General features: G+C 40.9%; 1 protein-coding gene and 1 long non-coding RNA gene across 2 annotated transcripts; both read left to right on the forward strand.

Annotated features, from left to right (window-relative positions):
- The first annotated feature begins 6,134 nt into the window (after window positions 1–6,134).
- LOC124384354 lies at window positions 6,135–7,379 on the forward strand. The gene is made up of 2 exons (XR_006925385.1): window positions 6,135–6,421; window positions 7,200–7,379. It is a non-coding gene; the product is annotated as an uncharacterized LOC124384354 (long non-coding RNA).
- Window positions 7,380–37,402: 30,023 nt separating this feature from the next.
- Window positions 37,403–88,414, forward strand: olfm3a (olfactomedin 3a). Its single transcript, XM_046847099.1, has 6 exons — window positions 37,403–37,786; window positions 65,036–65,179; window positions 72,117–72,272; window positions 74,610–74,829; window positions 80,486–80,592; window positions 82,756–88,414. Exons 1-6 carry the CDS (start codon window positions 37,718–37,720, stop codon window positions 83,431–83,433), a joined length of 1,374 nt encoding a protein of 457 aa, XP_046703055.1. The 5' UTR covers window positions 37,403–37,717; the 3' UTR covers window positions 83,434–88,414.
- Window positions 88,415–144,179: the final 55,765 nt, after the last annotated feature.

A 144,179-nucleotide genomic window follows, 5' to 3' on the forward strand; every position in this document is an offset into this window, starting at 1 on the left:
AACATTCTTCATATATTTGATACTCAATAAATCTATAAAGTAGGCAAACAATTATTTAAGCACAGTAAATAAGTGAAATTAAATCAAATACTTCACCACTGGTGTATTTCTTGATTTTCTGTTTCTGAACCCGATCCAGAAGGACCTTCTTTGGAAAATGATGATGAGGTCTGTAGCACTTTGGTACTCAGAGATGGAGGATTTTGACGGAACAAAGCTTTGGAATGCGTGTCTATTTTTTTTATCCATAGCATTTCCCAGAGTGTACCTAATAAATCACCACACACACAAACGCAGAAAAAAAACACCCCTCAATCTTCTTGTTGTCTTCTTGTTCTCAAGCAGATGATGCACTATGCACCACTTTGACCCACACTGTTTTCCTAGTTCACAGCCAGTGCTTGACCTCAGACTCACTGCCATGGAGGACTTTCATAAGATGTATTCTGCGCACTGGACAGATCCACACACAAACTTATTCAACTCTATTAGCAGCATGGTGAGCAGGAAATTGGCAACAACTGATACATCTGGAAGAATTGAGTAAGACTCAGGTTTGCTACACCGCAGCAGATCTGACACGAAACAACATGGAGGCAACTTTGCCTAGTTGGATTCTTTTAACCTCGTTCGACTCGGTAAGAAATACTGGTGGAAATGTACGCCATAAAAATGGGTTTTATAAGATGAAGATAAGGGTGAAATATTAATCCAGGTACTTTCTACTCTGATTCAAATCCTCTGAGGCCATTTATAGTGAAAATATTTGGAAGATAAAAATAAATATGTAATATCACTTATTTAATCATTATAGAACTTAAATGCTGTTTTTATAGAGAAATATCCTGAACTTTGGCTTGGTCCTGCCATTCTTTATGTTTCAATTAAATGCAATTTTTTCCAAATGCGAACAAAGCTCATAGACCATTGTTTCTTGAAGATGTCATTAGTTGATTCCCAAAAGAAAGATTATTGTTCTGCTCTTGGAATATGAGTCTACTATTAAAGCCATAGTTGCAAAAGTGCATAAACAAATTTGACCTCATATTATTATAAGAGGAACCTGCCATGGATTTCTAAATAGAGCATGCACATACAATATGCATTGAGGCATTTGTATGCAGGAGACTAGAAACTTGACCCCAATGACATGCCACAATCAAGCTTGACCCCGACAACATACCCAATCAAGCTTGACCCCGACAACATACTCAATCAAGCTTGACCCCGACAACATACCCAATCAAGCTTGACCCCAATGACACACTGCAATCAAACTTGACCCCAACAACACACCTTAGCAAGCCTGACACCGACAACATACACAATCAAGCTTGACACCAACAACACCGCAGTCCTAGCTTGATCCCAACAACAAATTCCACTAAGCTTGACCCCAACAACACATCTGAACCAAGCTTGACCCCAACAACATACCCCACTCAAGCTTGACCCCAACAACATACCCCACTCAAGCTTGACCCCAATGACACACCTAAGCAAGCTTGACCCTGACAATATACCAATCAAACTTGACCCCAACAACACACTGTAATCAAGCTTGACCCCAACAACAACCAAGCTTGACCCCAACACCCCCATCCAAGCCTGACTCCAACAACACATCTGAACCAAGCTTGACCCCAATGACACACCTCAATCAAGCTTTACAGAATAGAGACCCATCACAGGCAAGCTTAACCCCAGTGACACACCCAAAAAACAAGTTTGACCCCAACAACAACCAAGCTTGATCCCAATGATGCTCCCATCCAAGCTTGACTCTAATAACACATCCAAGCTAAGCTTAACCCAACAGCACATCCCACCCAAGCTTAACCCCCACCACACACCCCAACCAAGCTTGACCTCAACAACATTATCCACCAAGCTTGATCCCGACGAAGATGTTTTTTACTTTTTACATCTACATTACAGCACAGTAAAATACTTTATTTGCATATCCTAGCAATATTAGGAGTCAGAGCACAGGGTCAGCCATTATACAGCACCTCTGGAGCACAGAGGGTTAAGGGTCTTGCTCCTAGGGCCCAAGAGTGGCAGATTGGCGATACTGGGGGTTGTTTAATTTCAAATGAACACCCACAGTATGTTGCAACTGGTTGCCAAATAAATCATCAGTTCTCGGCATCCCCTTTTCTAAGGTTTTTACTCTTCCATAAAAAAACTTTTCTAGTTCTCTGTTTGTAGAGGTTCTTCTACAGGAAGACGATTACAGCAATTATTCTTGTATTAACTACTATCCTTTATTACTATGTTCAGTCTCTGATATGGGCTCAGTGAGGGTGCTTTTTTATTATTTCAATCTTGTCATGGCTTTTTGATGTTTGCAGTCGGATCACTTGAGAGTCTAGCAGTAGAGAGAGTTATCAGTGCCTTTTTTGTAAAACACTTTTTTTGAAAAGTTGGAATTTCGTTATCAAAGTGTGTGTTGATTTTAGTCCTAACATGTACTTGGTTTCTCCCATTAGTGGTCGCCACAGCAGATCATCCGTATTCGTGATCCGCATGTTCGATTTGGTACGTTTTTACGCTGGATGCCCTTCTTCCCCATTTATCCGGGCTTGGGACCAGCACTAAGAGTGCACTGGCTTGTGCAACCCTAATGGCTGGGTTTGGTTCGCTGACCAGGGATTGAACCCAGACCACAGCAGTGAGAGTGCTGAATCCTAAGCACTAGACCACCAGGGAACCCCTCTTTTTTTTTTTTTTTTTTGGACAATATAAAAATGTTTTTATTTTGTTTATCTTTGGTGATGGCCATTCTAATCAAATATCATGATGGCAACCATAGAACATGGAAGTTCTGGGCTATCTAAGACTTCCGTTAGTTCCATGTTTAGGGTTCTGGGTTACTGATTGGAAGGTCAAGGGTTCAAACAAGTATTGCCAAGCTGCCACTCTTCAGTGTTTGAGCAACTCAGTGCTGTATCATGGCTAACCCTGCACTCTGACCCCCAGCTTCTCAAAACTGTTGCGTATATGACGAAATAATTTAATGTATATGTGACAAGTAAATGCACCTATTTTATTCTATTCTTGGCAATGCAGTGGCTCCTTTTGTTGATGAGGTTTTGGCGTATTGCATATGTCGCCAGACAACCCAGTTTGCTCTTGAAAAATGTCTTGTGTCATGGTAAAGCAGAAGGCAGTATTTATTGCTTTATGCTTAGCTGTTTAATGGTCCTTGTGCAGAACAGAATAGGTGTTGGGTCAATTTGTATCTTCTGTGCCCATCCATGCTTGATCGTGTAGCATAGACCAAGCTGGTGTAAATTATTTAGGAAGATCAGAATGTCATGACCTCAAATTCATCCTCCTCAGTGACAGGTTCGATTGTTATTTTCCTGATAGCATGTAAGTTTGGATTCTGGATAGTGCTTTTTTGTAGGTGAGGTGGAATTTGTGCAACTTTAAGATCCTTTGTTGGAAACATGGTAGAGCAGTGTGCAGAGGAGTGTTTGGAATAATAATGAGGGGGTTTATGGTCTGTCTCTAGAAGGAATGTTTTTCCCACAGATGAAGTTGTAGAACTGAAAATATTTGGGCATGGGTCTATCTCATTTCCATTTCTGTGACAGTGTGAAGTATAATCCTCAGGCCCACAGATCTGTAAGCATGCTGTTCCTAAGCTACACTGTGAGGCATCACATGTAATGGTGTCAGGTTTGCTCACAAAGAAACACTTCAGCACCAAAAGGTCATGTGATGCATCATTACAGCACGTCAAAGTGACAGGAAATGTAAACAAATTTGCCAGAGGTGATTAGTCATGCTTGTGAAACACTGTAGAGTGGCTTAATCACCTGACAGTGTGGTCTCTGTAATGACCTATATCTTGGCTGGTTCAGTTTTAGTTTATGTTCCATGAACAGATGATCTACACAACTCCTTTTTTTTAACCTTGCACTTGCAAAAGTGGTTCACATGGAAGCTACATGGCTGAAATAAGATTTTAGCATCAACTATTGAAAAATGGTGGCCTCAGGTATTTGTAATGCCACCTCCTCAACTGTGCTCTTTGGATTTTGAGTATATCAGCACATGTGAGAACTATGAGATTGGTGTCAAGACCGTTTCAACATTGTCACACATTGCAAAAGGGGTCTGGATAACTGGACTCTGGGTTTATTTGCTTTAAGTACATCATGGGTAGAATACCAAGCTAGTCGTCAAACAAGTCAACATATACTGTACTGTAAGCTTCTGTAGGTTTAGCTTTTGTGAAGTTTAGGTATTTGAAAGGTATAGAAATAAACTTAAAAATCTTTCTTAGTCCGGCAAGCCATGCCATTGTTTTTTCTTTTTCACTATATAAAAAAAGCTCCTTTGATTGTCATTCCAGGGCTTCCATACGCCATGTCATGATTTTTCTCTTTGTTTCTCATGGCTTCGTCTGTGTCAAATAAAATGACGTTACTTTGCACTAATGTCAACTTCGAGCTCCGGTGACTTGCTATTTACTGTCATGCTGCTGCAAATGACTTGTTTGTTAATTATGCAGTGCTGATTAACAGTGTCAATTCCACTAGCACAAAGAGACAGTCCATCAATATGGAATGATTTGTCCCTGCTGTCTGAGTTCATTTCTGTAATCTGATTATTGGATTTAAAAATACATTTCGATGTGGATTTGAACTTGTTAAACGATAATTAGAAGTCGGCTTTAAATTGAAACCTGAACTCAGCCCGATCGGGTATAACATTATGACCACCTGCCTAATATTGTGTTGGTCCCCCTTTTGCTGCTAAAACAGTTGTAACCCATTGATCATCAACAGCATGAACTTCTCAAAGAACTCATCTGTAGGATCGGAACACACGGACCAGCCTTCGCTCCCCACGTGCATCAATGAGCACCGTGACCTTGTCGCCGGTTCACCACTGTTTCTTTCTTGGACCGCTTTTGATAGATACTGACCACTGCAGACCAGGAACATCCCACAAGAACTTGTTGTGGACCATTTTTCCTGCTTCGAGGACAAATTGTTCACTTGCTTTTGTTTACAAACCCAAAATCGTTTTGTTGCAAACAAATACATTTTTTTTACACTATGCTGTATTTCAGGATGTCATGCAGCACTCAGTTAACAAAGGAATTTCGATCAGCAGCTTCTTCAGTACAAACACGATTACATTTATGAAACATTGCTCGGTGAACCATCGATTCATTTGATGTCATACCTTTCTCTTGAAAACTATTTACACAAACATCTAGACATTTAGTAGAACAGAGTTGTGAAGGAGGAGAATGCGCATAAGATCCAAAGTTACTTGTTGTTGTTGTTGTATTTCTCTGGGAACTTATGTATGCCTTGGAGTTTTCTCCAGATTTTTGATTTACATTTATGGCTTCTATTTGAATGATGCCTTTCTTGTACCCTGAGAGATGGATGGAAAGGAGATGGTCATTTGAACACATGATCTTATTATTATGACAAAAAAGTGGATTGGAAAGTTGTAGCTCAATGTTTAAAATGTTGGACTTATAATCGAAAGGTTGCGAGTTCAAATCCCACTACTGACAAACTGCCACTGTTGCATCTTCCCAATGCTCTATATATTACCAGTGCGTTATATACCCAATGCCATAGTTACAGTTCTAAGGGCTTGCATTCCCAGGCATGTGTTTTCTAAACATTATATTTATAATGCCTGTCCTTGCAGAGGCCGATGTACCAATAGACCTGCTTTTTTAAATGTCTAAATTAGTTTTCTAGGGAAGTGGTTGACACGCTTATGCTGCTGGTCCCTTGAGCAATGCTCTTAACCATCAATCGCTCGTTATATAAATGAGATGATTGTAAATTGCTTGGGATTAGGACCATCTGCCAATTGCAGTAAATAGAAAAGAATAAGGTATACTATAGCAACATTAATGATGCAAAATGGAAGATGGCTACCGCCTCCTTTGGTGGTTTTTAAGTAAACAAAAATTACTTCAGTAATTTAGTAATTTATCAATCAATTACTGAATCAATTCAGTAATTTAGTAATGTTTATCTAAGATGATTTCACTGGTTGGATACTGGTGGGAGAAAAGGTCAATCAAAAGGGTACACTGGTTTTACTGTGTACTGTAATGTACATGGCTGAAATTACAAAAAAAAAAATCCCACTTGACCTAAACAGTGTTTTAGAAAAAAAAAAAAGAAATCCTCCACACACTTTTACTATATAATCAATATGCTTGATGCTTATCTTAGCAAAAATGATCATGTTACAGCCCTAAGAGTCGTCACTGGCAGCTCAGAGTCTAACCACGATTAGCTCTCCCATCGAATTACTCAGGATTATTGAGCCATCATCACAGACCATGGAAGAAGGATTCACCTGTGTGTCCTGTATGATTACACAATTGATCAGTATCATCATGATGAATTGTCCTTCACGTTGCGAGGTTTGTGTTCTGACGCTTGATAAGAAACAGGTTCTTTTATCAGGTAAATGTGTGTATTCATTTTTCTTTACTTGTCATTTTACTATTACAGTGTGTTTATCCAGGAGAATGTGGAGAAGAACCTCAAATATCAAACTAAGAAACAAACAAACACACAAGCTAACAAATAAATGCACAAATTAACTAATGGATGAATGAATTTATGAATTAATAAATAAATGGGTGGATTAATGAATGAATAAATAAATGAATTAATGGAAGGATAGATGGGTGGGTGGTAGGTTAAAAAAATTAATAAATGACAGAAATAAACGGATGAATGGATTAATAAATTAATAAATTAATTACAAACAATTCAATAAATGAATGAAAAAAAAAGTACATAGAAAAAAATACATGGATGGATGGATGGATTAATAAATTCATGACAAACAAATAAAATAAATAAATGGATGATTGAATAAATAAATGAGCAAATGTCTGAAAAATAAATAAATGAATGATTTAATGAATACTTTGATGGATGGATAAATACACACAAAAATAAAAAATAAAAATAAATAAATTCTACATACAGTATGAATTATAATATAACTGTCTACCTCCAATTCAGCTCTAATCAGACTGAGCTGTAATACTGTATTGATCAGAAACACTCTTGTTTGTTGCATTTGGACTTAAAAATAGAGAACAACCACAGTCCTGTTTAAAAAACTGTTCCAGCAGAAACAGTTCAGGTTGTGCCCTGTTTGTCACACTTTCTTCTTCTTCCTTACAGAACACATGGAGGAGCTCACTGTTTTCATAATGTCTCAGAAGCATTGTTGGCTGTGTATGGAGCAGTCGCTGGAGCAAGTTTTCAAGAGCGGCGGACATAAAAAAACCCTGTTAACAAACCTGCCCTTTTAATGCAGCGTAATTTCTTTTCAGAACACTATAAAGCACTTCAAAGCCTGTAGTGACATGAATTACTTTCTGCTGTTTGCATTTAAGACAATACTGTGTCCTTTTAATTAAAAATAACACCAGGTTTTAACACATTTCTGCGAGTTATCGTGTAATGAATGGGATGCAGATGCAAGTCCAAAAATATTTCATAAAGTTCACGCATGCAATACAAACACAACAAAACTAAACGCAAACTAACAGTAAAAGAAGGAGCAAAATATATAACGGGGAACAAGGGTACAAAAACAAGCGTGGACCAAAAAAAGGTTAGAGAGGTTTAGTGACCCTCTATACAAAGCAAAATAAACCTACTAAGGAAGGTTTATTTTGAGTAGCTGGGTCGTTGAACTGAGGCCAAACGTTCAATTCGGATTACACAAAACATATGTCTTTAAACAGGTCTTTTAAAATAAATTAATTAATAAATAAAACAGTACTTGAACAGTATCCAATCCATCCTACCCAGATGCTCTTATTCAATAATTTATACATCTGAGCAGTTAATGGTTATGGTCTTTGCTCAAGAACTCAATAGTTGTAACATGATGGGGATGGGATTTAAGTCAAGTCAAGTCAAGTTTATTTCTATAGCGCTTTTCACAACAGACATTGTCTCAAAGCAGCTTTACAGAATTTAACAGTTAAGTTGAATGATGTGTATTTATCCCTGATGAGCAGCCGTGGCGACTGTGGCAAGGAAAAACTCCCTTAGATATGTATGAGGAAGAAACCTTGAGAGAAACCAAACTCAAAAGGGGAACCCATCCTCATTTGGGTGACATCAAGAGTGTGATTATAAAACTTTAAACAATACAGAACACTGGAGAGTGAGTTCACGCTAGTTCTTGACTTAGCAATGGTAGCTAATGGTTAAGGCTGTGGGGGGCTAATCAGAAGATTCTTGAGATGCAGGAACTCATGAAGGTGCCACATTTGATTCCACTTGACTAATTAGTTGAGATTGTTATAATAAAATATAACCTGTTATAATTGTTATTGTTATAATAAAATAAAAACCTGCACCGACACTGGTCCTTTTCCAGATAAGTTTGGACCAGGGTCTACATTATGACCATCTATTTTTAGGTATTTAAGCTAAAAAATAAATGCTGACTGCACCCCATGCCTCCACACCACACGTACATCAGTGTTTGATTTTGCTAACACGCTTTTGGCTAAATGAGCACAGTAACTTGTTGAACATCTCCCCGGATGAGTAAACTAGAGCAACAGTTTAAGACAATGTAGTATACCATGCTGTGTGATGGGTCAGGGTGGGGTTATTCTGCAATGATTGTCAGAGTATTTTGGACATGTAAAAAGAGGACATGTTCTCCATATTGATTGCTCGGAGTGAAGTCAGAATGTTGGATGAAGCTGTTGATCAGTTATTTTACATCTGGGTTGTTCAAGAGTCCCACAAACTCAAACCCCTCAAAGTCAGAAAGCAAGATGGCAAGAAAACAGTGGTGCACGATGTACACAAACCATGAGTAAACATAAAGATCCACTCAGTAAAATGTGACTCCAGTAAAAGTCCAACATTTTTTGCCTTCAAATGTACTTAAGTATTCAAAGTTCTATGATTTATTATGTCTATAATGTTCATATCATCATTTTTGTCAAAGACTCTTTACTTAATCAACTCCTAGCACACCAATCTATTAATAGAATGATATTAATGAGTCAACCACTGATTGATATCTTTCAGAATTTCAGGAGTTAATCAATCATTTATTCCTCTCCAAATGTTCTGCTTGCTGTTGAACTGAAGCTGAACTGTATGTTGGTGATCAGTAGATACACCAAGCACCAATCAAGTTTAAAACAAGTTGGTGTGTTTGACCAGCTTTATATCCTTATCCTTATAATTAAAAAGGAAAGACTGATTTTGCAAAATATTTGAGTTTCAAATGTAGTGAAGTTAATAAAAGTCTCCCTAAATGGAAATACTTTAGTAAAGTACAGATACATGAAAAAGCTACTTAAGTACAGTAACGAATTACATTTATTTCCTTGCTGTCCACCACTGCAATAGACTATAAATGAAGGGTATTTAAAATATTGGACATTTTATGCAATATAATAGTCTTTAAACATAATTATTTCATCATTTACAAACTCTAAATTACCCATTTTTTTTAAATTCTAAATTCTAAGCACATTTCAGATTCACATTAGTTGCAAAGTTGCAAAGCATTCTGTTGAATATGAATATAAATGGACACTGAAGTAGGTCACTGTTTCATCTCTATTTAACATCTTTTCTGTTCAAATATAGAATATATACAGTATAAATGGTTTTTATCTGAAACATCGGTAGATCCAGAGCAAGCGCCAAGTTTCTGTTTTCACTTCCTGTTGTCACCCCAGGCTGCAGCAACTCCTCCATCACAACTTTTTAATAAAACAGTCCTCGTGTTGAACTTCTCCCTCCATTTCCTCGGGCATTCAGGACCAGTCCGGCGTGTTATCGATGTTATTCTCCACACTCCGGTGTCTTATTGATGTTTATTCTTTATGGCAACAATAAATGGACTGAAGCGCAGTGTATTATTGGTGCGTTTATTGCTACGTATTACTCGAGCCATCACTCTGCCGTTATCGCCGTGCTGACGCGGACTTGGCATGCCGACGAAACCGCACCTGTCTCGACATGTTTCACTAATTCAATTTTAGATTTCATACCTGAAATAAACAACTTTATCGATGAATTAATTACTGTTTGTGGGATGCCAGTGACCATGCAGTGATGTTTATGGGACAGTTTCCTGGTTTAACAGCTCACAATGAATGATGTAGTCAGCATGGTGTATTCATTATTAATATTATAATTATAAGAATTAGGGATGCGGAAACTTCAAAAGGTTGTGAATTAGAATCCAGGCCACAACAAGTTGACACTCTGGACCACTGAGAAAGGCCCTTAATCCTTTAGCTGCTTAGTTAAATTAATGGGGTAAATGTAAGTGGCTCTCCAAAAGGGCATCTGCGAAATGCAATGAATGTAAATGTAAGCGTTCACATCTTGGGTAGAAATTGTCATTTTTTTTATTAGGATCAATTACATTCCTGAAGACTCCACTGCTGGATTATACCTCAATGCCACAAAATTGTGCTTTGAATTATAAACTCATTGCAAAGATTTTATTGAAATAAAATGCTTTCTTATCCAAACTTGAACCACGTTCTGCAGTTTGATTACTGGTTAAATCTTCTCTTTGGCACTTTTAGTTGTGGTTCCCTTTCAGAAACTCGAGCTGCGTCAACAATGCTTTGGGAACACGTCGGCATTGTCCACGCCCTGAAACACTTGGGTAATCCGTCATCTGTCACCGGCAGGGTGACGTCATGACCAGGAAGCTATAAAAAGCGCATGGATTGAAGCCAATGCTAGTTTCTGTTTGTTCACAAAGCGCTCTGTGTGTATTGTCTGTCCATATTCTTTGTCCAATATATGTGTGATCCTCCTTGCCCCTGATATATTACAGGGGGATACACACAGCCTATGTGTGGCTTGCCTGGGAGCGGAGCACGCTGAGTCGGTTCTTGAGGGAGCCGACTGTGCACATTGTGCTCACATATCAATGCGAATGCTCCTCTCCTGGTGGGCACTCTTTAAGGAGGGTGCCCCCACTCCTTGCAGTTCTGGCCCCGCTCACTCTGAGACGGACCAGCACAATAGTACCTAGAGTTCACAAATGGACCTTGCAGAGGGTTTTGAGATGGGCTTTTCCTTTTTTTCTTACCTCACCTGCTGGTCCAGCACTCTTTAGTCCCAAAGCAGCGTTGTACTCAAAACATGGGACTAAAAGAACGTGGTTATGGGTCAGTGCACCGGGTTGAAGAGACATTGGCCAGCTATCTCTCTCCAGGTGTTGCATCGTCCCTCAAGACCCCAACAAGCCCCTACGTAATATGAAGGCGCTGGTGGGTAGAAATTATGCTTCAGCAGGTAAAGCCACTGCGTGCCTACACACCATAGTGTGACTTGCTGCAAGAGCTAGACGTGGGGGGCATGCCGGGTGGCCAGAAGGACCAGGAGCTCTGCCGTACGGTGGATTTAGCTCCCAGGGACACAAAAGAGACCGCTATGGCCACCCTATCGTATCTTTCTTTCATGGGACAGGGCCATGTTGCTGGATGCCCCTCTAGTGCCGAGTGCTCGTTGGGTGCAGCCCCAAGTACAACCCAGCACCTCCAGTCATCAACAGAAACAGAAACAGTGGCGCTACTTGCCCTCCCCCTTCGAGGGATCTTGTGCAACGCTCTGGGGAGAAGCCCTGTGGGATGACAGATCTGAGGACTGTCATTTTCAATAAGAGGGCTTTGGCCAAGCAGTCCTGACATAGTACGTTCTGGGGATCCTGCCAGGAAAGGGCATGGTGCATCTTATTACATGGTGCCCGCCCTGGCACCCACAGGGACCTGGTTCGTCAACCCTGACACCTTCAGTGTTTCAGGGCACAACCAGCTCCAGCGAGCACTTTCCTCGATTTCTGCCCATCATCATTGCAGACCTGGAAAACTCGCGGCCTTCGAGGCTTCTAGAGCTGCACCAGGGTATAGCTCAGGCTATAGGTTTAACAGAGGTCAGTCTTGAGAGACTGATACCCTTAAAAGACTACCTGGCAGCTTGGGATGGTCTGCCAGATGTGTTCTAAATGGGTCCTGCGTACTGTAGACAGAGGCTACATGATACAGTTCGGTTCTCGTCCGCCCCGGTTGACAGTGTATGCCCCACCCTGTTGGGATCCGAGCAGGATCTGGTCATGGAACAAGAGGTAGACACTTTTCTAAAGAAGGAGGCCAATGTGGTGGACCCTCCATTAGACAGAGAGTCCGGGTTCTACAGCCAGTACTTCATAGTTCCCAAAAAGGATAGAGGGTTGCGTCCTATTCTAGATCTAAGTCAGCTTAACCGCTCACTAATGAGACTCAGGTTCAAGATGCTGACCCTCAAGCAGGTCATGTCTCAGATCAGATCTAAGGACTGGTTTGTCACGATAAATATAAAAAATGCATACTTTAATGTATCCATCCGTTCTTCTCACAGGTAGTTCCTGAGGTTCGCTTTCAGGGCCGAAGTGTACCAATATCGGGTCCTACCATTTGGTCTTGCCCTTTCATCTTGCACCTTTACAAACCTTTACAAAGTGTGTGGATGTGGCTCTGGTTCCCAAGACTTCCTCCCAGGTTCCTATCTCAGGGCCCCGTGTTGGGAGTTGCCAGTCTTCACGTAACGCTAATGAAGGATGCGTCCCTTATGGGTTGGGGAGCAGAAATGAGTGGCCATGTGTTGATCCGCTTGGACAACACCTCGGTGGTCTCTTACATTAACCACCAGGGGAGTTTGCTCTGGCATGCCTGATCCTTCTGTGGGCCCTAGGGAAGCTGCTCTCCTTGAGGGCAGCATACATGAAAAAAACGAAGCAGCAGACGCCCTTTTGAGAATTTCGGCAGGGCTTAGGTAGACCTGTTCATGGCTCAAGAGACGTTGCACCGTCCCCTTTGGTTCTCCCTTACACCTCCAGCTCCTCTTGGGCTGGACGCCACGGCTCAGGCGTGGCTGAGGCTAGGCCTGTACTTGTTTCCCCCTTCGTGCTGCTTCCAGACTTTCTGGCGTTTCCTCCTGGTGGCCCCAAGGTGGCTGGGCAGACCATAGTTTGTGTACCTGGTAGCCCTGTAGTGGAAGTTCAGGTAAGAGGTCAGACAGGGGCTCAGTGGTGGTGAAGAGGTGCTGGATGATTGGGCATATAGTGCAAAAGTGATAAGGGATACAAATAGAAAGGTACTTGTTGTGACATCTGGAAAGAGAAAGAAAGACAAAGAGATGTGGTGGTGGAATGAGAAAATGCAGGAGAGCATAAGGAGAAAGAGGTTGGCAAAACAGAATTGGGATTAACAGAGTGATGAGAAAAGAAGGCAAGAGTACAAGGAGATGCAGCAGCAGGTGAAGGGGAAAAGTATTTGTCCAGGCCGATGGGCCGAGCTGGGAAGGATGTGCTGCAAGTTAGAGCAATAAAGGATGGAGATGGAAATATGTTGACTAATGAGGAGAGTGTGTTGAGAAGATGGAGGGAGTATTTCGAGCAGCTGATGAATGAGGAAAATGAGAGAGAGAGAGAGAGAGAGAGAGAGAGAGATTGGATGGTGTGGAGATGGTGAAGCAGGAAGTGGATAGGATTAGTAAGGGGAAGTGAGAGCAGCGATTAAAAGGATGAAGAGTGGAGAGTCGGTAGGACCAGATGACATACCAGTAGAAGCATGGAGATGTTTAGGAGAGATAGAAGTGGAGTTTTTAACAAGTTTCGACAAGATTCTGGAAGGTGGGAGGATGCCTGAGGAATGGAGAAGAAGTTTGCTGATACCAATTTTAAAGATTAAGGGAGATGTGCAGACCTGGAGTAATTACAGGGTTATAGGATGGTGGTGTAACCTGAGATGTTGTATGGTTTAGAGACAGTGGCATTGAGCAAAATACAGGAGGTGGAGCTGGAGGTAGCAGAGCTAAAGATGTTAAGATTTGCATTGGGAGTGATGCCGATGGACAGGTTCAGAAATTAGTTTATTAAAGAACCCACACATGTAGGATGTTTTGGAGACAAGGTGAGGGAGGTTTAATTGAAATGGTTTGGACATGTGCAGGGGAGGGACATGGGGTGTCCACCAGGAAGAAGGAAAAGAGAAAGGCCAAGGAGGAGGTTTATGGATGTGGTGATGGAAGACATGTAGGTAGTTGTATTGATAGAGGCAGATGTAGAGGACAGGGGGTATGGAGACGGATGATCCGCTGTGGCAACCCCTAATGGGAGCAGCTGAAAGAAGAAGTAGTAAACACTAGGCTGTAAGATTTTAAAACAAACACACACACACACACACACACACACACACACACACACACACACACACACACACATAATGCAGGGGCGTATTATGCTGACTGGAACTCACAGTAAAATGCCCACAAGCACATCCTGAGAGAAAAAATTTAATATCTAAAACAAACCCAGGATTACAGTGTAATTGAATCCCAGTCCTGCTCTAATTAAAGATGTGAGCATTGCTAAGGCTTCAGGAGTCTCTGTGGACAATTTAATATTTCTTGTTTGTGCATTTGGTGATTGTGATAGTTTTAAGCGAGCTTGAGGAAAAAGCGAAGTGGAGTATAAATGCAGAGAAAGAAAAATGAGTGACAGAGAGGGAAAGACCGGTTGATAGAAAGACAGCAAGATGAGGTAAAGCGCAGGAGCACTGTACATTGTTACACCAGTCGCGTCCTAATCAGAGCTGCTGCCTCGAATCCGAACACACACATACTATTGATATATATGGGTGTGGCTCTGCCTACTCCAACCTTTACTACATTCACCTCTTACTTTCTTTATCTGTTCTCTTTTGTCTCTTCTTCTGTCTCACTATTTTTCTCTATTTTGTCTCTCATCGTATCTCCTTCCTCCTCCTCCTCCCTTTTCATCTGTCTTCTTTCTCCCTGTCTTTTTCTTATCTTTTTTTCTCTTGCTCTCACTCCAGATTTCTTTGCACCAATTATTCAACATGTCTCTTCTGTCCCATCTTCTCTTTTAAGGAATGAGTCTATCGCTCTGGCTCATTTGTCTATTTTTATGTCTCCCTGTTTGGCTTGTATACCGAAATAAGCAATATTTCTCCTTTGAAAATCCATGACTCTAAATACACCAATAATTCATTAATTAATTTGTCTTTAGTAGGTGCTTGACTGGGAACCTCACACTTATTCCATCTATGCCCACAGATACCCCCTTTTTCTGCCAGTGACAAGGCCCATATTGGGCTGCCTACAATGACCCAACTTGTGCCGCAGAAAGGCATGTTCGCTGGGTTATCACCACCAGAACCCAGAAATTAATATTTTATTTAATTATTTAGCATTATTAGTATTGTTAGTATATAATATTAAGTTCTGATTATCACAAGATCCTAGGTTTCCAGGATACATTTTATTTTCATTTATTTTTTGATCATCAATTACTTTGAATACACCAACCACACATTCATTTATTGGTCTTTAATAGGTGCTTGATTGGGAAACACTTTTCCAGTAAACATGCCCCTTTAGGCCCAACATGGAAATGTGTGAGTATACTGTGGGCAGTTTGGGCAGGGCAAACCCATACTTACACCACCTGACAAATGCCCCACATTTCCAAGGCCCATAGTTGTCAGGATCTTCCGCGTCACGAGCCACACTTTCGGGTTGGCGGCCATCTTGCTCTAGCACTTCTTGTTCAGTGGCCATTTTGTACTACACTCACTATTTAAGGACGACATTCAAACACACATTTTCAGTTTGTGATTTTGCTCCTGTTTTACCCCGTTTGATGCTTTGTATTAAGGACTTTGTTATTGGACTGTTTTTGATCTCTGCCCTGTATTTCCCTGTTTGCCAGTTTTGAAATAAGTATCGTGTGTATTTACCCTGTGTCAATCTGTTTGTTCGCATTCGGATTTTCGGATTTTTGGACTGTGCTTCTCTGACTCAGGCTCTGCTCTCCGGTGTTGGATATTGGACTGTTGCACCATTTGTGTTGTGACCTAATAATTGTCTGCCTACTCACTCTAGCCCACATACCATCAAAGACTCTTCTCTATACTTCTGTCTGCATCCTGCATTTGGGTTCAACCAGTTGGTCCCTGATAATAGTGGGTTGCCTGCAGTGGCCCCACCTCTGCTTAAAAAAGGCATAATTTGCTGGATTAGCACCATCAGAACAATGAAATTATCATCCCAGGACACTATATTTCCAGTATCCTATTTCCCTAATGCACTATGTTCCCAAAAGCTCTGCATTCCTAACATTGTAATGATGAAAGAAACAAATCTGCACTCAGTCTGGCTGTCTACAATGTTATTGTGAATGCTGTTGCAATGCAAAGGTGCTGTGTTTGGTTATTTGTGCATGGCAATGTGCTCCTGGACGTTGATGCCATTTCGTAATCGAGTGTTGTTGTTGAAAGTCTCACAAATGAGGAGCACAGAGCAAACAGGGAACAATATGTCTCACTCTGAGAACTGGGACTCGCCATTAGAGATTAGAGCTGTTATCTTCAAAAAAAGGTTAAACTAATATATATATATATATATATATAATATATACATACACAAACACACACAGGCTCTGTGTGCTAAGCTCTTGCTAAACCTGTCTCTTCTGTATAATCCATTTATCCAATTGCATTATCCTGTCTTTTTGTTCTGCTGTCTGTTTTCCCTCTAATTGACAAGACCTTAACGTCAAGGTTGCATTCGAAGCAGGTGTTATTAGACAGAGCTCCTCTCCATGTGTCTCTCTCTCTCTCTCTCTCACTCTCTCTCAGCCTTTTTAAAGGTGTCAGGAAACAGCAGGTTCTCTGATGGACACATCCTAAATTTGGTGAAGGTGACTCACATTGGAAGGCTCCAATCACAAAAACAGTACAAATATTCGCTATGTGATGGGCAGCATGTGCGTTTGAACTGAGAGGACACAGTCACCCCAGAATACCCCCCCACCCCCACCGTGAGTCTAAATTGGTTCATTCCAAAGTGAGTCACATCTCAAGAACTCTGTAGGCAGCCTAATGCTGGTGCACATGTAAGCCTGGGAAAATAGCAAAAATATGGATCTATGTTCATATATATTTACATTAACCAATATTAAGGTTAAAGATTTCAAAATCCCCATGTTTCCCAAGTCTTTATATTTCCATGGCATTCCAATCCGTATGCATAATATGTTTATAAGGTTTACTTTTCCACTGTTTGCATTCTCAAGGTTCAATTATCCATAGGATTGATAGCATATTCCTAGGCTTCCTAAATATAAAAAAATCTGTTTCTAAGGCCAAATATTTCAAAAGTTCTGCATCTCCAAAACAGTATAATACTAAAGCCTGTCTTTCCAGCATTCCATGTTTCATAGCAGATCCTCTCTTCCTACAGTATCCCAAGGGTTTTTGTTACCAATGCATTGTATGTTCCCAGAACTCCTTTATATAACTCCTATATCCTTTCCCTTTTCGCTCTGCGGATCTTCCCACTTCATCCAGGCCTCCCTCTGGATTGTGTCCTCTTCGATTGGAGGTCACTCTGTGCAGCTGGGGATGTTTCTCTTCAACGTCTTGGGTAGTTCCTTTAAATTTCATAGTAAGAACAGGAGCTTTGACGATGGATTTGGACTATAGGTAATGTCAACAGTCTGCTACACTGACTCAGGTACCCCGCAACATTCTATATCTGCAATAAATGTACATTCAGTGCAACCCAGACGAGGATGGGTTCCTCTCAAGGTTTCTTACTTATGCATCTCAGGGAGTTTTCCTTTCACCACAGTCGCCACTGGCTCATTCATCAGGGACAAACTTACACTTATAAAGAACATCTTATTAATTTTTATCACCACATTATCTGTGTAAAGCTGCTCTGAGACAATGTTCATTGTTAAAAGCACTATACAAATACTATATGGAGCAGCCCCTTTAAGAAGGTAGCGGATGGAGGTAAGACATGTGACCGAGGCATCTTGACATGAGCCATAGACAGATGTGGTGGAGAAAATCCAAAAGAAAACATTGTTCAGAATTAGATAATAAATAAAGCAAAAATAATGTGTTATCTATTCTTCCTGTGTGGCCACCAATTGACCCACAAACCCACCAATTGACTTACAGTGCCATATTCCCAGTGCCCGGTGTATCTATGTTTTCAAGACTCTATATATCACCTAGACCTGTTCTCCCAAGCCTTATATATAATCAAGGCTCAGTATCTCCAATTACTTTATATTTAAGTATTTCTAGATACCAAATGCTTGTTTTTACAGGGTTATAATTTTCCAATCACTGTGTAAAATTCCCAGTGTAGATGTTCTAGCTGTAGCTGTATATACTTCAATAGTTCCATGGTAACAAAATTTTGGCACCTAGAGTTTTTCCAAAGTTCTATATGCCCAGTATCTATGTTTCCAGACCTGTATAAATACAAGGTTCTATAGTAACAAAGATTTTTTTCTTCAAGCTTCCAATGGTCCTATAGTTCTAACTCTTGTATTCTCAGGGCTTTATATTTCAATGCCTCTAGTTACAAGGCAATTTATTCTCAAGTCTTGTGTTTCCAGCCATGTATGTTCCCTAATTAACTGTATTTCCACTGCCTGTGTCTCCAGTGGTCTGCATACCCATGGACCTATTTCCCAGATTTTCACATAGATGTTTTTAAGGAGGGAAGTGGTAGCTTAGAGTCTAAGATGTTGGAATTCTGATCAAAAGGTCATGAGGTCAAATCCCAGCACTACAAAGTTGCCACTATTGGGCTCTTGGGAAGGCCCTTAACCCAAGAACTGCTCATTTGTATAAACGAGATAATTGTAAGTCACTCTGGATAAAATGCCCTAAATGTAAATACAGTGAAACCTCAATACTCGCGACCTTGACTCTCATGATCTCGATAGTTCGCGACTGTCTAAGAGTAACTTGTGAAAAATCTGAATAGCCGCGAGTGGCTCCAAAGTTCGGAGTAACATTTCAAGTTCAAGTTTGTACTAATAAATTACATAATGTTAAAAAAATTGTTCATTTAAAGTAGTAAATAAAACATTTATGACAAGTAATTTACTATTTTGTTGAGTTTACAGTACATGCACAATTCCACAAAACCATCAAAAGTAGAGAGTCAGAACCTCGTCATTTTTTCTTAATATAGAACGTTACCCCCGCGAATATCGAGGTTGCACTGTATATAAAGAAAAAAGTATATGGAACTTTTGGATCCAAGAATTTCAAGGTCATATGCATGGCTTTGGATTTGGTCATCACTACTGATTTAGCTATTCTTTTTTATTAAAATTCATAAAAAGCCAATAGAGTATACATAAATATTGTGTTAAATGCAAACGTGGTTAATAAATTATTGTGCATTTAGCAATAACATTTTAAGGAAATGAATAGTGTGGAAAGAGATAATCATTTCTGAAAATTATGTATTTTTAGCTTTGTCAAAAAAAAAAAAAAAAAAAAAAAACATTAATATCAGACCTGATTGCCATATCTTAAAGCTCTGAAAGGATCCAGAATGTTCACAATTACCTGCCATTAGTAGCAGATTTTGATTTGTACTTCGAAGTAATAATTTCAGATATCCTGTCAAATTAGCTTATGCTAATCACCAGCTAGTAATGTAAGTATTAGCAATGATTTAATGCACTCATTAGACTTGGCTAATGAATTTTCCATAGCTAAAAAAAAGTGAACAGTCGCTCAATGATTATTCATTCATTTGTCACTCAATGACAAATCTTTTTACATATAAAAGATTTCTAGACTGTTCCTGGTGTTAAATACAGACTGGGGCATAAATTAGGAATAACGCAGATCTAAATAATGTAAATTCCCTCAGAAGCTGCAGTGTTACGGTTACGTCACGTCTGATTTACTCTCTTACCCTTCCATCATGACATAACAGTCTCCTGTGTGCATTTCCTGTAATGACCTGACAAGCAGCGGGTCATGAGGTCGATAATCACACGGCCTCTGTTTCCATGGTGAGCGAGGGAAAGTAATGTAGAGGTGGGGAGAGAGAGAGAGAGAGAGAGAGAGAGGCAGCATTTTAAAAATGCTTTTGTAGACTGGGTGCTGAAAGGGAACATGAATTGCCAAGTTTGTTCATGTTTATGGACGAGGAAACTGAAAACTATAATGTGGAAGAACCACATAAGATGGCAGACCAAGATGGCGGCGCGTGCATAACGTGAGGCCCAGAGTCTCTCCAGATTTCACGATTTGGTAGTAATTTCTCCACTTACTACAAGTTTATTCACTCAGAACAAGCTTGCAGACGTCTCATACAGCCGGCAAACACCGGACATCGGTCACAACTACAGACAGGGACTTTCAACAAACTTTGATATCCCTTGAGAAATTGCCTGAACACCATGGGCCACTGATCCAGCTCGGCCGGCAGCGAGACCCCAGCGTCAACGCTGAGACTGTAAAGCATCATTCTTGATAGTGTACGGTCTCTTGCGAACAAAATGGATAAACTGCTGCTCCAGGTAACATCACACATGCGGATTAAGGAATGTAATTTCATAATTTTTACAGAAACATTGCTCAACACAACATTTCCAGCAGCGCCTTTAAGCTTGAGGGTCGCAGTGTTTTCCGGGCGGACAGGACGGCAGTGGACTCTGGTCAACGCAACAGTTTTAGTTCTTGGGATCATTGAGGATCTGTCCTTGCACCAGAAGGCTTCAGCTCTGATTATGAAGGCACAACGCCTGTACTTCTTGAGGAGTCTAAAGAAAGCTCATCTGTCCCCAGGTATTCTAACCAGTTTTTACCACTGCATCATCGAGAGAATACCATTTAACTCCATCACCCTATGGTATGGCAGACATTAAATAAGGACCCCAGACCTGCTCACCTCACCTACATTAGAACATGACTACCTTCTAACACCCTTATACCTGAATGAATCTTGACAAATCTCCATAAAAAATCTAGTAAAACATCTTCCCAGAAGAGTGGAGGTTTCAAAGAGTACATACTAATCGTATCCCTAGGGGTCTACAAATCTTTGCCCATATATCTGTCCTGTATTGTACAGTATAGTGACATTTCATACCCTGAGTGTAACAAGTCTTTACTCTATTATACAACACCTAAAAGAATAAGTGTGTGTGTGTGGTGTGTAGTACGGCCACCTCACGCTCTCCTGACCTTCACCGATGTTCCACCACCCGGTACATTTGCTCGGTGCACAGGAACTCACCAACAGTGTGTTTAATTCTGCGAGAAAGAGACAATGCGATCTCTCTCATAAATGTGTCAGTAAAAGGGACGGGGCTTTCTGGGCTGTGGGCGGAGATTAGCCTAATTTTCTTCATTTATATTTCAGTGTGTGACTGGTGCTTGTCTTCAATCGACTCCACTGGCAGTTTGTTTAGATTACGTAAATACAGACAAACAGCCCAACAAAGGGGTGCCAATAGTTTCATCATAAAACTGGACACAAGCAGGAACATTGCATTTGATAAGTAGTTTTCATAAGATTGTACACCCCTTCAACTAGTACTTTGTTGAAGCACCTTTTCAGGGGGAAGTGGTAACTCAGTGGTCAAAGCACACAAATCTGAAGGTTGTGGGTTCAAGCCCCAGAATTGCCATCCTGCTACTCTTGGGGACCTCAACCCTCTGTGCTCCAGTTAATTTTGTATGAGAGTGTAACCACCTCAGCCCATCTTTATTTTGTGTTTTTGATTCCACTTCTTCCATGCCAAACTGCTCTAGACCGATCTAAAAGCAAGGGAATCACCTGTGCACCTCCTTCTTCAATTTTTTTTCAGTGGGATTTTGATGAGATTTAGATCTAGGCTCTGACTGAGCATTTTTTTTGTTGACTTGGATTTGTGCTTTGGCTCTAGGATAGATTTGAACATAAAAACACATTATTCCCTTTATCTTGATCCCCAGCTCCAGCTGAAGTGATGCAGTCCTATAGTACAATGCTCCCACCACCATGCTTCACCTTGGTTAGGATTATTTTTCTTTCTTTCCTAAAAAAGTGTACCTTGGTCTTTTCTGACCAGGGCATATTGTTTGGGGTAATTTTGTGGGCTTGTGAGAAAGATGCCATGATGTAAACGATACAATTGATTGTTGCCACATGCAGGAAGTGGCATGTACAGCTGTTTTTATTGTCTCTCTAGGTCTAGGATGCCCTGATAACTCTTCTTTTTGTCTTTTTTCCTCAACAAGATGGAAATCCTGTTCCTAATTTCTCCATCTGCTTATAAAGACCCTGTGCAGTTTCCCCTGGTCAGCTGTTGTTCTGAAAATTCTTGCTCTGTCTCCCCTGTCCTGAATGATACCTTACAATAGCGAGATCCCACACTTGCTGAGAAACTTCTACAGTACAACTTTTTGTGGACATAATAATCACTTTAACTGAAGACAATTTTGGTAAAAAAAAAAAAAAAAACTTTGACATGTTTTCCTGAAAAGGTAGGATGGAAAAAGAAAAGAAAGACAAAAAGGACATGTCCTGTATTGCGACTGGAGGTGGTTGTGAGACAGGTTCAAGGTCATAGAGGTGCAGGTCAGGTGATCTTCATACAGGATTGAGCTTAAACCTGCCAAGAGCAAACAGTGAAAGACGGCTTGGAAAACCATCAGGGAACAAATGACACACCGGGGTATAAATATACAAACTAATTAAAAGGGCAAATGGAAACAGGTGTGAGTGATAATGACACATTACAGGGGTGGATACATGGCATGCATCCCAAATCAAAGCACACATCGCTTTTCTAACATAATAAGAACTCCACTAGCCCAGTAAACAGCTTGCAGAGGAAGAAGAATATCTCTGCCTTGACAAAAAGACTGAATTGGGACAGGTGTGAGGGGCTGAGAAAGAAAAATGGGCAGGATTGATCAAATATTCTCCATAGTCTCTATATTCAAACAACATATGGCCATTGTGGCGACTGTCAATAATAGTGGTGAGCCGTGAATTTCACCATTTTTATATGAACAAACCTTCCATGGAACATGTGTTCCCAAACATAACCCTTCTTCAGGGGCGTAGCCATTATTTCAAAAGGGGGGGGGGTGAAATGTGTAGTGTTACCTGTTTTTTTTTTCAGTTAACCCTTGTGTAATTGACAGGTTTTATTTTTAATCATAATTTTTTTGCTTTATGATTATATATGATTATAAAACAGAAAGAAAGAAAGAAAGAACAGCTTGCCACTGAGACAGTGCCCTTAAAAGGACATCTTTGTACCCTTTTTACCCCAAAAATGTATAGTTGTACATTAAGGTACACATTGGTACTGTAAGGTAGTAATGTGAACCTTTTTGAGTATAAAGTTGTAAAGAGTTATAAAGAGTACAAAGATGTGCTCATAATGGTACTTAGAGTATATTGTTTACATATTTCACATTGTATTGTGTGTATGTACAGTACATGGCACACAGTAATGGATACTTTCACATTCAAATAATACTTCATTTTGTTCTATTCTACAGTCCATGTTTCAGGAATAAAACAAGTCAATTAAAACAAACTATTGAAAGAAAATATGTATTGAACTCAACTGACAAACATGTCAAGACCCGATACCAATTATACAATGAGATGTAATAAACATTTAGTGTCACTTCTTTTAAGCTTCCTGGCTGGTTTGTTTAAAAGTAGTAGCTTTTTACACAGTTTTAAAGCGAACATATATCTCAATATATAAAGCTACTTAAAACTGCCAAGTGTTTCTGCGACGTTCCTTCCCATCTATAAAAGAGTTCAGGAAAATACACAGAAAAAAGTAAACGTTTGTCCAAGCAGCTACTTTCCCCTATAATCCTTGAAATATTTAAAAACTTGCTAATTATTCAACAAGAGCAACAGGCAGAGCTACTAAACATTGTGCAACACAATTCGGATACCATATGCAACTTACACTGCTTGACTTTTTTGTGAAAAAGGAGTGAAGCATTTTCTTTTTTCGTTTTGAGTTCATCGCAACCAAATGTTGGATCGCGTGCGGGACCGCGGATGCGACTCGAGCTACAGTACTAGGGCGTGTGATGATGACGTGACAAGTGAGTGACTGCCATGGATACGTAAAAGTCATGTATAGACTATCTTGTCTCTTTGAATCCTTAATCACTCTGCATTTATATACATTGCTCCATTAAAATCTCAACATGTCGTGAACACACACTCTCCACTAAAAAAGTGAGGGGGACTAATCCCCTGTGTAATCTACGCCCCTGCCCTTCTCTGAGGTAGCAAAATGAGTGAATGATGCTGTTCTATTGTTCTTATACTATACTTATCTCTAAACTTATTTTAGACATGGAACATTATAGGACCCTCTATTGGCATGGAAATAACACTCCGCACAGTCAGAAGAATCCCCATGTCGATGCCACGTGATGTCACACATAACGTTATGTATGAAATATATAAACATATATATTCAAATATATGAAAAACTGTAAAACTTGGACATGTTCCATGTCAAAACTCTTAGATTGATGGGTAGTATAGCAGTGTCACATCAAGCAATTGGCTCCACCCCCTCAAAAAAAAACAAAAAAAACATAGACATGTGACATATCAAAATGCTTGTTTTACTGAGAAAAATTTAAACCCATTATGATTTCTGCGCCATTTTTTTTCACCATTCACATTTTTTCAGGAACTTTCAAATTCTAGTCTTTGGTTTAGTGCAGTATGTTTGGCTTCATAATAAAAAATCTGCACAGGCATCATTTTCCTGTTCATATTACAAATGTGTGTGTGTGTGTGTGTGTGTGTGTGTGTGTGTGTGTGTGTGTGTGTGTGTGTGGTGCTTAGTATATTGCTTTAATCTCAAATCTGACTAATGTATGTGCATACTTTATTGTGTGTGTAATGAGGTGTGTGTGATGGCAGGGCCATTCTGGCAAGCTAAAGAGATACTGCTAATCTCGAGAGGTTTCTCAGCAAAGATAAATAAAACTGCTGTTGCAGGAGTCACCCGGTGAAACTAATCCTGCTCAGATAGGTCAGACGAGAAAAAGAGAGACGAGGAAACTAAAATGTGAGAGCTGGTGGATATCAAAGGATCCTATGCTTTACTCTTTTCTACAGATTGGACTTTATTTATTTGTCAAGTGATGCTGTGGTTCTTCATGAAACTGTCTGCAAATGTTTGTTAACATAGAGCACCTTTCCTTACATTTCTATTACCACACTGCTTTAAATGTCTGGGTATGGAACATAGTACAGTGACATACAAGTTTATCTCAATAAATTAGAAAGTTCATTTATTTCGGTAATTTAACTCAAATTGTGAAACTTGTGTATTAAATTTAATGCACACTGAGTGAAGTAGTTTACGTCTTTGGTTCTTTTAATTATGATGATTTTGGCTGATATTTAACAAAAACCCTCCAATTCACCAGCTCAAAAAATTATACATGCCAATCAGCTAATCAACTCAAAACACCAGCAAAGCTTTCCTGAGCCTTGAAAATTGTCTCTGAGTTTGGTTCACTCAGCTACACAATCATGGGGAAGACTGCTGATCTGATAGTTGTCCAGAAGACAATCACTGACACCCTTCACAAGGAGGGGAAGCCACAAACAAACATTCACTGCCAAAGAAGCTGCTGTTCACAGAGTGCTGTTTTCCAGCATGTTAACAGAAATTTGAGTGGAAGGAAAAAGTGTGAAAGAAAAACATGCACAACCAACCAAGAGGCTCATCAAGCAAAATCCATTAAAGAATTTGGGTAAACTTCACAAGGAATGGAATGAGGCTGGGGTCAAGTCATCAAGAGCCACCACACACAGACATGTCAAGGAATTTGGCTACAGTTTTCGTAGTCAAGTCAAGTTTATTTCGTTAGCATCTTTCAGAACATTTAAACAGTTGAGGTGAATGATGTGTATTTATCCCTGATGAGCAGCCGTGGCGACTGTGGCAAGAAGAAACTCCCTTAGATAATATGAGCAAGAAACTTTGAGAGGAACCAGACTCAAAAGGGGAACCCATCCTCATTTGGGTGATATCAAGAGTGTGATTAATGTCTTTAAACAATACAGAACACTGGAGAGCGAGAACTAACATGAGCACTGGACTGTAAGATTATTAGTAATGTTCGTTCTACAGTCTTATACAGCCATTTGATGTTGTGGAACCAGGAGCTTTTAAACAACTCAGAAAATAGCTCAACATCTGAGATCATCAAAGATCCAACAGCAGCTTCTCCATGCCAGAGCCTTAAAATGTTCAAAGAGGTCCAATGTCCAAACTCTACATGAAGTGGAATCCAGCTGGCGCTGGTACATCTGTAGTAGTGAAAAGTTTGTAGTGGTTTTGAAACTTAACAGGTCGACGATAAGATTGGAGTTATGCGATCATATTTCCTCGACCTTGTGAGAACTCATTCTGGACTAACTGTAGCTTGTTTATTAATGATGCAGGACAACCACTTAGTAATGCATCACAATAGTCCAGTCTGGAGGTCATGAACGCATGGACGAGCTTCTCTGCATTAGATATAGATAACATGTTTCTTAGCTTAGAAATATTTCTAAGGTGAAAGAAGGCTGTTTTTGTAACTTGGTTGATATGATTTTTGAAAGACAATTTGGTTTATTAAATAACTCTCAGGTCTTTTACTGCTGAACTAGAAGTTACAGAACATCCTTCTAAATGCAGGTTGAAGTCCTGGAGCTTCTGTGTACTGGTTTTCCGGCCGATGAGAAAATCTTTTGTCTTATCAGAATAATAATAAAAAAATAAAGTTATGCGTCATCCAATCTTTTAATTATCTAACACACTCAGCTATTCGAGCTGAGCTGTATCGTCTGGTTTTAATGAGATGTGTAGCTGGGTATCATCAGCATAACAATGGAAGCTAATCCCATGCCTGTTAATAATATTTCTTAAGGAAAGCATGTATATTGTGAAAAGCAGTGGTCCTAAAACTGAACCTTGTGGCACCCCATAGTATTCCCCGTGTTAAGCCACTACTGAACCACAGACAATGTCAGAGGCATTTAACCTGGGCTTAAGAAAAGAGCTGGACTCTATTTGGAAAAAAAATGTCTCCACAGTCTGTGATGATTTGGGGTGCAATGTCATCTGCTGGTGTTGGTCCACTATGTTTTTTTGAAAACCAGTCACTGCACCCATTTACCAAGAAATGTTATGCTTCCTTCTGCTGACCAGCTTTATGGAGATGCTGATTTCATTTTCCATCAGGATTTGGCACATGTCCACACTGCCAAAAACACCAAAAGTTGGTTAAATTACCACAGTGTTGGTGTTTTTGACTGGCCAGCAAACTGACAAGACCTGAACCCCATAGAGAATTGATGGCGTATTGTCAAGAGGAAAATGAGAAACAAGAGACCAAAAAATGCAGAGGAGTTGAAGGCCACTGTCAAAGAAACCTGGTCTTCCACATCACCTCAGCGGTGCTACAGACTGATCAGGCAGTTATTAAAGCAAAAGGAAACTCTACCAAGTAGAGCACATAAACAGTAAAACAACATACTTTCCACCAACAATTCACTAAAAATGTTTTTTGATTGGTCTTATGAAGTATTTACATTTTTTGAGATGGTGAATTGGTGGGTTTTTGTTAAATGTGGGCCAAAATCATCACAAGAACCAAAGACTTGAACTACTTCAGTCTGTGTGCCTTGCATTTATTTAATACACAAGTTTCACAATTTAATTGGAATTACTAAAATTTACATGACAATCTAATGTATTGAGCTGTACATGTCAAAGGTCAATACTTGAACATAAATATTGGACATGAATTGATTGAATCTTAATAGCGCATCATTATATATCAGAACTTCCTCATATAAGGCAGAAAGTTCTTAGTAGTGGTGTTGCTCTGAAAAGAAGTCAATGCTGGTGTGTTATGAAGCAGAGTTAGTGTTCGGAAGTAACTTTCAGTGGGGGAAAATAAAGCGACGTGGTGAGATCTCTTTAACTCGGCATGAATCGCAACGTCTCTTTGTATTTGGGTTTCTCATTTGACCTCATCAGATCCCGCTTTCAGAGAAACCCCATCTGTCTGAGCGTTTCCCTAACTTCATGGGGTGTAAAACGCTTCCAGAATGTCTGGCGTGATGAGTGATGACTGCTCCTCAGTGGGAGTGTGTGTGTGCATGTATGTGTGTGTGTGTGTGTGTGTGAGTGCGTGTGTGTGTGTTGGATGCTAGAGGCGATGTGAGCGTGATTAGCAGCTATGTGTTTGTTTACACCAGCAGGTGGAGAGCAGAACAGTGTGAGGTCTCGGTGGTGGTGTATTCAGTCAAAGTGTGTGTGTGTGTGTGTGTGTGTGTGTGTGTGTGTGTGTGTGTGTGTGTGTTCTGGGGTTACTCATCATGTCTGACAGATTTCTTTACAAAGCCGAAGGTTTTGGCAGCAAGTGCACCCAGGAGGCAACCTCCCTGATGAAGATGCTGTTAGCTGAAGAGCTTTTAGAATGAAATTGAAGAGAGACTGTGTCTGAAGGGCATAAGCAGCAACAGGAATACAATGAAGGCAGCAGGACACAAATGACATGCGAATGAAATTGTTTGGAATCGACTCGAAATGTACATATTTTCTGATTGTGACTACAATGTCATCATTATAGCGTTTATAATTGTATTTTAATTAGATTTAGTGAGGGGAAGTTGTAGCTCAAATGTTAAGGCTCTGGGTAACTGATCGGAAGGTCGAGTTGATTCAAGCCATGGTATCGCCAAGCTGCCACTCCTGGGGCCCCTGAGCAAGGCCCTTAACCCTCTGTGCTCCAGGGGTTCTGTATCATGATTGACTCTGCACTCTGATCCAATGTTGTAATGTACATGTGACAAATATAAACTTGCTTTCTTTCTTTCTTTAAGAAGTATAATGTATACCAAAATGACAAAATGGCATTTCAATCCCATTCACCATCTTAGCTGAATTGGTTTCATGAATTTGCCACAAGCATGAAGTTTCTTTCTTTCTTTCTTTCTTTCTTTCTTTCTTTCTTGTATGCACTTGAACCCCATTAGGAAGGTGGTAGCTCAGTGTTTAAGGCTGGGCCCACTGCTGGGCCCTTGATCAAGGCCCTTAACCCTTAAGTGCTTGGTTGTAAGGCATTCTGGATGAGGGCATCTGCCAAATGTCATTAATCTAAATGTAAAATTTGGGCATTTGTAGCACAATATCATAAAAGAAGCAGGACAAGCGCAGGACCAACCTTAAGGGTATATTTGAAGAATGGGGGTTTAGGTTGAATACAAATGCATGGTTAACAATACATCAATCATCAAATGGCAAATCCATAATGGTAGTCAAAGGCCATGTCCATGTGAACACATTTTCATTTAAAAATGATGAGAGAGATCAGCTTAACAATGTTGAGAAGTGTGTAAAGAACATTAGACAGTGGATGCTTAAAAACTTCCTTCTGCTCAACTGATGGAAGTACTTTTACTAGGACCACATGCAGCTAGAAGTAATCTTTCCGATTACGAAGCATCTCTGGATGGTGTTTCTGTTTCAGTGTGTACAGCAGTCAAAGAACTTGGTGTGATTATTGACCCTAGTCTTTCCTTTGAGGCTCACGTGAATAATATCACCAGGATCGCCTTTTTTCACCTTAGAAATATTGCTAAAATTAGAAATATGATCTGAGTGAACTTCTGTACCAGTATGATCCTCAACGCCTACTTAGATCAAAAGGTGCAGGCTATTTGTTGGTACCTCAAATAATGAAGACTACAGCAGGGGGCAGATCTTTCTCTTATAAAGCCCCTCAGTTATGGAATAGCCTTCCAACCAGTGTTCTGGACTCAAACACACTCTCAGTGTTCAATCCTGAAAACATATTTATTTAGTCAAGTCTTTAGTCAGTAGGTGTTTGTGAGGTAAAGGCTCAGATCTGGAGGGATCATGGATATAGAGTGTTTGGTGAACTGGGATATTTGTATGCTGTCGTCCCCTCACTCTCACACGTTCATTCAGGTTTGTTGACGGTGGTGTGGTGGGTCGTCTCTTATCCCAGAGATCCCTCATGTCTGTGTTACCTTCTGGTTCTCCTTTAGTTCTGCTGCCAGAGTGAGTCTTGCACAGTGTCCTTAACTTTTATACAACAATAAAAAAATTTGTGCGGGATTTTGTCATTTTTTTTTGGTTAATATGAGTTTTGTAAGCCTATATTCTCTCTTGCCTTCACAACTTACACCTGTGTGATGCCTTGACATTGGCGCAACGTTTCAAAGAGCCGAAAGGCAAATAAATGGCAGGCGGAAATACTGCGGATCGAAGCATCTTGAGATAAATTATTTTAAATGTTTGTGTGGATGAGCAACGATTAAAAAAAAAATCCTAGGGTGGAGAAAACGATCCTGACTGTTTTAGATGAAAACATAGTTGTTGTTTTTTTAGGTTAGTGTAAACGTAACCAAAAACAATGGCAGGTCATGAGTGAAGCGATCATTTTTAACCAGGGCGGGAAAAAAACAGGAATCATTGAAGCAAGACAGATTGTAATTAAAACCGATCTGGAGTAAATAGGCTCGAAAATTATAACTAGTACAGACTATAAGTGAGACTTTTTGTTGTGAGAGTAAATGTCCAGGGTATTTAAGTTGTCTGTCATTTAGCTGAGATTGAATTAAGGAACAAAGGAACATGGAAGTAATTGATCTGGATTCTAGAGTACTGATGATGTCTGGGATTCTGGCTTCTCCAGAGCTACTTACAACTGAGCAGTTGAGGGTTAAGGGTCTTTCTCAAGGTCCCAGTAGTGGCAGAATGGTGGTATTTGAACTTGTGACCAGTCCAATGGCTTTACCACTGAGTTACCACCTCCAACAAAAGGCGGTGCAGAAACAGATCTGACAGAATTAGCATAAAAGATACTTAAGCCAGAGCCATATAAGAGGAAGTTATGAAAGACACAAATGTATAAAGCAAACTCAGAAGCAGGTGCATTTGGGGGCTTAATGTCAAGGGTCTCTCAAGGGTGTATTTGAAGGGCATTTTTAAAAAAAAGTTATTAAAAGTGGAAGAAAAGTACATTTGGGATCATTTTGAATGAAAGGAGCATAAATAGGTGGTAAAAACAGAATTTCAGAAAGTGTATGACTGAATAGGAAATGAGTGGGGCTGTCTAAAGGGAACCTGAGGAAAGGGTACAATTGGAGGGCACTGCGTGGGAAGGAAAACAGGGGTCATTTGGTAGAAGAAAACTTGAAGAAAAGTTCATATGTGAAGACCATTTTTTTCTGGAAGATGTTGAAAGGAAACCATTTGGAAGGTGGCCTTTTGAACTTGCATATTAAGTCAAGTAAGGTTTGTAGTTCATGTGGGAAGAAATTGGAAATCGTAGGTGTTCATCGTGGACTCATGTGGTTCACGGTGAAAGCTTTTGGCATAGAAGGTCGTTGCGGTAGAGCCATCTGTGAGGAAGGTACAATTACAAGTCTAGCTCTGTTTACAAGAAAGTATTTTATTTATCTATGTTTTAAACACTATCACCTTCAAAATAGTCCCCTTTTGTGTTCCCAGCATTCCTGGCACTTCTGGAAATATGTCCTGGAAGTCTCCTATTTAAAGCTTTGTCAAGCACCTTCTGCTATTTGCGCTGGATCTACGCAATGGTTTTAAAACGGCGACACTCCTGGAGGATGGTGAAGTCCCAAATCTGGCGAGTAGGGTCGGTGTGAAGTGAGATCACGTCACTTCTATCAAGAAATTGAAGTGTGAGGAGAGCTCGGTGACAGGGTGCATTGTAATCTTGGAGCATCCTGGCCAGGATGAAATCGTAGATGTGGTAACTCACAAAGTCACCAGTTGCTTCCTTCCGGCTCCCGATGTACACAGGATGATATCTTTCGGCTTCTGATAGTTGATGCTCCCTGTGACTGTGCGTGCACAAAATTGCTAAAAAGAATTCGCACTTGGGAACACAAAGGGAAAGTGCACTTTACTGTCAAGGGAAACTTGCAGGAAGAATACTACTCTGGACAGTGTAGTGTATTTTGAAGGGCCGGCAATTATGCAAATTTGTACCCATCTAAAAGAACAATCGGAGCTGCCGTTGGTTTGAACAGAACTAAACGAAAAGGTACATGCAAGAAGTCGTTCTACAGAAGGGAAAAATGGTGGGAATCCTAACCCTAGAAACGAGTGTAAACAAAGATAATTTTATGGAAGGGTTTCATCTTTGAATGCCCCTTGTGTCCGGGGGAAGACCCCTCAGCAAGAATACATGTACTGCATGAAGGAAGTGCAAAGAGGCTCTATAGTGGGTTTATTTTGAAGGGCACTAGTGTAGAAAGGAACATGGAACCCAGTGGATTTGGAAAACACTACTCAAGAGAGGGTGGGTTTTTTTTTTTATTCCTAGCACTGTAGAGAGGGTGCTTTTGAATGGCGATATCTGTAGACATGAAGTGTGTGAGAAGAATTTGAGCAAGAAGAGAGTTTATAAAGGAGATTTTCATAGAAAAGATATATTGTACTACCTGAGAATGTAAAAAGGAAATATTTAAAGGTGTCACTGTAAAAGAAAGGTCACGTTTAAAGAAAAAGAAGCACTATGGGTGACTGCATGGGGAACAAAAAAAAAAAAAACGATATGGATTTATAAATATGTGCACAGAAGAAAAAAACGGTGTGGACGTTCAAAGCAAGCTTGACTTCCTGTGCGCGTTCGTACATGATGAGCAGAACCAGATCTCAAAAGCACTCTCCGCTAATTACACAGCCAGAGTTGTAATTAAAACTTACCCAGCTCTCATGTGGAGCTAGCTAAAAGCTTTAAGAGAGGTTTCTCTTTCTTTTTTTGTCTCTCTCCTTCTTTCTCTCTCTCTCTGTCTGTCTGTGTTTTTGTGCATCACATCCACTTCACTCACCTTCTTAATGGACCCAAGACTTTGTAGGATGAATAGCTGAGCCGTCTAACTGCGTTTTTATAGGTTTCGATCCGCATGAAATTACCTCATGGGGTGTTCGAGAAACTTATGAATGATGATCATTAGGATTATTAGTGGTTACACACCAACCTCATGAAAAATCCCATGTTCTGAAGATTGATGTGGAACAAAATGGAGAAAATAAACACAATGTAATCTTCTCGGCATTTATAAAACCGGCGTTTTCTGTCCTATTTTCCAAGATGTCATGCCGATAATGATCATTTCAGGCTTCCTTATGATGTTCCACTAGTTTTTTTCGAGTGTGGTTGTAGAGATCTGTGCTCATTTAGATATAAGTGTGTTTGTAGATGGAGGTGAGGAGGTGTGGAGGCCTGGATTTCAGTCAGCGTTCACATTCAAAACATCTAATAGGGTTGGAGCTTTATAGCAGGAGATCTTTCATACACTTCCATCCCATGGTGGTGGATTGGTGTACATGGTTTGCACTGGAACAGGTTTGGGTCTCCTAGTTCAACTAATGCATCCATACAATTGTTTGCCTCCAAATTTGTGGTAACAGTTTGGGGAAGAACAACAAACAGGTAGAAAAAAAAGGTTCCAATACTTTTGGCTGTACCACTTAAATGAAAAGAAACATTCATTGAAAAAAAGGGAAAAGATGGCGATTCTCATTCTCGGATCTTTCTGCTCAGTGAATAAATGAGATGAGGAATTGAGGATGTTTTTACTTCTACATGCCCCTCTGACATTTCTTTTTCCCTTTTCCTTTTGTGAAATGTAATCAAACTGAATAGCAAACGAACCAAAAGAATCGATTTGGCTCCGATTCAGGCTCGAAGAATGGACTGAAAGGCATGAAAGCTCTGCAAGAATGAAGGACGACGAGTGTGTGTGTGTGTGTGTGTGTGTGTGTATAGAGTTTAGAGGATGAGCAAAAATCCGTTTCGCGATGGCCATGAGGGACGTCGATAAACGCTGAGCACCATAATGTGTCATAACACTTCAATAAAGCTTTTGTGGCCCTTTTCTTATTGGATCCACTTTCTTTTTTTCCTTTGCTACCAAACCTACCAGATCCATCCTGACTGCTGAGGATGTTCTTCACATGAACAGTCTGAACATTCATGATGTTACTGTGTAACCTCAAGAACCAGGAAGATGAAGATGGGCTGTAATTAATATAAAGTCTAATACAAAGGCTAAGGTCTGTATTCACCTCTATCAGTAAACAACAATGATGGAACAACAATGATGGACATTTCGTAACACCCAAATAAGAATAGGTTTCCTTTTCAGTCTGGTTCCTCTCATGGTCTCTTCCTTATCAAGTCTCAGGGACTTCAACCACGAATTTCCCCCCAGGTCTTCAGTGGTGTCCTGCCTGAATCACCATCATGACGCCACGTCTACGGAAGCCATCGATATTATAGAATATGGAAACGTCTACAGAAACCCAATGCACACGATTCAACACCTCTCCTTTCACTGTAGCCACAGCTGCACCTCCTGCATACATCATCTCCAGCAGAAGCATCGATATTCACCTCATCACATCGCCCTGCATTCGAAATGAAGGCGATTAGCATGTTTTTGTGCAGATTTTAACTGGACGTCAGGACGCCAGCTTTTCTTGAATCTTGTAAACGTCCTTGTAAGTGTATCTCCCAGATCTTTGCCAGCCGTTGTGCAATGTAACAGCTATTAAATCCACATGAATATATCTGATCTTCTGCAGTTTGCCACAGATGCTAGATGGCCTCGGTGTCACCGACACGAAATCTGATCGTTGCTACAGGCGCCCGCAGTGCTGAATTCTGAAGTCTCAACACAGGTTTTAATGGCGGAAAAACGTAATTGATGGATGAAATCTGATTGGATAGAAACACAATACAGTACAGTAGCATGAAACGAAAAACACAACAAAGGAAACTCAGAAGCAGCTAGAATCTTGTATCAGACACATATTGGACATCATCCTTTTCCAAAACTTCAGCAACTGGTCTCCTCATTTCCCAGATGTGTACAGACAGAAGACGTGATGCTACACAGTGGTAAACATGGCCCCGTTCTGATTTTTTTGCAGCTCTCATGTTAAAAATGACTCTTTTTTTCCTTTAAAATGGTACATATTTGTCAGGCCGGGAAGAACCCGAATAACAAAAACCGAAGTTCAGCAGAACGAGGATTTAATGAAACACATGGGAAAAAAGGGGAAACAGCAAACAATAAAGTACATACAGATCCAGAAAATCCAGATAATCCCTTAGAAAGGTAACGTCAATGGGATCCGTGAAATCCTTAGGAAAGGCAATAATTCCAATGATGGAGAATCCGTATGAAGAGTAGTCCGTAAGTGTTCTCCAGCCTAAACTGTAGAACGGACAGTGACTCCAGGGAAGAGCGGAGTTTAAGTAAGGTGGCGTGGTAACGAGTGCAGGTGCGGGGATTCAGTATGATGGGGAGTCACTAGGAGTGTGAGGTGCGTCAGGGGGGAAGGTGTGGCTGGTGGGTCCCTGGCAATATTCTTAGTTTAAACATTAAACAGACATAAACTTATGTTCTATTGTGTACAAAAATATGGGTTTATGAGATTTGCAAAGTAAAAATTTTCAAATGTTAAAAACTCTACACTAATAAGATTGACGTGTCATTCGCTCTTTCCTTTACAAGTGTTTTCTAGCAACACGTGACGTCCGTGTTCACGCCACACACACAGCTGATCGACTTCATTACACATCCAGTGCGCACACAAAAAAACACGCAATTACCAGTGAGCTGCCTCGTCTGGGAATATTCACTGGTAAGGTTTTTCATCCAGGGTTTATTCATGCTCATGTTCTCGTGTGTGTGTGTGTGTGTGTGTGTGTGTGTGTTATTGTAATGTGCCCTTTAATATCTCCTCCTGCATAATGTATAGTCTGTCAGGAGTGGGTGTTAAACTGTTTGCTTTCGCTAATCATGCCGGAGTGTGAGACCGGCGAACGCCTCGAAACCTTGTCCTCTTCCTTTTCCTCCATCGCTCTTTCATTTACACGCTATAGCCAAAGGTATTGGGACAGCAGACTTCTCCACCGGTGCGGTTCCTTCTCAAACAAAGTTAGAGGATGGGATTTTCTCTTCACTTGAACAAGGAGACCCAAAACCTGTTCCAGCATGACTATGCAAACCCTGTGCACAAATCCAACTCCTTGAAGATCTGTTTTCCGCGGGTTAGATGGGAAGCGTCAGAGACGGTGAGACCGAGTGGAAGGACTCAAATGCAGGATGCGACAGGGGAATAGAGGAAAACTGTTTTATTGAGAAAAAGGCAGGGGGGGAAAATACAGGTCGAAAAAAAAAACAGTAAATCCGAAAGCTGGGAAAACAGAGCACAGCAGGGAGATCCAGAATCAGCAATTAAAAACAGTCCAGAATTCAGGCGCAGCAACTGAGCGATAGAGAGAAGAGCAAAAACACAAACCAGTACCAGAGCAGAGTTTAAACCAGTAAACGAGTAGAACAGGGATCAGGAACAGGTACAGGAACAGGATCCAGAGCAGGCAGGGTGGCAAGAATAATCCCAAGGACAAGACGATCTCCTGCCTAGGAGCTCCAACCCTACTGGGATGAACTTTCCACACTGACTGCACCCCAGGCCTCCTTACCTTCATCAACATCAGTACCTGACTTTACAGCCCTTGTGACTGAATCAGCACAAATCTCCACAAAAGACACATCTTGTTGAGTGAAGAATGGAGACTCAGTGTGGAATGAACACATGAATATCTTATGGTCAGGTGTCCACAAAATGTTGTCTACAGAGTGTAATTAGATTTCGACTCATTCCTCTGAAACAAGGCAGAATTCATTTAAGAATGAAGCACGGAACCACATACGGCTGGAAAAGTCGAGTGTCCCAATACTTTTGACCTACTTTTGACCATAGAAACCTGAAACCTGGGCCATTTTTGGTCTGAGGAACTTCTGGAGAACTTCTGTTACACCACTAAAACCAGTTAATATTACACTATACTGATGGAGTGCACACAAGTTGGTGGACACCTGACCATAAGATTGGTATGTCCTTCTTTTTGATCATCCCATTCCACACTGAATCTCCATCTGCTCTTATATGAGCCTCCATTCTTCTGGAAAGATGTTCCACTAGATGTTGTGGAGATTTGTGCTCATTCAGACACAAGGGTGTTGGTAAAGTCAGGTACTGATGTAGGTGAGAAGGTGAGGAGGCCTGGGGTTCAGTCGGTGTTCACACATTATGTTCACTAGGGTTGGAGCTCTATAGCAGGAGATCTTTCACTCCAGAAACACTCCATCCAGCAATGGAATCATGCCATAATCAAAGGTCAAACCCCCCCATATGGATATATGGATGGAGGGATAGATGGATGGATGGATGGATGGATGGATGGATGGATGAATTTACCTTCTAAACTTTGATCTGAACATTACCTCAGTGATTTAATATTATTTCTTTGTTTGTTTATTTGTTTGATGTTTGCTTTGCCCTGCTGGCACGCGATTGGCTGATTGGCTAATCATAATCATCAGGTGCACTGGGAGAGACACAGAGAACGCGCGCGCTAACTCACTCGGTAATCAATTCGCGTGCATCCACTCCTCCTCTTTCTCTACCTCCTCCTCCTCCGACTTCTCTCTCTCCACCTCCACCTCCCTCCTGTCCGGTCGGCGCCATCGCTCCGATCAGGAGAGCGCGTTCGTCTCTCAGCGCGCGCGACGCCCCCATCGCCGCCGCTCCCGTCAGTGCGGTCCGTTTTGCGCGCGCCACGCACACCGACCTGCACCAACACACACACACACACACACACACCGTGCTACACCGGAGCAAGAACCCTCAGGAAAGGAGGCAGAAGCGGAGGACCGAGACTCGGGGCAGGATGCGCGCGCTGCTCGGCGTCCCGACTCCTGTCCTCCTCCTCGTCGTGTACGGATGGTGTCCCTCTATGGTGAGCGCGTGCCTCCGTTAACGCGTTTATTACCTTTCTGTGTGCGCTCTTTTTTTTTTACAGTCGAGGAGTCTTTTACACGTGAGTGTCACGTGACCCGGGCTATACGCTGTATTATTTCTGAATGATGATCATGATTTTTATTAGGATGCACCGTTTTTATCTTACAAATGTATCTGGCGAACTTTGCGCGATTTCCGCGACTGCACGTGAAGAACAAGAAGGCGCACGCGCGCGCTCCGTATTCCTCTCTTAAGCCTTGTTACACAGCGGGGCTGCAACGTGCACGTGCACGCGCGCGACGGTCGGCTTTAAAGTTTGACTCAAAAAAAAAAAAAAAAGGTCAATAGTGGAGCAAACGGTGGCCTCGTGACTTGCGCGTGCGTGCGTGTGTGCGTATGTGTGCGTGCGTGGAGACAGAATCTCACTGCAGGTCTGATTGTTGCGCAGAGGTGCGCGAGCGTTTGCAAGAAGAAAAAAAAAATATGAAAAAAAGAATGAGGTGGAAAATGCAGTGTCACTAGAGACCGGCGGACGCGCGAGCGCGGCCACACACACGCAAACTGTTGCTCCTATTCATGTTATAGGAGGTCGACATGCTGATGCACGCACACACACACACACACACACACACAGTGCACATATCCACCAAATCTGGATTAACTCTTGCAGGAGAAATATTTTTTAGATATCATTTCATTCACAAAAATCATCTCGCATTCAAAACCTGTTTATATTTTAATTGATTTTGTTATTGATTTTAAAGTATTTCACCCAAATTCTCCATACAGTCATAACGATTAGTGGAGGAAAGAAATATTTCAAAATTTTCAGAAGGTAAAAGTTTTCAATATGGCGGCTCTTATAATATTCTGCTCTTTAGCTCGATGTTATAGCAGCTATAAATGCTCCTTCTCACCGCTCCTCAAAACAAAAAACCTCAGCATCTCACTCCTGGTTTCTCCTTCTGTTGCCCGTGTTCTTCTCCAGTTCTTCTCCAAATCTGGTGATCCTGTTATCGAAATCCCTGTATTCACCATAGAAGTTCCTTCACATGCAAAACTCCTCCAGTGGAGCTCAGGAGGGTCTTTAGGAAACATCTACAATAGCTGTCTCACTCCGTATGGACCTGTGTGTTCAACGCTCTGAACTCACACCTGAACCTCTCCCAGCCAATCACAATCCAGCATTTTACGCTGTGCATATACACTCAAAAGTATTGGGACACCTGACTTTTTCAGCCACGTGCTTCTTCTACAAACCGTTACCAGAAATCCGAGGCACACGGTGTTTGTTGAGGATGTACAGAACCTGGAATGAAATTTAGAATTAGGAGACCCAAACCTGTTCCAGCATGACAACGCAAACCCTGTGCACAACGCCAGCTTCACGAAGATCTGCTTTCCATGGGTTGGATGTGTGTGGAGGATCTGCTGCTATAGAGCTCCAACGCTATTAGGATCAATTCTAGTATCCTTCACCTACATCAGTGTGGCTGAATGAGCACAAACCCCCACAAAATCTAGTGGAACATCTTCCCAGAAGAGTGGAGCTTATTATAAAAGCCACAGTCAGGTGTCCACAAACTTTTGGCCATAGAGAGATAGAGAGAGAGAAGGAAATAGAATGGATTGTAAACGGTTAATTATTTGTTGTTGCTCTTTAAAGCAGAATGTTAACACACACACACACACACACACACTCTCTCACTGCCTGCACACTGGTAATAAGCGTGTAATTGAAGAAAATGTTAAAAGGTTAAAATAATGAAAAAAACACGTTTTGCTCGTTCTTCACATCCTGTACACATCATCCTGCGTTCCTTTTTACTTCCTCGAACTCAAATCCACGTTTTCACGTGAAATCGCAGCCACACAGTACGAGAGTGCAGTGGTTTTCTAACGACTGGTCCATGAGCTGAAACAGAATGAAAAAAAAACAAAATTAGCCAGAATAAACACGAAATGCAATAAAACCTTCATTAATAAAAAGGGAAGAAAATAATTAAAGCAGATCGGAATGAAAGAGTAGAAAAACATTTACCCAAAAAACGATTATTGAAAATTTGAACTAAAATTTATAAAAATGAAAGAATAGAATAAAGTTAAAATGGAATAAATATATGAAGTAAAATAAATTGAATAAAAAATGATAAAAAAAAAGGATGAGAATTAAAGAGTAAAATATATTTCTTAATGAATTAAAATCAATACAAGAATTAAAGAGAAGAATAACATTGACCAAATAAAATAGAACAAATTAAAAACTTAATTCAAATAAAAGAGTGAACTAAAACAGTAAAAAAAAGAACAACAAAAAATAGTAGAATTCATAGTTTAAATTCAATAAATAATTGAAATAAAAGAAATAAAAAATGAGTTGTGTCGTACGAATGAAAAGACAATAACGATGAGAAATAAAGATTGGAATAAAATGTAAAAAAAATGAATCAGAATTAGTATAAAAATTAAAGAGTAAAGTTTGCAGAAAAAACAATAAAAAATCAAAGAATAAAATAAAGTGAAAATTAATAACCAAAATAAATAATTAAATAGAAAAAAAATTATCAGATAAAAAGTATGAAAATAAAATAAAGGATGAGATAAAGAGTAAAATAAAATAAAATGAATAAAAATATATTATAAGAATTAAGGAGTAGAAAAACATTTACAAAATAATGTAATAAGTATAAAATTAAAGAGAATGAAAGAGTGGGCTAAGATGAAAAACAAAATAAAAAGATAAAAAAAAGAATAAAAATGAAAGTGTAAAGTTATAATTAAATAATTATATAAAATAAACTATAAAAAATCTATCTATCTATCTATCTATCTATCTATCTGTCTATCTGTCTATCTATCTATCTATCTATCTATCTATCTATCTATCTATCTATCATTAGACTAAATAATAAATTGATCATTGATCAGAAATATGAGGCAGTGTGATCATTGGAAGGCAGAAATGACTCCTAATGAAGTGCAGCTGAGGAAACTAGACGTAGGAGTCGTAAGTGTCCTGCACTCGTCTTTCTCTCCACTTCATACTGTTTATCCTTCGACGCTCCGCTTCAGATCCGCTCATAAACCCTCGCCTCGTCGCCGTGTCTCGTAGAGAAATGTGTCACGGCGTTCTCTCAGCAGGAGCCGAGGCCGTAGTTTCTGCCTGTCTTTCAGAAACGCTTTATTTATTCGCCGTATTTCTTCACCCAGTCTACTAGTGCTGTTAGGAGACCAGCGACGGGTAGACCCATGCGTCTGCAAATTCCTTCTGGGAGAAAAATGAGAAGAAGAAAGAAAAAAAGCATTCAGATACAGAGGTTAGAAACCTGAGTGTGTTTCCTTGCAAATAAATAAATAAATAAATAATAAATAATCCATCTTTTGTAACGCTGAAGGATCTCCTGGCCTTCAGCTTTTTACTCCTTTCACTGGAAATGTTGATACACTTAATGGGCAAATAAATTACTGTAAAAATAAAGTGTTAATAATTCAATATTAAGTGCTGACTCTTCTTTAAATCCTACAAAAAGTCGACCCATTATATAAACATATATATCAGTAGAAGAATGCTGAGGATGGAGCCACAAGGTAGGAGAAAAAGAGGAAGGCCAAGGAGGAGGTTCATGGATGTGGTGAGGGAAGACATGCAGGTAGCAGGCAGATGTAGAGAACAGGGTATGGAGATGGATGATCCGCTGTGGCGACCCATAATGGGACCAGACAAAAGAAGGAGAAGACAGAAATGGCGGTGCAGGAAGCTCAGCTTTTTTGTTTTCTACCTCTTACTTCTAAAGAGATTTACAAGGCAAACATTGCCTCTTTGTAGCCCATGTACATGGGGTCATTTCAGTCCACTGTGGGCTCTGGTATGTTGTGTGAAATTTACATTTACGGCATTTTGGCAGACGCCGTTATCCAGAGCGACTTACGTTTACCTTATTCATACAATTCAGCAGCTATGAGGTAAGGGCCTTGCTGAGGGGCACAGGAGTGGCCTCTTGGAGTGGCTGGGATTTGAATTTGGATCTGATTGGAATTCATGTTTTGACTACATATTATCAGGTCCAGGTAGGACCCCAGTGGCCCAGCTCAAAGTAGGGACTAAGTGTGGCCCCTGTGGGCCCACAACATTCCACTGACCACTCTGTGCTGGGTGTGGACTTATGGCCCCAGATGTGCTCCTTAGTGTGGGGCCTACACGTTCCCAGGATTTCATGCTGGTAATGGGGCTGGGGTACTATACTCAGTGTGGGTAACCCATACTTTGGGCTGGCCCTCTGGGGTCCCACATGGGGCATGTTTTCTGGGTTGTAATCAGACAATATGGCAAAAAACCTATTTTGAAAATTATTATCAGGGGGCCCCTGGTTTGATCTGGTGTTTTTGTGCCCCCTGTATCAGTGGGTGTGGACTCCCGATACATTTACCTTCAAGGCATTTGCTAGACATTCTTATCCAGAGCAATTTACATTTGTTCCATTCATACAGCTGAACATTCGAGAACATTCGATTGTTCTCTTTTATATAATCCAAATTGTTCATTTCAAATCTCTGGCACAAAATTGAATGATGAATGTTTTTGTTTGTTTCGATAAAACCTCACAAAAGGGGCCACGTTTGTCCAGCATGGTTTTTTTTTCCCTGTCATATTTTCTTTTTCCTGTCATCTTTTTCATGCATGTGATTACGCAGTTACGTGGACAAGAGGTCAGCAACCCCTCGTTACACTCTGATTGCAGGAAACGCTCTAAATATAAGCTGGAGTTTGTCTGAGCGCCGAAGCGACACCGTGTAATGCGGCGTGTGACTCACGAATCAGGACGAGACCGAGGACAGGATGAGGGTATATGATGCCTGGATGTCTGATGTCTGGCATTTTCGGTACTGTTATGGGTGGGTTGCTAAACGTAAAATTGCTTGTCGGTTTTTTTTTACGCCGTTTTTTATTATTAACATTTGTGATCATCAGCAGTTTACATTAAAAATAACTATTTCAAATAAAATGCCCGTTTGGTTGAATAAAATATACAATTATACTTTATAATATTTGATCAAAATAAAATACACTTTTTCTTTTTTATTAATTAAATTGATATTTTATTATAAAAGAATTTAACTGATTAAATAAAATTAAATAGATGGAAAATTTTAATAAATAGTTTACATTTGTTAGACCCTATCTGGGTAATATAGATGTGTATATAAGTGTGTGTGTGTGTGTGTGTGTGTGTGTGTGTGTGTGTGTGTGTGTTTTACATTTAACATTACATTTTCTAAAGATATGGTCTATTTAACAACTTATTTCTCCATACTTTAACAAATCATTAATTCACTCCGTCGATATGCAGAATTGTCAGGGTTTTCTCGTTTTAAGAGAAATTCTTGAAGCTGGACATAAAACGCTAAAACATCCATATCACTAAACTGACGTAAAAATGAAAATCTGAGCTTAACAACGCACTAAAATCGTATTTTTTCAGTATGGAGCGAGCAGCCACAGTGACACTGCGCTAACTCTAGTTCCTTTTTATACCCTCTGGCATTGTTGTGTATCTTTTCACGTTCAATAATAATAAATAAAACAGCGACACTGCACTCAAAGTGCGAGGCGGAAACTAAACGAACTTCAGCCTGCAACTTAATGCGCTCGTGAGAAGACTCAGATCGTAACTTTGTCCCGCACGTAAAAAGGATTTGCATTCGGTACATTGTGCAGCGAACCGAAAAAGTGTACCGTTACACCACTAACAATTACTAACGATTATTATTTCTTTTTATTAACGATTTATATCTATACATTTTATCCATTAAAACTACGTTTGCTGTCATGGAACATCTATTAGTTCCTGTTGGCGCTTACGTTCTAGCAGCTGCTTTTTCCCTCATCAGTTTTGCTTCTTTGTCTCTGAAATCATTCAGAAAATAAATGTGGATTATTCTGCTAAAGAGAAACCACAACGTCTGCAGCATCGATGGCTCGGGCGGCTTTTGCGGTTACGCAACTTTAATGAACATCAAGACAAACCATTAATTAGTTCAAGGTCGAAAAACAGGCACAAGGTCAGCAAGCAGGAAAAACTTTGCAGGACCAGAACGCAGACATGAATGAATGAAAGTCTATTTTATGGTGGGGTATGTTTGTGTGTGTGTGTGTGTGTGTGTGTGTGTGTGTGTGTGTGTGTGTGTGTGTGTGTGTGTGTGTGTGTGTGTGTGTGTTGAAGTAACTACATGCAAAAAAGTTGAGCATAAAATTAGTAGGTGCTTCTTTTTGTGCCTTCAATTCCACATTTAGTCTCATTTGCTCTTCTACTAAACTCCATTCTTCTGAGAAGATGTTCCACTAGATTTTGTGGAGATTTGTGGTAAATCGTTCAGAAGGTAGGTCAGGTACTAATGAAGGTATTGGAGCTCTATAGAAGGTGATCTTTCACTTCCACCCATGGAAAGCATAACTTCATTGTCATGCTGGAACAGGTTTGAGTTTCTTTAGTTAAAGTGGAGGGAAAATCTCACGCTACAGCATCCAAAGACGTCCGATAAACAGTGTGCCTTCAAATGTGTGTTTTTGATTGATGCCCCTTGTGGACATGTTTGTCATGGTTTTGAAGTTACCACTGTTACAAAGCTCTGACACTGGAGACTCCTTCCATAAACGATCATAAATGAAAATTAATTAATCTGTACAGATTTGTGTTCAGGGTTCTGGAAACAATTACAGTAGTTGTTACTATAGAAACGATATTGTGTTAAAACAAGCGCATGGCAACAGTTATTCACCTGCTAATTAATACAAACCAGCAGAAATGAAATGCTGCGATATTGTTTACTTTATAATTCTGATTTAAGAGCTGGTTTAGGACAGAGGCGTTAGCATGTAATGCTAGTTATTGCTGGTGATGAGTCGTTCGTGAACGATTCGTTCATTTTAAACGAGTCTTTTAAAGCGACTCGGAAGAACGAGTCGTTTTAAAGAGTGATTCGCTCTACTGGACCTCTACTAGGCCTCTACTGGACGCGCACGAGCAAAGCGTTGCAAAATGGCAACAAAAAAAACGTTCTGTTAGTTGTGTACAGGAAACAGAATTCAGCAGTTCATCTCATGAATCATCTGGTCCCAGGCGTTCATTCTTTTGCCTCATGACTCCCATAGACGCATAGATCTGTATAAATGCAATAGATCTCTTTTTTTTGTCTTTTTTAAAGTCTTGACATTATTATAAAAATTGAGCTAAATGTTTTTAGAAAAAAGGATTTTGAAGAAGTCACTCAAATTATCTGATCTTTTCATCACTACTTATTACCCCTTTTCAACCGAAACACCACCTCAATCTGCTGTCCTTCATGTTGTCTCACTGATTACAATCCCCAAACAATCCCGAGAAACGGCACGGATACTTCTGGAACACCGTCATTCAGCTGCCTCTGTTCCACAAAGACGTCAGGATCCTATCTGCTCAACGCCTTGGGTTTTTTTAACAGTAACACTAGAAGCCAAATCCCTGCTGTCACGTCCATTTGTTCAGCAGGTGTCTCGTCTCAGCGCAAAGCTTTCCTCCTGCAACGCCTAGATCTCATTCACGTGACAGAGATATTCAGTTGCGAGTTTACGTTCAATTGTCCAATAAATGTTTCAAAACAGGCGACTGATTTGGAGTTTTAAGACGAGTTTTAAGAAGCGACATGGTTTTTCAACGCTGGCTTTGTATTTCCAAAATGCCATTAAACATTTAGTCCTTATTTGCTGCTATAATCATTTCCACTCTTCTGGGTAGATGTTCCACTTGACTTTGAGGAGTCTTGTGCTCATTCAGCCACACTGGCATTAGTAGGTAGGGTCAGGTACTGATGTAGGTGAGGTGAGGAGGCCTGGGGTGCAGTCAGCCTTCACATTTATTCTAATAGTGTCGCAGCTCTATAGGGCTTGAACCCCTGACCCCATGTCCTAAATGGATCCAAATGAAATGAAAACATTCACTTTAATTGATGGAGGTGGCAGCTCGGTGGTTAAGCCGGTCAACTTTGGATCAGAAGGTCATGAGTTCAAATCCCAACACTGCCAGGTTCTCACTGCTGGGCCCTTGAGCAAGGCTTGTAAGTTTCTCTGGATGAGGGACGTCTTTAAATGCTGTAAATGTAGTTAATATTTGACTGCTGAATGCAGGTCCGAAAATGTCCTCATGTCCATCAGTCAGAAATGTGCTCATGGATCAAATGAGTGTAGAAACACCCACAGAGCACGAGTGTGAACCATTATGTGTCATTCAGCATTTATTTTTTTGGTTTGTTTGTCCAAATCTTGGCGTTTCCTCTGATGATCTCAGTCTTGTTTTTTTTGTCACAGCATGGTGGAGAACACACCAGGGTTCTATTCACAACACTAAACACTCAGGCTCAGTGCTTAATGCCTGTCCAGGAACCTTGTTGGCTTTCTCAGCTTGTTCTGTGTGTATATATGTGCGTGTGCTTTATAAACGATTGCCAGAGACCGCCGCGTCCTTTCTAGACTCGTCTCATCTCATTGTCCATCCGCTGCTTTTCCTGAGCGCACGATCTCAAACAGCAGGTCAGAACAACCGGTTTTGATTTGTGCTCGCCATGTCATTTCTTCTAAACACCTGATGCTGACGTAAAATACCACACATCTTCTCTGATGAGCACCTCCACCCAATTTTGGATACAGCTTTTTATCCCGGTTTGATGTTTCCATTATTGTGTCCCGTCTCCTGTAAATGGAATTTCAACCCTCATTGTTCAGAACGGAGGACAGACACGGGTGTCACGAGTTTCTTTTCTTGTTAAGAAGATGATGTTATTAGCACTTTCTTTTAAGGTGTAAGCAAGTTTTAGGGGAAAAACATCACGCTAACCTTCATTATATTTCTCTGATACTCAGGAGAGAGTGAAACCTGGCAAAATGATCAAATTGGGAGAAAAAAAAACTATTACCACTATTTGGAAGTACACAATTGTACAAAATAGGGTGGCATTACACTGGAACCATGACTAGGAGACCCAAACCTTCTCCAGCATGACAGCACCCCTGGGAACAAAGGCTGTAGAGCTTTAACCCTATGGAACATGATAAATGTAAATGTTGACTGGTCTCCTCACCTCGCTTACGCCCTTGTGGCTGAATGAATCCCATACAAATCACCACAGAAATCTAATAGAACATCTTGTTGGAGTCTTCTTGTTCTTCTTTCGGCTTCTCACATTAGGGGTGCCACATCGGATCATCCGTCTCCATAACCCCCTGTCCTCTACATCTGCCTCTTTTGAACCAACTACCTGCATGTCTTCTCTCACTACATCCATAAACCTCCTCCTTGGTCTTCTTTTTCTCCTTCCTGGTGTCTCCATCCTCAGCATTCTCCTACTGATATACCCCATGTCTCTCCTCTGCACATGTCCAAACCATCTCAATCTCACCTCCCTCACCTTGTCTCCAAAACGTCCTACATGCGCTGTCCCTCTAATAAACTCATTTCTAAGTAGAGGTTATTATAAGAGCAAACGGAGACTAAATGTGGGATGTAAATAAAAAGCGTACATCACTCTTATGGTTAACAAATTTTTGTCCATATAAGTCTGAAAGGACAAAAATGTTCAATTTAATTTTTCAGCTGTGAAGATGTGCAAGTTTAGCGATACTTTGCTTAAAAGACTGAATTTAAGGCTTGGTTAATTCCAGTTACTAACAACTTATCTGTTTGTGTGTTTTTGATGTGATGCAGGTCTTCAATTTCTATCTTATGGTTTTAAAAAGTTTTTAACTTTATTTGGTGAAACCCTGGTTTTTACCTGTTATCATGATGGTGTATACTGTATAACATTGGTAAATTATCTTAATGTCAAACAGAGTCAACACAAAAGTCACACCAAAGTAGAATGTGGACTAAATGCATCATTATTCGCATTTAACCTCAAATTTGATGTCCAGATGCTTCAAATTTCCGTCTTGGTTTTGTACAATGTACAATGACACACTGAGTGCTATTTCCTCTGCAGTTCTGACTTTACAAGATCGTGACATTGGCAAAGCAATGATATGCGTAATAGTCCTGTTTCATGGTTGGTGCCTGTTGAGTTGAACACAGGCTTTTGAGTTTGAACTGGCATTAGCATACAATCTTTCAAAAATGGAAAAAAAAGAACCAGATGAAGAAAAAATCTTAAGAAAAATCTTAACAAATATAATAGGGTTCTTGCACCTTATTGCTTGGACCCCTTATCTTTCAGACTAATAACTGAAGTTAGTAGAACAAACGCACCAGCAATTTTTTTGTTTAGTGAAACATTTAGGGGTTTAGGGCATACTGGAAGACTATTGATAGGAATGTCCTTTCTTTTCTTCTTCTTTTTTTTTGCTGTTTCTACCTTATTCTCATTGTCTAATAGTTGGTGGTTTGGTGAGATTTGATTCAGTGATTGATATTTGGGGGGTCCAAGCATTGAAGCTGCTGGAACCTTAATGATTTTGTTCGGGATATAAAAGGTCCAAGCACCAAAGGTACTGTTTCCCTATTGAAATTGTTAGGATTTGTCTTTATTTCTTTTTTCCATCTGTTTCTTGCTCTTTTCTTCTTGTTATTTTTGTCATTTTTATCTTTTTATTTTTCTTCTTCTTCTCCTTTTTGCTTCTTCTTCATCTCCTTTTTCTCTTTAACGAATCATTCAGACCAAACTGTAAGTCTCAGGCATACGACACTTGGTAACACGTAGTACACCAACCCCCCTATTCAAGCAGGTAACAAGGGTCTCAATGGTCTGATGATGGCGCTATAGTTAATCTTATTTTGTATGTGTTTTTGACTCATGTTTTAAGCCCATAAAGCTCCTGTCAAAACACTCCAGATCCACACATTGCCAGTAAGTCCACAAGGTCACACTCATCAACAGGCAAACCGACAGACATGTTAAAGACAGACCACAGTCACATCCACACACAGATACTCACAAGGTTGTTTTCCCCAGTCACAGATCACTGCCAATTACAGCGTACATGAATGACTCTGGCCTCACCAGGATTCAGTCTCGTGATGTCTCCGTAATAGCCAAAACCTTCGACATGTCAGGAACATTGTGGTACAGATTAGTGGGAGTGGCGGTAATGGGTCGTTCTCAGATCAGACAATGGATCAACTGCTGGATTCCTCGTGAATGAATCAAATCAGTGGTTCAGAAACGTCTTTTCTCAACACACTAACCTTCGCAGTTTCTCTAGCAGATGTTTCGGCTAATCACACGGAATTATGTCAATTATCGAGCTTTAGAAAGCTCACTGAGGGAGAATAGAGATTTCATATCCGGGCAATGATGTTTTCAGTTTCATTTCCCCTCTCTGCTCTAATGACAGATGTGAACTCTGAGTTATGTATTTCTACAAATGGACTTGGATATCTGTATGAAAGTATGTGTTTTGTAAGCAACAAGTCAGCTAGCATTAGAAATCAACGAGCTTCTGGACTATTTATTTTCTCTAAAGATGTGGAAAAATGTGCTGTCACTCCTTTGTGAAACAAAAGAACCTAGCCTAGTGGTTAAGGAATTGGACTTTGGGTCTGGGAGTTACGGGTTTGAGTCCCAGCTATACCAACCTGTCACTCGTGGGCTTCTGAGCAAGGCCCTTAAGCCCCATGGGTGCTGAGTTGTGGGAATGGGGATAATAGGGGCTAGCAACCCGACCCTGTAACAAAACTACTACGAAAACGGCAAGTAAGCCACAAGGCCCAATAAAGACTAGTAACAAATTACACGTTCCACGTGTTTACATTGTACATATTGAACTAAACTGTAGTGAAAGAATTGTTTATACCCCCATTATGCTAGCTAGCTAATACTGGCTATTTGCTTCAGTACCATTAGCATCAGGTAATAGCCCCATCTAGCAAAGTGCAGCTAGCTGGAGTGTACAGCATTCCACTGTTTGTTCTCATAAACATGTCTTTTGATTTGTGTATGGCCCCACCGCTGTTTTTTTGTTGTTGGTGCAGGTCTTTAGGAATATTTTTGTTCATTTGTCTCCACTTCTGTGTTGATCAGTTTGTGTTGGAATATCCCCGTGTGAAGGATTGTTGTGTTCAGCATCTCACAGAGACTTTTTTTTTTCATTGTTTGTTTCACAGTGTTCGACCTATTTTTATATATTTTTTTTCGTTTCTTGTTTGTCAGGATTCAGATCAGGGCTCATACAAAGACACTTTAGGGTAATCCAGTGTTTTATTATCCATTTTAGGTACTTTTAGCTGTATGGGATCGTTATCCCTTTGGAGGACCCATGAGCTGAACCAAAACATGAAACCAAACCAAAACATTCATGCCAGATGCAGCTAAGCAGGACTAAAAACAATATCAAGTCTCCTCCAGTTTTGTTTGTCCAAAAAGCCATTCCCCTAGAATCATCGTGACCCTTTACATTTTTCACAAAACCAATGACTAATCAATTCACCATAACCACTTTATCACCCCTTATATACCCCCCCCCAAGTTTAGCTTTATTGTTGTTTGCTAATCGCTTGACTTTTGTCTGTTTCTCGCTGCCAATTTATGAAATTAAACCATTCCTACGCTGCACTTACATGACAATTAGTCTCAGAAACACACTGTATAACAACAAAAAGTAATTTCTTTACGTACTCTCAGATTAAGATTTGGATCTGTTTGTCTTGGCATTCATATCAATGAGCTGTTTCTTTGACCTCATCCGGCTTTAAAATTTATGTCTGTAGAGTACAAAGATGCGGTTTTCATGATCGCATATGTACTCCAGTTGACTTATTATTTGTAATATGAAACGAATACGGTTGCAGAATAGCAGATCTGAGATTGTTGAGGTCTTCGGCATCCCTTCGAGCATACAAGTGTGATTATCCGTGATATACTGGAGGTCACTCAGTGCTCTGAGGATCTTCTAAACATGAGCAGCCTAAAAGGTCCATGAGGTTTCTATGAAGGGTTAAGCTTAAGAACCATGGAAATGTAATTTATATTTGCTACAATGTCTCAGGGCTACAAGTGCCATAAATTGTTTTTACACTCAAGTGTCCATCAGTAAAAAGTGGCGAACCTCAGCAATGATGAAACTGTAATGAATGGATATCCTGTGCCACCCAGATGAGGATGGGTTGCCTTTTTGAGTTTGGTTGCTCTCTAAGATTCTTCCTCATACCATCTCAGGGAGTTTTTTTATTTCACCAGATTGGAGACAGGTGAAGGTGATGAGTAAGAAGGCGAGGCTGTGCAAGTGTGCTGAGTGTAGGAGGGAGGCGTGGCTGGTGGTTCCCTGACAAGGTGTTAGAACTTAGCAAGGAATGCATATTATAAAACCAATAATGTTATGGTTTTAGCACCATACATCGCGATGGTATATTTTCATTCTGAGATTTATAATTTGTATTACTTTTTGTCCGGGTGTAGCAGAAAAACGTTTGCAACATGAGTTATTTCAACAAAATGCAGCACCGGCCTGTGAATTTCCCCAGAGGGCTTCAGTGTTGTCCTGAGTGACACCACTGACTATCATTATGACGCCACAGCTATAGAAACCATCAGTATTTTTGAGAAGTGCAGTAGAACAGAGTGTTGCATCACACAGGAATCTCATACAGTGAGACTGAATGGCGTAAAGCAAGAAACTCAATGAACACAATTTAACACGTCTCCTTTTAGTGCAGTCACGTACATCATCTCCAACAGAAATATTACTATTAACCGCGTAAAATGACCCTGGGGTTTCGTGCATTTTTTCTCTCCATGCATTACGGTTTTCCTGGGGATTTGAAAAGGCAAATTGTGTTTGTGCACGCTGTCCGGCTTTTCTTAAATCTTGTAAACATCCTCGTAACCAAATCGATTTCTTTTCCTCTGTCAGTGAAAGCTATTAAATCCGCATGAATATATTTGATCTTGCGCAGTTTGCTACAGATGCAGCTTGCGAGCCCTGACTAGTGCGCTCTCTGACCATCCAATTAAAGGACACGAAAATGCTGAAATGTTATCGGACACCTGCTAGATGGCCCCCAGTGTCTCCGACTTACAATCTGATTGGTTAAAACAACAGCGTCGAGCAGCATAGAGTTTAATCTAAAAAAAATGCATTGCTGGCCTTATGACAGGTTCTTTTAATCCCGGCAACACGTGATGTGATGGCTGACATCTGAATGGATAGAAATCTGAAGATACACAGACACTCAGAATCGACTTTTCGGAATAATTGAATACATAATAATTTGGCTTATAAACCACCCTCTTTTTCAGTTGTGGTGCACCAGGTCCTTCTCTGCTGGTCCTGGTGCACCACCACTGATAAAAGTGGGGTGGTTTATAAGCCAAATACGAAGAACATGCACTAAAAAGAACATTAAATGAGGTGTTGTGTATTACAGGAACTTTTTCGTAGCTCTGTTCAGCAGGTTGGACATTAGGATCGGTTTTTGTAGAAGCGTCTGACTTTGATAGCACACTTGCTCCCACTCTTGCTTTGCGCTTGTTCTACACGGGCTTGTGAGACAGATAATGCATTGCACAGTGTGTATCGACTGCTGAATTACCAGAGAGAAGGAGAGAGATGGAGAATAAACAAAGTAAATAATACAAACTGCAGGATCTACAACGTTGTAATGGCTAGTTTCGGAGGAAAAATTGACGACATAAGACAATAGAACCGGAGATAAAGAATAAGAATGATATACAATCTTTCTCTCTTTCTCTTTCTGTTGTTGGGAAGATAAGAAGCATGAAGAGGTTCGGAGAAATGCAGCACACACTCAGACACACACGGTCTGTATGGACGTCCGTCTGCGTCGTTGTGCTTTAACGTCGCTGGTCCACATCCCATTTGTCAAAGCGTCATTAACGTCCGTCTCCACGCAGTTCGAGCAGAAAGCACGGCTCGCAGTAACTGTATTAAAAATGAGTGGGCCATGATGATGAATGGTCCAGGAACAGCTACAGAAAGAAAGCTCAGCGAGAAGACACAGAGTCCCTCCTCATCCGAGCCTAAATGTTAACTCGTTTAAAAGGCGTGATCATCAGTCAGGACTCGGACTACTGGCTCACTCGACCTTTACTATTTGTTTTCTCTTCCCTCTCTCTCTTTCGCTCTCTGTCTAGCTCTTAAAATGAAATGATGTGATGAATGACTTGGTAAAAGAGCTTCATTATTCTGCTCGTGTTTACTGATAGTTCACGGTTCAGAAGGTCGTTACTTTTCCAGCAGCACAACTCCAGGAGCAACATTTACAGCTTTTGGTAGACTCCATTATCCAGCTTCCAGTTATCTTCTTTACACATCTAAGCTGTGAAGGGTTGAGGGCCTTGCTCAAGGGCCCTGAAGCATGATGGTGCTGGTATTTGAACTCATAACGCGCCCAACCAACTCCTTAACCACTGAGCTACCATGTTCCCTCCAATACAGGACCAGCATATGAATGGTCAACGTTAGAGACAGTGTGTTCCCCCATGAGCCCCAAGTTTAAGTTTTGGGTTTATGCAAAAATAAACAAATACAGGTCAATCCTTACTTACCATGGAGATGTGTTCTGATGACCCCATTGCCACCTGAAAATATGGTCAAGACAAGGCCTATCCTACCCAGGAGTTTTAAAGAATGCTGATCAGTATGGGATAGTATACTGCAATTTGGTAATGATTTGTACATAATTTTAGCAAAACAGAGCAGTTCACACTACCGTAATGTATTAACTATACAGTATATATACACACCAATCAGGCATAACATTCTAACATTATGAGCGGTGAAGAACACTGATGATCTCTTCATCATGGCACATGTTAGTGGGTGGATTTATTTATTAGGTAGCGTGTGAACATTTTGTCCTTAAATGTGTCGTGTTAGAAGCAGAAAATATGTGCGAGCGAAAGGATTTGATCTAGTTTGACAAATTGTGACGTCTAGATGACTGGGTCAGAGCGTCCCCAAAACTGCAGCTCTTGTGGGATGTTCCTGGTCTGCAGTGGTCAGTATCTATTTAAAGGGCTCTAAGGAAGGAACAGTGGTGAAGCCGAGGCTCATGGATGCACGCGAGGTGCGAAGTCTGGTCTGCGTGGTCCTACAGACGAGCTCCTGTAGCTCAAATTAGCTGAAGAAGTTCATGCCGTTGATGCGCGACGGATCGCAACTGTGTAGCAGCAAAAGGGGACCAACACAATATTAGGCGGGTGGTCATAATGTTATGCACGATCAGTATGTGGCAGCACGAGCGATGTTTGGGGGCGGAGCATATCCCGCTACTGTTTTCTTGCTGCGGGAAAATATTAAAAAATTTCTTGTTATTGTCATCATGTGATCAAAAAATCCTAAGTTGAACTATTGTAATTGTGGAACTACCTGTAATATTACTGTCTTCATTGCTACTGTAGTTCACTGAAAAGATCACCCTCATGTCCTGCACTGGAGAGGTATGTGGGAAGTGGTAGCTTATATTTAAGACATTGGACTTCTGATCGAAAGGTTGTGAGTTGAAATGCCAGCAAAGCCAAGCTGCCGCTGCTGAGCACTTAAACGAGGCTTATCCAGTCTCTCTGGATGAGGGCGTCTGCCCTAAATATAAATGTAGACTGTACGATGACGGCTATTGAATCATAAGTTATAATGCAGTTTAGCATAAAAGAATCGAAGACGTAATTATCAGTATGCGCTAATGACAAACAACTAGAGCAAAATAAATCACGCATTAGGAGTGTTGGCCTTTGCTTCCATGCAGTATTGTTTTGTATGCGGTTATTCTATTCTGGTTATGGTATCAGGTAGAAGACATGTCACAACACCGGATTTCCTTTTCCTATTGCAATCAAACATACCGTTTTTTCTTTTAGCTCTTTTTGCCTCCATGGTGTAAGGTTTTAGCGTCACGTCACGTCGACTGATATGTCAATTCATTCTGCATTTTTATTGGCTAGTCAGCAGAGCCACTGTGAGACGGACGTCTAAAATGTTTGACAGAAAATATTCTGGATATTTTAGATTGCAAAATCAGGACAGTGGTTGTCTTTGAACCTATAAAGTAGAACCACTGTTTGAGAGCCAGAAGCTAAGAACAACTGTTTCATGTTAGGGTAGGCTAGACTCATGCTGTAAGACATGCTAGGATCGTGCTGTAAGACATGCTAGCCTCATGCTGTAAGACGTACTAGCCTCGTGCTGTAAGACATGCTAGGATCGTGCTTTAAGACATGCTAGGCTCATACTGTGAGACATGCTAGGCTCGTCTTGTGAGACATGCTAGGCTCGTCTTGTGAGACATGCTAGCCTCGTGCTGTGAGACATGCTAGCCTCGTGCTGTGAGACATGCTAGATTCGTGTTGTGAGACATGCTAGCCTCGTGTTGTGAGAAAAGCTAGGCTTGTGTTGTGAGAAATGCTAGACTCGTTTTGTGAGACATGCTAGGCTCATGCTGTGAGACATACTGGGCGTGTGTTCTGAGAAATCTATTTAACATTGTTCCATTCGATGTCGATTTACCTCGAACAATCGATGAGCAGAAATATTACTTCTAATATTTGAATCATGAATCATGATTTATGTTTGTGTACAAGAACAAAATGATCTCAAGCTTTGTATTTTTTCCCTCTCAAACGCTTCACTGCAGCAAAAGGAAACGAGAGAAAGGACGAGTCTCGGGAGTGTGTTTGTTTCCTTCTCATTTCCAGACTAATAATTTATTGTTCGTACCATAAAAAGGTTCATTCTGGCTCGTTAGACCTGACGCAGAATTTCAGGTCACACCGGAGGCTCGGAATTAAGGACCTCAGCATGGAGATTCGGATGAGTGTTTCGTTTTTGCCGCAGAGTCGAACGTCGGGGTTCGGACGGAGGGACGGATGGCGGGGAAATGGCCGACTTTGCACGTGCACGTGTTCCTGACAGATAGACAGCGTGTTCTCTGGCAGAGTGAGAGAACTCGAGGATGGAGATGGATGAGGAGAGAGCAGTTCAACAGGGCCAATTGTGAATGACAGGCGTGCATTGAGTGTGAAGAAGTGCGTTTTTGTGTGTGTGTGTGTGTGTGTTTAGCTGGAAGAGAGTGATGACGGATGGACAGATGATGAACTCTGAGTGAGTTTGTCCTATAACGTACATTTACATCAGCTAACACCACTTCTAATCCCCTCTCTCTCTCTCTCTCTCTCTCACACACACACTCTATCTCTCTTCATCTATCCATCTTTCCGTTGCGGTAATCATGGATCCACCTGAACCGTTTGCTTTTGTTCTGTGCCGTGATGTGCCTCGCATTTCAACACCACCTCCGAACGATAGATCAAAGACAGGAGAGAGCGATCAGGTGCACTGTGGGAGGTGAAAGAGAGAAAGAAAAAGAGAGAGAAAAAAGCGAGGGCATATAAAGTGCAGTCTTTTTCTCTTTCTCTTCGCGAGGTGGCAGAGCCCCGCGAGTCCTCACATTCCACACCGACACACATTTCCTGTTAAATTAGGACTGCAGGAATTGAAGGCAGAGCGAGAGTCGGAGCTCATCTGTCTTTTAGCCGCCGAGTGTCACCAGGGAATCAGACGCTTCCACCACTGCAGCTTTTACAGCCAGGAAGCTCCGGATATGACTTGGATAAACGAGTGCCTTACCCGGAGTTCCAAAGAGAAAGAGCGGTACAGATAGAAAGAGAGAGAAAGGGAGGGGTAGAGAAGCAAATAAATGAGAGGAGATAGAGAAAAGTATAAAGAAAGAGAGACAGAAGGACAAAAGAAGAGAGATACATTGAGAAGGACACAGACAAAAGTACTTAGTCACAAGAAGACAGGAAATGCAAGAACAGCCCCAAGTAGAGTCACAAATGAGTGACATTCAAAAGTATTGGAACAAACACTTCTTTGGGAAAAGGTGATTTTTAACAACAGTCTGTTTTTTGGGTGAAATAAACCTGAAGATGAAAATGTTATGATAATATAATGTTTTAGTGACGTTATTAGTTCTTTAAACATTGTAAAAAAAAGTGCGGTGATGTGTAGTGATTGTTATCCTTAATGTTCTTGTTCTTTTTTAATGTAAAGGTTAAAAGTCTTTTTTAGTTTTAGTTTTTTCAGAATGTTCTGTTAATTGATAGGATAACATTTTCTCCCTGAGCCTCTTTTTACTTTTATTGGAGAAGGTTTTTAGACTGGTATGTAGGGTGGTGCAGGACATGTATGAGGACAGTGTGACAGAAGTGAAGTGTGCAGTAGGAACGACAGACTGGTTTAAGGTGGAGGTTAGGCTGCATCAAGGATCGGCTCTGAGCCCTTCACTGTTAGCAGGTTACAGGTTGACGGACGAGGTCAGACAGGAGTCTCCATGGACTATGATGAATGCGGATGATATTGTGATTTGTGGTGAGAGTAGGAAGCCGGTTGAGAAGAGCCTGGAGAGGTGGAGGTACACGCTGGAGAGAAGGAGAATGTCATTCCTATCAATAAAAAAATAGAAAACTTGTAAAGAGCTTTAAGTGTTAATCACTACACATTTTGACAGTGCTTAAAGGATGTTATTTTCTATTTTAGGCAGAGATTGCAAAAGTACACACATCCTTCACTCCAGTAGAAGTGCAGATTCTCATGTTTTAAAAGACTCTGGTAAAAGTTGACGTTCTGACTGCACTTGTTTACTCAAGTTAAAGTAAAGAAGTTTGGGCTCTGACATGTTCCTTAGTAAAAAGTAGTGATTATTACTACCTGTTTTAGTGTCACGCTGGTAACTGGACGCCACAATATATTAATATACTAATATAAACAAATTTCAATTGTTGTTATCTAATGAATGTATCCAGGCTGAAGATCCACCATATAGAACACAAGCAGAGAAAAGATGATGATGATCATGAATGTCTCTGTTCTCAGTCATGTTTCCATCACTGACTCCCTCTGTCTCATCCACATTAACCCCAGACTTCTTACTGTCTTCTGCCTTGTTCGTTGTTACCTTCATAAACTAGTCTACGTCTGTTTTCTGTGAGAGACAGGAAATTATTTACCAGTGGGAGCTGAAAAATTCACACAATGACAGGAAACAGGTTGATAAGAAGAAAAAATATTGATCGTGTCAGCAAATAGATTTAAACTAAATTAACGAGTCTGTTTTGAAAATGTAAGAAGTAGAAAGTTAGAGACAGAGAATGATAGAGAGAGAAAGAAGGCAAAGAGAGAGAGAGAGAGAGAGAAAGAAAGAGAGGAGCAAACTGAGTGATATCAAAATAATAAGGAGACAGCAAGAAGCAGAAAGACAGAAGTAAAGATAAAGAGAAAAGACAATGATAGACAGAAAGGTGAGGCAGAGAGACAGAGAAACAGAGTGATACCAAGATCGAGAGAAAGACAGAGACACAAAGAAGCAAGAGCAACAAAACAAGAGATGGAGAAAGAGTGAGACAAAGAGAAAGAGAAAAGAGAGGGACAGTGAGAGAAAGAAGGAAACAGATCAAAAGAGACTGAGTGATAGGCAAGTGATGAGAGGCGGAGCGACAGGAAAAGGAGAGGAGGGATACGGGGACACAAACAAGCGAGAGCAACAGAACAAAAGAAAGAAAAAAACGAGGAAGAGAGAGACAAAAGAGAGTGTTTCGGGGTGAAAGAATGAGAGTGAGACAGTGAAAGAAATATTAATGTAGAGAGACAAACAGGGGGACAGGGGAAGAGAAATAGAGTAAGAGAGTAATAGAAAGACAAAAAAAGAGAATGCTGGGCAGAAATGGGAGGCAGATCAACAGGGAAAGGGATGAAGGGAGACAGGTACACAAAGAAACGAGAACAAGAGACGGAGAGAAAAAGAGAGAGGGGTCACTCATTAGAGTCCTTCAATAAACCATTATTTTGCATTACATGGGAAAGCACAAAGGGGATGGACAGAATAATGTGTATTGAAAAACAAAAAAGCAGTAGAAATACAATTCCGTAAGTGTTGTTTCTTCCTTTCTTCCCTCCTTCCTTTTTTTCTTCCTTTTTTATATCAGGCTTTAAATCTTCTGCATCTCACAGTGCATTGCAGCTCCTCCTGTGCTTAGAGCTGACAGAATCCTGGCATTCTGTCACACCATCTACAAAATAGAATGGTATTCAGACGTATGGAGTCTGGATTCCGCTGACGCTGAGAGCGTTTTCCCTCCTGCCTTTCATTTCCTTTCCTTGTAAAACAAGACAGCTGTTTTTAGTAAAACAACAGGTGTTTTGCTTCGAACCATTCTTCAGCCCGTATACATCCAGATGTTCGGACTCTCAGCCCTCTGAGCCAAACGGTTTCCTTACTCTGCGCAGTGCAAGCAGGTGGTTTGGAGTACATAATCCAAGCCTCATGATATAAAAATGCACAATAAATCCAAAAAGTATTGGGACATCCATCATTCCGTGTCATACGTGGTTCTTCTCCAAGCTGTTAGCACAAAGTTGGAGGCATGCACTTTTACAGGACAGCATGAAATGTTCCCTCCACATAAACTAGGAGACCCAAACCTAGTTCTGCGCACAAAGCCAGCTCCATGATGATATGCTTTACATGGGTTGCAGTGGAAGATCTCCTGCTATAGATCTCCAAACCTACTAAACCACCTATTTGGGATGAATTGGAAAGCCATCCCAGGCCTCTTCACCTCACTGACATTATGAACACCTGTGTAGCTGATTGAGCACAAATCTTCACAAAATCTTCCATAAGACCAAATTGGGACTAAATGTGGACCCCAAACAGGACAGAACAATCTCATGATCAGGTGTCCACCAACTCTTTCCTCCTATATCGTCTAATTGTCAGGGTTTACATTTAAATTATCGTATTTATTTAACTATTTAAGGGCTTGATCAGGGGCCCAGGAGTGGCAGCTTGGTATGGTAGGGATATGAACTCACACCCTTTGGATTCGAAGTCCAGTATCCTCAACCACTTCCACTTCCCTCAGGATTATTGCCTATAGTTCATTACGAGGACTATGTCTCCCATCAACACCAGCACCTCACATGACCAGATGTCCCTGATCACTCATACCTGTTTAATGTCACCCCCAATTAACACCCTGATTTACGGACCACACACTTTGTTTCACGTCTGCCCTTCAAGGTTGTTATCAGTGATCATGAAGTTATGGGTTTCGTTCATTCAGCGCCATTCGTTTTTTTTTTACATTTGCTTTCATAGTAAATTAGCTGCCCTCACGTCTGTTTCTGCTCATATCACATGACAGTAATCTGATTACTTTCTGGAAGCCTTCAAGGTCAAGTGTGTAAATCAGACTCACAAAACAATCTGGGTTTAAATGGATTTATTATTTTTGCATTCTGATTTAAATTTTTTAAAAGATATATTAAAGTCCTTTAAAAACATTCTTATTCATTTAAAAGTTTGATTCATTAAAAAGATAGATATACATATATATATATATGTGTATACATACTGTATATATCGATCAGGCAATCAGGCATAACATTATGACCACCTGCCTAATATTGTGTTGGTCTCCTTTTAGTCAAGTCAAGAGGCTTTTATTGTCATTTCTACTATACACAGTGGTACACAGTACACAGTAAAAACGAGACAACGTTCCTCCGGAACCCTGGTGCTACACTAAACAGAGAAGCTGCTAAAACAGTTCTGACCCATCGATCATAAACGACATGAACTTCTTCAGCAGTTTGAGCTACAGGAGCTCGTCTGTTGGACCACACGGACCAGCCTTCACTCCTCACGTGCATCAATGATCCTCGGCCGCCCACGACCCTGTCGCCGGTTCACCACTCTTCCTTCCTTGGAGCACTTTTGATAGATTCTGACCACTGCAGACCAGGAACACACCACAAGAGCTGCAGTTTTAGAGATGCTCCGACTCAGTCGTCTAGACGTCACAATTTGCTTAACTCGCTCAAATCCTAACGCTCTCCCATTTTTCCTGCTTCTAACATAAACGTTGAGGACAAAATGTTCACCTGCTGCCTGATAAATGAATCCACCTAATAACAGGTGCCATGATAAATAGAGATCATCAGTGTTCTTCACTTCACCGTAATGTTATAATGTTATATTGTAATGCCCGATCAGTGTATATACCCCTTATTTTCAGTCTCGTCAATGCAAAGTAACAAATTTAGTGTCACTATTCATTATCAAGTCGTTTATGTTCATGTTTGATGCATCTCCGGTTTTCTGATCTCATTTCTTTTACAAATTTTTCATCCTCAGATTTGCCCATGTTCTGTTCTTTGCTAATTGACGACCTTGCCTGTTTTTTTTTTTTCACTTGCTGAATTGGTTTATAAGAAAGAAAGTATGCCTTCAAATTTCCTGAAACAATGTCTAAAAGTACAAGGACAAAATTAATTACTGTCACACAACATTAAAACCTTGTCGACACCAAACACCATGTACGTGAACAATGAGTTATTTTAAAGTAAGTTTGAATCAAAAGTCGGAAACTTTTTTTTACACCATTTTTACCCATTGACCTGAAGGGGGTGGAACGTTCCCTTATTGAATTTGTCAAAAGATATTTACATTTTTTTGTGGCATTTGGCAGATGCCCCCTTATCTAAAGTGACTAACAAAAGTGCTTTGAAGTCTCCATCAATAAATACATTCTGATGCTGATTCATTAGGACAAAGACTAAGAATGCCATCGGTCTAAACCTCTGCTGTGAGAGAAAATAGTTTATTTAGGTACCGCTGGAGGAGATAGTTCTTTAGATGTTGTTTGACTCAACTGTTCAAAGATCAAGTGGAAGTTCATTCCACCACCTTGGTACCAGAACAAACAAAAAATTTTAACTTGTTTCCATGTACCCTGAGATATGGTGTGAGCAGTCGAGTGGTGATTGAGAACTGGAAGCATCATGCAACAGTGGTGGAGGATGGAGGGATCAGTGGTGGAGGATGGAGGGATCACTGGTGCAGTGGTGGAGGATGGAGGGATCAGTTGTGCAATAGTAGAGGATGGAGGGATAAGGGGTGGAGGATGGAGAGATGAATGGTGCAATTGTAAAGGATGGAGGGATCAGTGGTGTAGAGGTCAAGGATGGAGGGATTGGCAGAGCAGCAGTAAATGTTGGAGGAAATGTGGTGCAGTGTGGGGTGAAATTAGTGCTGTGAGGTAGAGGGGTGTTGGTCCATTTTTGGATTTGTGGACAAACATCAATGTTGTAATTTAGATGTAGCAGCTACAGGAAACCAATGTAACGACTTTTATCCTTGATACCAGGGATGGACTTGTTCAGGCTCTCTACATATTTGCCCTTGTTTTTATTGGACTTGGTGCTCTGCCTCCTGACCTTTGCTAAACAAGCTCGCTGCCCTCTCCATTTCGTAAACCTGCTAGACTAAGTCCTTCGCCCTCTCTGTCCCCTGACACTGCTAGACCTGATTCTCCATTCTCTTTGCCCCTTACCTTGCTAGATGCAACTCTTTGCCTTTGACCCTGATAGACTTGGCTCTCTTCCCCTTATTGCCGCTGACCCTGCTAGACCAAACTCTCAATTCTACCTGCCACCTACTTTGCTAGACCCGACTGACCACCTCTAATTCTGCTAGTCATGGCTTTCCTTCCTCGTTGCCCCATGCCCCTGCTAGACCAATCTTCCTAATTGCCCTGTGCTCTATGTGGGCAGATAAACTTCTTTTTCCAATTGTGTCCCTGCTCTTGAAGCACATGAGGCTCCAGTGCTGATGTCCAGCATGTACCATGCCATGCTCTTAGCATAATAACTATTATGGGCTCATTCAGAATCATTAGCTCTGAGTGCGCTTCACTTTGAGTACACTTTAGTGGAATCTCTCACCCTGCTCACTATTTTAATGAAATGGGATCGCTCCTGAACTGGATCTTCATTAGGGATCAACAGAGGAATATTTGGCATCATGTGTTTTTGTTAAAGCAATCAGCTGAATCACAAGTGATGCTGGCACAGTGGTTTCACATCCAACAAACTTTCTTATGGCAGTGACACTTAGAACACTTATACACTATACAGACATAAGTATTAATAAATATGTGTAATACAAGTCTGTAATATATATCTGGTTATTCTTCAAACTGTTTCCACAATGTTGGATGCACACAAATGTAAAGGCCATCTTTGGATGCAGGAGCATGAAATTTTGCCCCTACTTGAACTAGGTGGTTTGGAGTGGAAGATCTCCTATTGTAGAGCTCTGGTCTTAAACCTATTGGGATGAATGTGAAGGCTGACTGCACCCCAGGCCTCCTCACTTCACCTACATCAGTACCTGACTTTACTAACACCTTTACAAAGAGAGACATATTGTATGTGTGTATTGAAAACATGTTAGGGTGAATATAAGTATTGGTGTCAGTTCTCCTGACAGGGTTCAAACCACAGGAGGGCAAAAACAGAGTAGAACACTGCTGGGTAATTTATAATTAATCATCCCCACACACAGAGATCAGGAGTAAACACCGTCTCCAAGACTAGCATTATGAACTAGGAAAAGAAACAGAGTGTAAAATATTTTTGGAAGGCAGACTATAAAAAGGCTACTCAGAGATAAGAGGCTACAGGTGAGAATAATTAAAAACCATTGCAACAATGAGAATCAGGACTCTCGACAATATGAGAAAGATCATGAAATAAACATATATAAATAATAGAGGTAGTTTCAGTTAAATGGTTCATGATCGGGGTTTTACAGACTAGCATAGGAATCTGTCTGTCTGTCTGTCTGTCTGTCTGTCCGTCCATCCATCTGTCCAAAGACTCAGAAACCTACATATTTATCTGTCTATCTATCAATTTATACCAGCCAACCAACCACTCATCTATCTATCTATCTATCTATCTATCTATCTATCTATCTATCTATCTATCTATCTATCTATCTATCTGTCTATCTGTCAGTCAGTCTGTCTGTCTGTCTGTCTGTCTGTCTGTCTGTTTAATTTATACCGACTACTCATCTATCTAACAATCAGTCAGTCAGTCAGTCAGTCTGTCTGTCTGTTTAATTTATACCAACTACTTATCTATCTATCTATCTATCTATCTATCTATCTATCTATCTATCTATCTATCTATCTATCTATCTATCTATCTATCTATCTATCTATCTATCTATCTATCTATCTGAGTGGGTAGAGATAGTTTGAAAAATGTCTGGCATTGATTTCAGTACCCAATCTCTCTCTCTCTCTCTCTCCCACCCACTTTTTCCCTCTTTCACTCTCTCTTTCCCCCTCTGTGTGTCTGCTGCTTTTGTAGATGGCAGGAAAGTTTGCTCTGTTCTTTTTCACTTCTTTGATATTCAGAGCAGCCTCGCATGGCCTTGACTCCAGCTAGCTTAAAAAACTACACTGATTAGCATAACATCATATTGCAGAGGCACAGAAGTGGAGCGTTTATCATCGATGAGTGCATTTCTTTCTTATTCACAACTTTATCCTATCACACACACTTTCTCCAGAACCTCCTACAGACTCCAGGGAGAGTTCTCCGAATGTAGCCCAGAATTCAGATACCAGAGATTTCAGACATTTTCTTCTAATCATTACATCAGGTACTGAAATTATTGCCAATGTCTGTTGTTGGCCATAAGACTGGGGACCAAATGAAACATTTCAGAGAAATGCAAATCATGATGTTTAATGGAAATCATGAACTTTATGCTATTGCCAGTGGGAGTCTAGCTTTGCAGCAGCAGTAATGAGATGATGAACAGATGTGACAGTCAGTGAGACTAATGCAATGCGCAACACACAAAATCCGTACATTTATTTATTTATTTGTATGTATTCTCTTGTATATGGCTGTTCATTCATCATTTGTCCAGACATTTTATTAGTTATTACAAAATAAAAGACCAGTCGTACCGCAGTAGTTAAATCTGTTGGGCCCTTCAGCAAGGCCCTCTGCTCCTGGAAGACTGTACCATCGCGGGTCCTGTGCTCTGAGCTTCCTAACATGGCTGGCGTATGCTGAGGACGAATTTAATTGTCCTGTAATGTATATATGACAAGTAAAAGTGGTTTTTTTTTTTTTCGAATGATGTACTACCCTAAAAATGGCCTAATATGATTTTATTCACATGCTGAAGGAGCAGGACTGAGCAGTCCAAGGGCACCAAATTCTCATTTCTACCACTGCTCGGGAGATGATTCCAACTCAGATATGTATTTGCATAATTCTCTGGTTTGTTTGATTGCTTTGATTGTTGCTTTGAATGGATAATGGTGCACTCAACTAAAGCTAATAGATACTAGTGTGGTATCCCAAGCATGACATCATGTACTGTATAATTTTGTGTTTGTGTAGACGATCGGGCCGAAGGAGGGTTGGCAGGTGTACAGCTCAGCTCAGGATGCAGACGGTCGCTGTATCTGCACTGTAGTGGCCCCCGAGCAAAACCTTTGTTCCAGAGACGCCAAGAGTAGACAGTTACGCCAACTACTGGAGAAGGTACATCATACATCATATACTTTCCACACACTTCACTTACACATATACAGGCAGATTGTAATGCTGTATGAAGCTTTCAGTTTTGCCAAAAGAAATGAATTCTGTTGGTGTTCTAAAATCACAAACAAATTGGATGCTCAACTCACGCTGAGTTAATATTTGCGGTTGCAAAAAGTGGAAATGAAAAATGCAGATTCCTGCTACTCCGGATTGGTGGAAAGTAGAACAACACAACATGTAAGGAAGCGAAGTAAATGCAAATGTGTTTGAATCAATTTAAACCATCTGGATTGCAATGTACTGGGGTCTCCTGGGTCCGATTTGCTCTTGCTGATGAGACGCTGGGACTACACCGGAACTAAATCGGAAAAAGAAATGATCAGGGACTATATTGTTTTGGTAATCCAAATGTCTGTGGGGAATGTAAAAAAAATGCGAGGTTGAGTTTTGTTCAGTGAAAAAACTATGAAAATGCACAGGTACAAAAAAATGACTGCTGGGAGTAGATGTTCGTCCACACTTGGTCATTGGTCTCTTCTACACCACCGGAAGTAGAAATGAGGAATCCTCTGGAATAAACAGCTGGGTTCAAGTTCCAGAAATCCAGTGTTCTGTCAAGCTGATGAATTGATGTATGGCCTTCATGGCAGGAAACTGGCTATGCATTTAAATGTTCACATTTGGCTCATGGTGTGTATCTAGAGGCATTAAGCCATTGTAAAGAACCCAATAGTGGCTGCTTGGCCAGACTTGGGATTTAAACTAACAACCTTCCAGTGAGTATCTTAAAACCTTAATCATAACCGACAACCATATTCCTTACAGACAACAGCCTCAGGTACAGTATCAATATTAAGGGTCGACTGATTGATCGTCCGGCTGAAGCATTTGTTTTTAAAAATTGCCAACAGCGGATTGTGCTGCAAATTAGGCCGATTAATACGCAGGCGCATCTGCGAGCAGCTAAGTGTTATTGTGGAACGCGTGGCGCTGCCTCTTGCGCCATGCAGACTGCATAACCTCTGCCTGCTAATTTTTTAAAGAGAACTACATGGTAACATCCCGAAAAACAAGGTAAGGTAGGGACACACCAAACAAACAAGCGGGAAGCCTTTACACCTGCCGTGATCATTATTAGTAAAGATCATTTTTGACTAACAAATGACAAGTGTCTGTGTGTACTCCGTCATTCGCTAAGATGATTAGCCTCTTTAGTTAAGCTAAATAGTTCTCTTTCTCACGACGAGCTCCGCCACCTATTCAGTATGCAGAATCGGCCAAAAAAAGACGACGCAGTCCAACAAGAGTGAACGCTGCGGAAAAACTAAAGGCGACCGAAGCTCAAAAACCACCTGATATTATATATCAGCCATCCGCTGCCCTGGTTTTTAAATATCTGCATCGGCCAAAGAAAAACCCATGTTGGTCAACCTTTAATCAACATGCATACAGCTGGATCATCATTCTAGAAAGTGACTACAAATAGCTTGGTGCAATCATCTGCTCACCCTTGTCTACAGAGGATGAAACTTCACCACATATGATCCCACAATCATCCACAACCAGCAAGTACTTGTTGCAGACGCAGCTTCTGGAAAATCACTGCCAGACCAAGGGGACAGCTCGAATGAAAGCATGGCTATCAAAGTGCAGTCATGCTAAACTGGTCGAGATCCAAAAGCCATGCAATTTACTTTCAAAAGCGACGCATTAAAGGCTTTAGGGTAGATAGAAATGAGTTCTGCAATCAGCAATGAAATGTCAGAAATTCATGGTGTCATGTTGGGGGTGAAACGATCATCACTGAGAGCAAGAATTCGATCATGTCTTTATGATCCTTGTGTGCCCTGATAGTTGCAAATGATATTCAATTGGATAAAGGAAAATGTTATTAGAAATGTGGCATCACTTGTAGAAGGGAATTTTTGGTGGAAGCTTAAGGGGGGGGGGTCCTTATTAAATCTATTCAGCATTCACACAATAACACACTCATTGTTATTGTGTTAAATAACAATAACCAAAAGAGGGATAGAAAACACCATTTGCATCTCTTCCAAAGAGCAAGCATGGATAACAAAAGTTTCACTTTTCTATTGATTCTATTGTTTGTCCCATTTTGTTGTTTAATTGGGTGATGTTTGTTCTGTCTATTTAATTCTGATTTGTACAAAAAACATGCTTCTCCAAATGCATTTTGGGAAAAAAAAACATAAAAAAACAGTGATTGCAAAAGTAATCTACTCATTTGTCTTCTCAACACGTCACTAAAATAGACTAAAATAAATTAGCCTCAGTGCACACGATGTGTGAGGGGAGATTTACTCCCTGTAATCTCCAACAGGGAAATGGTACCTCAGTGTTTAAGACTTCTGATGGCAAGGTTGTGAGTTTAAATCCCAGCACCAACAAACTGCCCCTGCTGGGTGCTTGAGCAAGACCCCTTAACCCTCAACTGTAGTTTTTGCATTTGTAAATCCAATAAATAAGATGATTTGATAGATTGATTAGTGGTGATGGTTCAGCCCTGCTAGTTTATCTACATCAGCTAATAGTGACCCTAGTTGAGGTTGCGGTTGAATGCCAGAGGTTCTGGGTTACTGATGAGAAGGTCAGGGGTTTAAGCACTAGCACTAGCAACCTGTTGGGCCCTTGAGTGGTGCAGTCTGCCCCCGGGACAGTGTACAACCCACAAGTCTACAAAAGCTGGTATGCGGAAATGCAATGATTTGCAACAGAATACAATAATGTACAACTCTTATAAAATTATATTTGATTCACAATGGAAGAGAGAAAACATTTCAAATGTTGAAACTTGGCAAATGTTCTATTGTAAACAAAAGACGCAATTTTAAAATTGTTTTCGATTGTTATAAGGTTTGCCCAGTTCAGCAGCTCTTCTACTACAAAGTCTTCCTATTGTGATAGATGCAATATGTGGTTTAGCATTGACCTGCTCAAATATGAAAGGTCTTCCCTAAAAAAGACATCGTCTGGAAAGCAACACATGCTGCTCTAAAACCTGTACATAACTTTTATTATCAATTGAGACTTTTCAGATGTTCAGGCTGCCCATTCCATAGGAACTAATGCACCTCTATAGCATCAGAGATGCAAACTTTGAACTGAGCGCTGATAAAATTATTTGTACGTCGCTTGTATAAGGGTGTCTGCTAAATGCCATAAATGTAACAAGCTGGTTCCTATCCTCTTTAGTCCCGAGGATGTGGCATCCATGGTTTTCCATGGTTTCCAAAAAGAAGGTTTTCCACTTTGCCTTAGACCCCACAATGGCATTTCTGGATCATGTTCACATATGACTTCTTCTTTGCATGATAGATCTTTAATCTGCAGTTAATCTATAATCGAACTACTGCGGAGTGCTGAATTCACATATAATGCTTTCTGGAGATGTTTCGTTATAGAAGTATGCCTATGTTTTTGAGCCTGAAGATCATTAGCATCCAGCATTGTTTTTTACCCTCGTATCTTGTGCACAGAAATGTAACCAAATTCTTGAAACCTTTTGGTGATATTATGTACAGTAGGTGATGAGGTATATATTATTATTACACATCGCTGTTACTGTCGTGCTAGATCTTTTTACTATAAAGCCACGGTTGGTTTCAACAGGCAAGGTGCCATGCAGCATTCTCCAAAGAGCCATATTCAGCAACTGAACTCAATACAAATCTTAAGGAATTGGAAATCTTTGCTATTTAATTTCCTAGATCACCATCCCGCAGTTCGCTAGCAGTCATTCTCACCAAAGTAATGGGAGATCAGAAATCTTCTGGAAAATCTCACCATCACGGAAGAGCAGAACATCAGCAATGCTAAAGCAATGCTATGACAGGTCATCCAAACCACTTTCGCAGCGCCAACCTGCCGAGTGTCAGAATTCAACAGAATTGGGAGCCATCAGCTGTCTGGCAGCCAGAACACATTCATCAGAAGAGGATCAGGTGTGTCGCTGAAATGGTTGACACACAACACAATAGAGCAGGTGACAACTCAGTGTGAAAAGGAAACGAAGCTGACGTAAACACACATTACTGTACAAAGACTACAACACCGAGAGCAGAAAAGCCAGACCAGACCACTTCCCCTCAGCGTGTGCAGGTGTAATAACTGTCGACTGAGTGCGTTTGTTACCAGCATGTTAATAAAAGTGATTTATATCGCTGACATTCTGGTGTTCGATTCTTGCTGGTCAAACGTTCTTCACAAACCCCAAACGATCTTTCATTCATCAGTTCTCAAAATCATAGATTCAGTTATGAAGCAGGTATAAATGTGCAAATGTTGGAATTGTTTACTGCAAAGGAGGTGGTAGCTTGTGTAAGGCATTAGACTTTGAGTCAGAGATCAAATCCCAGTAACATCAAGCTGTCACTTCTGGGCCCCTGAAACAAGGCCCTTAACCCTTTGCTGCTCAGTTGTATGATTGAAATAAATGTAAGTCGCTTTAGATTAGGTCATCTAAGAAATGGTATAAATGTAAATGCAAAGGCTCAGCTGAATTATTAGCAGACTTTAGCCCATGCCTAGCTTTAGGAAGATGTCTTTCTAGATTCATGGTTTAGTTCAGTTTTGCAGACTTGGCAACATTTAAAATAACTGTACCATGAATGTCTTTTGTAATTTTCAATATATGCACTTTACTTCCTGTCAGCTCAGGGCTTCAAGGTGTCTGTATGCTGGTATTACTGCTACAAGTCCGTACTTTACTGTATGTGCTATAGAGGTATTGGTAAGCACTGAGTTCAAAGCCTCTTTACTGGGACTTGTAGGTATAAAGGTCACACCCTTTTTACTAGGGGATGGTCGTTATAAAGGTCACACCGGGGCTGCACAATTCTCAATTCTCTGAACTCTTAATAATTATTTGTAAATAATTATAACTTTCTTATGCCTAATTTTTACTATTTTTTTTTTCTTATTTTCTCATTACTGTTTAATATTGTTTATTGTTCAATGTTTGCTGTAGTTGTTGTAGTTTGCTTGTAGCTTCACTTACAAATTTTATTGTACACACTGTCACTGACGTGTAAATATGACAAATAAACTTTAAACGCTTTACTGGGTTTAGTGGCCTAAAGGCAATGCCACCTTCACTTGGACTGTAGGCATAGAGGACATGGCTTCTTTAGGTGGACGCATAGTCAATTCTATGGCCCATGGCCTCTTTAGTGGGAGTGATAGGCATAGGGGTCCCACTGATTTCACTAGAAATTGTGGGCATAAAAGGACACACTAGCATCACTGGGACTGGTGGGCATAGAAGTCAAGCCCCCTTCACTGGGACTGGTGGGCATAAAAGTCACACCAGCATCACTGGGACTGGTAGGCATATACTTCACGCCCTCTTCACTGGGTCTGGTGGGCATAGAAGCCAAGCCCCCTTCACTGGGACTGATGGCCATAAAAGTTACACCACCATCACTGGGACTGGTAGGCATAGACTTCAAGCCCTCTTCAGTGGGACTGGCATAAAAGCCATGACTTCTTTATGTGTCCTGGTAGTTATAAAGGCCATGTCTTCTTTAATAGGAGTGGTAGGCATAGAGGTCCCACTAACTTCACTGGGACTGGTGGGCATAGAAACCAAGCCCTCTTCATTGGGACCCATAGGTAAAAAAGTCACGTCTTCTTTACTGGAACTGAAAAAACATAGAGATGCCCACCTCACTAGGACTGCTTGTCAAACAAGTCATACCCTCTTTCCTGGGATGGGTAGGCGCAGAGGCCACTCCCTCTTCACTGGAATTGGCAGGTAAAGAGTTGGTAGATTAGCGCTTAAGGCATTGGTCTTTGGATCCAAAGGTCATGAGTTCAAATCCCATTCACACCAAGCTGCCACTCCTGGGCCCCTGAGCAAGCCCCCTCAACCCCCATAGCTGCTCAGTTGTATGGATGAGATTAATGATAATATGGGCTCTTGATAAAGGAATCGGCCAAATGCTGGTAATGTATAGAAGTCACAACCTCTGTAGAAGAACTGATGGCTACATGCTGCTTGGTCAGTGGAATTTGTTCTACACCATTAGATTCAGAACACTTTGTATCTGCATTAATGTTTAAAACCATGTGCTTAATTCAGCGGATCAGCACAAAATGCTAACATTAGCACTGATTTATTAACAGTTCCATAGATTTATTGCCTCTGAATTGGCCCTTCTTCTAATTTATAGATTCTTTATGCTGCCACCCAAAAGAGGTGAGGCCTCACTCAAGTTGGATAAAGGCCCTTCATTATGGCAGATTTTTAAACATTCACTACTGCAAGACGATCTGGAAAAGGGAATCACTGGTTAAACTGTGTGTTAGACAGAGGACATGTGATTTCTTAAAAAACGTCAGCATGATAAAGAAAGACAAGACAGTTGCACAAGATGTATATCCAATAAGCAGATGTTATAAGATTGTAGAGCACCTGGGGTTAAGGGTCTTGCTCAGGGGCCCAGGATTGGCAGCTTGACATGGATTGGAATCAGGGTCCAACACCTAAACCGCTAAACTACCACTACCTGTATGCTAATTTTATACTTGGTCATAATAAAAATTTGAACTTCTAGTGGTTCAAGCCACTTCAACTCTATCCCAAGCCTCCGACATACCCTTTTATCCCTCAAATCGTACCCCTTTTACCCCTCAAATCGTACCCCTTTTACCCCATTGTACACACAGTCTGGTGTCCAGTTGACCAGTGAGTTGTGTTGAATAATAAATTGTTCAACAACTCTTTATATAGCATTTACATAGATAGCAAACAGAGCTGTACTCGATATAGCATTGTGATATTTTCTCGACTCGATTTTGACACGCCTGATTCAGCTTTCCTTGATATATGATTTGCCTGAAAGAAATAGATTGCCAAAGAAGTAATGGGATTTGATAAGTGGCGCTACGCACTAATGTGCATTGACTGATGGTGCAGGTCCAGAACATGTCGCAGTCGATCGAAGTCCTGAACCTGCGCACTCAGCGGGACTTCCAGTACGTCATGAAGATGGAGAACCAGATGAAGGGGCTCAGGACGAAGTTCCGACAGATCGAGGAAGACCGCAAGACCATCATGGCCAGGAACTTCAAGGTAAAGTTTATTAAGTGTCTCCATACATTAGTCTCTTTATTAATTGTGGGGTGAAATAACGTGCTTGGCTGATTATGGTGGAAGATGTAAGGGACTATAAGCCCAGCTGTCTTATCACTATGGGGGGGTTGCTCATGGATTTAAGAACTCGGTAATCAGAATGTGGTTCATGCGAATCTGAGCGAAATGGTCTTGATCTTCATCCAAGTGAAATCGAGTGAGGAAGAGAATCGACTGGAATGCGGAAATAAAAAGAGCCGAAAGAGACCATGAATGTCTGATTTGGATTTATGTAGAAAATAAATGATATTATTATAAAGGATAAATAGTAATTATTTACAAAAGTTATGTGAAGTTACAAAATAAAATTGATCAATAGACTAAGTAATAGACAGCAAAAATGTTATAAAACAGTTCTAAACTGAAATATGGATTATTCATAATATTATTATTATTATTATTATTATTATTATTATGCACATTCCTTTTATTACTATGCAACAAACTTTCCTAAATTAACATAAAAAGCAGCTTCACACACTCTCGGCATCCAGACAGTTCGCTCCTCCGAACATTCTGCTGAAACACTTGGCGTGACGTTAAAAAAAATCCGCCAAAGGTTTACTTGTTCGTCCCAAAACAGTTCAGTAGGTGCGGTGACTGGGCAGGTCGTTCCATGATAGATACTCCAGATAACTAACTAACGCTTGCGGAACTCAGACGTACGCTTTGGGTCCTCGTCTTGTTGTACGGCAGAATCAGAATTGAATGGTGGTGAAAGTATAGAACGGTTGCCATGTCGGTTCCGGATTCCTTTCACTTTCCAGCATAAATCTCAAACTATTAAGAGGCAGTCTGATCCCATCTTCTCTCCTGGTTTCATCTTAGACAAGTTCTTCTGTTAGAGACAAAAATGTCACATTTGGACTCCACAGAACTTTCTTCCACTCATTCACTGTCCATCTACCATGTGTTTTTGTCTTTTATTCAAAACTATATAAGACCATGTGTTTCCACACTCTTCTTATTATTATTATCAGAAACGGATTTGAGAACCTCCAATGATGCATTGAAAACTTACCAGGTTTTACACGTGATCTGAGATCTTACTAAAACCTGAAGTATCTTGTGAATCTGGCCATCTCCATTGTCCAAGGTCAACGCAGGTATAAAGCAATAAGAGCCACATAAATAAGCGGAAAGTAATTCAGGCTTGCCAGAGCGCCGCACCTGACTTCAGCATCCAGCACGCACCGAGGCGTATTGTGGCTGTCCGCGGTGATAAATCTGCGCTGTGAGTGATAAACTCGATCCGGAGGCTTCGGCGTGGTAATGAAAGCGCAGCATCATAACAAGAGCTCGGCGGCCAGATGTCTCCACACTCGTCCTCCTGCCTTACAGGAGGAAAAAAAATTCTATCTATTTCCAGAAAGGGAATCGATATGTTCATAAGATCTCTCGTCTCGTGTTGATCATATCGTCTAGTGGTGGGGGGTGGATTGTGTGTGTTTAATCTTAATCTTACAGGGCTGAGAGTCAGAGGATTTTACTCTATTTCGTCGACGGAATCACGTGGGTTTCATTGGCTTTTGGAAATTGATTTGATACTGGAATTTTCAGTGCTGAGAGCAAATTAGCTGACTCCAATACATCACAAGTATTTAAGCTGAGCGAGCAAAGTGTTTTAAATAAATAAAGAATTAAATAAATACACTCTGTTTTCCAAAAGTATTGGAACACCCGACTTTTTTGAATGTATCTTCCGGTCAGTTGCGCATAATTTTATGTGCCTCAATACAAAATCACTTTGTTTCACTTTGGGTGTAAGTGTTGAGACATCCGAAGTTTTCCTAGGAGACCCAAACCTGTTCTAGCATGATGATGGAAACCTTGTGCACCAAGCCATCTCCATGAAGATCTGCTTTCCATGGGTTGGAACTCTGAACCCAACCCTATTGGGATGAATTGGAACACATCCCAGACTTCCTCATCGCAGCTGCATCAATACTTGATTTTAATGGACCCTTGTGGCTGAATGAGAAACCAAATCTACACAAAATCCAGTGAAACATCTTTCCAGAAGACTGGAGTAAATGAGGACAGTGTGGAATTTTAAAAAAGAAGCACATAGCAATCTGATGAACAGGTGTCCACATACTTTTGCCATATAGCGTATCATCTTTCGGACTCTGTGCTTATGTGTGTGTTTGGAAATCTGATGACTATGATATTAGAAATAGGTGCCAAGTTTTATTTGTATGCTCGTGTTTGGAAGAAAAAAAGACATGCATTGGTGCTGATGTAAGTGTTTGGTGTGTTTGGTGTGTTTGTGTGTAGGAGCTAAAGGACCGGATGGATGAGCTGCAGCCACTGATCCCTGTTCTGGAGCAATACAAAACAGACACGAAGCTCATCTCGCAGTTCAAAGAGGAGATCAGAAACCTGTCGGCGGTGCTGACGGGGATCCAGGACGAGCTTGGGGCGTACGATTACGACGAGCTCTATCACCGAGTGATGAGTCTCGAGAGCCGTCTGCGCAGTTGCATGAGCAAACTCAGTAAGTCACGTCAACTCTGTGTACACTCCAGATAGTAATTATAACCTTTGACATAATTACTGTCATTTAAACAGACATTTATCGCAAAAAAAATTAAAAATCCATTCTGGCTGATTTACACTCCATTTTCGAAAGTATTGGAACGCACGACTCTTCCAGGTCATATACCAGTCTCTGCCAGACTGGTCCCATAATCAAGCTAGGGGACTTCCTTTACTCGAACCAGCATGACAACACAAACCCTGTGCGCAGCTTCATGAAGATCTCCTGCTGTAGAGCTTCGACTCAACCCTATTAGGAACTTTACCTGAATCTCATATAAATTTTCTTAAAATCTACTGAAACATCTTCGTGTATATACAAGCAAATGGAAACTAAATGTGGAATGGGATGTTCAAACAGAAGCACATACCAATCTTATGGTCAGGTGTCCACAAACATTTGGAATGAAAGTCGAGTTCAAATTTTTTTCATTAGCACTTTGGTCCATGTTCTGTAGTTACCCACATCATTTTCTATATTTTACCCACAATGCTGTGTAATTACTTGATGATATCAGTGCAGTGGGGTTTCCTCCTCTGTGGAAAAATAGAAAGTTGGGCGGTACATTAGTCTGTCAGTGATCAACTTGTACCAATTGTCATGGTTATCATGAGGAAGACCACACTAGAAGTTCCACATCCTTAATAGTTATCTTCTCATGAACTCCAATCTTCAATAAAAAACTTTCTTTCGGCTTCTCCCATTAGGGGTCGCCACAGCGGACCATCGGCATGTTTGATTTGGCACATGTTTTTGCGCTGGATGCACTTCCTAACGCAACCCTCCCCATTTGTCCGGGCTTGGGACCGGCACTAAGGCTTGTGCAACCCTAATGGCTGGAACTCCAATCTTCAATTTGAAGCAAAATCAGACACCACCACATTCCAGTCTCCTCCACATGCTTCTACTCAAGAGTCGAAGTACACAAATCATGTAGTTGTACAAATGTTTTTGCCTTCAAATGTACTTAAATATCCAAAGTACTACGATTTATTACGACTAAAAAGACTCGAATGTGACTCTCAGCACACTGATCTATTAATAGAATCATATTAATGACACTGATTTGATTTCTGTTACAATTATCATCACAAAACCTTCTTAAAAAAAAATAAAATAAACGAGGTCACGTGTGTTGTGGTGAGTTCGAGTCTGGAGTTTCTTCATCATTTATTCCTCTCTAAATGTTCTGTTGAACTGATGCTGAACTGTATGGTGGTGATCAGTAGATACACCAAGCACCAATCAGAACGAGTTTAAAACAGAGCGAGTGCTCGATCCTGATCGGTGACTCGCTGCCACAACTTCAGCTCGTGTCCTCAGAAATGCATTTGTGTCTATATTTTGTCTCTATCTATCTTTATTTGTTTGAGGGTGCAGCCTGCAGTCACACCAACCATCATTACTAGTAACCCAATCACCATCATTACCAATAACGCAATCCCTTAGATGAGCAAACAGGCTGCTAATCATTAGCTCTATTCTTGCTGTTGTGCATTACTGTCATTTCTCATATTAGTCATACTCCATCATCTTCATCATCATCATCATCATCATCATCATCGTGATAATTTCCCTAATGCTTCCTGCTTTCTCAGGAAATACAGGAACTAGTGCAGGAAGATTGTAATACAGTGCTGCATAAAAGTTTGTGAACAAAAGGATTTATGAGGATTTTTGCTTCATTGTAGTTTCCTAACTCATCCACACAGCTTGTTCGGCCCTCTCTTGACCCGTCTACATTCAAGTCTCCACTTCCCATGGACCTTCCCAACTATATGTGGTTCTTTTCCAAACTGTTATCACAAAGATGAAGGCACACAATTGTACAGGACGTCTTTGGATGCTGGAGCATAACATTTTCCCTTCACTTGAACTAGAAGACCCAAATCTGTTTCAGCATGACAATGCCCCTGTGCACAAAGCCAGCTCCAAGAAGATCTGCTTGCCATGATTTGGAGGGGAAGATCTCCTGTTATAGAGCTCTGACCTCAACCCTATTGGGATGAATGTGAACGCTGACTGTACCCCTAGGCCTCTTCACCTCACCTACATCAGTACTTGACTTTGCTAACACTCTTGTGTCTGGATAAACACAAATGTCTACAAGCAAAAACTCGAAAATCTAGTGGAACATCTTCTCAGAAGAGTGAGCAGGTGTCTGCAAACTTTTGGCAATACAGTGTATATTTACAGAGTTCTTTACACTCTGCAGGATTTCATTGAGATTTTTATAAAAAAATTTGGATCATCCCCTATAACAACATTGTCTCCACAAACCCAATTAAATAACACCCCTCAGAACACATGCTCTGACCTTCACTCGTCCTTCTCCCTGCCTCACTCTGAAGTGCCACTGTTTGAAAGCAGCAGGTTGCTAACTAGAATGTCCCAGCAGGATGAGAAGCCTGACAGTGTGTGCGTTTGCCTACGGAGATGACGTCGCAAAATACGAGTAAGCAGTTGGGTAAAGTCAAGCTGGACGACAACTCCAATTTCATTACCAATAACATGGATAACCCACACAAGTTGTTGATTTGCTAACCTAAAAGATAGATTATCAAGATCAGATGTGAGTTTGTTATCCTTTGATTCTGGATCGTCTGCTAGTTTGATATTATTGGATTTGATACTGTTGATCATGATATTCTCTAACAACATCTTTAAATCTGTGCCTGGGATCGCAGCTTGGAATTCTTCTAGATCCCATTAACTGTGGTGTTCCTCAGGGTTCCATTTTGGGGCTTCTTTTAGTTTTTCCTTGCTATGCCTTCTTCAGGTTCTATATAATTACTGTACATATTACATATTATTGTAATGCTGATGATTTCCAACCTCACCTCCCGAACAAGCCAGGCAATACTCGTCCACTTGTCCATCTTTTTTCATATCTAGCTGAAATTTAAATACACCAATCAGGCATAACATTATTACTGTACATAATAATATTATTAACAGTGAAGTGAAGAAAACTGATAATCTCTTCATCATGGTTCCTGTTAGTGGGTGGATTTATTTATTAAAGTTTTAAAGTTAATTTTAGAAGCAGGAAAAATGGGCAAGCGTAAGTATTTGAGTGAGTTGGCCAAATTGAAACGTCTAGACGTCTGGGTCAGAGCATCTCCAAAACTGCAGCTCTTGTGTGATGTTACTGGTCTGCAGTGGTCAGAATCTATCAAAAGTGCTCTAAGGAAGGAACAGTGGTGATCCGGTGACAGGGGCGGCCGAGGCTCATTGATTAGTCCCTATTTGGGGTGTAACACTACACAAAGATTCACGGTTCGGTACGTACCTCAGTTTTTAAGTCATGATTCGGTTCAATTTCGGTACAGTTAGAGGTAAGAAATGCAAAATATTAAATTTCCGTACAAAAACTTATACCGTTACACCACTAGTCCCTATAACTTTATCCCTAATGACCGAGCCAATGGCAACAATGGCAAGATAAAGCACCCTGAATAGATATTAAAGAAACCTTGAGGGAAACCACACTCAAAAGAGACCCCATCATTATCATCAAACGACTATTTATTACAGTTCTGTCAACACCTAGTGTGTGTGTGTATATATATATATATATATACCAGGTGGTATCAAAAGGTTTTAAGACTAATAGTGTAACTGATGCTTATTCTGAACACATGCGTTACCACGTGTGCGATTTCATCAAGGACCGCAAGTCAAAACAAAGAGCAAACGTGAAATTCTGCATGAATCTGGGCAAATCTGCCACATGCGTTTGACATACGGCAATGCTGCGACGCTGGAGGTGTTTCGAGCCACACGGAAGTTTCAAGAGCGGAAGAACATCGCCGGAAGACGATAAGAGATCAAGAAGACCTTCGACGAGCTCAACCCATAAAAATGTCGAAATTATACGGCAACTTGTGCATGATGATCGTCTGAAAACATTCCGCATGATCTCAATTTCGCACCCACACTACTCGCTGAATTCAACCTCCTCCTGAAGATGAAAATCCAGCATTTTCATCTTCATCTTCAACATCGACAACGCTGCAGAGATCCAAGGGGGCTATTTTGAAGGTGATAGTGTGGAAACGTAAATAAATAAAGTACTTTCTTGTAAACAAAGCTAATCTCTAAACCTTTTGATACCACCTTGTGTATATATATATATATATATATATATATATATATATATATATATATATATATATATATATATACACAAGGTGGTATCAAAAGGTTTAGAGATTAGCTTTGTTTACAAGAAAGTACTTTATTTATTTATATATATATATAAAGATGATAAAGGCACCTAAAGCTGCAAGCTAAACCTAATTCCTGCCCACTTAGGTCCATGTTAAAACATGTCTACCTGCATTAGCCTAACTAACATCCAAGGCAGTTAATACTTCACTTAGTTCAGGCTCTGTTCCCAACAACTACAGTAACTCCAGACTAATTTCGTACTTGCCTTGTCGTGGAAAAGGTAATTGAGTGAACTCAAGCAGCTCACTTTAAACATCACTTATGTTCCAATGACCTGTCTGAAGCATAGTCTGGGTTTCTGCAGAAACACTGTACCGAAACTGACATCATTATTCCAACTGGAGTGGGTAGGCAGGGGGAAGGGGGCTGCTGAACGGTTACTGTCTGACATAACATAGTATTGTACAGAAGAAAATACTGACCTAATGGGTACACTCTGAAAATGTGCTTTAATTAAAGGGAATAAAGATCTAAACAGTTTTTTCTCCACTAAGTTGTTGTTTAATAATAAGCTCTTAGCCTGCAACTATTCATTCACTGTATCCCCAAAAGTATTGGGACACCTGACTTTTCCAGCCATATATATATATATATATATATATATATATATAAGTTTCTTCCCAAACATCCTTTATGAGACGTCTTTAGATGCGGAGGCATTACATTTTCCCCCTTGCTTGAACTAGGAGACTCAAACTTTCCAGGAGTCACGGGCCGGTCCTGAGGCCGCTAATCAAGATGGCAGACGACAGTGTTAGTGCGTGCATGAAGCAACGCGTGGTGATGAAGTTTCTTGTAAACGAAGGCATAAAACCGGCGGATATCTACAGAAGACATAAAGCGCAGTACGGTGATGAGACTCTCAGCCGCAGTAAGACATTTAAATAGTGTCCATGTTTCAAAGATGGCCGTCAGTGACGTGACGTGGAGGTTCCCTGATGACGAAGTGAAGCAGGCCGTCCGAGGACGGTTCAGGCGTAGTGACAAATCTTTCTGTCAAAACTTCCCAGGCGTTAGTTAAACACTGGGGTAAGTGCAGAAAGGTAACAGGGAAGTCAAATAAATGCGATTTCCACTCCTTGAATTTAGTTATTTTTTTATTTTATAACCTCAAAAGTTCCCTTTTGACTTGAACGCCAGTCGTATGTATTATAGATGGGTTGATTAATTTACCTACAAGCACATCTGACGTTATTGATACCTGCCCTAATCATGACCCCATTCTAGAAGTTCGAATGTGTTACGTCGGTTTCATATTTCTGTCATTTCTGTTTCAACATGCAGAACACAAGCGCCCACGTTATCAGCGCCGGCATGAAATTGGCTTTAGGAATCTAGTTAGCAGGCCTACATCTTATCAGTGTGTTCCATTCTTTCACAGCCTGCGGCAAATTAATGAAAATCACAGGACCCGTGACCATCAAAACGTCGGGCACGCGTTTCGGCGCGTGGATGACCGACCCAATGGCATCTCCAAGAAACAATCGAGTGAGTAACTCTTCTCTTTTGCTGTGTTCCCTGATGGTTCGGAGCAATTGGCTCTGAGATAATTGGTGGAATCAATAAGACGTCGTTTTTTTATCGGGCTGTAATTGTGGTCATGTGGTAGATAAACACTCACTTCCTTGTGAACAATACAATAGAGCGATCTGTTTATAGAGCTAAATGTCAGCGTCAACAAATCAATAATGCATTATGATTAAAGCGTTCAGCTGTTAGGCTAAATTAATTTGTTTTGTTTGGAAAAGATCATTGATGCCGTCATTACCATACTTTCATCATGGGCTTTAGAGTAGTTCTGTACACACTGTGTATTCTTCTAGACACATGTACACTCCTGCCCATCAACTGTCTTCCATTTCACATTTTTTTTGCTGTTGGAATCATAATGAGGACATTAAAACAAATTATATAGTGACCAAAATGAGCAATCCAATTTTCGGCTCATTGCTGTCATTAGAGCTTTGCTGCTGTGTTGGTCTTTGAGCATTAGTGATATAATGAAATTAGAGACCTTTGGCTAATGTGGGATTGTTAATGAAGACTATTTCTGGTTTACCTGATGGGTTGCGAGCTTCACAGTTGACCAAAAAAGATGCAGAATGTGGTTTTATATGTCCTGGAGGACGCATTTGAACCCACCCTGGTTAGTAGATCAGACTCAGAATACTTGTTTAGTTGCATTTGCTTACAGTAAAATATCAAAGTAAAGAGTAAAATAAAGTAAACAAAAATAACCAATATAAATCAATATACTGTACATAAAAAGGTGTTTTGCACAAACCCTTTTGTTTACATTGTGTTTAATTACATGTACACTAATGTTCTCTTTTACACACCGCACTGTGTAATATACAGCAGGTTTACTGGTGGTGCTATTTTGTGTTTTGTGTATTTGTCTTGCACTGTCTTGTGTTGTCTTTGCACTGTTTGCACCAGGTTTATGTGGTGAGGACACTTACTAGTCATGAGCTCTGTGTTTTCTGTTTTGTAGCTTTATGTTGTTAAATGTAGCACCAGGGTTCTGGAGGAACGTTGTCTCATATCACTGTGTACTGCGTCAGATATATATGGTGGAAATGACAAAGCTTCTTGACTTTATTAAGAGAGATGAAGTGCGTAGCAACATGAAATAAAATTTGTAGCAGCGGTAAAACAGAAGCAGAAAAGTCAGGCTATAAAAGTTAGTGCACGTGTAGCTAATTATTATTATGATTATTATTATTATTATTATTATTATTATTATTATTGCACTGAAATTATTGCACATAATTGCCCAAGATATCAACAATACATGGTGGCAATATAATAAAGAAATATAACTATATCTATATTATCTGTAAATAGATGTTATGGTAGTGGTAGCTCAGTGGTTAAGATACTGGACTTCTCCTCAGAAGGTCATGAGTTCAAATCCAAGCACCAACAAGCTCCCACCGCTGGGCCCTTGAGCAAGGCCCTTACCCCCCAATTGCTCAGCTGCATAACTGAAATAACTAAGTTGCTCTGGAGAAGGCATCAAATACCATACATGTAGATGTTATGGTTGTGAATAAAATATCAATCGGGGACTGGTTCTGAGAGGAAAAGAACATTCCATGGTGCAGCATTAAGTACAGTAACATTTACATTTACTTCCTTACTGTCCACCCGTGTTGAAGAGCAGATCAATCAGGAGACTGATTATCATTAGGCTACAGCTATCGTTCTTCACAGGTTATAGCATGGCTTCCAGGTGATGAGCAGTGTTGGTTTTGATCAAACTAGAGTACTCTGTGTACAGCTCCAAAGATTTATGAAGTCCATTTAAGTGAGAAACCTTTTTTTTTCACATGAAACAGCACTATAACTTTCTCCCAGGACGGTGGAGTTTTTTGGGGCACGGTTGTACTGCGAACAGCTTCTCCCATCTGAGCCATTAACGTCTCTAGCTTTTCCGAAATCGCCAAAGTCTTTCAGATGCTTCTCTGGCTCTGGCTCAAGTGCTATAATGAACCCATTTGCAACGAAAGAATTCAATGCGATCATTAGGCTGAGCAGATTACCGTACAATCTGTTGCTCAAAGGCTGTTTTGCAGTGCATTTATTTGATCTCATGCCTGGAACAATTTCTAACAATCTCTTCTTTTTTTTTTTTTTTTGTTAATGCAGGTTTGGTACATGGACACATACACCAACAGCAAGGTGGTGCGAGAGTACAAATCCATTGCAGATTTTGTCTCGGGTCAAGAGTCTCGCACGTATTACCTTCCCTTCAAGTGGGCGGGGACCAATCACGTTGTGTTTAATGGGTCGCTGTATTACAACAAAGAGCAAAGCAACATTGTGGTCCGGTACAGCTTTGAGACAGGCCGTGTTCTGGCTCAGAGGGCGCTCGAGTATGCCGGCTTCCACAACGTCTACCCATACACCTGGGGCGGCTTCTCAGATATAGACCTAATGGCCGACGAGATGGGGCTCTGGGCTGTCTACGCCACTAACCAGAATGCAGGCAACGTAGTGATTTCTCGCTTGGAGCCTGAGACGTTAGAGCCCCTGAGCACCTTTAACACAGAGTATTCCAAGCGCAATGCTGGAGAGTCGTTCATGATCTGTGGAACGCTCTATGTTACCAACTCCCACCTTACAGGGGCAAAAGTCTACTACTCCTATGACACAAAGACGTCCACTTATGAGTACGTGGACATCCCCTTTCACAACCCATACTTCCACATCTCCATGCTCGATTACAATGCTCGAGAGAGGGCGCTCTATGCCTGGAACAATGGCCACCAGGTTATCTTCAATGTCACTCTTTACCATGTCATCAAAACTGAAGATGACTCATAGAAAGATCTTTGAATTTTGGTGGTTTCCTGTTTGCCTGGAACAATGGCCATCTTCAATGTCATGTTCTATCATGTTCTTCATAATGAGACAAATGGGAAAGGTGGAGGTGCTCTGGGGCTATGACACAATCTTTATGGTTGCCTGGGAAAGAATCCACCAGGTAATCTTCAATTAGCTCTACCATGTTAGCAAAAGGACGAAGAGGCCAGCGTAAAACTGTTTTCAAGTTTTGCCCCATCATCAAAACGGATCATGTTTTTTGAAGAGTCCAGTGGCTAGGCAACCATTTTCTCCCATGCCCTTTATACTGAGGACATCTTCAGCAATCACTGTAGTGTAGTCATAGTCATGGAATATACCCTGGATGGACTAGCCTTCCATTGAAAGGCACACATTCTGACTTTGAGGAAAGTTAGCATAGTCCACCTACTGCCATGATTTGGGAGGAAGAATGAACCTGGAAACTTTGCAGGAAAAAGAAAGAGCATTAACAATCCACATAAGAGAACTCATAATGCCCACTTATAGCAAGATAGAGGGGGAGCTTGTTGTGTACAATATGATTTTGCCCTAGACTTTATTCTTGAAGAGCAAGGACGACCAATTCTTCTGCAAATATACACTACACCAAAACTCTACACAGCTTCATGATTTTTTTGGCTAAACTAAATCAGGGGCCATCAAGTGCCAGAACCTGCCCCCAGATGCAGACACAGCAGGATTGAAAAAAGGACCCCCCCCAAAAAAGATAAAAATTTTGTGGCCAATCATATACCGTTACGTTAATGATAAAGCTATAAGCAGCTCCTCCGACTCGAGACTGGCCACTGCGAGAGTTTAGAAAGGAGAGCGTTCTCTGGTTTAATCAGTGAAGGAACTAATTGAAAATGGTTAAACGTTAAAGGGTAAGTTGAACACCAGGGGGTTATCATCTTTAGCATCACTCCAACCCATCATGAAAAGTTCTATAAACATCAAGGAGTCACGCTTCTGCTACGTGATTTTCTTATTCGCCAGGAAAATCGATCGCAAACCGAAGACATTCGTAAAGAGACGCTCTGTAGAAGGAGGAGGAGCTTAGCACTTAGCATTTTATTGTTGATTTACAGCCGATCACTCTGAGAAGAAAGAAAGGAGCAGTGGGAATGTGACAGATAAGAAGCGATAAATAGAATGATGAATAGAAGTCATTGAACTTTTTTCCATTTAATTGACGATGAACAACACAAAGAGACCAGTGGAGTAACAAAAGGGAGTGAGTTGTTCTGGTGAATAAATGGACAAGACGGACCATGATGAACAAACTAACGAATGGATAAATGAATATTGTTGAATTCTTTCAGTTCCCAATGCTAATGGCCATGCCTTACATTTTAGTTCAGTGCAGTTATTAGGTTCTAGAAAGCTTTTTTCCTTTTCACCTGCATGAATGCTGACCTTTTTTTTGGTGATTGTAATTTATTACTGTCCTTGTGTTAAAAAGAAAACCGTTGTCTTGTGGAATATGTTTTAATAACCTGGTCCTATTAGGCAAGAACCCGATTGTATAAAACAGCCTGACCTTCTCAAACCAAATGTGAATGATTGTAACCTTCTTTCCGTCAGTCAGAATTAATCGTTTCTATGAAATACACTACTGGCCAATCGCCATGGTCATACTCGATCTATTTTAGTATTCATGAAGTGGTCAGGGGCTGGAAAAAATAAAAGGGGGATAAAAAGGATAAAAAGGGAAACGACGAAGGTTATAAATTGAGAATTTTTTTTTGTCTCGTGACAAGGCCGGCTCTCTGAAATCAGAAAGTGTCACGAATTTCCCTTTGATGACTTTGAGTGCGGCTCTTCTGCAATTTCAATCAACATGAAAAGGCAGAGTAGCAGCAATGATTGGAGTCCCTTAGCTGCAATTTCTTCCTCTCATGTCAGTGTCAAGATCCTCAGTCTGCCAGCACAAAGGGAATTTCAATGATGCCCAGCAGATCGGCAGGAGAAAACTGCAGATTTTTGTTTCCCCTTTGCCCACACCTTAGCCATTGCATACTGACTTGAGGTCGACCGATAGTGGATTTTACCGATACCGATAGCAAGACCGGATCGTTCTTGCCGATAAATGATTAATCAACCGATTAATTCTAGTTTTCAAAATAGATAGTGGATATAACAAACAAACACGCCAAGTAAAATTTATTACAAGCATAAAAAAAACTTTACTGAATCATAAAAATTTGCTAAATAAAATCAATATTAATATTTCCATTAATAAGTATAATTCTATAACAAAAAATGAAAAAAAAAAAAATTCAATAAAGCGCTCTCCGTGCAGCATGCAGTTTCACATGTAGAAACAAACAGCACGTGGTGTCAGTGATTGGCCTCTAGAGGCCGCTCTAATAATGGTGGAGGACAGTAAGACAATATAATCGGTATGGATTTTAGGCGATACTTCCAGCAATCAACTATCGGTGCCGATAAATCGGCAAAAGCGTTTAATCAGTCGACCTCAAAAACTGAAGACCTTTACTTCCCTTTACACACACAACCTGACTTTTCTATCTATATGTGTTTGTTTCCAAAAATGTTAGCACAATTGTACAGGACGAATTTGGAAAGAGCCAAACCTGTTCCAGCTCCATGAGGATATGCTTTACATGGGCAGGAGTAGAAGAGCTTGATTGGCCTGCTATAGAGCTCTGAACCTCAACCCTATTAAACATATTGAATCAGAACTCAGGTCTCTTCACCTCACCTTCAACAGTATCTGACTTTACTAACACCCTTGTATCTAAATGTCACAGAAATCGAGAAATCGAGTGGAACATCTTCCCAGAATAGTGGAGATAATCATAACAGCAAATAAGGACCAAATTTGGAGTTAGATGTTCAAAAAGAACCACATATCAATCCTTTGCTTAGGTGTCCAGAAACTTTTGGCGAGGTTTGTAGTCAGTTTTTTCAAACTTTTTTCCCCATCAATTATAGACGATTGTCTGAAAACCACGCCCACACCGATGTGTCCTTTTTACCATCTCCGGGGATCTCATCAAGCAATCGCAGGAGGTCACAAGCTCACTCTGTAATGTTAAGCTATATTTTTCATCTGTGTATAAAAAAAAAACCTCGCCGTGGAGCTGTCCTGATTGCTTTCCTAACTGCTCCTTCTGCAGATGGATCTCCGCACCTTCTCGTTCCTGCAGTGACGTGACAGCTGCTTCACAAGCGGTTAGAGGGAAATGGTTGAAGCCGGGAACAAATCAAACTCCCCTCCCGAGGCTTATTTTCAATTCCGCAGACAGCAATAAAGCCCCACGGTGAAGGGAAAAAGAGGGCGTGAGCCCTCCAATGTGTTTCTCCCTCCAAGAATCGATGTTTGCCGTCGTATGAATTTTTCTGTTTGCTCCGTCTGGGAATGGGAATCACATTTATTTTCATGCCGAAAAGGAAACACGAGGGGCGAAGTGGATATTTTCACAGCGCAATACTGATTGTCGACAACAGGCGCACAAGTCCACTTTATAAAGATATTCCAGGGGGTGGTTCTTTCAATAGGAGTTACTCAATTAGCTGGATTTTGTTATTGATGATTTGACATGATCTGGGATTTTTTTTTTATCCTTTTAGCTCAGCCTGGATTTTCTGTCATGGCAACAGGTCTAAAAGCTTAACCATGCAAAAACAAAAATTGTACCTCAGTGGTTTTGGCTTGCCAGATTTGGAAATGTGTGGGTTTGAGCCCTTGTAGTGCCAAGCTGAGACCGTCTGGCCCTAGAACAAGGCCCTTAACATTCTCTGGTCCATGGCTGACCCTGTGCTCTAACCTCAGCTTTCTAACAAACCTTCCTAATTTTAGTGTTGTACATTTATTTGGCAGATGTCCTTATCTAGAGCAAGTTACATTTATCTCAACAACTGAGCAGTTATGGGGGCCTTGCTCAGGAGCCCAGGAGTGGCAGCTTGGTGTGGCTGGAATTTAAAATCAACTTTCAGATCCAAAGTCCAATGCCTTAACGACTAAGTAATAATTATAGAGTTTTCAAAGCGTACTACAGGAAAGAGTAGATTGTTCTTTTGGAAAGATTTTTTCAGGATGGACTCATTCACACCATTCATTTGGCGGAATCTCATAATAAACGTTCAACTCGTCAAGTACAGTTTAATTAGTAAAAAAAAAAAAGAATGTTCTTGTATTCATTTCCATTAAATTGCTCTGGAACAATGTCCATTGTTAAAACAGCATAGGAATTAAATTGAACCGAATATGTCACATTTCTTTTTGTTCCTAAATGCTACGGGGTCGTGTTGTGGCTCTGAGAAAGAATTTCAACTGAAAAAAAAAAAGTAACATGGAGAACATTTAACTAAATCTAACATTTAAATAAACTTACAAAAGGAGGTGGGACCTCAAAAATGCATAAATGTAAATGTCATGAGTTCAAATCCAAGTACCACTCAAGTTCCACTGCTGGGTCCTGGCGCAAGGCCCTCAACTGCTCAGGTGTATAACTGGGATAATTATGTAAAATTGATTTAAATGCTAAATTGTTAGCGACCTTCTGCCAGTTCTCATGAATTTCCAGGTGTTTTAATATGTTTTTCATATTCTTTAGCATCCAGCAATAACTTACTCTGCAGTAAGAAAAACTGTACACACTCATTAGCCATTGTACCACCAACCAAACAATCTCCTCGTTTCTCGTATCAATAGATTTAGCCCTTTCAACAACGTGTGAAAGTGCAATTATCTCGAGCAACTCAATCCCGCTATACTAATCACCTCGGCACGTGTGTTTGAAGTACCTAATTAGCCTGAACATAATTACTACGATTAGATGATCTCGGATGTGTCATTAGATCTTGGATGTTGTTAGCAAAGTACGAAGAAAGGGCCCCAGGCGTGGTTCGTGCAAAAAAGGCAAGGCGAGAAGAAGAAACGAGAAAAAACAAGACAAGGTCGGGAAACCAGGGAGACGAGAAACATGAAACAGATCGGCTTGATATTCGACAGAGAGAAGAAAGTGTTACTTCGCACCAATACAGCGGAAGGAAAGAGGTGTTCATAGGCAAAAACATCATGAACAGGGAAATGGGAAGAATGGAAGAAAAACACGTGAACGAAAGGATCAATGATGAGACAAGGGTGGAGACATTACACTACATGCTAACAGTATAGGTCATAGTACAGCACACACATCAATCAAAAGTATACACACCCCTGATTATCATCATCGATTTTTTTTAAACCTTTGCCAAACTGTGACCACAAAGTTCAAAACACACAATTGCATACAATGTAGCCGCAGCTTTTCACTTCCCAGGACCTAAGAAACCCAAACACTGTCCATGACAAAACTCCAGTGCACAAACCTAAGCTCCATGATGTGTTACGGTTGGAACCGAGAACCAGAGTGTCCCTACAGAGCTCAGACTTAATCCCAGACATCCTCATACAGCATCATAAGCCTGATCTTGCTAATTCCCTTGTAGCGGAAAGCCTTCTCAGAAGAGTAGAACTCATTGTGAAAATAAAGAAAGAAGAAATCATGTTGAAGGATGTACATATGGGTGTGATGATCAGGGGTGCACAAACTTTTACCTGTATGGTATACATTTATCTATTTTAAATAGTAAGGACTTTTTCAACAATTCGATATATGAATTATACAAACAAGTAAATAAATAAATAAATAAATAAATAAAATGAACTGGAGATGTCCACCAAGGGTAAAGAAAAGCTGTGTGGCTTACATTTAAGGAATTTGGTAGATGCCCTACCCTGAAGGGGTTAAGGGCCTTGCTCAGGGGCCCAGAAGTGAAAACTTGGTGTGGCTGGGATTTGAACTGACAACATTTTAATCCAAAGTCTAATGCTAATATCATCTCTTCAGAGTGACACCATGATGGATAAGTTACAGAGGTAGAATGTCTTCCAGAGGCAGACCTCCCACAAGAGAGTTGCAGGAGTCCAATTTTGATAGGACAAAGGGCTGAACCAGGTCTTCAAAGTGTGGAAGAAAAGGATTTCCCTAACATCATAAATCACCTGGGATGACAAGCAGGTCAGTTTTGCTAGGAGTTGATTATCTATCATCCATGATGAGATCCCAGCAGAAGGACAGAATGAGTTGAGTGGATCATATGGATAGCAGATGTATGAAAACATCTACTTGATCTCATTCACAGCATCCTGAGGACTAACTTATTAAGGAAATAATTCAAAATACAAACACATTCCAAAGTCAGTATGTTTCTACGCAGGGTCCTTTGAAGATAAACAACACTCTTATGTTCCTGATCCAGTTCTCTACACCTCCAGTTTACTTGGAAACTGGTTTTAGTGAAATGCAAGAATGGCTAATGATGTTCTTTTCACATCATTGTCTGCTTATAGAAAGACCCACACACTATACTTAACCAGAAATATATATTTTTTCTTTCCAGACAATCCGTAGAAAAAAATACTTTCTATACAGATGTTTCATCTACAGAACCCTGCCTATAGTGTCTCTCAAACATATGTAGCCAGACAGGAAGTGATGTGTTTTGGCTTATAACATAAACCTTTGCTTCTTTTTCCTTGTCCTTGTAAATTTTCAAGAGTTTTCATGAGCTCTTTTTAACGTTTTCCACCTTCTCTGATCTTCTGTATCTTCTGGACACATAGTGAAGATCTGCTTAAAGATCTTTAGATTTTTGAATTTGAAGATGATTGGATTTGCCTTCGTATGCTTAACTGCTTCATGATTTTAAATAAACACCTTGCACATGCAAACTTGACAAGAAGACTCTTTATTGACTGTACATATGCAATAATTAAACACGCAGAAGATCCTCCAGAAGATAATAAACCAAGGATTGTGATGCTATTAATAGTTGATTAACGAACAATCAGTGTTAACGGGAGAACTTCATTCATCTTCTATTTTGCATTATTTATTTATTTATTTGCACATTTTTATCACGGTTATTTCTGTCACTTTATATGGATATGATCATGCAGACGTCTCCTTGGCAACATCAGGAGAATCAGACATCACCGGCCAGTCAGATGTTCAGTCCATCTTCATCTCAGGACTGGACTACTGCAACTCACCCCTGGCAAGTCTGCCTCTGAAAGGAATTAACGTCTGCAACTGATCCAGAATGCTCTTCCACTGCTTCACTGATCCAACCATCCTCTACCACTGCTCAATCAGTTCTACCATCCATCTTTATCCACTGCACCATGCTCACTCCATCCTCTACTTATGCTCCTTTAATTCAGTCATACTCTACCACTGCTCAACCAGTTCTACCATCAAATCAGATGCAAAGAAAGCATGCTCCCAGACTCTTCACTTTTCTGGCACTGTGTTGGTGGAATGAACTTCCATTTGATGTTCAAAATTCAGAGTATACAGCAGTCTTTAAATGATGTCTAATGACCTAAATCTTCCAGTGGTATTTTTTTATGAAAATTTCTCCTTTTAAAAAAATACTTTCTTTTTGCTATTTTCTCTTCCACCAGAGTGTTAGACTGACAGTATTCTCAGTCTGTGTCATATGAACCAGCAGCAGAATTTATTGCTCAAGACTTCAAAGCACTTTTAAGTGACTCTGGATAGGAATGCATCTGCCACATGCTAGAAATATAAATGTTAATAAATATGATTTTAAGAACATGACAATATTTGCGGCTATTTCAAATGTATATAGAGAGTAGCACAATTTCTCTTTTTGACTAAGAAATAAAAACAGGAGACAATAAAGACTAGAAACTACAACTACAACAGACATCCCACCCTCTAACACACCACAACTCTGTCCCACCCATCCCTATAACCCAAGACCCTATCTCATCCCATACACATAACCCAAGACCCCATCTCATCCCATACACATAACCCAAGACCTCATCTCACACCATCCCATTGACCCAAGACCTCATCTTATTCCATCCACATAACCCAAGACCTCATCTCACCCCATCCACATAACCCAAGACCTCATCTCACCCCATCCACATAACCCAAGACCTCGTCTCACCCCATCCCTTTGACCCAAGACCTCATCTCATCCCATCCACATAACCCAAGACCTCGTCTTATCCCATCCTCTTGACCCAAGACCTCGTCCCACCTCGTCCCATTGACCCAAGACCCCTTCTCACCTTTCAATTCATCCCTTTGACCCAAGACAACATTTCACCCAATACACTTGTCCCAAGACACTATTGCACCCCATTTCTATAACCCAAGACCCTGCCTCACCCTCTCCTTTTGACCCCATGCCATTTTTTTGACCCAAGTCCAATTCTCAACTCTTACCCCATCCCCTTTACCTAAGACCCAATCTCACCCCACCTTCAAAAGTATGGATCATTGAGAACATTTCTCTGCACAGCCTTTCTAATATGCGATGGTCTCTTTAAAAAGAAAAAGATGATGACAATGATACTTTTCCAGCTACATGTGGTTCTTCCTCAAAACTTTGTGAAGAATAAAGTTGCGGACACAATTGTATAAGACTTTTACTTTTCTTTGGATGAAATGTTCTGTCTGCTGGAACAAGGAGTCCCAAACCTGCTCCAGCGTTTGTGCACGAAACTATGACTATGACGATATGCATTACATGGTTTGGAGTGGAAGAACTTGAGATTGCGAGCATAGTAATGAACAATGACTGCAGCCAAGGCCTCCTCACCTCATCTCTCCTACATCAGTACCTGACTTTACTAACACCCTTGTAGCTGAATGAGCACAAAATGTAGTGGGACATCTTCTCAGAAGAGTGGACATTATTATAAGAGCAAATGTTTCATCTCATGGAGCTTTTATATATTCTTTAAAAACTGTAAACATATCTTCAGGGCGTTTGCCATAATAAAGTAAGCTATTAAATGTATAGCTAGCTAGCTAGTTGATATAATGTTAGCTAGGCTAACAAACAAATGGCACCTACTAAAATAATCTCATCATATCTTTTATAATTATTTTTCCAATTAAAGCATATAAAAAATTAAAACAGTTACAGCTGTCAGGATTATGGACTAGGACTATATTTCCCCCCTATATTAAGCCCCTGCCCCCTTTGTTTAATCAGTAACTAGCACCCATAATTGAGTTTCTGGTCTTTGTCTTGTGTACTGTATGTGTCTTTGCTTGGTCCACTCCTTGTATCTGCTATTTTCTGAATTACAGTTCATGTAAACAGCAAGCAAAACTATATTCTCATTAGGAATTCTCTGGGGACCCTCTCTCAAAAAAATTGAATCAATTCCTGGCATAATGTATATCATTTGTGGGCATCAGGGAGCCTTTATTAACATTCTGCGTCCTTCTGGAACCCCCATGAGAAGTGGGATACCTTCACTAACCAAAAAAAATTAAAACCATAATTTAGCATAGCATGAAATTAAAGATTAGCACTAGCAAGACATTGCTGCCAGCTGGGTTGTGTAAAAATGTAGCCTATTTGGCATTAATAAAAAAAAGAAAAAAAAAAAGAAATGAGCGAGTGTTCTGGGGAAGCTGGAGGAAAAAATGCTTCAGGATTGAATTAATTGCATCACAGCAGACATTCTGATCCGTATTCAGAGCACGTGCGATGAGGAGTTAATGCTGAAAAGAAGAGGTCATGTGGTGATCTGTCAGTCGTGTTTAGTGCAAAGCAGGTGCTAGACAGTATATGCCGTATAGACTGAAACATGTTTGGGTTGTATAATGACTTTGAGATTCAAGTTCAAAGGTTACATCGGTTTCTATGCAGTTCCAAGTATTCAGAGTCGGGTTATGCAACTGCTCAAAGCAAAACTCTGTGCTTCATAAAGTGGGGTTTTGCACAAGAGTCTATAATCTTAACCTTCAGCAAGAAAGAGAATTATAAGATGATACATTGAAAGGTTAAAAGCATTTCTCCGTCCTCTGATTGGTTGGTCAGACGGAAACTGTTACAGCCAAGTTAGACTGGTAAAACACGTCTGTAGCTCTGCACACATTAATACATCTGAGTTAGACTTTTTTTATGCTTACGGAGGAAGAGAAATGGATTTGGTCTCGGACATACTTTAAAAATTAATTTTGAAGAAAAGCTAGACATGGTGAGGAAGTCGGCCAACCCTGAAGCTAGCTAGCGTGTCTCAGCCCGGGAAAGGGTTTGTTCTCCACTTCCAGTCCAGTAAATACGAGCGGTACCACTGGATTACAGCCTCTGAGGAGCGCTGCACATTATAAGTCTGCATCTCTGCTGAGTAGGTTGTATTCTATTTACATTTTTATTTTTGTATATAGTTTTTTTGTCATGTTATTAGACAAATATTGATTGTGAACTGCTCCAGATGTTGGAGATTGTAGCTCAGTGTTTAAGGCAAGGACTTTGGGTCAGAAGTTCACAAGTTCAAATCCCACCACCAATAAGTCCCTGAGCAGGGTCCTAAACCTTCCCCTGCTCAGTTGTAAGTTGCTCTGGATAAGGGCGTCAGCCAAATACCGTAAATGTCACTAAAATTAAGATTTTCTTAAAATATTTCATGTGAATGTATTTCCTTGGATTGAAATAAATGGAAGGCAAAATACATTACATCTTAAATAAAAAAAAAATGGACAAAAAAGTATTTATAGAAAACTTATTTATGTTATACATTTTTTTGTATACAGTCTTTAAAAATAAATTTCAAAATATATTTCAAAATATATATTTTATTGTATGGGTGCATCCAAAGACATCTTATACAGTTGTGTGCCTTCAGCTTTGCGATAACAGTTTGGGAAAGAACCACATATCGCTGGCAAGCTCATTACTCATAAATAAAAAATGGATGATCTCATTGCTAAAAGGAGAACTGGTGGTCTAAAATTCTGGATTAAAAGGTCCGGCTGCCTGAATACGTCTGAATACGGCTGCCCAAGCCAAAATGTCAGATGGCATTCGCATGACTTTTGGGGAAAAAAAAAAACTTGATAAAGCGGGGATTATTCCGATACGCAAGCTTGAGGCTCGAATCGAACTTTAAATGCTGTCTAAGTCAAAATCAATAGCGCAAAAAAAAAAAGAAAAGAAAAAAAATGGAGGCCAGATTCTCTGGTTGAAATACAATCATTCTTTAAATCTGGTCTCTGTTCCCTAAAGCCCTAATCTAATAAACATTTTATCTTTCTGCGCTGCAGCGAGGTGGCTCTCACCTCTGGAGAAATAAAATGCTAATTTCTTCACATCTCTTCCTTTCTACTAAAGCCTTTGTTGGATATCTGTGCACCCCAACACCCCACTAACTCCACATCCCCACACACATGCATTCAAAAACTACATTGTCCAAGAAATGACCTGAATTCCGCTAAGCCCTGCTGCCATGTTATTGTCAGTCAGCGGAGTTATCTTTCTTCTGAACGTTCGAGAAATGAATAAAAGGAACAAACGTCTTTCACCTCCAGCTATAGCAAACCCTGGTCTGAGCAAAAAAAAAAAAAACAACAAAAAAAGGCGTCTTTTACCTTAACGACCGTGCACACGCGCATCGCTTTCATCTTTTAATTCATTTTTCTACACGACCCCGCAGCCAAATGAAAAAAGCTAATGAACGAACGGTCCTGAGCCGAGAAGCGGCTCGGCAATTCTGTGCCTAATAAATTTAAATGTCAGTGCATCCTAATGAAATCAAACACAAAGAGCAGGCTGAGCCTCATAAAGCGTAAAACCACAGAGCTCGATATTTCCACACGATGGATGTGGAGTGGATGCTCTCTTCTCTGAACAAGCACTAATTATTTTCCTGCATAAATAACAACACGCGACCGAGCCGAAGCGGCCTGCGGAGTAATTCGAGGCCGAATCAACAGTGAGGCCTCATTTAGCTTTGGAAAGAGCGCCACTGATTTCCATATCAATCGCCCCGGCTCTCCTTATTATCCACAGCTTCGTCTCCCGTTTGCACTCGCCGCAGAATATACTGGAGTTCTGCGAGACAACCTGCTTTCATTTCTCTTCACAAACAAAAAAAAGGCAAATGTGGAAGGTCTTTGAGATGGACAGAAGTAAAAGCTGATCAGACAGCAGAAGGTGAAATTGCACACCTGATGACTTCGATATTAATTCAGGGATGAAGTTCACATGAACATCTACAGAGAAGAGAGATGAGGCTAAAGAAGGAAAATTTGTTAGGACAAAGAAAGAAAGGAAGAGGGAGAATGAGAGGATGAAAGAGAGGGTGGAAGGGGGAGAGGATGAAAGAGAGGGTGAGAGGGAAGGATGAGTGGTTGAGAGAGCGAAGTTCTAGGAGGCACATTTAGCTGGAGAGTCATGTGTCCCAATAATTTTTGCATGATAGTGTATATTTGCAATGTGTTTCTGTGCTGGGACTGGAAACTCCTTCATGCTACAGAAACACACTTCTCTTTGAAGGAAACTTCATCACATCACTGGGTTTATTGTAAGTGGACCAGCTAATGAGATGTTACCATAGCAATTAGAAGGTCTCAGGACCTAACAGAGAAGAGCTTCTACTATAGAAAGTGAATCCATAGCTTCGGACCAATTAGAATCCAGAAATAAACACTGTGGTGGAACTGTATGTTCAGGTATGTACTGTATTCATATTAACTTTAGTGTAAAGCTAAAGAAGTGTGTGTGTGTGTGTGTGTGTGTGTGTGTGTGTGTGTGTGTGTCCTCTACCTGAATGGTTCAGTCATTAACTTTACCTCAGTTGAGTATGAAAGCGAGTGAAACCCATACGTCTTTATTTACATCAGTAATTTCAGTGCTAATTGACAGTTATGATGAAATATTAGCCGGCGCGGCTAGCCAGTTGAGCGGACAGATTGCTGTGTGTGGGATTTAAACTAGGTCAAGAGCTCAACAACTGTGGGATTGAGATATGGTTGGAAGAACACCGACAAACGCCATCCATCTGCTGGCTGATTTGATGCAAAAGACACAGAATCCATCTGTCAAAGGATGTTTGTGGAGCTGAGGGGCTCAATGCCGGTGCTAGCATTAACTAAGAGTGCTACACACACTTAATTACCACAGCGATGTTGAGATCTTGATTGCGATTGGTCAGAAAGTGTTGAGGAATTGTCTAGAATGACGGCTCTGACAGAAGTATCATAGATACCCAGTATATTAGTGGTCTTGCCATGTGTTTCGGCATCAGTATTGTGTCCTCGACATTAAGGTAAATCAGTGTCAATATTTAAGTCCACAGTGTTCAGGGGATTGAGGGTCAGTATTCAAATCCACAGTCTTCAGGGGATTGAGGGTCAGTATTCAAGTCCACAGTGTTCAGGAGATTGAAGGTCAGTATTCAAGTCCCCAGTGTTCAGGTGATTGAGGGTCAGTATTCAGGTCCACAGTGTTTAGGAGATTGAGGGTCAGTATTTAAATCCACAGTGTTCAGGTGATGGAGTGTCAGTATTCAAATCCACAGTGTTCAGGTGATTAAGGGTCAGTACTCAAATCCACAGTGTTCAGGTGATTGAGGGTCAGTATTCAAATCCACAGTGTTCAGGTGATTAAGGTTCAATATTCAAGTCCCCAGTGTTCAGGGGATTGAGGGTCAATATTCAAGTCCCCAGTGTTCAGGGGATTGAGGGTCAGTATTTAAATCCACAGTGTTCAGGTGATTGAGGTTTAATATTCAAATCCACAGTGTTCAGGGGATTGAGGGTCAGTATTCAAATCCACAGTGTTCAGGTGATTGAGGGTCAGTATTTAAATCCACAGTGTTCAGGTAATTGAGGGTCAATATTCACCCCCAGTGTTCAGGTAATTGAGGGTCAATATTCAAATCCACAGTGTTCAGGTAAATGAGGGTCTGTATTCAAGTCCACATTGTTCAGGTGATTGGGGGTCAGTATTCAAATCCACAGGTGTTCAGGTGATTGGGGTCAGTATTTAGGTCCACAGTGTTCAGGTGATTGAGGGTCAGTATTTAAATCCACAGTGTTCAGGTGATTGAGGTTTAATATTCAAATCCACAGTGTTCAGGTGATTGAGGGTCAGTATTCAAATCCACAGTGTTCAGGTGATTGAGGTTTAATATTCAAATCCACCGTGTTCAGGGGATTGAGGGTCAGTATTCAAATCCACAGTGTTCAGGTGATTGAGGGTCAGTATTCAAATCCACAATGTTCAGGTGATTGAGGGTCAGTATTCAAATCCACAGTGTTCAGGTGATTGAGGGTCAGTATTCAAATCCACAGTATTCAGGGGATTAAGGGTCAGTATTCAAATCCACAGTGTTCAGGTGATTGAGGGTCAGTATTCAAATCCACAGTGTTCAGGTGATTGAGGGTCAGTATTCAAATCCACAGTGTTCAGGGGATTGAGAATCAGTATTCAAATCCACAGAGTTCAGGTGATTGAGGTTTAATATTCAAATCCACAGAGTTCAGGTGATTGAGGTTTAATATTCAAATCCACAGTGTTCAGGTGATTGAGGATCAGTATTCAAATCCACAGTATTCAGGGGATTGAGGGTCAGTATTCAAATCCATAGTATTCAGGGGATTGAGGGTCAGTATTCAAATTCACAGTATTCAGGGGATTGAGGGTCAGTATTCAGGTCCACAGTGTTTGGGTGATTGAGGGTCAGTATTCAGGTCCACAGTGTTCAGGTGATTGAGGGTCAGTATTCAAATCCACAGTGTTCAGGTGACCTCAGGTGACCTCAGTTGACCTCAGCGGTAATTTTGACAGCCCTAATTAATGAATGAATGTGTCCAGGCTGAAGATCCACCATATAGAACACAGGCAGAGAAAAGATGATGATGATGATCAGGAATGTCTCTGTTCTCAGTCATGTTTCCATCAATGACTTCCTCTGTCTCATCCACATTAACCCCAGACTTCTTACTGTCTTCTGCCTTGTTCATTGTGAGCTTCAGAAACTAGTGTACATCTGTGGTGTGTGAGAGAGAGGAAATGACAAGAAATATGTTGGGATAAAAACTAAAGAAGAATTAATATTGACATTTCACCAAATAGATTCAAATGAAAGTAATGAGTCTGGTTTGAAAATGTAAGAAGTAGAAAGTAAAAAGATGTCTAAAATATAAATAGTAAAGTAAAATACTGATACCTGAGAATCTACATTACATTAACTAAGTATTTGCACTTTGTTACTTCCAACTCTGAAGTTCTTTCATCTTCTGGGTTCAGGTGTTTGAGTGTCAGTTCTTATATCTTCTGGGTTCAGGTGTTTGAGTGGCAGTACTTATATCTTCTCAGTTCAGGTGTTTTTTGTGTTTGGTGTCTGGGTTCTGCGGTTTGAGTATCAGCATGCATGTCCTCTGGATTCAGGGGTTTGAGCATCAGTACTCACTTCCTTACTTCAATAAAATCTTTATTACATTTAATTTTTGTATTTATTAAAGATGTGACATTGAAGTTGGGGATGCGTTAGTGTCCATAATTTGTGTTATAGAACACGCCCCCAATAGGCTGTTTATACTGAGACGTTGAATTATATTTAAGTAGTTTGTACAGTAAAACTTTGGCCACAACATGGCCACAGTGGACACGTTATGGATTTGGTTTGCAGCCTATATACTAATGTAAATGGGCAGATCTTATTAAGTACAGGGGCAAATCTGTTTAAGGAAAGTAACAGATCTGATGAAGTTATAGGGATAGATCTTATCAAGTAAAAGGGGTGGATCTTAACAAGTCAATGAGACAAACCTGGTCAAGTAAGGGGGCAGATCTTATCAAGTACATGGACAAATCTGTTGAAGTAAGAGGGACATAGGGACAGATCTGATTAATTAAAAGGGGTGGATCTGAACAAAAAAGAGGGACAGATCTAATCTAGTAAGAGGGTCAGATCTGATCAAGTACAGGGGAAAATTTGGTCAAGTAAGAGAGACAAATCTAATCAAGTAAAATGGACAGATCTGATCAGGTACAGGGGCAGATCTAATTAAGTAAGAGGGGCAGATCTAAACTAGTACAGGGGCAGATTCGGTCAAGTTAAATAAACAAATCTGATCAAGTAAAAGGGACAGATCTGACCAATTACAAGTGGTGGATGTGATGAAGTAAGAGGGACAGATCTGATCAAGTACACGCTATCTGTTTAATTAAAAGGTTCAGATCTGATTAAGTACAGGGGCAGATTTGTTTAAGTAAGTAGGACAAACTTGGTCAAGTAAGTGGCAGATCTTATCAAGTAAGACAAACAGATCAGATCAGACATGATTTGGAATGCCTTTCTGTATCCTAATCTGCAACACTGTTCAGTACACTGTTAATTACAAATCAGATAAACCTACAGAACACGCACAAACGAAAACGCTATCAGTTTGTCATTGTGTCCTGTGTTGCAGTTTATTCCTTCCTGACTGCAGAAAGATCAGCAGGATCCCAGCAAAGGCAAACAAGAGACACAAATGAAAGATGATTTTGATGTTTTTTTTCAGGAATGTTCCTGCTCATTACCTCACCACAGATCTCTCAACAGACATGGAGACCGCAGAGCTAATTCATCAAATTACACAGTATTTAAGCAAGGAGGAAGGCTTTCATATTTAAATGATGGTGGCTTTTTAATGGTATTACACAAGCACAATGCTAGGAAGCATCTGGCCCGGCTCCAGCACACTGCCGGGAGGGGTGGCCATAAAATCCTGGTTTAGAGGGTTTTAGAAAGATTTGCTGTGGTATGTTTCCATCCTGTAATCTACTTGGAGTATAATTGATGAGGCCACAATATTGCTCCATTTAACCTTACATTTAGATTCATGACATTTACAAACAAATCTGCATGTTTAAGATTCCACAGAGAGTCTAGGATTTGACCATTGCCATTATGTATGGGAAATGCTGGTTTGTTTTTTGATTTATAAGCAGGTTCTTTTTAGTTCTAAAACTAATGCAAGAAGCCAGAGGAAGCCAGTGGAGAAAAACTTGCCAAAGATTAAGCTACTACATTTGGATTAGATGTAGAGACCTATCAGGAATGAGTACTTTAAGTCCAATCTAAATATGGGGAGAAGCTCAAGTGGTGTCCTTCTTAAAAAAATATTTAAATCCTTCCTAAATGACCAACGATACATAGACTTGATCTTCAATAGACTCTATAGAAGCTAATAATTTTCCTTATCATTAAGGATTCCAAAAAACCCTTATGTAAGGACCCAGTCTGGGGTTAGGCCAGATAGAGTAAGTAACTCAGGATTCAAGGGAATTTATATCTTTTTAACAGACACAAAACAAGACGAACACAAAAGGTTTGCTACAAAAGGTGTTGGTATATTGTTTACCCAAGTAAAATGATTAACATATTTATACACAACTCTACAATGGCGTGTCTTCAGGGTGGGACATGGCCAAAATAATAAACAAAAGAGTCACTGTCAGACATCCCCATCTCTCTACTACAAAAACAGAGAAAAAAAGAGACCCCACACCAAAAGAAATGTCAGCCACCCAAGAGTTTTCCATACCTTTCCACACCTTTTGCATTTCCTATAATACAGTTTATGGCAAATGTCCTATTCCAAATTCATTTAGTCTTCACTGGTAGAATCAAATCGATCTTCTGGAAAGGCTTTTCACTAGATTTTGAAGCATGGTTGTGGGGATTAATGAGATATTTATATTGGGATATCGGGAAGGTTCCAGTTTTAGGTAACCCCAGAGGCGGTCATTTGGAGTTACCTTTTCATTTATGGTATTTGGTAGACATCCTTATCCAGAGCTAAAGTTTATGAGTGTCCTTTTTGACATTTTTTTAAAATCCTTCTGGTACAACCTGCTAAGGAGCAACCAAATGATGAAATTATGTCTAGACTAATTATGTTAGACTAATTATGCTAATTATGTCTGTCTTTTTCCTTATTATAAAGGCTTCCAATGAGGTGATCATCAGGGATGAATTTATGGCATTTGGCAGATGCCTTTATAAAGAGCGACTTACAACTGAGCAGTTGAGGGTTAAGGGCCCTACTGAAGCAGCTTTGTGTTGCTGGAATTTGAGTCCAATGCATTAGCCACAAAGCTACCACCTGCCCCGGATTGAGGAGGTCAATTGTGTTGAGAAGTTCAATGCAGGACCATTGAGTTCTTCCACTCTAGCCTAAACACAGCATGTCTTCAATAAGTTTGTTTTGTGCATCATCATTCTGGAACACTGCTTGAGTCTTTTGGTTCCCGGCAAGAGAAATTGTAATGCTACAGCATACAGTTTGTTGCAGAATCTTATGCAATACTGTCAGATGTCCACCTATGTTTGACCACATTGTATATCTAGCAGTTGTCTAGAATTGATAGAAGGGATTCTGCTGAGATTCAAATTTATATAGTAATACTTCATTCATAATAGGCTCTAGGTACCATTGTGGATCACAACAATGTTAGAAGAAGGCGAGGAGGTTTCAACAAAGGAAAATGAAACAGGAGGGGCTGAGCACTAAGCCTTGAAGGATACTAGTGGAATGTCTGCATGACAGTCATACATGTCCTTGAACAAATGGGATCCAATCAAGAGTTGTTCTTAGCCAATAACTCTAAGGGTGCAGGTTGGACAGGATATTAAACATAAGTGTTTCAAAGCCAGGAAAAATCTGACAAATCATCAGCACTTATGACAGTTTGATTTAGAAGATAGGGGTATGGAATTTTGGGTTAATAGAGGGTCATACTGGTGCTGTCTCCCAGCTTCCTCAACTTGTCAGCATTGAGTTTCATGTTCTTGCCATCTCTTTGTGAGTTTTTTCATGGATGTCTAAAATCTTTTCATCGCCCCGAAAATTGGCAGTAGGTAAATTTGCTACGATGAATTGCCCCTAGGTGTGAATGTATGTCTGAATAAAATCGCTATAACGTCCTACCGAAAGATGGCACAAATGAGAAATATTCAGCAGTCTTAATGTACAATATCAGAAGCTAAACATGTCGTTGGCTGCTAATGCCATGTGCCCAGCTTATTACAGCAGTCTGATTAATCTGGGTGATGGGATCAGGGTCCCTGTGGCCTCATGGCCATATCAGAGGGAGCGCCACTCGGAGAGTAATGCTGTTATTAATAAGAATTGACTCCAGTTTATTCCCAGCACTCTCATACATTTGGAAATATGTCACCTTTGGAATGAAGAACTCGTTCTTGGTGTTATTCCTACTCTGTCTATGAGAATATAAATGACACCCTCCTCACTTTTAATGGCGTACATATTTAATGAGAGGCGAGCTCCGTTCATGAAGATCTATGCCTTCAAATTAAATCCGCCTGAAGGCTTTAATTCCGTTTCTCAAGACAGAACAACTTTCTGTTCTAGCTTGTATTATTTAAAATAGGGCAATTTGCTTGCGAATGATTGGGATTAAATGCATAATAACTTCAGTGCGAACATTAAAGAAAGTTAAGCCCCAAGTGGTCACAGTCGCTCCAGAGTGTCCAATCAAAACGCGACACAAAACGTCGGATTATTGGGCCACGATCACGGCGTTTGTACAACTTCACTAAAAAACACTATAAATGCAAATGAGTCTAAATGCGATCTCATTTGCATCAAAAAGACGGATCGCCGCGGTCTCTTGAACGAAGATGGAAAAGTTGGCCGTGTGATCTATTTGGTTTAAGATTACCTGAAGGATCACAGAGTGGCTGCGTTGCAACACCGATCTGGCGTTGGGGCCATTTGGGGAACCTTTTGGGAACAGGGAAGCATAACATTTTATTAAAATAACAAGGATAAAAATGAGATTAGCATTGTTGGGCTAACTTTTTTTTTACATTTTACAATTGAATAATAATGACTATGGCAGAGCTGTATATCAGTGCTACCCCGCCTCCAGTTGTTCCTGTTCTTCACAGCTGCTAAATTGTGCAGGAAATATATTCAGTATGGATGAAAAACTGCCTTATGGCATCTGTTCTTTTGAAACAGTGCCTGTATTCTCACTGTACATAAATATGAGTTACGGTGGAGTGGTGGTGCAGGAAGTGGTGCTTTGTGGGTCCAGAGTTTGTCATTCAATTCTGAGCTCAAGGTGTCTGGCTGTGTGGGTTCTTTCTGAGTTCTCCAGTTTTCTCCAACCTCCAAACCAGGCAGGAGGTGACGTTTAAATTGCCCATTAATGTAAGTGTGATCCTTCACCTTTCTTATTTTTTATTTGCATGATAAAGACCACTCCCAGGTGCTGAGGATCGTTCCAGATGAACAGTTAAAAGATCCATGAACCTGTGGCAGGTAAACTTAAAAACCAAACTTTTATGCAAACTTATTACTTGCTCTTCAGACTTAAAGTGACTAAAAATACTGGCTCCGCCCACTATTCTAAAATGGAGGCAATTGTATTTAAAGGAACGACAGAATTTGTTGTTTTTTAATTTCTTTTCCTTTCATTCTCTTTACTTTCTTTCTATTGATTGATCCTCCCTCTTCCCTTGCAATAGATTTATGTTTAGTCTCTATCTTTCTCTTCACATTTCCCTGTCTCTTTCCCTGTCTCTGTCTGCCTGTCCCCTTTTAATCACCTCTCCCTTTTTCCCTCTATCCTTCCATACTATTTATCCCTTTCTCCATCCTTTCTTACCATTTTACTCTTTCACCCTTTTCCTCTATTTCTCTTTCTTTCCATCTTTCAATTTTTCAAAACATATTCGTCTTCTCTTCACACATCTGTATGTTTCTTATAAAAATGAAAAAAGGAAAATAAGACGTCCCCTTGTCTCTCTCCATCTCCTCTTTCATTCTCTGTCACGATTTCCTCTTTCCTATTTTTCTCATCTCAAATCTTCTTTATCTGTCTCTGTTTCAATCCCTCCATCTCTCATCCCATATATTTTTCTGTCTTTTGTTTTCATCTCTATATTTCTTTTTATATTTTCTCCCTCCCTGCCTGAACTATCTGCCATTCCATCCCTTTCTTTTTCATTCTTCTTTCCCCTCTGTCTTTCCTTTTCAATGCCTCGATCTGTCTTGCTTACATTCAGCCCTTTTCAGCCCTTCTTTCGTCCCTCCTGCATTTTTATCTCCTTCTTTTTTGCTCTGTTTTTTCTTTTTTGTCCAATCATGCACTCTTCATCTGTCTACGCTTTGACTTCTATTCTCTGTCTCTCAATCCTGGCCTTGCTCCCTCTATGATTTCTATTATCCATCTCTCTCTCTCTCTCTCTCTCTCTCTCTCTCTCTCAGCTTCATTGTGCCCTGTCTCTTTTTCTTTTGCTCCAATTATTACAGACAGAAACACTCACGAGTTGTGGAGAAGCAACATATTTTATTTTGTGATGAGATTCAAAACGCTAGGAAATATTGGAAGGAAGATCACACTGGTGTGACATGAGGGCATTGGGAGCAGATTGGGCTCTGGAGGTGGGGGATGGGGGGGGTTGTATGGGACGGGGAGATGGTGGTAGTCTGGACACACTCCGAGCAAACCATTAACACCAGTGTTTACTCCGCCTGCTTATCTCATGCTCACAGAGAGACAGAACTTACAGCTTTCCTCCTATCTCTCTCGCCCACTCTCCTGATTTCCAATCACACACACACACACACACACACACACACACACACAAAGACTAACACTCAAAAGTCACACATGCACTCACAAACACACAATCCTCGCACCCACATCATAGGTTTCATTTTACTTTAAAAGTAAATACCGATTCAAACCACCACTGCTATAAGATGCTTCACCTCAGGTCCTGGGCATGCTAGCATATACTTTATTGCTCTGTGTGTAATTATTGTGTGTTTGTGTGTGCATGTGTGTCTTTTGAGTGTTGTGTGAGTGTGAGGCTTCCACACTCCATATCATACGATGCTTCAAATACAGCTTTAGAAAGTCCAATCACAGCTTCAAGTGCTGGCTACACTTTTATATGCTCTGTGCAACTGTCTCTGACTCTCCATCCAGCCTCAGGTACTCCACACACAGCCTCAGATGCCTACAGCCTTCTAAAACCCTGCTAAAGTCTCAGACACTCCACCCACAGTCAATTATGACTGACATATCATCAATACTCTCTCAAAAGTTCCAGACACTCCATTTAGAGCCTCAGATACTCCACCTACAGCCTCAGACTCTCCACCTACAGCCTCAAAAACTCCACCTACAGCCTCAGACTGTCCACCTACAGCCTCAAAAACTCCACCTACAGCCTCAGACTGTCCACCTACTTCCTCAGACTGTCCAACTACAGCCTCAGACTCTCCACCACAGCCTCAGACTCCACCTACAGCCTCAGACTCCACCTACAGCCTCAAACACTCCACCTACAGCCTCAGACTCTCCACCTACAGCCTCAGACTGTCCACCTACTTCCTCAGACTGTCCAACTACAGCCTCAGACTCTCCAGCTTCAGCCTCAGACTCTCCACCTACAATCTCAGACTGTCCACCTACAGCCTCACACTCTCCACCTACATCCTCAAAAACTCCACCTACAGCCTCAGACTCTCCACCTACAGCCTCAAAAACTCCACCTACAGCCTCAGACTGTCCAACTACAGCCTCAGACTCCACCTACAGCCTCAAAACTCCACCTACAGCCTCAAACACTCCACATACAGCTTCAGACTTTCCACCTACAGCCTCAGACTGTCCACCAACAGCATCAAACACTCCACATACAGCTTCAGACTCATCACCTACAGCCTCAAAAACTCCACCTACAGCCTCAGACTCTTCACCTACAGCCTCAGACTCTCCACCTATAGCCTCAGACTCTCCACCTACAGCCTCAAAAACTCCACCTACAGCATCAAACACTCCACATACAGATTCAGACTCTCCACCTACAGCCTCAAAAACTCCACCTACAGCATCAAACACTCCACATACAGCCTCAGACTCTCCACCTACAGCCTCAAAAACTCCACCTACAGCCTCAGACTCTCAAACTACAGCCTTTAAAAACTCCACCTACAGCATCAAACACTCCACATACAGCTTCAGACTCTCCACCTACAGCCTCAGAATATCCACCTACAGCATCAAACACTCCAAAAACAGCTTCAGACTCTCCACCCACAGCCTCAGACTCTCCACCTATAGCCTCAGACTCTCCAGCTTCAGCCTCAGACTCTCCGCCTATAGCCTCAGACTCTCCACCTACAGCCTCAAAAACTCCACCTACAGCCTCAGACTCTCCACCTACAGCTTCAGACTTTCCACCTACAGCATCAGACTGTCCACCAACAGCATCAAACACTCCAAAACAGCTTCAGACTCATCACCTACAGCCTCAAAAACTCCACCTACAGCCTTAGACTTTTCACCTACAGCCTCAGACTCTCCGCCTATAGCCTCAGACTCTCCACCTACAGCATCAAACACTCCACATACAGATTCAGACTCTCCACCTACAGCCTCAAAAACTCCACCTACAGCATCAAAGACTCCACATACAGCTTCAGACTTTCCACCTACAGCCTCAGACTGTCCACCAACAGCATCAAACACTCCACATACAGCTTCAGACTCATCACCTACAGCCTCAAAAACTCCACCTACAGCCTCAGACTCTCCACCTATAGCCTTAGACTCTCCACCTACAGCCTCAAACACTCCACCTACAGCATCAAACACTCCACATACAGCTTCAGACTCTTCACCTACAGCAACAAACACTCCACATACAGCTTCAGACTCATCACCTACAGCCTCAAAAACTCCACCTACAGCCTCAGACTTTCTACCTACAGCCTCAGACTCTCCGCCTACAGCCTCAAACTCTCCACCTACAGCCTCAAAAACTCCACCTACAGCCTCAGACTGATCACATACAGCCTCAAAAACTCCACCTACAGCCTCAGACTCTCCACCTATAGCCTCAGACTCTCCACCTACAGCCTCAAAAACTCCACCTACAGCATCAAACACTCCACATACAGCTTTAGACTCTTCACCTACAGCATCAAACAATCCACCTACAGCCTCAGATTCTCCACACAGACTCTCCACACATTCAAACACAGTCCCAGATACTACACCCACACCCTCATAAACTACCCCCTAAAGCCCCACACACTCCACCCACAGCTTCAGTCATTCCACCAATTGGCTCAGAATTGTTGATTGTCAGACATTTGTCATCTAGCAATCATCCAGACACGCTAAACAGGAAAAATTCACCCTGAAGCCATGCTCAAAATAAAATTAAAATTAATTAAGCTAGCCGCATCGATTCGTGTCTCCGGAGAAATGAATCCCACCCACTCACAGACGTTCTCTGTTCAGCTGGAGAGCATGATTTGGAAAATGCTCCTTGAGTCAGTAATTGCATTTCTCACAAAATTAATATCTGCTGTACAATGAAAAAAAAAACACCCTAATGCCTTTCCCTGCTGCTTGTCTAAATCCACAGCATGTTGACCATGAGATGTGAAACCCACACACACACACACACACTCACACACGCACACTCAGGTGTTAATTCAGATGAACCAGGTGCCATTTCCTCCAGCACTTCTTCACTCTAATGAAATAATTTTTTTCCTCAGGATCCCAAGTGCAGGTAATAAACATACAGGACTCAGAGCTCTGTGTGTGCATGCGTCTCTCCTAATTTCTCCTCTGGCTCCTCTGACTCTCAGAAGAAAATTGTGGATACACACCAAGCTTTTTTTTTAAAGTAATGCCATAGTAACCATCAGCTGTGAGTCTGCGTATAGCAAACAAATTCAATATGGAATCCAAACAAAAAACAAACAAACAAACGGAGAAAAAACTCTGAGGAGAACCTTCAGGATTACAAAGCTTTTAGAGAAGCTGCAGACTTCCTAAATATTATTGTCTATTTTTTATTTCTCAGACTTTCAGACTTCTCACTGTTCCTCTTCAGAAAAGGTTCTTCACCTTCTTTTTTCACTTTTTTCCCTCCTCTTCTTTAGTTCCTCTTTTTCTTCTTCTCCCTCTGCTTCTTATTTTCCTCAAATTCGTAATCCTCTTTACTTTTCTCCCTGTTCTTCATCCTCATTTCTCTTCTTTTTTTTAATGCTCCTCTTCCTCTTCTTCCTTTGCTTTTTGTCCTTTCCTTGTCTACTTTCTCTTCTTCTTTCCTTCTTTCTCTTCTTCTTTTCCTTTTCTTCGATCTTCTTTCTCAACTCATTTGTTTCTCTTCCACCCCTTGTTCCTTATCATCTTCTTCTTTCTTCATTCTCCTTTACCACTTTTTCTTGCTCATTTTGTCATTATTTTCTTTGTCCTAATCTTTCGCTTCTTCAATCTTTTCTTCTTCTCTTTCTCTTCTTCTTTCTTAAATCAATTCCCTCCTTTATTTTCATCCCCTTCATCATTTTCCTTCTCTTTTCCTTATTCTCATCCACCACTTTCTCTTTTCTGTCAGCATTGTCTTATTCTTTTGCTTCTTCTTCTCTCATTTTTATATCCCCTGTTCTTTATCCCTTTTTCTCTTGATGTCCTCATACTCATCCACCTCGTTGTGTTTCTTTTTGTCAGCATTTCCTTTGTCTTATACTTTTGCTTCCTATTATTATTCATCTTTCTTCTTCTTCTTCCTCCTCCTCTTTTCTTCTCTCTTCTTCTTTGTCTTCCTTAACATATTGTTCCTCTTTATTTTTATTTCATTTTCCTCTATTCTTTATCATGTTTCTGTCTTTTTCCTTTCTTATCCTCGTACTTATCCACATTTTTTACTCTCTCTTTTTTGTCACCTTTTTTTGTCTTATTCTTTCACCTTTTCTTCTTCTCTTTCTTCTTCATCATTTTCTCCTCAAATCACAATGCTGGATTTGAATTGTAATCATATAATCAATGGTTTACAGCTACAATTGTTGGGAACGGTTTTGCATTTATGTATCTATCAGAACTATAATGAATGAACATTTAGTGTCATCCAGATGTTCGGTTTTGGGTCGGGTTCCTCTCAAGGTTTCTGTCTCAGGCCATCTCATATATATATATATATATATACAGTACAGACCAAAGGTTTGGACACACCTGCACACCTGAAATTATATACATAACAAAAAAGTGAACTGAAAATATGTCATATTGTAGGTTCTTCAAAGTAGGCATCAAGAGAATGCCAAGAGTGTGCAAAGCAGTAATCTAAGCAAAAGGTGGCTACTTTGAAGAACCTACAATATGACATATTTTCAGTTGTTTCACACTTTTTTGTTATGTATATACAGTGCCCTCCACAATTATTGGCACCCCTGTTTAAGATGTGGTCGTGGACTTCTAAAAATTCTCCTTTTTTTTAAAACAACATAGAACCCAAATGCAAAAAAAGAGAAAAATCCAACCTTTCATTTAAGTACATAACTTTGGTGGTAAAAAAAAATCATACATTTAGAAAAAAAAAAAAACTTGAAATCATGTGTCCCACAATTATTGGCACCCCTAACAATTTAATTGAAACAACTAAATTGAAAAAATTAATTGTTTTTTTTTTAAATATATTTTTCTGTAGTTGCTAAGGTTGGTCAGGGTATCTAGGGACTTTTAATTAGTAATTCATGATTTCCTGTTTCCTGGGGTATAAATATGACGTGACACAGAGGCCTAATTCTCTTACCCATTTGTCAACATGGCAAAGACAAGAGAACACACCATTCAAGTAAGGCAGATGTGTGTCGACCTTCATAAGTCAGGCAATGGCTACAAGAAAATAGCCACTCGCCTTAACTTGCCGGTATCTACAGTCAGAGGAATCATTAAGAAGTTTAAAACAACTGGAACAGTGACAAACAAGGCTGGAAGAGGTCCCAAGTTTATCTTGCCACAACGCACAGTGAGGAGGATGGTAAGAGAAGTAAAAAAATTTCCCAATTTTCTCTAAGTGGGTCTGGCGTAAAACAAAAGATGAGTATGCCGAAAAGCACCTCATGCCCACCGTGAAGTATGGTGGAGGATCTGTGATGCTGTGGGCCTGTTTCTCTTCCAAAGGCCCTGGGAACCTTGTTAGGGTGCATGGCATTATGAACGCTTTGAAGTACCAGGATATTTTAAATAAAAACCTGATGGCCTCTGCCAGAAAGCTGAAGATGGGTCGTCATTGGGTCTTTCAGCAGGATAATGATCCAAAACATGTGGCAAAATCTACACAAAAGTGGTTCAGCAGTCACAAACTCAAGGTCCTCCCATGGCCATCTCAGTCCCCAGACCTCAACCCAATCGAAAACCTGTGGGGCGAGCTAAAGAGAAGAGTGCATAAGAGGACCCAGGACACTGGATGATCTAGAAAGATTGTGCAAAGAAGAATGGTCAAAAATCCCTCTCTCTGTGTTCTCCAATCTTGTGAAATGTTATAGGAGGAGATTAAGTGCTGTCTTGTTGGCAAAAGGAGGTTGTACAAAGTATTAACATCAGGGGTGCCAATAATTGTGGCACACATGATTTCAAGGGTTTTTTTTTTTTCTAAATGTGTGATTTTTTTACCACCAAAGTAATGTACTTAAATAAAAGGTTGGATTTTTCTCTTTTTTTGCATTTGGGTTCTATGTTGTTTTAAAAAAAAGGAGAATTTTTTTAAGTCCACGACCACATCTTAAACAGGGGTGCCAATAATTGTGGAGGGCACTGTACTTCCACATGTGTTAATTCATAGTTTTGATGCCTTCAGTGTGAATCTACAATTTTCATAGTCATGAAAATAAAGAAAACTCTTTGAATGAGAAGGTGTGTCCAAACTTTTGGTCTGTACTGTATATATACCTGTATTTCAATTTGCTGTTTCATATTTTTTTGTTTGATGTTCTCCTTCATGGTTGTTTGCAAATCACCTGAACATAATCTTCTTCACTTTTGATTTTGTCTGCTGATTTGGATTTGTTCAGTTACTTATTTAATAAAACATTCTTACCCTGGACTTGTATCCCCCTCTGCTATCATGTGTACTGAACATTAAATGAAAGTAGTGCAGGTTTATATTAATGTTCTCTTTCAGGTACTTTATTGTTTCTATAGCAACAGCTCAGTCACTTGGGTCTCCACATGAGCAAGATTAAAATGTGGAAGAGGTGATGTGATGAAGTTTGCATGTAGTAAGGAAATATATCATGAGAAGGAGTTTTTAGTGTCAGTGCTTTGCAAAAGTCAATGGTAAAGCTGTCGGTTTTTGTTTTATCCAAGGACCACTAAGTTGACACTGCAGATCTAAATGAGATAATTGTTCCTTTGGATGAGGGCATCTGCCAAATATAAATGTAGGAAGGAGAAGACAGACAGAAGAGAGAATAACTGTTTATAGCTGCTATAAAGTAAGTGAGAACATGAATAATCACATGACATTTAGTTATAAGTGGATAAAAAGTATATTGTGCTATTTTTATGCAATGAAGGAAGTCAGGTGTGTCATTGAAGTATGTGAGGGTGGTGCAGGACATGTATGAGGACAGTTTGACAGCAGTGAAGTGTGCAGTAGGAACGACAGTCTGGTTCAAGGTAGAGGTTGGACTGCATTAAGGATCGGCCCTGAGCCCTTTCCTGTTTGCAGTGGTGATGGACAGGTTGAAGGACGAGGTCAGACAGGAGTTTTCCTGGACTATGATGTTCGCGGATGATATTGTGATTTGTGGTGAGAGTAGTGAGCAGGTTGAGAAGATCCTGGAGAGGTGGAGGTACATGCTGGAGAGAAGGGGAATGAAAGTCAGTAGGAGTAAGACAGAGTACATGTGTGTGAATAAGAGGGAGGGCAGTGGAGTGGTGCAGTTGCAGAGAGAAAAGGTGGAGAAGGTGGAGGAGTTCAGGTACCTCGGGGTCAACAGTGCAATGTAATGGAGAGTGTGTTAGAGAAGTGAAGAAAAGAGTGCAGGCAGGGTGGAGTGGGTGGAGAAGAGTGATAGCAGGAGTGATTTGTGATAAAAGAGTATCTGTGAGAGTGAAAGGGAAAGTTTATAGGATTGTGGTGAGACCTGAGATGTTGTATGGATTAGAGAGTGGCATTGAGTAAAAGACAGGAGGTGGAGCTGGAGGTAGCAGAGCTGAAGATGTTGAGATGTTCGTTGGGAGTGACGATGATGGACAGGATTAGAAATGAGTTTATTAGGGAGACAGCGCATGTAGGACGTTTTGGAGACAAGGTGAGAGAGGTGAGATTGAGATGGTTTGAACACGTGCATGGGGACATGGAGTATATCGTAGTATATCGGTAGGAGAATGCTGAGGATGGAGCCACCAGGAAGGAGGAAAAGATGAAGGTCAAGGAGGAGGTTTATGGATGTGGTGAGGAAAGACATGTAGGTAGTTGGTTTGAAAGAGGCAGATATAGGGGACAGGCGGTGGTATGGAGATGGATGATCCACTGTGGCAACCCTTAAAAGAAGAAGAAAAGAAGAAGAAGAAGAAGAAGAAGAAGAAGAAAGGTGTCAGGATTTGGGGGTCCTGTCAGAATTCTGCCTTTATCTTCTTCTGTGTTTGTCTTTCTTGGTTTCCCCACTAGATGTCGCTAGTGTTTCCATGTGTCTTTCCCGGTAAACCATTACCGGTGCCTATTTAGGTTCCCTTTTTTTGTCAGTTGTTTGATTTTAAATATTGTGTGGTGTTTGTATTTTGTCCCTCGCCCTGTCTTGAGTTTCCCTTCTGCAAGTTCTTGTCTTTTTTCCATTGTGTAACTGTTGTAGTTGTTGCAGATTTTTGGTTAGAGATTTTATGGAGTTCTGTTTGTGTGTTCCTGGACTTTGGAATGCTTTTGGTCATTTTGCCTTTCTCTTTTATTTCTTATTTCCTTTTGCATTTTTGTATTTTCTCTGATTTTTAAATCAAATAATGAAACTTTTAACCAACTTAACCAACATCTGGTAGCACATTGCTAGAACCTCTGTCTCTCATCCAACCAACCTCATTTCAAACCCCAACCCTGACAAAAAGGATTAATCGTTGGGCAAATTGCTGTAGAATTGAAAATTTAATTTTTAATATTATTATTTTAGGCACTTCACCAACCAGCTATTGATTATTTTCCTATGTTTTATTCCAATTTTAAAAATATTAACCTATTAACCCTAGAATTTAATTTTATAATTTAGCATAAATTTTAAACAGGTTGGTAGGTTTAATAACCAATTACTAATTGAACAGAGACGGTGAGAAATTAGTTAAATGAGACGTCTCATGCTCTGAAACATTTATGTGATCTATACAGTTTAGTCTCCATCAAAACTATCAGGAAAACTCCTCATGCTACGACAACATAGTCTAAACGTATTAAGATTATTCTACTCGTATATGGAGGAATGTCCTGAGAATATTTGAAAAATGTCCATGAGACATGAGACTTTAGTCTGAAAATATTTCAGACTATTTGAGAAATATTTCTGAGGCTATGAGACTATATGAGAGTACCTGAGACTGAGTATATTTAACAACTTTTGAACCTTTTAAAGAGATTTCCATGTGGCTACGGGGAACTAAATATCTGAGATTGTTTCAGAGTGTTTGTGAATACATGATACTACTTAAGCAACTTGAGAACCCCTTGAGACTATCTAAGAATACCTACAACTTAGACTTTTCAAAACTATTTGAAAATTCATAAAAATAACCGACTATCCAAGGCTATCTGAAAAAAAGAGAATATATGAGACTATCCTGAGAATACCTAAGACTATCTGAGGTTATAAAAATATTAAAAAAAAATACCTGAGAATAACTGAGATTATCTTAATCTATATGAAAAAGAAAACATACCTGAGAATATTTGAGCCTATCTGAGAAAACCTGAGAAAACCTAAGACTATCTGAGACTATTTGAGACTATCTGGCAATACACAAGACTATCTGAGACTATTCAAAACTTAAAAAAAGACTTTCCATGACTATCTGAAGAAAAATACTTGAGAATATTTGAGCCAATCTAAAAATACCTGAGTCTATTTGAGAACCATGTGACTATCTGAGACTACCTGAGACTATCTGAAAATACCAGGACTATCTAAGACTACATGAGAATACCCAAGAAGACTATTCAAGTCTATTTGAAAATACCTGAAAATAACTGAGACTATCTAAGATCATCTGAACATCAGAACACCCACGACTTTCTGAGCCTATTTGAGAATACCTGAGACTACTTGAGAATAGCTCAGACTACTCGAGACAATTTGAGACTGTGTAAAAAAATACGTGAGAACATCCTAAAACACCTGAGGATACCTGGGGTTGAGTTGTTTTCTTGCTTTGTGCACATGTAAACATATTTTTCTTTGCTGTCAGCCGAAAGCTCACTGAGCTGCAGACAGAAAGAGCGAGTGAGACCTACAGGATGATGCGACAAAACTTTCATCCACCTTTGTCTATTTTCCTGCATAAATCCAAAACACATCTCCCTTCTATTTCTGCCTTTGATGGTGGAAAAGAAAACTTGAGAGTCGAACCCCAAGGGAAGCACACAGCCCTTGGCCATCCTCTTGTTATTAGCGCTGGAAGACAAGCCGAGACCTCTGTTTTCTAAAAATGAATGCATACACTGGCAAACCACCAACGGCGCTGTCTTACAGGGACACTCGCTGCATGCTAATCGAGAGAAGGGTTTAATGTTCAGGGTCCACTCCCGAGCTTTTATTCCATCACGCATAAAAATGTTGCATTTGTTTATTTGGCTGAAGGTTTCATAAAAAAGTTGTATATTGAAGACAGAATTTAAATGAAGCAGTGGAGATGTGTGTGTGTCGACAAGTCTCGCTTAAGGGCACAAATTGAGGGCTCTGGAAGGCAAATAGAAAGACCTCGGTCAATCCACACCAGTGTGATGAAAACATTGGTTGTAATTTTTATGGAATCTCCTTCTGTTATCTTCTGGCCTGTAAAGACCAGAATAAATACAGACAGCAGACATTTCTAACTGTGTGAGGAAGACACAGATGGATGAAGATGGACCGGAAAATGTACATACAGTGAGGAAAATAAGTATTTGAACACACTGCTATTTTGCAAGTTCTCCCACTTAGAAATCATGGAGGGGTCTGAAATTGTCATCGTAGGTGCATGTCCACTGTGAGAGACATAATCTAAAAAAAAAAAAAATCCAGAAATCAAAATGTATGATTTTTTAACTATTTATTTGTATAATACAGCTGCAAATAAGTATTTGAACACCTGAGAAAGTCAATGTTAATATTTGGTACAGTAGCTTTTGTTTGCAATTACAATGGTCAAAAGTTTCCTGTAGTTTTTCACCAGGTTTGCACACACTGCAGGAGGGATTTTGGCCCACTCCTCCACACAGATCTTCTCTAGATCAGTCAGGTTTCTGGCCTGTCGCTGAGAAACACAGAGTTTGAGCTCCCTCCAAAGATTCTCTATTGGGTTTAGGTCTGGAGACTGGCTAGGCCACGCCAGAAGGTGATATGCTTCTTACAGAGCCACTCCTTGGTTATCCTGGCTGTGTGCTTCAGGTCATTGTCATGATGGAAGACCCAGCCTCGACCCATCTTCAATGCTCTAAGGAGGTTGTTCCCCAAAATCTCGCAATACATGGCCCCAGTCATCCTCTCCTTAATACAGTGCAGTACACTGTACGTATCTCAACTTCATTTCCATGCACTTCCAACACCACACCTGGAGTTTACTCGGGTTCAGCACCTATAACATTCCATTATAAAAAAAGTGAATTCACAGAATTCATGTGATGATCTTTATTTTAATGTTTAATGTTTAATAATGAATGGAGGAAGCTTACAATTTGAAGGCTACAAGGTTCCCTAGCAGACAGCCACTCTCCTTCCTGGTTACACACCAGTTGCTCATTACCTTCTTAGTTCCTTGTATGTTCCTCTGTGTGAATATATGCAACAAACAAGGTATTAAGTTTTCCTTTGATCAAACTATTTAATCACTTATTTAATAACACATTTATATAAATGTACCTAATTTTCATAATTTTTAATTTCCAAAATTACCATGAAGTGCAGCTTCACACACTCGCAGCATTCGCAGTTTGTGTCTCCAAACATTTAGCTGAAATTCTTTTCCGTGCCTCTTGGAAAACTTGCCAAAATGGTTCTTTACTAGATGAATATTTTCTTTACAATTTAGTTCATCCCAGAGCAGTTCAATAGGATTTAGGTGCAGTGACTGGGCAGGCCATTTCCTGATAGATAATCGGAATTGCATGGTATATGTTAAAGTATGGAATGGTTTGTTGGTTCAGGATTCCTTTCCCATTTCACCAGTATAGAATGAGTTCTGAAAATATAACCCGGAAGTTGTGAAGTGGAACATGACACACCTTCTGTAATGAATACACTAAATGACCAGGTTTGTTGGAACGTACCGGTGTCTTAAAAACCATAAAAGACTCAGTGTTTCCACACTTTTGACAGACTCTGGAGACCTCAGAATAAGAGCTCAAGCCTTGTTCACCCTTCATTCTCTTCATTAATAACCCTAACCTATTGCTTTTGTTTATAGTGATCCATCATCTGTAATTAATCTAACATCTGACAAGAGAAGTGTCTTCAGACAGCGAGAGAGTGAGTACCTGGTGTGTTTTCTGAGTACTATAAGAAGTATTAGTGAGGTAGAGTTTGAATTATGATCTGAAATCAAATGCACAGCAGATGGAAAGTGTAGTTTTCAAATCATCTTTATTTCTATGAAGCTTATATTGCTTTTGTTCCCCCAAAATAAAATCCAACAAATAAAACCAGTAGACAGACTATTGATTTTTTGTTAAGTCTATTCAAACAATCCAATGCTGAACATCCTATTCTGATATGGACACTGATGTGTCAAAACACTTCAAGTATATGTTCAAAAATGAAGTTACAGTGCAGTTATTTACACTTTAATGCAAATGTATTGGGACAACTGTCTTTTCCAGCCATCTGAGGTTCTTCCACACAATTTACACATTTAGCACACAATTGTACTAATCTTTGGATGTGGGAGCATGAAACTTCACCATCATTTAAATTAGGAGACCCAGCGTCACAATGCCCCAGTGTGCAAAGCCAGCTTCATTAAGATCTGCTGTCCATGAGTTGGAGTGGAAATTCTGCTATAGTTCTCCAACACCTTTTGGGATGGACCATGAACGCTGACTGCACCTCAGGTCTCCTCACCTCTTCACCTACTGACTTTACTAATGGTGTTATGGCTGAATATGCACAACACAAATCTCTACAAAATCTAGCAACACATCTTTCTAGAAAATTGGAGCTGATTATAACAGCAAATGGGGACTAAATGTGGAATGAGATTTTCAAAAAGCACATACATATAAATCTTATATATTTTATATATATATATATATATATATATATATATATATATATATATATATATATATATATATGATATATAGATGATAGCAGTGAATGTTTTCCATGGAACAGACATTCTGCAGCCAGTACTATGAAACATTGCTCATGCTGAGATGAAGCCCTGTTCATTTCGTGGTGTCTTTCATTACCGTTTTGTTTATATTCTCCTGTTTATTTGCATAACTCAATTTTTTGCTTGTACTTGTACAGTGGCAGTAATATGAATGGAATTGAAGTGAATGGAATGCGGGCATCCAGCAGTGATGATAAATATTTATATGTAAATGCCGGCCGAGTTGGCGTGGTAATTGGGTAATAAATCACTCGACTGGGTGAATCGGGCTTGCGGGTGGCGTTTAACACCAACACAAGGAGAAATCTCAAACACACACTCACACAACTAACAAGGAGGAGGAGTAGGAGATTTAATTACTGTGTGTGTATATATATGTATATATAGAGCCGAAAACTTTCGGCTGTGTGTTCCTCCTTGCCCCCCTTTCATTACGGGGGGGATACACACAGCCTGTGTGCCGTTTGCTTGGGAGAGGAGCATGCTTGGACGGCTCTCTCGATTGTAGCCGCATAGTTTATGTGAACTCTCCACTCTCTCCCTCATGGCTATGGCCCTGCTGTTGCCAAGGCAAAGCGGTGTCAGATGTCATGGGGCTCGCAGACAGACCTGGCAGACGTCCTGTAGACGGGAAACCCCTTTTCTTCCACCTTATTAACCGGTCTAGCGCTCGTTCCCCGGCTTTGGAAGCATGCCATTCAGCAGTTTCTTCCCCCAGCATGAGCAGCGTGGTGTACCACCTTTCTTCCTCTGAGGAGGGAGAAATCATGGAGACTGGTGAGCGTACAGATTCCTCTCAGCCTGTGCTGTATGAGGAGCTCCTGGAGGTAGTTTTGCGGGTTAGAGCTAGCTTGGCTCAATGAAAAGCGGAAGCAGCACGCACCCAGTAAGCTGAATCAGCGCTTCCTGTGCCCCACGTCACAGCCTCCATGCCAGGGCCTGCCTTTCTTCCCGGATCTGCACACTAAGGTGTCCAGGTCCTGGGATAGTCTATACGCGGCCCGCCTCTACACCTAACAAGTCTCGCTGTATGTAAACGTAGTGAGGCTGAACGAGAGAGGCTATGGGACGATGTCATGGGTGGAAGAGACACTAGCTGGTTAGCTCTCCCTGCAGGGAGCATCATCCCTTAAGACCCTGGCGCTGCCCATTAAGCCATTGTACTCCACTTCAAGTTCCAGGAGACGAAGAAACAGTTGGCGGCATTTCAGTGCTACCTCTCTGGTCACGCCCAAGGAGCTGCACCTGCTGAGCAGCCCCTTGGGAGTGACCAGAGAGGTAGCACTGAAACGCCGCCAACTGTTTCTTCGTCTCCTGGAACTTGTCGATGACTGCACCCACCATTCAGCAAAAAGGCCCTGTCCCTGTCGTGAATGTCCGACAGGGTGAGCCACAAATGCCTTTCTGTGGCTACTAAGGCTGACATGGACCGCCCTACGGCCCCGGAAATTTCCTTGGTGGCCCTTTGGAGCTAGGTTGGCAGCGCAACATAGCGCTTTCACATCGTCAGCCTTGCCCACCAAAGTCCGGTGTTACTGGGCATCGCAAAGCCCAAAAGTAGAGCGTTGCCACCTGGACCCCCCCGGAAGGGACCCAAGGGCCCCATGCCCCGCTCTAGGGCCAAGCCCAAGAAGTTGGCAGACCGAGGCCATCGAGGTGGCCCCTCCTTTACACAGAGAGTCTGGCTTTTACAGCCGGTATTTTGTCGTTACGAAGAAGGATGGCGGATTGCTTCCGATCCTAGCTCTACGCTCCTTGAACTGCTTGTTAATGAACCTCAGGTTCAGGATGCTCACCCTGGTCGTGTCTCAAATCAGGTCCAAGGGCTGGTTTGTCATGCTAGAGCTAAAGGACGCATACTTCCACATATCCATCCTTCCAGCTCACAGATGGATCCTGAAGTTTGCTTTTGGGGGCGAAGATTACAAATATCTCGATAGACAGATAGATAGAATATTTTTTCTCCTCATCCACTTGTTTCATGTCATTAAGCGGCTTTTTCAATCTAGTCAAGTCAAGTCAAGTCAAGTTTATTTGTATAGCGCTTTTCACAACAGACATTGTCTCAAAGCAGCTTTACACAAATCAACAGTGATGTTGGTGTGAATTTGTCCCTGATGAGCAAGCCGTGGCGACTGTGGCAAGGAAAAACTCCCTTAGATGTTATGAGGAAGAAACCTTGAGAAGAACCAGACTCAAAAGGGGAACCCATCCTCATCTGGGTGACATCAAGAGTTTGATCATAAATCTTTCAAAAATACAGAACACTGGACAGTGAGAACTAACATGATTACTGGAGTATAAGATTATAAGTGTTGGAACGATCCAAGATGGCGGCGCGGCAGTAGCTCGCAGCGGCCTCTCCGGATCCAAAAATGGTGCTTTCACCATATTTAGCATGACCCTTCACAATACATGGACACCAGAGTCAGCTGTGTTCATGTGTACGACCACCAGACACTGCTACGGTACAGGCATCATGCAATCAACTATCTGCATGATGATCTTATCAACAACCTTCGCGACCTCGGCTTGCTGCGACCTCGGCGACCTCGGCCACAAAGACCAGGCCCCAGACCCGGTGTTACCTGATGCTGGTGGCGGGAGAGGGACGTCGGCGCTGTTCGAGGATGCGGAAGCGCGGCAAGCGGGCGGGTGTCCGTGCTAGGCTAAATGCTAACCCTAGCCGGCCGGCTCTCCCGTCCATTTTTCTTTCCAACGTCTGCTCCCTGGACAATAAACTGGACTACATCCGACTCCAGCAAACCACACGGCGAGAGTTTAGGAACTGTTGCGTCTTTGTTTTCACGGAGACGTGGCTCAGCGACAGAGTTCCGGACGCCGCCATCCAGCTAGACGCGCTAACCGTGTTTCGAGCCGACAGAAACGCAGCTCTGTGCGGTAAGACTCGCGGTGGTGGCGTGTGTGTTTATATCAACACGGAATGGTGGAGTTTGTGACTGTTAGATGCAGACCTTTTTATTTACCACGGGAATTCACCACTGTTTACATCGTTGGAGTGTACATTCCTCCCAGTGCTAATGCTAAGGAGGCACTGAGTGAACTCTACGCCGCTATTAGCGACCTGCAGAATGCTCACCCCGACGGATTGTTTATTATCGCCGGAGATTTCAACCATGCGAATCTCAAGACTGTGCTTCCTAAACTCCATCAGCATGTGGACTTTGCAACGAGAGGAGCGAACACGCTGGATCTTGTTTACACAAACATCCCCGGCGCGTATCGTGCGGAGCCCTGCCCCCATCTCGGATACTCAGACCACTGCTCTGTTATGTTGATTCCAGCATACAGACCGCTCATCAGACGCTCTAAACCGGTTCTGAAACAGGTGAAAACCTGGCCAGAAGGAGCTACTTCTGCTCTTCAGGACTGTTTTGAGTGCACTGACTGGGACATGTTTAGAGAGGCTGCAACCTACGGCGATTCCATCAACTTGGAGGAGTACACGTCATCAGTGACCAGCTACATCAGCAAGTGCGTTGATGATGTGACCATCTCCAAGACCATCACTACACGCCCAACCAGAAACCGTGGATGACTGCAAGCGTGCGTGCGCTGCTGAAACAAAGAGACTCTGCCTTCAGATCAGGGGACAAGGCGGCCTTAAAAACAGCAAGGGCCAAACTGTCTCATGCTATCAGAGAGGCAAAGCGTGCGCACGCGAAGAAAATCCACAACCACTTCCAGGACAGTGGAGACACTCGGCGCATGTGGCAGGGCATCCAGGCGATCACGAACTACAAGACCACATCACCTGCTTGTGACCGTGACCCCTCCCTCCCAGATGTGCTGAACGACTTCACGCCCGGTTCGAGGTGCAGAACAACGTGGTGGCGAGGAAGACCATCCCTCCTCCCACTGACCAGGTGCTCTGTCTAACCACAGCTGAAGTGAGGAAAACTCTATGCAGAGTTAACCCACGGAAGTCTGCTGGACCAGACAACATTCCTGGCAGAGTGCTCAGGGAATGTGCAGAACAGCTAGCAGATGTCCTCACTGACATCTTCAACATCTCCCTGAGCAGCAACGTTGTTCCCACGTGCCTCAAGACAACTACCATTGTTCCCGTGTCAAGAAGTCTTCTGTCTCCTGCCTCAATGACTATCATCCCGTCACGCTCGCACCCATCGTGATGAAGTGCTTCGAGAGGCTCGTCATGAGGCACATTAAGACACAGCTTCCACCCTCCCTGGACCCCATGCAGTTTGCGTATCGTCCAAACCGTTCCATGGACGATGCTATCTCCACAACCCTTCATCTGGCACTCACCCACCTGGATAACAAGGACTCGTATGTACGAATGCTGTTCATTGACTTCAGCTCAGCATTCAACACAATCATTCCTCAGCACCTGATCGAGAAGTTGAACCTTCTGGGCCTGAACACCTCCCTCTGTAACTGGATCCTGGACTTCCTGACTGAGAGACCTCAGTCAGTCAGGATCGGGAACAGCATCTCCAGCACCACCACACTGAGCACTGGGGCCCCCAAGGGCTGTGTGCTCAGCCCACTGCTGTTCACTCTGCTGACTCACGACTGTGTAGCAATGCACAGCTCGAACCACATCATCAAGTTCGCTGATGACACGACCGTGGTGGGTCTAATCAGCAAGAACGACGAGTCAGCATATAGAGAAGAGGTGCAACGGCTAACTGCCTGGTGTGGAGCAAACAACCTGTCTCTGAACGTGGACAAAACGAAAGAGATGGTTGTGGACTTCAGGAGAGCACAGAGCGACCAATCTCCACTGATTATTGATGGATCCTCAGTGGAGATCGTCAAGAGCACCAAATTCCTTGGTGTTCATCTGGCAGACAACCTCACCTGGTCACTTAACACCAGCTCCATCACCAAGAAAGCCCAGCAGCGTCTCTACTTTCTGAGAAGGCTGAGGAAAACCCACCTCCCTCCCCCCATCCTGTCCATGTTCTACAGAGGGACCATTGAGAGCATCCTGAGCAGCTGCATCACTGCCTGGTTTGGGAACTGCACCGTCTCGGACCGCAAGTCCCTACAGAGGATAGTGAGGACAGCTGAGAAGATCATCGGAATCTCTCTCCCCTCTATCATGGACATTTACACTACACGCTGCATCCGCAAAGCACACAGCATTGTGGACGATCACACACACCCCTCACACACACTTTTTACACTCCTACCATCAGGAAAACGGTTCCGAAGCATTCGGGCCACCACAACAAGACTATGCAACAGTTTCTTTCCACAAGCCATCAGGCTTCTTAATGCACAGAAATGAAACGGAACTCTCACACACACACACACACACACACACACACACACACACACACACACACACACACACACTCAAATGTGTGTAACGAACTGTAAAATCTTTCCTAGACTTAACACTTAACACACTCATCACTCATCTCAATCCATTCCACCACCATTTATTTATTTATTTATTATTCTCAACTGTACCACACTCTCAACTGCTGTTTTTTGCACATTTATCATTATCATTGTATTATACTGTTTACATGCTGTTTTTTGCACCTTCGACTGCTGCTGTATTATTTTGCACTACATTGTACTGTTTATACTCACTTCTGGGATAGTTTTTTTTATTTTGTATAGTTTTTTTTACAGTTTTCTTGTACAGTACTGTATAATCAAGTATACAGTAGGTTTACTGGTCGGCGCTATATAGGGTTTTATGTCTTGTCTTGTGTCGTCTGTTTGCACTGTCTGTCTGCACTGTTTGCACCAGGTTGCACTCGATGCACTTTATGTAGCTTGTGTTGTAGCTCTATGTTGTTTTGTTTGTTGTTGTTTAGTGTAGCACCAGGGTTCTGGAGAAACGTTGTCTCATTTTTACTGTGTACTGTGTACCACTGTGTATAGTAGAAATGACAATAAAAGCCTCTTGACTTGACTTGACTTGTTCTTTCTGCAGTCTTAAACAGTCTATAAGGTTAGTAGCTCCGAGTTTTATGAGCTCAGCATTTGTGGTCACCACAGATCCAGCATCAGCTTCTCCATGCCAGAGCCTTTAAACACTCCAGGAGGTCCAATGTCAAAACTCCACACATGTAGCGGGATCCAAATGGCACTGGAACGTCTCTAGATGGTTCGGGATGTTTGCGAGTTCGGCATCTACTTCTTCAAAGGTCCGTAATCATCACGAGGTGGGAGGTGACTGGAGCTGGCCAAACCTCAGGGTGTCTCGGGATGGGGAGAGAAAGAGAAGAGAATCTACCATTGGTGAATAATTTCCTGACTCTCTCACACCACAGACGTAGGCTAGATTACGAAGCTCACAATGGGCAGGCAGAAGGCAACAAGAATTCGGGGGTTAGTGTGGATGAGACAGAGGGAGTCAGCAATGTAAACATGACTGAGAACAGAGAGATTCCTGATTACCTGATCATCATCTCTTTTCTCTGCTTGTGTTCTAAATGGTGGACCTTCAGCCTCTAAATATTCGTTAGATAATAACATTTTGAATAATTTTTTGGCTTAAAATATTAATATGATGTGAGGTTCAGTTACCAGCGTGACACTAAAACAGGTAGTAATAATGACAACTTTTTACATAATTACCTGTCAGAGCCCAAACTTCTTTACTTAACCTTGAGTAAAAAAGTGCAGTCAGAACTTAAACTTTTACTTGAATCTTTTCATACACGAGTATCTGCACTTCTACTGAAGTGAAAGATGTGTGTACTTTTGTAATCTCTGCTAGTGGCATCAACCAGTTCCCTCAAATGGCCGGGAATGGAATGCACATTCAGTTTTCTGAATGAAGTCGTTTGCTGAGAACCTCCTGAATCCATGTTTCCAAGTTCTCCAGTGTGTGACTTTGTCCTGTACACCTCCTCCTTTGTGTAGCCCCACAGGAAATAGTCAAATAGAGTAAGATCTGGACCTCTTGAAGTCCATTCATGAGTTTCACGTCGTCCCAGGCATTGTCTTGGAAAATGCTATTATAACTAACAGTAACCACTTGAAGATAAGGTCGCCAAGTTCTAAAGCTAGCTATTAAATATTGCCTAGTTACTTTTTACCAACCCTGTAGAAGACCTCCCAGCTGACAATGCAGACTGAAGCAAAAACCAAGTCATGAGGACAAAGAAACTGTCTGCAGAGCTCAGAGACAGAATTTGTACACTGATCTGGGGAAGGCTACACATCAATGCTGCTGCACTGAAGATTCCCAAGAACACAGTGGCCTCCGTAATTCTCAGATGGAGGAAGTGTGGCACAACCCGGTAAATTGTTGATATTGTTTTGGAGTGAGAGATCTGGAGTGGCCTACCATAGAGTTCTAATTTTAACCCTATTTGAACACCTTTGAGATGAATTGGAACAGCACCCAAGGTTTATCCTTCTAATATTATTTTATGACTTACATTTCTATACACACTCCTTTTCATAACAGACTGGGGTGTGTGTGTGTTGTTTCATTTGTCTTGGAGGTATTTCTCTGCAGCTGCATGATGAAGATGATATGATGTGTCACAAAGACAGGAGTTTTAAAGCTTTTGCTTGTGTTCAACGGCCTCTGGGTAAAAAGTGCAGGATTGTTGCATTAAATGTCAAAGTAAAATCTATAAACATTAATATTACATTTGCTGCATGAGCTTCAAGATGCTTTAAGATCAAAACGTACTGTGCGTCAATACGCCGGTTTTAAAGGAGTCCTACGTTTTTATCGACTTTCAGAAAAAAATTGCTCTTGGTGCCATATTTCTTAAAAAAAAATCCCTGAAAAGAAATTCATTGTGGGAATAATAAAGAAATTATTGTTAGTAATTAACTTTTCGGTTCATTAACAAGTTTAATAAATTGAAAGACAGACATTTTGATATCTTGTCAGCTCTAACTCCAAAGCTTGCAGACTGAATTTTTATAATTTATTATAACTTTATGGCTCAATTATTGACATAAATCTGGCAAAAAAATAAACCATAAATATATCAAAGGGTCACAAATGGCAACTTTGACTCCAAGGCTTATGGTGAAAAGTGAGAGCTCAGTGGTTAACCTCTGGGTTACTGATCAAAAGGTCTGGGTTTCAAGCCCCAGTATCGCCAAGCTGACACTGTTGGGCACTTGAGCAAGGCCCTTAACCCTCTATGCTCTAGGGGTGATGTATCATGGCTGAACCTGTGATCTGACTCCCCCACAGCTTCCTAACATCATTGGAGTAGGCAAAGGAAGAATTTCCCTATGCTGTAAAGCTGAGTACAAGGCATCATGAGTCTCCAAGCCGATGACTTATTGTTTGACTTTGATCTCAGGTTGGATTTATAGTCTAATGATGCTCATAATGTCGAAATTTAATTGGAATTTAAACTTACAACTTAACTTTAATTTTCTGACTCATCATTATCCTGAGACCTTCATAAATGATGACTGATTGCTGTAAAAAAAATCCAAGGTTCCGACTCACACCTTGAATCTTGCATCACAACTTAACACTTCACAGCTTCTGATGCTGAACTTGTGTGGGTCTGTAATGATGCTGTAATTGCCTCAGACTTATTCACTGATTTTTCAATCAGGTAACTGAAACTCCATGCAGAAAATGATTAACATCGCAAGTTTAGCTTCTAATTAAAGCTGCTGCCATTTTGAGATTGCTTTGGATATTTTCATGTTACAATAATATGCTTACATTGTTGAGTTGCAATGACCCCTGCAGACCTGTCACCCAAATTTAGCCCATTCCATCCTGATGCCCTACTTCTGGATGAAGTTCATATCACCTTGATACCAGTCTTTGCAGCTGAACACCACATTGGCCATGACCCGTCTGAAAACATATGACATCACTGTGGATGGTACTCACACAGTAACCATGACAACAGCCTTGGGCCTGCAATTAACACCAACATACATTATTTGCCCTCCAGAAGTGACCAGTTCATAACAACAATTCAGGCTTCAGGATGAAGAATGAATTTCCTGCTTGAGTTTGATTGTAACGTACACAGTTATAGAAGGGAATTATCTTTTAAAACCACTGTTTGGTGTGTCCCAGATGTGGATTCGGTTCCCTTTTGAGTCAGGATTCTTATAGCATCGCAGGGCAATTTTCCACCATTATCATCATTCAATTCAATTCAATTCATTTTTATTTGTATTGCACTTTTAACAATGAACATTGTCTCAAAGCAGCTTTACACAGATAATGTGGTGATAAAAATGAATAAGATGTTCTTTATAAGTGTAAGTTTGTCCCTGATGAGAGAGCCAGTGGTGACTGTGGTGAAGGAAAAACTCCCCGAGATGACATAAGGAAGAAACTTTGAGAGGAACCAGACTCAAGAGGAAACCTCATCCTCATCTAAGTTGCACATCATCTTCATCATCATTATCATCATCATCATCATCATCATCATCATCTCCTTAACTTCATGGTGTGACTGATCAGTTTAATTCCCCTGTAGTTACTGCAGGTCTGCACATCTCCCGTATTCTTAAAGATTAGTACCAGCACACTCCTTCTCCATTCCTCAGGCATCTTCTCACCTTTTAGAATCTTGTTAAACAATCTGGTTAAAAACTCCACTGCATCTCTCCTAAACAGCTCCATGCTTCTACTGGTATGTCATCTGGTCCAACTGACTTTCTACTGTTCATGCTCTTAATCGCTGCTCTCACTTCCTCCTTACTAATCCTATCCACTTCCTGCTTCACCATCCCCACACCATCCAACATTCATCAGCTGCTTAAAATACTTCCTCCACCTTCTCAACACACTCTCCTCACTAGTCAACACATTTCCATCTCCATCCTTTATTGCTCTAACTTGCAGCATATCCTTCCCAGCTCGATCTCTCTGTCTTGCCAATCGGTACAAATCCTTTTCTCCTTCATTAGTGTCCAACTTCTCCTACACCTCCTCATAACTTAGTTACTTTGTTGATTACTTACACCAAAAAGTAATGCGTTGCTGTTAAAAGTTACTTTTTAGTTACTTTTTTAAAGAACCTTCTTTAATGTTCCCATTAATGCCCATTTATGCGTTATGGTCTATAAAAACACAAAACTGCCTTAAGCATTTTTAAACACTATTTTATTAAAGTCAGAGCAGCACAAACTGAATATATCACAAGGATTTCTGAAATAAAGAACAAAACAAGCTGAATAATATATTCACAATCAAAAACTAAAGTGGCTTCTGCTGTTGTGTTGAGCCTTAAAATGTTCCTTTCACAGCTGAAGTATGAAAACTATCAACAATGTAGAACAGAACACCGGGTTAGCTTCTAGCTTCTAGCTCCTCAGGCATGGAGGTCCTGGAGGAGCTTCAACAGATTGGAGTTGCTGTTTATCGCAGTAGATACGAGCTTCGAACCAGAAAGACACAGCTTACATTTGACTTAAATGTTTTTGTCTTTATACTCAACTAAAGTGAAATAATGAGCATATTTCCACTTTAAGAAACTCGTCTTGCTCTCGCCTCGACTCGCCGTTACTGCCGCACAGACCTGAATAAACGGAGACACGCCCACAGTGCGTTTTCTTCTTGTTTACAGTGGTTCATCCTATAATCCTACAATGCATCGCTGCTGACGGGTAATGCACCATACGGTAACGGTAATGGAGTTACTTTATTTTTAGTATTTACAGTATTAGTTACTGTCAAAAGTAACGCGTTACCGGTAACGCTCAACACTTTACATGACAACATTCCTCACCATTCACAAGCATTAGTTTTGAGATCAATAGTGTAACTGGTGCTAATCCCACCAAGTGCAATACCACGTCTGCGATTTCATCACAGACAGTAAGTTAAAAGTAAGAGCAAACATAAAACTCTGCGTAAAACCAGGCAAATCTGCCACAGAGGCATTTGACGTGAAGCTGCAACAAATCGTTAGAGGTGTTTCAAATGGTACGATCACTTTGAGAGCGCAAGAACACCTGAGAGATCAGGAAGACCTTCAACAAAAATGTCAAAACCGTTCGCCAACTCATGCATGATGATCGTCAGAGAAAAATCCACATGATCTTACTTTCGCACCCACCCCACTCACCAGATTTGACTCCTGTGGACTTTGCCCTCATCCCGAAATCCGTCTCAAAGGTTGCCGTTTTGACACCATTGCGGAGAGAATACTTCCAGTACAGGTTCCCGAAGGTGCTGTATTGCTGTGCATGGGGAGTTTTTTAAGGTAATAGTGTGCAAACCTAAATAAATAAAGTGCTTTATTGTAAATAGAGCTAGTCTTCAAATGTTTTGAGACCACCACGTGTATAAGAAAGCACAACAATGCCTGTACTTCTTGAGAAGTCTCAAGAAAGCTCATCTGTCCCCAGGGATTTTAAAAGTTTTACCACTGCATCATCGAGAGCATCCTGACCAACTCCATCACTGTATGGTACGGAGGCTCCACTGTGTGTGAACCAAAAGCCATGCAAAGGCTGGTCAAAACCGCCTGACGCATCACTGGCACCACTGCCATTGAACACCTTCACCACAGTAGATGCCTGCGCAGAGCTCACAACATTATCAAGGACTCTTCACATCCCAGTCATAAACTGTTTAACCTCCTTCCATCAAATAGGAGATACAGGAACTTACACACCAGAACAAACAGGTTCAGGGACAGATTTTTTCCTACACTACACCGCTAGATCACTACAAGACAAAACACAACAAAACACTGTATATAACCTCTGTACTATAAAAAACCTTCTTTCGGCTTCTTCCATCACGGGTCGCCACCGTGGATCATCCGCATGTTTGATTTGGCACGTTTTTATGCTGAATGCCCTTCCTAACACAACCCTCCCCATTTATCCGGGCTTGGGACCTGCACTAAGAGTGGCTGGGGTTGGTTCTCTGACTGGGGATTGAACCCGGGCCGCAGCGGTGAGAGCACCGCATCCTAACCACTCGACTACCAGGGGACCTAACCTCTGTACTATACATGTACATATTACATAGTATATCTTTTTTACTCCTCATTACATCTGCACTATTTTTTTATCTATATGTATCTTTATATCTCTACTGTACATTCTGCCCAACATTTCATATTCATGTATATGTGTATATAATGTGTGTTTTATATATATATATATATATATATATATATATATATATATATATATATATATATATATATATATACATATATATATATATATTATATATTAGTAGACTCGTTTATTTAGCTTGCACATTTCTTAAATGCCATAATCTTATAACCTTTCACTTCTGCACATTTCCTCTTTAATGCCATAGCCTTAGAACCATTTCTGTACTTCTCAATGATGTCTACACGTCTCTGCACTGTTATAGCCTTTATATTTAATCACTGTACATATGCTTACATATATATCACATGCTGTAAATATACATGTCTATCTATCTATCTATCTATCTATCTATCTATCTATCTATCTATCTATCTATCTATCTATCTATCTATCTATCTATCTATCTATCTATCTATCTATCTATCTATCTAATTACCACCTTCCCCAAGTGACCTCTTCTGAGCTTCAGAGGCATTTCCATACCAGCAAAATGTCGTAATGCTTTCAATAAAAAAAGAAAAAACAGTAAAAAGTTGAAAGCATTCTGCTATGCACATCAAACAAAGTCATTTCTTTAAGAAAAGAAAAGACATTCTCTTTTGAAGCATCTTGCTTTTAAACCCAACCCACTTTATGGTCCAGCATTATACCAAGGCATCTGTAGATCTGTTTCTAACTGTATTTACTCCCAATTGATTAATGTAGAATGAGTTACAGTTTTGGAGATATTTAAGAGGAGATTAGGATTTGTTCAAGGCTTCCAGGTTACTGGAAAGCGGTCCATCAGGAAGGTGCATATTGTCATTGTTGTTATTGTTGTTTTTATGCACGTTTTATGTGAGCGTACGAATATGTTCCGTGTGTACGAATGGAAATGTAGCACCTTTGTGCGTGGAAGACAATATTTCACTGCAGCAAATGTGACCTTAACAGTGAGAGGGCTATGGCGAAATGGAATAAAAAAAATAATAAAAACCTTCTCACACACAATGGTACATAAAGGAAAAGTGAAATAAGCCGTTCTCGCTGAGGTCTGAGGTGAACATAGCTGAATATGTGCTCTTATCTAGCTCTGTTGGTGTGCCTGGATTCATGCCAGGTCTGTCTCGCACACATTTTCTGGGTCGCCTGAACGCTCAAAGATCTAATGAAGCGTCCCATTAAAGAAAGGGCCACTTAAAGGTTTCCACTAGCTCAATCAGCAGCTGGAGGCCTTTAGCGCAGATTAAGAAATTAAGCTAATTCGTCTATTGTGAGCGCACGCCGGGAATGAGCAATCTCTTTCTTTATTGCGGTGTCAGCTTTTCCCATTCATACAGCTCCCGGTGACAGGCGGCAATTAACTTTTCTCAGGTCTGCCATGAAAATTTAATTCAGACCAGACACGCTGCCTTCCGGGAATCCCATACACACACACCTAGGTCTCATCTGTTACATGCATGCTGTCTCGGCTATACACTCGGCAGACTGGTTCAGGTTTTTCTTTTAATATACGTTTTTTTTAATCTGGATTTCCTGAGGAACTTTTTCTTGCGTTTATTCACAACGTTCCTGCAACAGACAGACAGACAGACAGACAGACAGACAGACAGACAGACAGACAGACAGACAGACAGACAGACAGACAGACAGACAGACAGATAGATAGATAGATAGATAGATAGATAGATAGATAGATAGATAGATAGATAGATAGATAGATAGATCCCAAAGGTATAACTATAGTAGGAGATCTTCCACACACTTCAATCCCAAGATGGATTTGTGCACAGTAGGTACAGACACAATTGTGTCATTAAGCTACAGGTTTGGAAAATTCCATGCCACCACATCCAGAGGCGTCCTATAAAATTGTGTTCCTCAACTTTGTGGTAACAGTTTGGAAAAGAACCACATCTGGCAGGAAACATCAGGCCCAATACTTTACACATATAGTGTACAATTTTTATGCTGTCTATATGAACAATCCTTCAGCAGCAGCAAGAACTCCATTGGGAATCGAGGTGGATCAGGCAGGTCTGGAGAGCAGAAGAAGAAGCAGGATCAGTGGGATCAGTGAGATAGAGAGCATCAAATTTGAGTTTTCTCTTTCTTTAAATTGAGAAACAATCGTAAACATCGTGATCAACAATCACGATCGTAAACAAGTCTAAAAGATCTGGATCTAAAAGAGCTGGATATCTGCTTACTTATTCTATTTCATGTTATTGAAAAAAGTCAGAAGAGCTCCAAAAACCTGAACAATTCATGCTTTTCTGCCTCGAAAACTTTCAGTTCATTCTCCCAAGATAATGTGAATATCCACAGGAACCTTGTAAAACATTAAAAAAACATAATCACAACCATTTTTTATGTTACAATAACTTTGTTACCTGTTACACAGAAGGTCTATGTGTGAAATACAATAAATACAACGGAACAAAAATTGCTTTTTATCAAGCAGATATTATTTAATCATAATTTCATAATTATATACATCAACCAGGATGTTATGGCTATTTCTGTTATTAAACCATTTATTAAAATGAGCCATGTTCATGTATGAAATTAACACAGGAATTACTGGATGCGGTTCAAATTTATTCCTGCAAACAAACTTAATGAAACTAATCATCTCCAGCTAACGATCGGAACGTGAAGGCAGCTTTGTGATTATAACGATTATGATAAGACGCATAGTAATGAAATGCCCAGAAAGGCAACAAAATAACTGCAGCAAAAAATTTTTTTAGATTAGTATTATAATTAACAACCTGATAGCGTGATTAACATCATTAGCGATTATACTGTTTTTATTATTATAGTCTAATGGATAATAATTGCAATGTATTTTGCATATTGATTGAAATCAGGTAGTCACTTCTTTGGTGAAATGAAAACTATTTTATTCCAATAGATGAACGTGGGAGAGGTTGTCAAAGAAAAGCTGTATATCAGAATCAGAATACTTTATTGAAATTGTTGGGTTGCAGTTGCTTACAGTAAAATTTGAGTAAAGATTACATTTAAATAAAAACAAGGAAATATGTATAAATATACATATATTAAATATTATGTTGTATATTACGTGACATTATATTGTGAAGCTTCTTACATTTTTGTTAATGCGGTACAGGGACGTGAGCGGGGCGTGAGCAGTTTTAGTTTTTGTGAGAAATCATTAACATGATCAGTGTCTTCACATAGATAAATATCATTAATTATTAATAATAACATATAATAAAAGGTAAATTGAGCAAATTTATTTCAGATCAAACTGAAGACTGTGTGTTTTAAACTGGTAGCCCTTCACAGTAATCGGTACCCAAGAAGTAGCTCTCAGTTTCAAAAAGGTTGGTGACCCCTGGTATAGATGTAGAAACTTAAATAAAAGAAAATTCACATGTAATAAACAGGACGTCTTTGGATGCAGGAGCATGACATCCTTTCACTTGACCCAAACCTGTTCCAGCATGACAATGCAAACCCTGTGCACAAAGCAAACTCTATAAAGATCTGCTTTCCAAGAGTTGGGGTTGAAGATCTCCTGCTATGGAACTCAATTGAGGATGTATGTGAAAGCTGGCAGCACCCCAGGCATCCTCACCTCACCTCATTTACATCAGTACCTGACTTTACTCACACCCTTGTCTCTGAAAGAGCACAAATCTCTACTAAATTTAGAGGAACATCTTTTAAAGAGTGGAGTGTGTGAGTGTGTAGAACCACTGAAGTCTGTGCTGTAGAATGTTAGTAAAGGCAAGTCTGGTGTTATATCCCTGCCTGCAGCACATCGCTTCACGACCCGGCTTTGAAGTTTTTCTCTCGATTTAAGCCGAAAAGTTCTTTCAAATGGCGAAAGAACTTGCTGAGGCAGTTCAAATAGAAAGAGTACAGAACAGTGAGGTTCAAACATGCACACACACACACACACACACACAGGTGCTAATTGGTTAAGTTTTAATTCCTCAGGCTCAGGATGCATCGCTATCAAATTACACGTTTCCATGTATACACTTGGCAGATGCTTTTATCCAAAGAGGCTTACAAGTAAAGCTGAATTAATTCTACGTACAGAGCTGATTAAAGCAACCAACTGTCTCACACACACACACACACACATACACATACACTTTTCTGGATTAAAACACAAACATTAGTTTTAAATACAAGGGCTGTTGACTTCTCGATTGTCAAGGGCTCAGGAAGTGTTGATTTCTGTTCATCAGGAGTGTAGACGCAAATCATACGCTTTTATTAACGCACTTGTTCTATAGGAACACACTGCCGTTTCCATAGCAACAGCTCTGGGCGAAAAGAAAGTTTTATTTTTATTGCGCTTTTAACAATGGCCGTGCTCGACAGTCTCAAAGCTGCTTTACAGAATTAAATAGAATGCAAATATACATTTAAGCATTTCCCCCAGATAATTTAACCCTAATGAGCAGGCAAATGGCAGTAGTATGGTAAGGGAAAACCTCCCTGAGACGGTATAAGAGAGGATCCTTGACAGGAACTGGACTTAAAATGGGTGACACCAAATGACACCAAATGTCCATTCATTATAGTTCCATCATTGTTGAGGTTATCAACTTCATGGTTCTTGAGGTAACCCAAAACATCATTCCTGTTCATGTGGAGAACATCCTCAGCTGCAGTGAATGGATTCCAGTTAAAGAGACTTCTATCTAGAGATAGGATGTCAGGATAGAGCCCACGGGTCTGGGGCAGGATCACTGGTACCTCAGGAGAATGTGTAGTTAAAGAGAACTCCATCTAGAGGTAGGGTGTCTGAGTATATCCTACAGGTCTGGAGCAGGATCACTGGTACCTCAGGAGAATATGTAGTTCCACCTAGAGGTAGGGTGTCCGGTGTATCCTACAGACCTGGAGCAGGATCACTGGTACATAAGGAGAATGTGTAGTTGAAGAGATTTCCATCTAGAGGTAGGGTGTCAGGGTGTATCCTACAGATCTGGAGCAGGATCACTGATACATCAGGAGAATGTGTAGTTGAAGAGACTTCCATCTAGAGGTAGGGTGTCGGGGTGTATCCTACAGGTCTGGAGCAGAATCACTGGTACCTCAGGAGAATGTGTAGTTCCATCTAGAGGTAGGGTGTTGGGGTGTATCCTACAGATCTGGAGCAGGATCACTGGTACCTCAGGAGAATATGTAGTTCCACCTAGAGGTAGGGTGTCCGGTGTATCCTACAGATCTGGAGCACGATCACTGATACATCAGGAGAATGTGTAGTTGAAGAGACTTCCATCTAGAGGTAGGGTGTCGGGGTGTATTCTACAGGTCTGGAGCAGAATCACTGGTACCTCAGGAGAATGTGTAGTTCCATCTAGAGGTAGGGTGTCTGGTGTATCCTACAGATCTGGAGCACCATCACTGATACATCAGGAGAATGTGTAGTTGAAAAAACTTCCATCTAGAGGTAGGGTGTCGGGGTGTATTCTACAGGTCTGGAGCAGAATCACTGGTACCTCAGGAGAATGTGTAGTTCCATCTAGAGGTAGGGTGTCGGGGTGTATCCTACAGATCTGGAGCAGGATCACTGGTACCTCAGGAGAATGTGTAGTTGAAGAGACTTCCATCTAGAGGTAGGGTGTCGGGGTGTATTCTACAGATCTGGAGCAGGATCACCGGTATCTCAAGAGAATGTTTAGTTGAAGAGACTTCCATTTAGAGGAAGGGTGTCATGGTGTTTTCTACAGGTCTGGAGTAGGATCACTGGTACATCAGGAGAATGTGTAGTTGAAGAGACTTTCATTTAGAGAAAGGGTGTTGGGGTATATCCTACAGATCTGGAGCAGGATCACTGGTACATCAGGAGAATGTGTAGTTGAAGAGAATTCCATCTAGAGGTAGGGTGTCAGGGTGTATCCTACAGGTCTGGAGCAGGATCACTGGTACATCAGGAGAATGTATAGTTGGAGATAAAAGAAGGAAGAAAATGAAAGCACCACATAAACACACTATTAACTGTGTGGAACTGCAGGTGCCATTTTCTGTCAGGAGATGCTTACTAAATTGATTATTTCACTCTAACAGCGCACCACAGTGTTTTACTTCTTCTTAAACTTGTGAGATCACCTCGAGACGAACTTAACGATTTGTGAGTGTTAGGGTCTTAAACATTTCGAAGAGCTGGCATTCATTTGAGCCGGCGTGTTTATTCACGTAGCACTTACCACCTCCTTTATGCACTTTATGTGCAGTTTGGATTGTCCTTCACTTTGGATAAAAGCATGGAAATGTGAGCCATGAAGGCGGCGGATAGGAGATGTAATGCTCTAGGAGCCATTACGGTTCAAGTGTGGACATATTTCATCGCAAGGTTTAGCCAAATACAGCAGTAAGTGCTAAACCCTGTGGTAGATTTCAAGAAATACTTCGATTGAAGGAAAGGCAATTCCCTATTCCGAGATGTAATGGTGGCAGCCCAAAAGAAGTTAGTCTGAGAGACAGTATATGTATCTATATTATATCCAATTCCCATCTTCCAACTTTGCCCATTTTCACCATTTTTCCTGTTTCATTTTCTCCTTTTAACCTGGTTGCTGTTTCTGCCCTTTCTTTTTCTCCCACATGGCCACACAGTCCTGCATTACAATAGACATTCAGTGGCACCCAGATGAGGACGGGTTCTCTTTTGAGTCTGGCTCATCTGAAGGTTTTTTCTTAATGCCATCTCATGCCAGGGTTTTTTTCCTTGCCACAGTCACCACTGGCTCTCTCATTAGAGATAAACATATAGGCACCAACATATCATTTGTAGATATCACATATCACTGTAAAGCCATTTTAAGGCAATGTCCATTGTTAAAAAAGCTCTGCAAATAAACCTGGACTGAATTATATTGAACTGAAGGCATCATTCCATGTTCAATCCAGGAGTGTGCCTGCACTATACCACACTTATAATGAGGGTAAAAGCATGCTGTAGCCTCGGTGCACCCGATTCATATGATGAAAATGAGCACTTTATCAGGTTCACTAGAGCAGAAACAAATGAAATATTACTGGCTTGAAAGTGAAGGGAATGAGGAAAACTGATGAGTGTGTTCTAAAGAAATTCGACTAATTTAATAAATCAGATTGCTGAAATTAGGAGAGTGTGAAGGAGGTGTGGTCTGTTTTCCGACTCATTGAAGGAGGTGTGGCCTGTATATCAGTCGCCTTGAAGGAGGTGTGGCCTCTGTATTTCAGTTTTATTTAAAAAGGTGTGGCCTCTGTGTTTCAGTCTCAGTAAAGGAGGTGTGGCCTCTGTGTTTCAGTCTCAGTAAAGGAGGTGTGGTCTGTTTATCAGTCTTATTGAAGGAGGTGTGGCCTGTATATCAGTCACCTAAAAAGGAGGTGTGGCCTCTGTGTTTCAGTCTCATTTAAGAAGGTGTGGCCTCTGTGTTTCAGTCTCAGTAAGGGAGGTGTGGCCTGTTTATCAGTCTCAGTTAGTTCAGTGCTTTAATCTTATTAAAGGAGGTGTGGCTTCTGTATGTCAATCTTGGTGAAGGCTAAGGCAACTATGTGTCCGTTCCAGAAAAGGAGATGTGTCCTTTGTGTTTCAGTCTTATTAAAGAAGGTGTCCATCTGTGTGTGAGTCTCAGTGTAGGAGGTGTGAAAATAACATCTCCTGAGTCTGTTCTAGAAGATCCTCGGGGTGCTACTCAAAATCCTATAAACGTTCAGAGTAAAGGACTCTTATTCCTAGACATTTTACAAGCAATTTTTATCACGATACCATGAAAACCTTTTGAGTCTTGAGAGCAGGAGACATTTGGCTTTAGGTCCAATGCCTCTTTATTTAGAATAATCCAAAAAGTGTGCTCAGAATCCAAAACAAGGATGATTAGAAAATCAGCATTAGCATGACAAATGTGTCCTGCAGGTCCAAACAGGGAGGTCTGAAATCTGACGGCATGAAAAACCAAAGCACTAATAACCAATAGCCGCTCAGATTAAGGTTCCTCGTGGGCTTATTGGGTAATATTTAGACCACTTGGATTTAAAAGATTTTTGAAAATCATTGGTTATGAAGTCAACTCATTGTTTGCCAGTAATGTTTTGTTGAATGTTCACCATTTCTGCCACTAGGTGTCTCTCTTCGGTGCTGGTCTTTACTTGTTGATCTGTTAGGGATGCAAGATATCAGCTATATTCAGTTCTTCAGGGTGAAGAGAACGTTGAATTATTTGGTTTTATTCTTAATTCTTGTCATTTTGTGTAACAGTACATGTATTTGGTGCTTCTTCTTTTGGTTGCTCACGTTAGGGGTCTTCTCAGCGGATCATCTGTATCCATACCTCCTTGTCCTCTTCCCTCACCACATCCGTAAACCTCCTCCATGGCCTTCCTCTTTTCCTCCATCCTCAGCATTCTTCTACGGCTTCATATACCCCATGTCCCTCCTCTGCACATGACCAAACCATCTCAATCGCTCCTCTCTCACCCAATTTTAAATCCTATCCATTCCAAATGAAAATTGCAGGATCTTCATCGCTCATCCACCTCCAGTTCCACCTCCTGGCTTTGCACATATTGGGTTCATTTAGCTATTTCTCGAGCAGCCTCATGTGCTTGGTGCTTATATTTGATGTCATAAAGAAGAACCCCTCAGAGGAACCAGACTCCAAAGAGAACCCATCCTCATCCTCATCCTCATCACCAATGTGCATTTATTGCAGACGTGTGCAGTGAGGTGCATATGCAGTGTGGATTTATGAGTCATTGTAGAAGACTATTGATATTAATCGCAGTCCAGATCCATCCTCAAAGTTCTGAAGTTGCTCAGTAATCTCCTGGATCTTTAGGCTGTTTCAGATCTTGTAACATCCTTACGCTTTACGGCCCTTACACACGGCCTTCAAGCAGAACTCAGCTGCTGGTTGTACAAACGAGGAAATTGGTAGGTGTTTTTTAATGAGAGACTCCAAAGACCATAAATATAAATGGCAGATTTCAGAAACTTCAAACGTATGATCAGTGCATTAACTGTTCCTCCGCTGCCAATCGTCATCTTCTTTCTTTCTTTCTTTCTTTCTTTCTTTCTTTCTTTCTTTCTTTCTTTCTTTCTTTCTTCACTTTGCTCTTTATTTCTCACTTTCTTTCTAATTTTTTTTTTTGTCTCACTATTTTTTCACTTATCCTTCATCACCCCTTCATCTCTGTAAAATTGCTTTGGGACAACATTTATTGTTAAAAAACTCTGTAGAAATAAAACATTGAGTTGAATGTATCGTCTCATCTTTCCATCCGAATCACAAATGTCTTCAGTGTGTAGCAAGACAGCAAGAGCTACAGTACAACCTCTATTATTTTACACTCTCCAGAATACGGTCACATGAGATCAGACATCTCAGGAAACATCTCAGGAAACATCTCATGAAGGACATTCTCCACCTCTTTTGCTTCGACATAATTTTACTGCCCTCTAGTGGTGACTTGAAAAAACTGTGCACTGCAGACAGGTGTTATTTACATGGATTATGGATTATTTCTTTGGTTCCTCTGGCATTAGTGTTATTACTGAGCGTTATTCATGATCATCTGATCATCTGATCATCAGTGTGTCGTCGCTGTGTGAATCTGTCACTGTGTTTCTGACACTAGACATAAAAGTGGTGTGTAAAAGAGACAGAGAAGCAAATCCCGAAATCTCCCATGCCCTTGAAAGTTACGAGTAATGAAAGTGTGAGTAAAACTTTCTGAATTTCCCCCTGAAGTGTTCAACGCCTGGACTGAAAGACAAGATCTTTTCATCTCTTTTTTGCTCGTCCACTCACATTTCCTGCCCAAAGAGAACGCACATGGAACTTCAGCGTCATGAGGGACAAGTCCACCTGACTGGAAAGTCGATGAGTTCATCCGTCTGACCTTGGGTGGGAAAAAAAACACTTAGCTGTCTCTATGAATGAGAGAGTGGACAAATCTCAAAGAGAAATCTCAGCAAGAAAAAAAAGAAAAAAAAAATGAAGAAATGATTGCTCGTGTGTTGCTGCTTTTCACATGCTAATGAGGTAGTTAAGTGTGCTAATCAGGCTGTGTGTGTGTGTGTGTGTGTGTGTGTGTGTGTGTGTGTGTGTATGTTTGTGTGTGTGTGTGTGGTGTGTGTGTGTGTATGTGTGTGTGTGTGTGTGTGGTGTGTGTGTGTGTGTGTGTGTGTGTGTGTGTGTGTGTGTGTGTGAGGTGGGTGTGTTTATGTGTGTGAGGTGTGTGTGTGTGTGTGTATGTTTGTGTGTGTGTGTGTGTGTGTGAGGTGGGTGTGTTTATGTGTGTGAGGTGTGTGTGTGTGTGTGTGTGTATGTTTGTGTGTGTGTGTGTGAGGTGGTGTGTGTATATTTGTGTGTGTGTGTGTGTGTGTGTGTGTGTGTGTGTGTATGTGTGTGTGTGTGTGTGTGTGTGTGTGTGTGTGTGTGTGTGTGTGTGTGTGTGTTTGTGTGTGTACTATCGCCATCGGCAACCAAACATAGAGATTTATCCGAAAAACTTCTTTCTTTCTTTCTTTCTTTCTTTCTTTCTTTCTTTCTTTCTTTCTTTCTTTCTTTCTTTCTTTCTTTCTTCCTTCCTTCTTTCCTCCCACACACATTTCCTTTTTCTTACTGTCTTCCTTTCCTATATTCTGTCTTTTCTTTTATTTTTTACCATTTACTTCATTTCTTTTCTTTCTTTCTTTCTTTTTATTTTTTACCATTTACTTCATTTCTTTTCTTTCTTTCTTTGCTTACCTCCCATGTGTTTTCTTTCTTTCTTTCTTTCTTTCTTTCTTTCTTTCTTTCTTTCTTTCTTTCTTTCTTTCTTTCTTTCTTTCTTTCTTCCACTTATCCTCATTTCTTTCTACTGCATTTTGGCCTTTTCATTCTTCCCTTCTTCTTTCTCTCCTATTTGTTTGTTTTGTTTGTTTCATTCTTTCTTTCTCCTTTCTTTCTCTCATCACACTTTCTCTTATTCCATTTTCCATTGTTCATCACTCTTTTCCTCTCTTTCTTTCTTTTCCGTTTTCCCCCTTCTTGCCTTTTCTTTAAATCATTCTTAAATGTGTTAATTTTTTTACTTTTTTCTTTGGTTGGTACACACTATACGCCCAAAAGTTTGTGGACACCTGAACACCCCATTCCACATTTATTCCACTTTTTTGCTGTTATAATGAGCGATCTTCTGGGAAGATGTTCCACTAGATTTATGGAGATTTGCCCTCATTCTGAAACAAGGGTGTTGTGAAGTCGGGTACTGATGGAGGTGAGGAGGCCTGGGGTGCAGTCAGCGTTCACATTCATCCTCAAAGTGTTGGAGCTCTAAAGCAGGAGATCTTCCACTTCAACCCATGGAAAGCAGATCTTCATGGAGTTTGCTCTGTGCACAGGGGCATTGTGATGCTGGAACAGGTTTGGGTCTCCTTGTTAAAGTGAAGGGAAAATCTCATGTTCCCACATGTATCCTGTAGATGTTCTGTACAAGTGTGTTTGAGGAAGAAGCACATATGGCAGGAGAATGCAGATGTCTTTTTAACTTTTACACCATGTATGTGTGTGTGTGTGTGTGTGTGTGAGTGTTTATGGATGCAGTCTGCACGCTGGATCACTCACTGGACTGAGACCAAGTGCCTCTCTTTCTCTTCACCTCTCCTTCATCATCCCCTCCTCTCACTTCTTTCTCTTGTGTACCACTCAAAACCCATGACTCAGCTATCCGTGGTCCATACCAACCTATATATATATATAACAGCACTTCATCACATCACACCTTCTTTCTCTCCATCTGCCTTTCTTTTCTTTTCTTTTTATATTTCTTCTCTTTACCTACATACTTTTTTATTTCCTACTTTCTCTCATTCTGTTTTTTTCTTTCTTTCTGTCTTTTTCTTTTTAATTTTATTTTCCTTTTTCCCCTTTTTTCTTTTATTTTTTGTCTTACTTTACTACTTTCTCCCTGTGTTTGTTAGTTAGATAGTTGCGTTTCATTTCTTTCTTTCTTTCTTTCTTTCTTTCTTTCTTTCTTTCTTTCTTTCTTTCTTTCTTTCTTTCTTTCTTTCTTTTCCCTCTTAGGAGCTTGAGCTGCATCAACAAAGCTTTGGGAAAGTTTCCGCATTGTCTTCGCTCTGAATCACGTGTATAATCACGTCACGGCCAGGAAGCTATAAAAGCTTATGGAGTGAAGCTGGCGCCACCTTCTGTTTCTTCATGAAGAGCTCTGTGTGTATTGTTTGTCAGTTGTTTGTCCAAGTCTATGTTGAGAAAGCAAAAATCGAAATGCTTCCGGTTGTGTGTTCCTCCCTGCCCCCACTATATCATGGGGGGGATACACCTAGACTCTGTGTGGCTTGTCTGGGAGCGGTTCTCAATGAGAATCGCTCTGCTCTAATGGGCACTATTTGAGGAGGCTGCCCTTTCTCTTCTCAGTTCCGGCCTTGCTCTCACTAAGTCAGGGGCGGTGCGCCGGGTTGAAGATACGCTAGTTGGCTATCTTTCCCGGGGTGTCGAAATTATCGCTGAAGACCCCAACATTACCCACCAAGCCCCTGCATACTACGTCGGTGCTGGTGGGTAACACGTACGCCTCAGCAGGTCAGGCTGCTGCAACACCGCCATCAGGCAGGCGTATCAGGCAGAACTAGGCATGGGGCATCTCGGGTGGCCAGGGGATGCAAGATCTTCGCCGTACTGTGCATTTGGCTTTTAGAGACACTAAAGAGACCACAAAGGCTGACGGCCGGTTTATGGCCACCCTAGCCTCTACAGAAAGGCACCTATGGCTCACCCTGTCTGATCTTTCTGATAGGAATAGGGCCATACTTCTAGATGCCCCTTCATGCTGACTGGCCTATTTGGCTACTCCGTTTAAATGGTAGGTTTCAGGAGGCTAAGAAACAGACAGAGCTTTCCAGCGGTTTCTCCCACTTCACTCTCATGGGGCTGCTCGGCAGGCACAGCCCCAACCACAACCCAGCACCTCCCACCGGGAGGTACAGAAATGGAGTGTCGCCACTCGCCACTCTGTCAGGAAACCTACGCAGTTAACTGCCCTGTTGGTTTAGTGCTAGAATTCCTTTAAGAACAGTTCGCCAAAGCGTTGACTCCATCCATCTTTAAGGTTTATGCATCCGCCATTTCAGTGTATCATCACTGGGCAGAGACCCGCTGTTGATGTGTTTTCTCAGTGGCACCTAGAGCCTGGGAACTCCAGTGCGACCTAGAGTGCCTGGGTGGGACCTATCCGTTGTGCTGGAGGCTCTATCCGAGCCCCCCTTCAAGCCATTGGCTGAGCATTTTGGAGGCACCTCACAGTCAAGACTGTGTACAGGCCCTCTCAGTTGCCCCCTCTTTTCAGAAGTTTACTCCAGGCATGGCAATTGCCTTCTTGTACCCCAGAACAAGTTACTTGTTACTTGTGAGTTACTTGTTAGAACAAGTTTCCCTCGGTCATCCCACGACTTGTTAGGCTCCAGGCATTCTATCCTTCTCTTTTTCAGGCCCCAGACCAGGAAAAGCTAAACCGGCTATGTCCGGTATGAGCACTGGACACTTACGTCCACAGGACAAGTTTATTGAGGAAGATGGAACACCTTCTTTCTCTCCATCTGCCTTTCTTTTCTTTTATTTTTGTCTTACTTTACTACTTTCTCCCTGTGTTTGTTAGTTAGATAGTTGCGTTTCATTTCTTTCTTTCTTTCTTTCTTTCTTTCTTTCTTTCTTTCTGTCTTTTTCTTTTTAATTTTATTTTCCTTTTCCCCTTTTTCTTTTATTTTTGTCTTACTTTACTACTTTCTCCCTGTGTTTGTTAGTTAGATAGTTGCGTTTCATTTCTTTCTTTCTTTCTTTCTTTCTTTCTTTCTTTCTTTCTTTCTTTCTTTCTTTCTTTCTTTCTTTCTTTCTTTTCCCTCTTAGGAGCTTGAGCTGCATCAACAAAGCTTTGGGAAAGTTTCCGCATTGTCTTCGCTCTGAATCACGTGTATAATCACGTCACGGCCAGGAAGCTATAAAAGCTTATGGAGTGAAGCTGGCGCCACCTTCTGTTTCTTCATGAAGAGCTCTGTGTGTATTGTTTGTCAGTTGTTTGTCCAAGTCTATGTTGAGAAAGCAAAATCGAAATGCTTCCGGTTGTGTGTTCCTCCCTGCCCCCACTATATCATGGGGGGGATACACCTAGACTCTGTGTGGCTTGTCTGGGAGCGGTTCTCAATGAGAATCGCTCTGCTCCTAATGGGCACTATTTGAGGAGGCTGCCCTTTCTCTTCTCAGTTCCGGCCCTGCTCTCACTAAGTCAGGGGCGGTGCGCGGGTTGAAGATCGCTAGTTGGCTATCTTTCCGGGTGTCGAAATTATCGCTGAAGACCCCAACATTACCCACCAAGCCCCTGCATACTACGTCGGTGCTGGTGGGTAACACGTACGCCTCAGCAGGTCAGGCTGCTGCAACACCGCCATCAGGCAGGCGTATCAGGCAGAACTAGGCATGGGGCATCTCGGGTGGCCAGGGGATGCAAGATCTTCGCCGTACTGTGCATTTGGC

Source organism: Silurus meridionalis, chromosome 4, assembly GCF_014805685.1.
Source record: "Silurus meridionalis isolate SWU-2019-XX chromosome 4, ASM1480568v1, whole genome shotgun sequence".
NCBI lineage: Eukaryota > Metazoa > Chordata > Actinopteri > Siluriformes > Siluridae > Silurus > Silurus meridionalis.

Coding starts and splice junctions, on each gene's coding strand:
- olfm3a (XM_046847099.1), top strand. CDS start 37,718: ATGCGCGCGCTGCTCGGCGTCCCGACTCCTGTCCTCCTCCTCGTCGTG. Junction 37,787..65,035: donor ACGGATGGTGTCCCTCTATG/GTGAGCGCGTGC, acceptor GTGTTTGTGTAG/ACGATCGGGCCGAAGGAGGG. Junction 80,593..82,755: donor CATCTCCAAGAAACAATCGA/GTGAGTAACTCT, acceptor TTGTTAATGCAG/GTTTGGTACATGGACACATA.